Source organism: Tinamus guttatus, unplaced genomic scaffold (genome assembly GCF_059628265.1).
Source record: "Tinamus guttatus ecotype Peru unplaced genomic scaffold, ASM5962826v1 Tinamus_guttatus_pri_ptg000155l, whole genome shotgun sequence".
Lineage (NCBI taxonomy): Eukaryota > Metazoa > Chordata > Aves > Tinamiformes > Tinamidae > Tinamus > Tinamus guttatus.
In genome coordinates this window covers 204696-336770 of record NW_028288689.1, presented here as the reverse complement: position 1 = coordinate 336770, position 132075 = coordinate 204696, and the positions used below count along the sequence as shown (strand labels likewise).

The 132075-nt window shown below is 58.4% G+C and overlaps 10 protein-coding genes across 17 annotated transcripts in view; 7 read left to right on the top strand and 3 right to left on the bottom strand.

Moving 5' to 3' along the window:
- LOC104572040 (fibroblast growth factor receptor 4) overlaps window positions 1-14759 on the top strand; it is a 21623-nt gene extending 6864 nt beyond the window's left edge. The window contains exons 6-21 of one of the 2 annotated variants that reach the window (XM_088522553.1): window positions 10003-10272; window positions 10378-10467; window positions 10607-10773; window positions 10866-10989; window positions 11280-11470; window positions 11594-11732; window positions 11851-12044; window positions 12217-12362; window positions 12459-12580; window positions 12696-12806; window positions 12951-13141; window positions 13576-13698; window positions 13783-13853; window positions 14124-14261; window positions 14331-14436; window positions 14520-14759. In XM_088522553.1, coding sequence (XP_088378679.1) covers window positions 10003-10272; window positions 10378-10467; window positions 10607-10773; window positions 10866-10989; window positions 11280-11470; window positions 11594-11732; window positions 11851-12044; window positions 12217-12362; window positions 12459-12580; window positions 12696-12806; window positions 12951-13141; window positions 13576-13698; window positions 13783-13853; window positions 14124-14261; window positions 14331-14436; window positions 14520-14666 — 2330 coding nt within the window. In that variant the 3' untranslated portion in view covers window positions 14667-14759. Of the gene's footprint in view, window positions 1-185; window positions 643-10002; window positions 10273-10377; window positions 10468-10606; window positions 10774-10865; window positions 10990-11279; window positions 11471-11593; window positions 11733-11850; window positions 12045-12216; window positions 12363-12458; window positions 12581-12695; window positions 12807-12950; window positions 13142-13575; window positions 13699-13782; window positions 13854-14123; window positions 14262-14330; window positions 14437-14519 lie in introns of those variants that run through there. The other variant, XM_088522554.1, reaches the window with a different exon arrangement.
- An 8856-nt stretch (window positions 14760-23615) lies between these two features.
- On the top strand, window positions 23616-82020 carry NSD1 (nuclear receptor binding SET domain protein 1). 4 transcript variants are annotated; one of them, XM_088522550.1, is made up of 23 exons: window positions 23616-23712; window positions 23886-24652; window positions 40214-40349; window positions 43400-43572; window positions 45576-48156; window positions 51737-51858; window positions 51996-52287; window positions 53972-54081; window positions 55135-55204; window positions 56000-56118; window positions 60747-60890; window positions 61359-61482; window positions 62053-62253; window positions 63657-63836; window positions 64191-64347; window positions 64636-64841; window positions 65596-65708; window positions 68415-68684; window positions 70011-70127; window positions 71252-71393; window positions 71841-71947; window positions 73962-74166; window positions 77138-79737. In XM_088522550.1, exons 2-23 carry the CDS (start codon window positions 23906-23908, stop codon window positions 79462-79464), a joined length of 8643 nt encoding a protein of 2880 aa, XP_088378676.1. In that variant the 5' UTR covers window positions 23616-23712; window positions 23886-23905; the 3' UTR covers window positions 79465-79737. The 4 variants fall into 4 exon arrangements, with proteins under 4 accessions (XP_088378676.1, XP_088378677.1, XP_010217395.2 ...); XM_088522551.1 differs by lacking the exon at window positions 23616-23712 and adding an exon at window positions 80817-82020 and having other exon boundaries at window positions 23856-24652; window positions 77138-79465; XM_010219093.2 differs by lacking the exons at window positions 23616-23712; window positions 23886-24652 and having other exon boundaries at window positions 39695-40349; window positions 45576-47517.
- A 3964-nt stretch (window positions 82021-85984) lies between these two features.
- On the bottom strand, window positions 85985-89144 carry RAB24 (RAB24, member RAS oncogene family). The gene is made up of 8 exons (XM_088522549.1): window positions 88974-89144; window positions 88715-88783; window positions 88558-88636; window positions 88293-88360; window positions 87864-87963; window positions 87237-87287; window positions 86854-86916; window positions 85985-86186 (listed from the first exon to the last, which is right to left on the bottom strand). The coding sequence occupies exons 1-8, from the start codon at window positions 89088-89090 to the stop codon at window positions 86122-86124; spliced, it is 612 nt and encodes a 203-aa protein (XP_088378675.1). The 5' UTR covers window positions 89091-89144; the 3' UTR covers window positions 85985-86121.
- A 151-nt stretch (window positions 89145-89295) lies between these two features.
- On the top strand, window positions 89296-91314 carry PRELID1 (PRELI domain containing 1). Its single transcript, XM_088522548.1, has 5 exons — window positions 89296-89489; window positions 89799-90024; window positions 90098-90211; window positions 90459-90537; window positions 91026-91314. Exons 1-5 carry the CDS (start codon window positions 89398-89400, stop codon window positions 91160-91162), a joined length of 648 nt encoding a protein of 215 aa, XP_088378674.1. The 5' UTR covers window positions 89296-89397; the 3' UTR covers window positions 91163-91314.
- A 582-nt stretch (window positions 91315-91896) lies between these two features.
- Window positions 91897-92835, bottom strand: MXD3 (MAX dimerization protein 3). Its single transcript, XM_088522501.1, has 5 exons — window positions 92642-92835; window positions 92540-92569; window positions 92353-92467; window positions 92109-92280; window positions 91897-92026 (listed from the first exon to the last, which is right to left on the bottom strand). Exons 1-5 carry the CDS (start codon window positions 92824-92826, stop codon window positions 91917-91919), a joined length of 612 nt encoding a protein of 203 aa, XP_088378627.1. The 5' UTR covers window positions 92827-92835; the 3' UTR covers window positions 91897-91916.
- Window positions 92836-93960: 1125 nt separating this feature from the next.
- Window positions 93961-98296, bottom strand: LOC104572072 (lateral signaling target protein 2 homolog). The gene is made up of 13 exons (XM_088522708.1): window positions 98223-98296; window positions 96561-96701; window positions 96339-96476; window positions 95942-96144; window positions 95773-95862; window positions 95564-95653; window positions 95339-95440; window positions 95032-95255; window positions 94783-94944; window positions 94590-94700; window positions 94361-94459; window positions 94143-94255; window positions 93961-94062 (listed from the first exon to the last, which is right to left on the bottom strand). The coding sequence occupies exons 1-13, from the start codon at window positions 98262-98264 to the stop codon at window positions 93961-93963; spliced, it is 1617 nt and encodes a 538-aa protein (XP_088378834.1). The 5' UTR covers window positions 98265-98296.
- Window positions 98297-98931: 635 nt separating this feature from the next.
- On the top strand, window positions 98932-107092 carry FAM193B (family with sequence similarity 193 member B). The gene is made up of 10 exons (XM_088522555.1): window positions 98932-99155; window positions 100737-100976; window positions 101609-101831; window positions 102184-102399; window positions 102825-103239; window positions 104176-104371; window positions 104761-104997; window positions 105549-106560; window positions 106738-106813; window positions 106894-107092. The coding sequence occupies exons 1-10, from the start codon at window positions 98964-98966 to the stop codon at window positions 106988-106990; spliced, it is 2904 nt and encodes a 967-aa protein (XP_088378681.1). The 5' UTR covers window positions 98932-98963; the 3' UTR covers window positions 106991-107092.
- A 192-nt stretch (window positions 107093-107284) lies between these two features.
- On the top strand, window positions 107285-112762 carry DDX41 (DEAD-box helicase 41). The gene is made up of 17 exons (XM_088522557.1): window positions 107285-107343; window positions 107452-107550; window positions 107636-107795; window positions 107871-107945; window positions 108295-108355; window positions 108970-109106; window positions 109359-109431; window positions 109598-109751; window positions 109874-110010; window positions 110256-110418; window positions 110513-110644; window positions 110807-110878; window positions 111144-111240; window positions 111382-111531; window positions 111682-111753; window positions 112019-112129; window positions 112396-112762. The coding sequence occupies exons 1-17, from the start codon at window positions 107320-107322 to the stop codon at window positions 112530-112532; spliced, it is 1854 nt and encodes a 617-aa protein (XP_088378683.1). The 5' UTR covers window positions 107285-107319; the 3' UTR covers window positions 112533-112762.
- Window positions 112763-113042: 280 nt separating this feature from the next.
- On the top strand, window positions 113043-116619 carry DOK3 (docking protein 3). The gene is made up of 5 exons (XM_088522500.1): window positions 113043-113373; window positions 114779-115072; window positions 115422-115515; window positions 115601-115773; window positions 115855-116619. The coding sequence occupies exons 1-5, from the start codon at window positions 113317-113319 to the stop codon at window positions 116599-116601; spliced, it is 1365 nt and encodes a 454-aa protein (XP_088378626.1). The 5' UTR covers window positions 113043-113316; the 3' UTR covers window positions 116602-116619.
- Window positions 116620-116856: 237 nt separating this feature from the next.
- Window positions 116857-128723, top strand: PDLIM7 (PDZ and LIM domain 7). Of its 4 annotated transcripts, none has more exons than XM_088522541.1 (13): window positions 116857-116947; window positions 118391-118497; window positions 122041-122192; window positions 122528-122558; window positions 124264-124280; window positions 124876-125030; window positions 125386-125422; window positions 126728-126786; window positions 126923-127157; window positions 127242-127422; window positions 127586-127706; window positions 128106-128221; window positions 128480-128723. In XM_088522541.1, exons 2-13 carry the CDS (start codon window positions 118393-118395, stop codon window positions 128564-128566), a joined length of 1296 nt encoding a protein of 431 aa, XP_088378667.1. In that variant the 5' UTR covers window positions 116857-116947; window positions 118391-118392; the 3' UTR covers window positions 128567-128723. The 4 variants fall into 4 exon arrangements, with proteins under 4 accessions (XP_088378667.1, XP_088378665.1, XP_088378668.1 ...); XM_088522539.1 differs by lacking the exon at window positions 124264-124280 and adding an exon at window positions 123324-123496; XM_088522540.1 differs by lacking the exons at window positions 116857-116947; window positions 124264-124280 and adding exons at window positions 117621-117629; window positions 123324-123496 and having other exon boundaries at window positions 118387-118497.
- The last annotated feature ends 3352 nt before the right edge of the window (window positions 128724-132075 follow it).

Sequence of the window (132075 nt, the reverse complement as noted above, 5' to 3'; positions counted from 1 at the left end):
TTTTCCACACATGAGCACACCCACACAGAGGGAAGAACGCACCTGGGTGCTTTCCTGGCAAGTCTGTTGCCTTGGCTGTGGCAGGCCCTTGCTCTGCTGATAGCAGTGTTTGCAGGTGACATTGCAGAGCAGTTCTGACATTCTTCTTTCTCCATTCTCTTCTTGCTGCTCCCTTGGATGTCCAGGATACCAGGAGCAGTGCCGCTTGTAGGAGCGTTCCCACCGCAGCAGTACGTTCGGGAAGAGTCAACTGCCCCAGGAGGCTACAGTTATTTCAGCCAAGACTTCTAGAGCAAGTTGCAGCACTGTTCTTGGAGTTGTTGGTGGCTCAAGAACACACGTCCTTTGCCAGCCCACAATGGTTTCATTATCCCCCTGGATAAGCAAAGCCCTGCCCTCCTGTATGCGCCCATTGAGCAGAACAGAACGGGGGCTGAATCTTGCAGAAAAAGGATCCAGCTGGAAAAGACTTGCTAGACAGCAAATACTTCACTCCCTTAGAGTAGCTTTCATTGTGCAATTGCTTCCTGTAAAGGTGGGTGTGGTGTGAGAGGAAGTGTGTATCTGGAATACGGAGGCTTTGGCAACAGGCTGGCAAGGCCACCTCCTCCCTCCGCAGAGCAAATAGCGGATCCTCGCACCTGGAAGGGGCAGCATCCCGGGCTCCACGGTGTCTGCTGCCGGGGGAGAGCTCCCAGACCCCAGGGAGCAGCTCGGCCGTGCGCACGGGGCGCTGTGCGGCCGGCCTGGCTTTGTGCAGACCCAAAAGAGGGATTTGCAGCTCCCTGTGCCTCCTCCAGTCAGGTTTGTGTGCAGGATTGTTTTGAGCCACTGCTTGCTGTTCCAGCCTCTCCTAGTGACTGCAGCGCCCGTTCTGGAGCTCTGCTGTCTAGCTCTGGGTAACGAGTAGTTACAATTTGTGTTGCACAAGCTGCTAGTGGTAGGAGTGGGGCTGGAAAATGAGTTGGAGCTCCTGGCTCTCCAGGCAGCTCAGCCCTCTGCTCTGAGGATTTCCATGTGGAAGGAAGTAACTGTTTTAGCTGGTTTCTATGGAAGGTATGTGTCCTTCCTCCTGTGTGTTTTTTTTCCCTGTAAAAACATTATTTCCCTGGAGTATTTGGTAGCTAAATGCAGGAAATTTTGCACTCTGATGCAGATCCTGATAGAATTAAAAGTCTGAGATAAGCTCAATCTCAGACTTTTAATTCTATCAGGATCTGCATCAGAGTGCAAAATTTTGCATTTTGCTACAAAATACTCCAGGGAAATAATGTTTTTAAGGGAAAAAAAAAAAGGAGGAAGGAAATACACATAAAATAAAAAACTGTTACAACTCAGTTAAATCATGAGCTGACCAGAAAAACTCCTACAAGGTCTTTGAAAAGCTGCCTTCACTAGTCGTTTGCTAGATGCTGCTTGGCCAGCCCTTCTCCACAAAGTTCTTGCAGATTGTATCACCTGGAGGAAAGAAAAAAAAAACAAGCCGTTCTACGTTTCAAACGTGGAAATTAAAGCTTAGTGATCTCTTCACAGTGCTAGTGCGCTGTACTTGGTAGAAGCCCTGTGCTGAAGGGCTGGCTTCTGAGAGTTGTGTTTTGGGCGAGTTCCTCGGCTGTTTCACCCTCAGGCAGGGGCGCTGCCGTAGCCGTTGCGCTGGCGTCGCGTGGTGCCCGTGCTGCAGCTCGGTGCCTGGCGGAGCTGGGGCTGTGCTAGCCCGTGGCTACCGCGCTGTTCTCACCCCCAGCACCTGCCTCGGCCCCGCGGGGTGCTGGGTGCAGGGAGGGCTGCACCGCGCGGCGCTGCAGGGCTGCCCGCAGAGCTGCCCTCCCGCACCGGGGTTGCGGCAGCTCTTGGTAGGGCAGGACAGGGCCCTTCGCTCCGGGTGCTCCCCGGAGCCGCTGTCGCCCTCCTGAGGGCGCTTCCAAAAACCAGCGTCTGCCCTCATTGGGTTAATCCGGGAGAAAGAGCCAGATGTTCATCTCTCTGCCTGGAGCGAGTGCCTTCCCCTCCCTGCTCCGCAGGGTGCATGTTCTGTGGTTTCTTTCTTCACCCTGCACAGAGCTGCCGTCTTCACCTGGGACAGGCTCCTGCCGGTCTGGGTTTGCCTTCCTGATGTTTTCCAGGCTTGCACCGCTGCTGAGGCCTGATCTTAGTCCCCCGCTAAAGAGGGAGTGCTTTTAAAGCTGGCAAGTTGATCAACGAGCAGAAAACGGCAGTGAACTGAAGGAGCGTTGTGTGCTCGGGAGCGCCGGACGGCCTCCAGCCCCAGACTCTGCTGCATGGCCCTCGTCCCGCTGTACGAGGGCAGGTGACACCGAGAGGGATCCCCTGCCAGCACTGCCCCGTCTGCGTGACGCTGCAGCGGCTGTGCTGGCAGTGTGCCTCCTCCTGTACCCAGTGTTTATGTATCTGCAGTTCCCTAAGGTGTTCTATTGGGTGCTTTGAAGAATGGCAAGAAACCAGCACAGGCAGTACCAGGTACTGCCTGTGCTGGTTTCTTGCCATTCTTCAAAGCAAAGAACGGGATGCAGACACCTTAGAAACGCCTGGCTGGGCAGGAGGTTGGTGTCCGAACCCACCTTCCCCGAGCCGCCGTGTCGTCCCGCGGCACCGGAGCTCCAGACCCAGCTGGGCAGGTGCCGTCCTCCCCGCTGCCCTAGCGTGGCCGTGTGGCCTGGGCCCTGCCACAGGCACGCGGGGAAGGCGGGACAGCCTGGGCTTGGGCTGCTGGCCCTGGGCAAGCTGTCGTGGGGCTCCTGCCACCCTGCCTGCTGCCATGTGCTGGGGCTGAGGCTGTGTCCCCATAGCCGGCCCTGCGCCCCGGGCAGAGCAGGGCTCCCAGCACCAAGGGGGGCTTGTCCCCGTGGCCCGAGCCCTTCCTGTGTGGGAGGCGCCGTGCCCGGGGCAGCTCTCGCGGGTGCCGGGGCTGCTCCCGGCTGCGCTGGGCTGTTGCTGCAGCTCCTGGCCCTGCGGCTCGCGGTGGCAGAGCTCCCTGGGCAGCCCCTGCGTTACCTGTGCCCGTCGCAGGGCAGCGGGGGCCCGCAGGGCTCCCGGGGTGGCAGTCGCCGCCAGGTGGCAGCTCTGGTGCTGCGGGGGGTGTCGCAGGGTGCTCGGAGACCTGCCAGCCCCTCCTGCGCTCCAGACGGGGCCAGCCTGGGAGCCCAAGTCCCCATGTCCTGGCTCTGCCCTCCCGGGGCTCTGCAGCTGGGGGACTGCTCTGACGGGGGCCCATGCAGCGGCCAGCTGTGCCCCCTGCGCCAGCCAGGCCTGGGCATCACCTCTGCCAGGGCTCCTGGTCTGCAGCTGCAGCACCCGTGGGCGCCCTGGAGCGTGTTGGCGCAGACTGCAGGGCAGGCTGCAGCGTGGAGCCATGGAGGATCCTGCAGCGAGGAGCCATGGAGGATCCTGCAGCGAGGAGCCATGGAGGATCCTGCAGCGAGGAGCCAGGCTGGACCCTGCAGTGTGGAGCCGTGGAGGACTCTGCAGTGCAGAGCTGTGGAGGATCCTGTAGCACAGAGCCAGGCCAGGTCCTGCAGCGCGGAGCCACAGAGGATCCTGCAGCGCGGAGCCGGGCCGGATGCTGCTGCATGGAGCCGTGGCGGGTGCTGCCCCGTGCTGCAGTGCAGCCGCCCGGCCCCGCTCGGCCTCCCTGCCCGGGGCCTCCGCAGGCGGCTCCGTGCCGGGCCGGGGCCCTGGCTGCCCGCGCCAGGCCGAGCCCCAGCGCCTTCCGGGCTGGCAGGCCCCACGCAGGGCACGGAGCCACCGCGCGGCCACATCCCCCGCGGAAGCGCCGCCGTCCCCTGCCGCAGCCGGCTCCTTGGAGCCCGCGAGTCTGCGGAGCCGGCGCGTCCTCCAGCGCGGCGCTGCGGAGCCGGCGCCAAGTTCCCCCCGCGCCGCGCAGAGCCCGGCCCTGCCTGCAGCCCTGCGCCTCTCCAGCCCCGTCGTCTCCAGCCAGAGAATCAGCTGCGGATGCAGGGCCAGGCTGAGGCTGGGGACGCAGGGTGGCCCAACTCCTGCCAGGGGGCCGCCCTCGCTGCTCGCTCCGCGCTGCAGTGCCAGCCCTGGCCCCGCGAGGCTGCAGGGCCCTTCCTGCCCCTGCCTGCAGGGAGGTGCCCGTCTCCACGGTGCCCCCGCACCGGGGCTCGGCCGAAGCGCAGGACTGCAGTGTGACACTGTGCTCTGAGTCCCCAAAGACCGCGGCAGCTTCGTGTTTGCCGAGTTCTGCCTGGTTAAAGCTTAACCGGGCCGAGTTGCTCCATCCGTCCCTGTGCGTGGGAGATAAGGAAACCCGGGCGCCCGGCTCCGCATGGGGAGCGCTGCCCCGAGCCCGGGGCTTGTGCGGGGCAGGCAAAGGGTCGGCGCCAGCTTCACACGCTGCTGAGCTGCTCCCTTGCCACAGGGCCCCGCTCTGCCAAGCAGCGTGCGGAGCGGGGACTCGCACCCCTGCGCATGCCCTGGACACGGACACCAGGTGCCCCCCGGCATCACGGCACCGCTCAGCCTGCTGCTGCAGCAAGCACCCGCTCACAGGGGATATCAGCAAGGCCAGAGCTGGGAGACCGGGGCAGGGACCGGCTCCGGAGCTGTCCTGCCCAGCCGGGAGCCAACCGGCTTCCCCCGGTGCCGCCCCGGCCTGCGGGTCCCTGCTGATAAGAGGGCTGCAGGCTGTGATCGGGGCTGTAGAGCTGCCGTGTCAAGTCCAGCAGGGCTGCAGGGACGGGAGCCTTTGCCCCCGGAGCCTGCAGGGCCCCTGCGCGCGCGGAGGGAGCTTGCTCGGCCTCAGCGTCCTGCCCCCGCGCACGTCCGGGCCTGGGTGCTGGGAGCCAGGGGAGCCTGTGCCCCAACAAGAGCCGTTCAGGAGCCGCCAAGAGAAACTTCCAGGAGGAAAGAGCCCCCCGGGCTGCGGCCCCCCCAGGAGCGGCGGGGCCGCGCGCGCTCGTGCTGGCCGCAGGTGCGACCGCAGCAGGGCCGGCGGCGAGGCCGGGGCCCGGCACAAGGGGCGGCTCTGTTCCCGCGGCCCCGGCTGCCTTCCAAGAGCAATATTGTTGGCACCAGGCAGGCTCGCTGTGCCGGCAGCGCATACACGGGCCTTTCATGAGGGCAGCGGGGCTGATTTACTGCCTGGGGGAAGGGGCAGGGCTGGCAGGATGGAGGCCTGGGCTGCCCCGCGCGCTCGCTGCCGCCGGCTCCGGTCCGCGCAGGCCTCGCCGCACGTTGCCTCCGCGCCGGCAGGGGCGGCAGGGGCCTCCAGGGACGGTGCTGGGGACACCGGGTCCTGCGTTAGGGCACCCTCGCGGAGCCCTGGCCGGAGGGAGCGGGGAGAGGCGCCGCGTTTTCGCCAGCGCCGCCGCCCTGCCCAGCACCGCGTCCCTGTGCGCAGCCCCGGGCAGCGAGGGCGGCTGCCGGGTGCCCCCGGCGCGGGGGAGCCGGCGCTGCCACAATCCCCCCTTGTTGCTGCTGGAGGCGGCAGCGCTGCCGGGGGCGGCCGGCCACCGGGGGCCGTGCTGCCGTGAAGGGCTTTTTGTTTGTCTTCAGTTGCTGCTATAAATCACCAGCCGGAGCCCCCTAGCCCGGCTCAGCCCCACGGCAGGGAGGGGATGGAACCCGGCCTCCTGCCCCATGGCTCAGCCCCACAGCACAGCCCCAAGCTGCACCTCCCGCCCTGGGGATGCTCAAGCTTGTGCAGGAGGGAGTCCTGGGGCAGGGGACCCGCGGGTGACGTGGGGAGCATCTTGGTGCTGGCGCGAGCATCTCCTGTGCTGCTCCCATCTGCCCGCGCTGTCCTGGATGGGGTGCAAGGGGTCTCAGCCCCACAGCAGGCCGGGCCCGCGTGCAGCCAGCCCAGGTCAGAGCAGGGCTGAACCCAGCGTCTCCCTGTGCCCCGGCAGGCTGCGAGCCCTGCAGCGGCTGCTGCTGCTCCGTGAAATCAATGTTCCCGTCCGCTTCACGCGCCGGCAGGAATGTCGGCCACGCCAAACAGCTGCCGGCAGCCCCGAGGGCTCCCGACCCCAAGGACTGTTCGGTGGCCCAACACCTCAGTCCCCGGCCCAGCGCCCAGGACAGGGACACGCGTGCTGGGTGATGGCTGCCACCGGCACTCGTAGCACAAACAGGCTGGGCCTTCATTGCAATGCGAGTGTTTTATGCTGGAAGTTGCCATTTTTGCGTGACAAAGCAGCATGGGAAAAGCTGTGCTGGGCCCTATGGGCACAGCCCTGCAGGGGCCTCAACCGGCGACAGCCCCGTCCCCCCCGACGGAGCTGACGCGTCGCACCCCGCTCGTCCTGCAGCGAAGCAGAGAGCAGCGCGAGGAGGCGCTGCGGCCGCTCGGCGCCAGCCTGGGCACGAGGAGGAGCCGCAGCCGCTTCCCGGGAAGCTGCGGAGGGGCTGCGGCTGCCTCGCTTGCTCAGGGCTCCTGTGCCGGCAGCACAAGAGGCGCTGGAAGGCAGGCTGGGGCTGCAGGAGCGTGAGGCAACGTGTTTATCGGTCGGATTAGGGCCCCCCAGCCCTGGCGCGCAGGCTCCGTGTGTTTTACAACAGTCTGTTACGGGCTCCTAATGAGGGTCACGGCCACTTTATGGCACCGGGCAGTGATAACACTGCAACTAATTGTGGCAGAATTAGCGAGGCGGCTGCTTCCCAGCGAGGCTGGGGATGGGCACCAGGCAACACGCCGTGCGGGGCTGTCCTGGTGGGAAGCTGCTTCCATGGCACCCTCGGCATCTCCAGAACCGCTGGCTCCCCTGGCAGTCGGAGTCACCTGCAGCAGGGCCAAGCAGAGGCCATGCAGGTGCAGGGGTGGCATCCTGCCCACGGGCACCATGTCCTGCCCACGGGCACCATGTCCTGCCCAGGGAGGGCGGCTGCCGCTCTCCATCCCTCTATCAGGGTGTCCTCAAGTCTGGTCCCCGCCGCGGGGCCGGTACCGGCCCTGGGTGCTGCCCTGCCCCAGCACGTGGGGTGGCAGATGAGAAGGTGCTGGGCAGAGCAGGAGCCCAGCACAGCAGCCCCAGGGCCTGGGCAGGGCGGGAGGGTCCCTGGCAGGGCCCCCAGCCCCAGGGCAAGGCAGGGGCCTGGCTAAGGTGTCCGTGAAAGGAGGCTGGGAACACTGGAGCCAAGGGACAAAGCCGGCTGATGGCCCTGGCATTGGTATGCGGCAGGGCAGGGAGAGATAAGGCAGGTCCCCCGCCACGGCCTCTGCCCACAGGCCTGACCCTGTTCTCTGGCTGGAGCTTCTCAGCCGGGGTGACGGCAACAGCGGGGCCCCTGCGTCCTGCTCCCCCAGCACCGGCCTCCCCTGCCCGCCTGGCAGGGAATGATGTTTTTGCGTCCAGCACCCGCTCCCGTTCCTGGGACACTGCGCAGGGGTGACCGCGGGAAGCCCCGGGGCCGCCCATCCCCGCTGCTGCGGGCGATAAGGGCCGAGCTGCCGCCTTCCCCCGCCCCACGGCAGCGACCCTCAGCCCCCGGCGCTGCCCCAGCCCCACGGCACCTGCTCCGGCCCCACGGCGTGTCCCCGTCCCCCCGCCCCCGCTCCGGGGCTATCCAGGACCCCCGGGCCGGGGCGCTCCCGGGTGCCGGGCGGGCGCGCGCGGGGGAGGGCGGGCGGGCGGGCGGGCCGCCCCCGGCGAGGGCCGCACGCGGCGCCGCTGTAACCCGAGCGCTTCCCTACAAAGTGGCCGCGGCGGCGGCGGCGGCGGCAGAGCCGGGACGGCGGGCACCGAGCGCGGGAGGAGGGAGGGAGGGAGGGAGGCGGCGCGTTGCCGCCCTCGGCAGCCGCTCGCCCGCCCGCCCGCCCGCTCGCCATGGGGCCACGCCGCTGAGCCGGCCCCGCGCCCCGACGTGAGCGGCGGCCGCGGAGAGCGCGGACTTTGCCCGGGCCCTCCCCGCCGCGAGCGGGCGGCCCCGCCGAGGGAGCCCCTCAGCGCCGGTAACGACCCGCGACCCCCGCCGCGCTCGGGATCCCCGGCCCCTCTCCCCTCGGGACTCTCCCCGCCGCCAGCCCTGTCCCCTCTACCCTCAGGGCTGTCCCCAACCTGGAACTTGTAATCCCTCCATCTCGGTGGGGCCCCAGCACCCTCTCCCCCGCATGACCCTCGTCTTGGGACCCTCCACCCTTGGGGCTGCCCCTGGGACCCACCTCACCTCGGGGCACCCTGATTGTGCAGCTGCAGGTCACCCTTGTCTGAGCGGACCTGTGCCCAGCACAGTGGCCAGACGGGGCTCAGAGTCTTGTTTCCTGCTGCTGCCTTGCAGGGTGCAGGTCCCTGAGCCCCAGCAGGGACCCCCCACTCATGTCTGCCCATGCAGCCATCAGGGCTTGAGGGCTGGAGGGGACTTTGTCTCACCCGGGGCTCCCCTCACTGCCACGATGACATGCTGTGGGGACTTTTGCCATCCACATGCCCTTCAGAATGTCCCGTGTGGCACCTCGGGCGGGCTAGAACGCAGAGGTGACACCCCCATCCCTCCCCACTCGCCCCAGCTGGCCGGAGCTGCGCGGGGCAGGAGCCAGCTGCCCGCTCAGGGACACGGTGGTGGCTCCCGCAGTGGCTCCGCTCACGGCGCTCCCGCCTGTGTTGCAGGGTGCGGAGCCACGCGCTGACCGGGCCTGCAAGATGTGGCTCCCGCTGCACATCCTGCCCGGGCTCCTGCTGGTGGCCACGGGGGCTCTGCGGGCTGCTCCCCAGGGCAGGACGCTGGAGCCAGGTACTACTGCTGGGGACACACGCGGGGCTTGGGGAGAGGGGACGGTGGCACGGAGGGACTGCAGCTCCCAATGCATCCCCAGACCTGCCAGGTGCGCAGGGTGTTGGGGCGAGCGGGGGCACCTGCATGGCTGGATGCATGGCCCAGAGATGGGGACTGTCTGAGAGGAACAGGACCTGCTTGAGGCAGCCTCTTTGCTTGAGGTGGCTGTCCCTGCATTACTGGGGTTTGGATTTGCTCATGGAAGAGCGCGGAGGCGCAGGGTGGTGTGAAAGCCCGCGCTGCGGCAGTTGTGTGTTATCCATTAGCACCTGGGAATGCCCCGGAGGTGCTGGCCGGCCAAGCCTCTTGTGGGGGCTCCAGTGTGGACCAGGGAATAACCCATGTGCCCGGCGGCCCCTCGGCTTGTCTGGTGGCAGAGCAGGGGCCGGGGAGCACACGGGCGCGTGGGCAGGGGGCAGTGCACGAGCAGGGCTCCCAGCACGTGGGGCCCAGTCTCTGCAGGGGTGGGAGTTGCAGCTGGTGTTTGCTGAGCTGGTGCTTGGGTTATTTCTGTGCGAGATGGCCATGAGGTGGGCAGAGCCGGGGCTGCGTTCCCGGCTGCGCCCCGGGCATGCGCACGTGTTGCGTGGGACACGCGGTTGTGCGGAGGGCGATCTGCAGACCCGGCTTCTGCACGCGGTGCCGGGAGGCCCTGGATCTGGCTTCGGAGGTGCTTGGCTCCTAACATCTCCCCTAAGCAGGGCCGTGGTGGCCCCTGATGTGGCCCAGGTCCAGGCCATGAGTGCAGACCACATTGGCTGCGGGACAGGCGCCAGCCATGGGGAGCAGCAGCCCCACTGCGTAGGAGGAGAGAACACAGGGCATGGAGAGCCTGGCCCTGGAAAGGGATGTGGGGCAGCGTGATGGGAGATGCCGCTGCCTGGGACAAGTCTGGCGTGTGGAGGAGCTGGGGAGCCCCTACCCCAGTCAGTGCAGAGGGGGTGTCCGTCCTCCATGGGGCAGAAGGGGCTCAGGCAGCCTGCGGCACAGGGAGCGGCTGCTCCACAGGGATGTGGCCTTGGACGGGGACATGGCAGTGCCAGGCAAACGGCCGGGGAAGCCTCATCCCACGCCCGAGGACAGAGTCCAGCCCTCGCCCATGGCCACAGGCTGGATGGGGCGCTGGAGCCGGGCACCAGGCCATGCCGTGTGCTCTGCGCGCCGGGGGGTGCCGGGGGTCCCGCTGGCGGGGAGTGTGAGCGGGGCTGAGCTCTGGGGCTGGTGCTCAGCGTGTTTCTCCCGGGCTGGCAGGGATGTTCGAGAGCCCTTTGCTGGAGTCAGAAGAGGAACATCTCCTGCTGGACCCAGGCAATGTGTTGAAGCTGTACTGCGATGCCAACCAGAGCAGTGCCAGTGTGGTCTGGTACAAGGAGTCCAGGCCTCTTGTCCCAGGGGGTCGCATCCGTCTCCAGAAGAGCCTGTTGGAGATCTCGGAGGTCGCCTACGAGGACTCAGGGCTCTACGTTTGCCGGGCACGGGCGACCGGGAAGATCCTGCGCAACTTCACCCTCTCCGTCGTGGGTAAGAACCCAGGCAGTGCGTGGCGCACTGTGGGGAGGAGGGTACCCCATGTCCCCTGCCGTGCTGCGGATAGACGTGTCCCTCTCAACCTATCTTCCCTTGCAGACTCGCTGGCATCGGGTGATGACGATGAAGACAGTGATGGGGACAGTCCTCATGGAGACCGGAACGACGAGCCCGTCTACTTGCACAGAGGTCAGTGCTGGTCGAGCCACATCCAGGCTCCGGCTTGTCCCCGTGCCAAGAGCAGCTCGGCCGAGCCCGGGGCTGCTCCCGGCCCTGCAGCTGGGACACGCAGCGCATCCCGCTGGGCATTAACCACGTGTCTCCCCAGCGCCCTACTGGACACATCCGCACCGGATGGACAAGAAGCTGTATGCGGTGCCCGCGGGGAACACGGTCAAGTTTCGCTGCCCGGCCTCGGGCAGCCCCAGCCCCAGCATCCGCTGGTTCAAGAACGGGCGCGAGTTTCGAGGGGAGCACCGCATCGGAGGCATCCGGGTAAGAACACGGGTTCCCCTGCGCGGGGTCTGCCTAGTACGGGGTCCAGCTCAGCGGCGCTGCCCTTCACCACATGGCTGCCCTCTCTGCAGCTTCGGCACCAGCACTGGAGCCTGGTCATGGAGAGCGTGGTGCCCTCCGACCGCGGCAACTACACCTGCCTGGTGGAGAACAGGTTCGGCAGCATCCGCTACAGCTACCTCCTGGATGTACTGGGTGAGCGCTCCCTGGGCTCTGCTCGTGAGAGAGGGGCACAGGCCCATGGGGAAGGAGGCAGTGGACCCTGCTCAGGTCCTCATTGCTCGAGCAGCCCACACATCCCTGCAGAGTCCCGAGCACCCAAGGGACATGGGGATGCGAGAGCAGGCTTGGAGCTGGGCTGGGACAGTCTAGGGAGGGACTTGCTACAGCTGCTGGGGCTCCCAGAGGGCAGGGAGGGAGGCAGAGGCCCTGCCCCAAGCGTCACGTGCTGTGTTGGTGACACTGCCCTGCTTTCCTCTGTGCAGAGAGGTCACCGCACAGGCCCATCCTGCAGGCTGGGCTGCCCGCCAACACCACAGCCCTGGTGGGCAGCGACGTGGAGTTCTTCTGCAAGGTCTACAGCGATGCCCAGCCTCACATCCAGTGGCTGAAGCACATCGAGGTGAACGGCAGCAGCTACGGTCCTGATGGCGTCCCCTACGTGCAAGTGCTCAAGGTAACACACAGCCCTGGAGAGGCAGGGACTGTGATGGGGATGGCCACCTCGAAGCGGAGACGAGAGGTCTGCACAGAGCCCGCCGTCAAGGAGGGTGCTCACGCTCTGCCCCTTCCCTTGCAGACCGCAGACATCAACAGCTCGGAGGTGGAGGTGTTGTACCTGCGCAATGTCTCCATGGAGGACGCGGGCGAGTACACCTGCCTGGCGGGGAACTCCATCGGCCTCTCCTACCAGTCCGCCTGGCTCACCGTGCTCCCAGGTGAGCGCTGGGGCTCTGGGGCAGCGGCGCGAGGCTGCTGCGGGAGCCGGGGCCATGCAGGAGACAGGCCTGGGCGTGCGGGGACTGTGGCCCTGGCCAACTCGTTTGCTCCCTCCAGAAGAGGACCTGGAGCGGGAAGCTGAGGCCCCTGAGACCAAGTACACAGACATCATCATCTACACGTCGGGCTCGCTGGCCGTGGCCATGGCTGTCATCATCGTGGTGCTGTGCCGGATGCAGACCCAGTCGAGCAAGCAGCCTCTGGAGCCCATGGCTGTCCACAAGCTCTCCAAATTCCCACTCATCCGACAGGTACACGCCAAGCAGGAGCCCTGGGAACATGGAGGGGCAGCTTCTACTAGTGCCACGTGCAGCTGTGGCACCGCTGGATCCCTGCATGTGCCTGCTGTCCTTGGGCTGGGAGCCCTGTCCGGCCCCAGAGCACAGGGCTGGAGGGCTGAGGTCTCCTACCTTCTCTCCGCAGTTCTCCCTGGACTCCAGCTCGTCTGGGAAGTCCAGCACATCCCTGATGCGCGTCACTCGTCTCTCCTCCAGCTGTGCCCCGATGCTGGCTGGGGTCATGGAGCTCGACCTGCCTCTTGACTCCAAGTGGGAATTCCCCCGGGACAAGTACGGTGCCGCAGCATGGGGGAGAGGGGCTCTGTGCCCGGGGCGGGCAGCAGGGCGCTCCTGCGGGGCGCTCACGGGTCCATCTCACTCTACCAGGCTGGTGCTGGGCAAGCCCTTGGGAGAAGGCTGCTTTGGCCAGGTGGTGCGGGCAGAGGCCTACGGCATCGACAGGGACCGGCCGGACCGAGCCGTCACCGTGGCTGTCAAGATGCTCAAAGGTAACCGGTTCCGCGCGGTGTCCCTGGCACACAGGCTGAGGTGGTGCCAGGCAGTGAGGGGGACTGACTGTGGTGTCACCCCAGCTGGCACAATGACACGACCCTCCTTCCCCAGACAATGCCACCGACAAGGACCTGGCTGACCTCATCTCCGAGATGGAGATGATGAAACTCATGGACAAGCACAAGAACATCATCAACCTCCTGGGAGTCTGCACGCAGGATGGTGAGGGGGGCTCAGGGGAGTGTGGAGGGCAGGCTGAAAGGGCAGAGGAGGGGGCACTTCTTGGTGGGCTGCTGAGTGGGCAGGAAAGAGCTGGAGGGCACCCGGAGGGGCGCTGGGGCTGAGCAGCATGGACACCCTTTCCAGGGCCGCTCTACGTGATCGTGGAGTTCGCTGCAAAGGGCAACCTGCGCGAGTACCTCCGGGCCCGGCGGCCCCCGACGCCTGACTATACTTTCGACATCACTGCGATGCCTGAGGAGCAGCTCTCCTTCAAGGACCTGGTCTCCTGTGTCTACCAGGTGGCCCGTGGCATGGAGTACCTGGAGTCCAAACGGGTACGGCTGGCACAGCCCATTGGGATGCCTGTGCCTGCGAAAACCTTGGGGCGGGTGCGGTGCTGGTGGAGGCCCTGTGTGTTTCACATCCCTGCTGATGCCACTGTCCTCTCTCTGAATGGAGACAGGAGGCCCAGCCACCTCCTCCAGGCTGTGCAGAGCTCACGGCCGTATCCAGCGAAGCTCAGGGCAGCATCTCCAAGATCTCCCCAGAAACATCTGTGCAGGACAGACCTGTCCTGCCTTCTGATTTTCTTCCCCAGATGCTACTGTCACTGCAGCCAGCCCCATGGGAGTGACCCTGATATAGAAGCGTGAAGGGGCCTGGGGGCCATGGGGCGCACGGGAGGTGTGTGGCAGTCAGGTGTGCAGAGGGGACACGCAGAACCAGAGCCACTGTCTCACACCTCTGGGTGATGGCTCCTTCCTGGCAGTGCATTCACCGTGACTTGGCTGCCCGCAACGTGCTCGTCACGGCAGAGAGCGTGATGAAAATCGCTGACTTCGGCTTGGCCAGAGATGTCCACGACATCGACTACTACAAGAAAACCAGCAATGTGAGTGTGGTGGGGACTGGGAGAGCGGAGGGGACGGGGACGGGGGCCCCTAGCCATGGCTAAGCAGAGGGCTTGTTCTTGCAGGGCCGCCTGCCTGTGAAGTGGATGGCACCAGAGGCCCTGTTCGACCGCGTCTACACGCACCAGAGCGACGTGTGAGTCCCAGGGAGCGGGGAGTTATGGGGTGGGCCGAGGCGGCTCCGTGGGGCGATGCCCACCCTGGGGAACTCCCATAACTAGGCAGGCACCCCGCAGGGCACCGTCTCTCCCAGGGGTGATGCCGGGCTCTGCGGGTGTCTGGGTGTCTTGTCCCTCCCTCCCATGGCACATCGGGTGCTGTGGGGGCAGCGAGGGCGCTGCCTGTGCAGGAAGGGCTTGGGTATGAGGCTCACCTGCCCCCCACTCTTTGCTGCCTGTGATCCCAGGTGGTCCTTTGGGATCCTCATGTGGGAGATCTTCACGCTGGGGGGCTCGCCCTACCCTGGCATCCCCGTGGAGGAGCTCTTCAAGCTGCTGAAGGAGGGGCACCGCATGGACCGGCCCTCCAACTGCACCCACGAGCTGTGAGTAGCGGCGGGGGCGCGGGGCTCCCGGCCCGCGGCGCGGCCCCGCTGACGTGCCCTCCTCGCCAGGTACATGCTGATGCGGGAGTGCTGGCACGCCGTGCCCTCGCAGCGCCCCACCTTCAAGCAGCTGGTGGAGGGGCTGGACAAGGTCCTGGCCGCCGTCTCCGAGGAGGTGAGTGGTGCTGGCTCCTGCCCCGCGCGGTGCCCACGGGTGGCAGCGCGGCGGGCGCTCACGGCCCCGGCTCTCCCCTGCAGTACCTGGACCTCTCCATGCCCTTCGAGCAGTACTCGCCCTCCTGCGAGGACACCACGAGCACGTGCTCCTCGGACGACTCCGTCTTCACCCACGACCCACTGCCGCTCGCTCCCTGCCTCTTCTCCTACCCCAGCGTGAGGACATAAGGGTGGGCAGGAGCGGGAGATGCCGAGGGTGCCGCCGCTCCCGGGGGCAGCAGATGCACGAAGCGGGTGCAGGGCTGTTCCCTGCGGTGCATGGGCAGGGCCCCGAGCCACGTGCCGGGGCGGGGGGTCCCTCTCTGGGGTGCCTGGGCTCTTCCATGCCCAGCCTCTGTTTCTGCGTGATGCAGTCCAGGCTGAGCACTGCAAACCCAGGTCTGGGATTGCATGAGCCTGCGCCTCCCTGGCACGGGTGCTGCCCCGCAGCGTCACCCACCCTCAGAGCCGGGCTTCGGCTGCGCGTTCCGATGGAAGTGTCTCTTGGCGGGAGCCCTGCTGCCTGCCTGGCTCCTGCCTGCCTCTGTACATAGCCATAGAGATGAATATTTATGTACATGAAATATCGACCTGATAAATTATTTTTTTGGAATAGACGCTGGTGCAGTTTCTGGGCTGCTCCTGGCAGGCGAGGGCGAGCAGGGGGTGGCAGCGCACGGCAGCCCGGCCCGTGCCGGGGGAGCCTGCGCTCCCAGGGCACCGAGGCAGCCCCACAGGTGCAGGAAGCGCCGTCCCCGCTCGGGTGCCTCCAGGCACTGCGTGCAGCGCTGCTGCACAAAGCGCTCGTGCATCTGTTCCCCATTAGCCGCCGTTGCACTAAGCCACCGTGAACTCCGCTACCAGCATCGCCCTGAAACTGATCCACCAACTGCTGCCGGCTCCCAGGCTGGGAAAACGCTGCCGGGCCCGGCCCCGCACTCGGGGGGACCCCCTGCCCCCTCCCCACCTGGGCCAGGCCCTGGACACCAGATAAAAGTGAGTTATGGGCTCGGCACCACCTTCGTGCAGCCCCAGCCCTGCAGGCAGACGGGCTGTGGAGCTGCAGTCCCCGGCCCTGTTCTCGGTCCCCGCCGCAGCCCCCCGGCCCCAGCGCCGCGGCGCAGGCGGCTCCGCGGGACCGCGCGCAGGCCGGGGTGCAGCTGTCTGCCCCCCTCCCGCCGGGCTGCGCGCTGGGTCTAGGGTTTCACCTCGGCTCCTCCGCTCCAGCGAGGGCCGGGCTTTGCCGGGCCGCGAGCCTCGGGATCCTGTTTCCTTCTCCAGCTTCCAGCTGCAGCGGGAGCTCCCAGGAAGGGAGAGGGGCAGCCCCTCACCCAGTCCGGGCTCTGACTCTCGCTGGAGCAGTTTGTACTGTGCTGTAAACCTGCCCCGAGCAGCAGCAAGGGCAGGTGCCCCGGGCAGGACCAGCCCGGTGCTGGATGGTGCTGGACACTCTGAGGTGCTTGCAGCCTCTGTCCCCCCGGCCCTGCTTGCAGAGCGGCCCTCCGGGCCTCAGCAGAGCCTCCCCCAGCTCCCACAGGGCTGGCGGGGCAGACGGACCACCAGCAGGTGTGAAACCTGCCATGTCCCGGCAGCCTCCGTGCCCCGGAGAAGGATCCCAGCTGTCCGCTAATGTGCCAGAACCAATGCATTTATCACAGCCCTGAATGGGGCATTCACACGCCGGAGGGCAAACTGCCCAGGCAGCCCACAGGGGCCACCGGCCCCGGCTCCCCGACAGCCAGCGCTGGGGAAAGAGCGCGAACCGGAGCCCAGGTGCAGGGCCGGGCCGGAGCGCTGGCGTCGGCGCCCTGTCCGCGCTGCCACCCACGGGATGCTCCATGCTGGAGGCTGGCAGTACCCACTGTCCAGCGGGTGCGGTTTGCAGCGCACAGCCCCGCTCACACTCTTGGCATTGCCGTTTTCACGGTTTTCCTGGAAAACAGAACCGCAGCCAATGACGAAGGCTGAGGATGAGGTGGGTTCGTTACTCATTAGCAACAGGGGCAGGGGCACAAAGGAGCCGTGAGCGGGGAGCTGCTGCCCCCCTCAACATGGCACTGCAGTCTCCATGGGGCCTGCTGGCTTTGCCAGGGTCCTGCCGGCTCCGTGGGAATGAGGGGGCAGCCAGCACACAGTGGGCACCTCATTGAAGGAAGGCGGGATGTGATCCCTACTTTGGAGCACGGGTGCACAGAGTCGGCTGGGCACGGGGCAGCTTGGGCCACGCCAGGCAGGGGAGGCCGCCCGCAGCCCCAGAACAACTGGAGGCGTTTTTTATTGTTTAACATTCCTGGTATTTTCTGTCAGGGCTGAACCAATTGTCCTTAATCCGCCAGGCTCTGCTGGCCAAACAAGTGTGGCTGAGCCACCGGCATCCTGTCCCCACGAACAGGCCCCTTTTGTGAGGGGGATTTAGCGGGGAGCCCAGTAAATCCCGCTGGTTTCCTGAGGCCGCGTTCCCACCGCCCTCCCCCAGCCGCCTGCCCCGCAGCCGCCCGGCCCTGGTACCCTCGCCCGGCTCCGCGTCCCCTCCTCGCACGCTGGGTCCCTCCAGCAGCACCCGCTTAGCCAGGGCCTGGGACAGCAGGGACAGCCCCCGGGAGCTGCCGGACAGGGGCCAGCTCCTCATTCCAGCTCCTGGGACACGGCTCCAGGCCCCTAGCCCGGAGATGCCTTTGCTTAATGACTCTGTTGTAGGGCCAGGAGTTTCTGTTGTCCTTTTTTTTTCCCTCCAAAAACAAAGCGATGGGATTTTATCTCTGAGGAGAATCTGGCTTTTGTGCGATGAGCCGCTGCCCCAGGCTGGCGCTGCCCCACAGGGAGGGATGAGACAGGGAGGCATCGGGCTCCTGCCTCCCCCACCTGCTGCTGCCCCTCTGCCCGTGCCTGCTGTGTCCGTGTCCTGTGTCCCATGTCCCGCCTCTCAAGTCCCTTGCCCCCTATGCTATATCCCTTGCCTCATGTCCCTTGCCACGTGTGCGATGCCCCACGCACACTGCCCGTGCCCAGAGGACAGTGAAACAGGGCCCACAAGGACCCGTGCACAGAGCACCTGGCACTGGCACCCTGGCTGCAGTACGGAGGGGCCTGTCCTCTCCCATGGAGCCATCTGGACACAAATGATCCCTGGACACGCGCACATACACACCCTGCACCCAGCCCCCGTACACCCCCCAAGCACCCAGCACCCCTCCCCGTGCACACAGCTCCCCAGCGCACACACACACACACGCACACCCCGTTTGTGCAATCCCGCTTGCGCACACACACCTCATGGACACACACACACACACAAACGCACACACAAACATATCAACATACATCCTCCTTGCACACCCATAACGCATGCTTCCACACACCCCATGAGCATGTGTGCATACACCCGTGCCCATGCTCACACCCCAACAGTGAATGCATTTACAGCCCCCACACAAACACCCATGCATGCACACACCCCTGTGTGCACTTACACCCCGTGCACACCCCGCCAACCCCTGCGCATGGGTGCACACACCCATGCACCCCCCACATACACACTTACACATCACGCAGCCAAGCACTCATCCCCGTGCCCCCCGCGCACACATACACCTCCATGTCCCCATGCACACACACCTCCATGCACACACATCCACCTCCATGTCCCCATGCACACACATACACCTCCATGTCCCCATGCACACACACCTCCATGCACACACATACACCTCCATGTCCCCATGCACACACACCTCCATGCACACACACACACACTCATCCCCTTGCACGCCGACTCCATGCACCCCCCACGCACACGCACAACCCTCCCACACTCTGCACAGGGCAGAGCTGCCCCCACCCGTGCGGCTCATGGCTCTCATGGGCAAGGGGGTCCTGCTGAGGAGGGGCTGGGAAGCTGAAGCCCCCTCAGCCCTGCTGCGGCGCCAGGGCCCTCTGCACCATCCCGCCGTTGCCAGCAGCGTGAGGGGAAGTCGGGCTGCGAGCCCCATCTCCTGGCGAGCAGGAGCAGCTCCGCGCAGCGCCGTGCAGAAATGGGACCGTGCGGGCAGCTCTGCCGCTCGGCGCGCCATGGGCCCCTGGGATGGAGGGCTGTCCGGCGGGGACAGATTGCAGTGCCACATCGTGCCATCGCCCTGGCCCTGCTGGCATGGGAAGGTTCCCGATGAGGGCACAGGAGCCAGGCAAAGCTGGCCGTGTCTCGAACGGCTGCAGCAAAGCCCAGTTGGGCACAGAGAGGGCTGGGACACGCTGCTCCAGTGCGGAGATGCCATAGGCACCCCCAGGCAGGGAAGAGGGGAGATTCCTGCAGGACCCCCCGGCAGCCGGCTGCGGCGCAGTGCAGTGTGGCAGGGTGCCGAGGCAGGGGCCCGGCTCTTGGCGAGGGAACACCCAGTGTTAAGGCCCTGGAGGCAGAGGAGAGCCTGGCCTCAGCCACAAAGCAGGGCCCTGCGCCAGCCCCCTTGCCCCAGAGAGGGCAGCTCTGAGGCTCCTGTCCCCCTACCCTGGTGTCCAGCATGCGAGCAATGCGGTCCCATCTGCCCGTGCCCCACTGGTGCCCAGTGAGCCGGCTCCAGAGGTCCTGTCCCTGTATGTCCTGTGGGTGCCCAGCGCATCTGCTCGGGGGTCTCGGCCCCCCATGCACTGGTGTGTGTGGGGGCCGCTCGTGGCCTGCCTGCCTCTGGGGCTGCTGTGCCAGGGATCACAGCATGTCCCAAGAGAGGAAGACGGCTGGGCAGGCAGCCTGTGGGGCTGTGGCTGCTGTGGCATGGGGAGCCGGTGGCCCCATCTGCCTGCAAAACAGGGGCAACCCCAGCCTGGGTGCAACGGAGAGGGGCTGTGCCCAGCTTGCTCCCCACAGCTCCATCCAGAGTGGATTCCAGCCTCAGTCTCAGGCCTCGTGAGTCGCTTCCCAGGGGAAAGGGGCCTCCAGCAAGCCCTCTGGGCAGGATGCTCCTCTCCTCCTCTGCTTCCTTCCTCTCCCCATGCCTGGCCAGCCCTCCCCCATGCCCGAGCGCCTTAACCCTTTCGCCCGCGCTCTCCAGCCATGCGCCAGCCCTATGGTTTTGTGCGCAAGGGCCTGGGCTCAGGACCGTGCCGCTGCGGCTGCCCGAGGCCATGACACCCCCCGTGTCCCTGCAGCCCGGCCGCCTTCGTCCCCGCCGCCGCAGCCCCCGCGAACCCGGGGCTCTGCGCACTTGCCGCAGCCCGGCCACAGCTGCTCTCCAAGTGTCTGCCGGGGATTGGACAGTCGCGGCCGGGCCGCCTTCTCCCGGGAGGCTGCTCCGCAATTAGTCCAGCCCGACCTGCGCGCATCGCTGGTCCCGCACGATAGCTCTCGGCACGCAGAGCTCCCCGTGGGCCGGCTCCTCTGCGGATGCCGTGAGCGCCTGTGTCGTGTTCCCTCCCCGCCCCCAGCCGCATTTTTTCCTGGAGAAGAGCGAGCAAGAGCCGCTGCTCCAGGCTGCGGCATCCCCCACAGCTGGAGGTGCCTCCCTCTGCATTGCTCTTCCCCATGGCAGCAGAGATTGGCCGTGGCCGGTGCCGCATTGTGCCGTGCCGCGCTGTGCCGTGCCACGCTGTGCCGTGCTGTGCCATGCCACGGGAGCGGGGCCTCCAGAGGGAGCCCACGGCGCAGCGCCAGCCCCGCCGTGGCCAGAGGCCTAAGCGTGTGCAGGCGCGCGCAGCCCGCCCGGCTCCCGCCGCGCGTCGCCTGCAAGGCCGGAGCCGGGACGCGCGGCTCGGGAAGGGCGCGAGGCGAGCGCCGGCGCGGGGAGCTCGCCACTACGTCTGCTCCCGAGGGAGGGAGGGAGGCCCCGCGCGGGGCTGCCGCGCTCTCTGTTCCACGGCCGCGGACAAAGCGCTGCCGCCTGTCCTGGCGCCCCCCCTCCCCGCGCCGCACATCCGGGCCAGGAGCGTGCAGGCGAGCGGTGCCATTTGCCTGCTCCCGTGCCGGAAGAGAGGAGCTGGGGAAGTTCCCCTTCCTGCCGGGCTTTGGATGCAGCGCAGGAAAAGGTGACACAGCAGAAGCAAAGGGCATCTGAGGGCAGTCCGAGCCACGGGGCCGGCTCTGCCATGTCCGTGCTGGGCAGCCGTGTGGGCAGAGCACCGCAGGATCCTGCCCGCCAAGCCTGTGGCCACCCACGTCCTGCGCTCCGCTACCCTCGTAACAAAATGGCTGGGAGAGCAGCACCATAAAGGGACCACTCGAAACGGCTCCTCCGCTGCCCTGGGACCATCAGGAGGGCCTCCGGGCTGTTGGGGGGGCCACTACCTCCCCCATCCCTCCAGCGTCCCTGCACCTGAGTGGCAAGAGGCCGTGTGAGCCTGCGCGGCCACTGCTGGCGGGGCAGGGCCGGAGCGGGGGGGATCAGACACATAGGTGACAAGGGACAGTGCCGCGTGGCTGGCGGTGCCTGGCGCTTGGGCCGAGGCCGCCGGGTACTTGACAGCCTTGACTCTCGCCGCTCAGCAAGACAAACAGGAGAAGTCAGCAGAGCAAGAGGGAAAATGGGTGATGATCTGAGGCATGGAGGTGGTTCCTGCAGCTTGGGAATGCTGTCTTCAAACTCTGTGCAGCACCACGTCAGTTCTCATTTGCTGTGGGTTTTTTTGTCCAATTAAAGCATCATGGAATGAAGTTGGGGGAACAGCTCTTCCAAGTGCCCTCATCCTGTGCAGAGCCATGCATGCCCCTGGGGTGTTTATAAATAAAATCATTAGCTTCATTTTGGGCATGTGACGGAAATGCATGTGGCAGGTTACTCCAAAGAGGAAGAGAAAGTTGGCTCCTGAGCCACAGCCTCAGCCGAGTCGGGACACACAGCACCACCATGAGAGGAGCCCGGCTGGGGCCTCTCTGCTGGGGGTGCACTCCTGAGAGGTGTGGGGAAGCAGGGCAAACCTGGCCCCTTGGCAGCACTTGTGCCAAGCTGGGGTGCTGCTGCATCACTGCCAGGGCACGAGAGCACCCGGTGGACTACGAGGCGTCGCGAGCAAGGGCTGCAGGCGCTCTTTGCACAGCACTGCACTTCCAGCTCCCACGTGCTGCTGCAGCACATGGTCACCAGCGGCATGGGGCAAGACTGCCCATGGGCAGGCTGGGTCACCAGCCTGGCCCGAACCCCAGGCCGGGGACCTCGTAGTTATAAACAAGTCATGAGGAAAACCTCCGACTGTGGTGCTTCCTGCCAAGTCACTCCACCCTCTGTGGGTGTGCTGGGGAGGCCGGCGACACAAACGAAACCAAACAAGGCAGTTTGACTGGAGGGTGACAGACACCACTGGGGTGGGGGGACAACAGGTCAGGGGGACTGTCATGGTGATGGCCTTGACACTTTTGGGATGGACACTGGCGTTAAACGAGCGCCCCAGCAGGAGGGGGCCGGGCTGCAGTGCCTCGCAGCGCGGGCAGGGGAGCGTAGGGGAGCCGGAGCAGAGGAGATGAGGAGGGTGTGGGGAAACCCGCAAGCCCGCAGCACCTGCGGGAGCGGTGGATGTGCGGGGAAAGCCGCGAGCCGGCCAAGCCGCTCGGCAGGGGGAGAGCCGGGGCGCGCACCGGCCTGCAGGCCGGATCCTGCCCGCTGCGCCTTCGTGCCAACCCGCAGCCGCTCGGGGACGCGAGTTTCGCTGCGCGCCGGCTGCGCGCGAGGCCCGGCCGCCCGCGCCCGGGCGTGCGCGGCGGCTGCAGCGGCGGCGCCCCGGGGCCGCGCGGCCCGGCCCGGCCCGGCTCGGTGCGGCGGCTGCGGCCGCGCCGCTGCCCTGCAGGGGAAGGAAGCGCGGCGCAAACACGCGAGCGGCTCCTGCACAGCTGGGCCGGGGGGGAAACAAAGGGCAGCGCCGTGCGGGGGGGAGCGGGCGAGCCCCGCGGCTGCACCCAGCGCGGCACCCCGGGGGGCGCGGGCCGTGCCCTCCCCCCGCCGGGCAGCACCGCCCCGGTGCCACAGCCATTTACTGCCCCGGCCGCTGCCCCCGGCGCGGCCGCCCCCGCCCCGCGCGCCTGCCGAGCCGAGCCGAGCCGGTGCGGCGGCGCGGCAGCCCGGACCCCGCGCCGCGCTCCTCGCCGCCGAGACCCCGGCCCCCACCTGGAGGTAGCGGCGGGGCCGCCGAGCCTCGCGCAGCGCCGGCCGGGGAGGGGGGGCAGGGGTCTCCCGAATGGCCGCCCCGCCGTGACGGGAGGCGGCGGGGAAGAGCGGGGGGCGGAGGGGCGCTCGGCGGCCGCCCGCACTGCCCGCAGCGGCGGAGCCGAGCGAGGACGCGCAGGCCGCGGGCGGCCCTCGCTGCCGGCGGCCCCGCGGAGGCGGCCGAGCCGGGCCGGGCCAGCGGTGCGTGATGGGGGGTGCGCGGCCCGGCGCGCTGCGGAGCGGTGCGGGGGGCGCCGGGCCGGGCTTGGCCCCCGCGGCGCGGCGGACAATGGGAGCGGGTGACCGGGTAACCCGAGGGCGGCGGGGGCGGCGGCGCGCGCCCCCCCGGGCCGCGCTGCGGCGGGGCGGGCTCCCCGCGGGCGGCGGGCAGGAGCCGCTGCCCAGCGGGCGCCCCGGCGGGGCGCAAGGCCCGGCCGCCTCCATTTTGTTCGCGCCCGCTGCGCCGCAGCCGCTCGTAGGCCCCGGGCACCGGCGCGGGGAGGGAGGGAACGGGGCGGCCGCACGGGGCCCCGCGGCCCGCAGGTGAGGCGCGGCCGGGCCGGCCCGTGGCGTCGCGGTGGCGGCGCTGCCCGCCCCACGCCCGGTGCCCGGCTAAGATGGAGGCGGGGGCGGCGCGCCCGACGGCGCGGGGCAGCAGCGGGGCCGCCGTGCGGGGCCGGGCCGCAGGTGGGGGCGCCGGGCCGGGTCGGGCCGCACCGGGCCCGGCCGCGCGGCGGTCGCTGGCAGTGGGCGCGCCGTGGGGGGGCAGCACTGAGCGGGGCCCCCCGCCCCTCCCCCAGCCCCGGGCACGAGGCGCTCGAGGGAGGGAGGAAGGAGGGGGCGCCCCGAAGGGAGGGGGGCGCGCGTGCCCGCGCGGGGGCGCGCTGATTGGCCGCCGCCGCCGGACCCCAGGAGCGGGCAGCGGGGGCGCGCGCGCAGGCGCGAGGCGCGCGGCGGGGGCGCGCGCCGGCGGGATGGCGGCGGGCGCGCGCATGCGGGGGAGGGAGGGAGGCGGTGGAGGAGCAGCGCTGGCGGGGCCGGGCCGGGCCGGGTCGGCGCGTCTTCTTGTGGGCCCGCAGCGGGGGCAGGCGGCGAGCCGGCCGCGGCGGCCGCAGGTGAGCGCGCCCCGCGGGCGGCGAGGCCGGGCCGGACCGGGCCCTGCGGCCTGGGCCTAACACGGCGGCGGCAGCGGGCGGCCCGCGCGGGGCCGGCGGAGCGGAGCGGGCCCCGCGGCTGCCATTTTGGAGCGGCGGCCGCTGACCCCATTGTGCTGTGCACCCCCCCGCAGGTTGATGCCCGCGGCCCGGCATGGAGCAGGCCTGCGAAGTGAGCCGCCGCAGCTGCCTCGTCCCCTTCGGCACTTCGCTGGCAGCTGCCGAGGCCAAGGGCAGCCCCTTCGGCGAGGCCCGCGGCGCCGAGCCGCCTGCCATGCAGCTGGCCGCCGCGGCCGCCAAGCCCGTGTACGGCCAGGACCCCTCGTCGTGCTACATCCCGCTGCGCCGGCTGCAGGACCTGGCCTCCATGATCAACGCCGAGTACCTCGGCGGTGCCGCCGACGGCGCTGAGGCCCTGCCCGAGCCCGGCTCGCCGCCGCTGCGCGCCCCCGCCGCGCAGGAGCCGGCGGGCGGCGCCGACTGCCCCGGCCTGGCGGGCGACGTGCCCTGCGGGGGCCTGGCCTTCCCTCTGCTCCTGCGGGACGACGACGACGACGAGGAGGAGGAGGAGGAGGAAGGCGCCGAGACGCCGGAGGAGGAGGAGGAAGAGGAGGAGGACTACGAGGAGGAGGAGGAGGACTACGAGGAGGAGGACGCGCAGGAGGCCGAGCTGGCCGCGGCCGGCTCGCGGGAGCGCGGTGGCGTGGCGGAGCCGAGCCTCGGCGGCGCGGGCCGCCCCGCGGGGCCGCCCGGCAGCCGGGATGCGGCGGCGCGGGAGCTGCCCCCGCCGCCCTGCCCGCAGCGAGCGCTGACGGCGGCGCCCGAGCCCGCGGGCAGCCCCGGCGCGCTGGGCAGCGCGGCCGAGAAGCCGGAGCCTTCGGCCACCGCCGCCCTGCAGCTTGTAAGCAGCGTCGGGGAGCGGGGGGGACCGCGGGCATGACCCGGGACAGCGGGCGGGGCCGGGCGCGGCGCCGGTGCCCCGCGCCTCACAAAGCGGCCGCCGCTGCCATTTTGCGCGGAGGCGGCGCGGGGGGGCCGCGGCGGCGGCCGGGCCGGCGGCGGCCGCTCGGCTGCTGACATCTTTGCGCTGCCGGCGCCTGGCAGCCATCTTGCTCAGGGGACAGTTTTGACACTCGGGTGACTTGAGGCCGGCCGTGGCCGTCGCGACGTTGCTGCCGCTCGCGGCCGCCGGGGCCGGGGTCGGGAGATGGGGCAGCGCTCGCGTGCCGGCCTGCGGGACCCCAAAACCAAGCTGTCATTGAGGGGTGAGACCTGTAGCTTGTTTAAAGTGCTTTAATTCTCTCCCCCCCCCCCATTTTTTTCCCTGTTTTTTAAAGGAAGAGGCATCCAGTTATTCCATCCTAGAAGCAGGAGGGCTGCAAAGTTCTGCTGCAGTTTCTTCCCCGTACTGATTTTTTTTTAATATATATATATTTTTATAGCAAGGGCAGATGCAGAGCTTTCTTGTCCCTTGGCATGTCCTGTTTTAGGGCCATATCAGCCCGCGCTCTTTGTTTGGTCTAGCTGCAAGCTGCCCAAGCCTTAGGATTTTCAGGATTGCCCAGGAGGGGATGTGTCATGGCCTAGCAGGTCTCGCTGATAGGATACCTTGTCCCTTGCCCAGGCTGATTATTTTTTCTATTTTTTTTTTCATTCCATGCTCACATATATATTCACCAAGTTCTTTTTCCGATGTGCTTTTTTAAGAAACAAAGCTGGCTAAACTTGTAGAGTTCTGCAAGCAGTTAAGACGCGTGTAACATTTGGGCTTTAGTTATGTCCTGAGGATGTGGGCCTAGTTCTTGGATTGGTTTCAGCTTTCCCTAGTGGAGATTTTGTCTGTGATTTATACAGATAAAAGTCGCTGCAGTGCTTAAATATTTTCCTTGAATACTTTAATACATTTTTTTTTTCAAACTTAAAGTAGCTTGTTTAGGGATATTTTGTGCCTGGGTTTTCAGTAATATTTGATGTGATGTGTGGAAATTAATTAATGTGATGACATTAACCTCTGAAACCTTTTTAATTTCAGTACAGATATTGAAGCCAGACAGATGCTACTTGTGCGTATAGTATTTGAGGAAAAATTACTGGTTTTCAGCTGTGTTCCTTGGGCAAAATAAATGGAGCCCTGTGGGAGCCAGCAAGGTTTCTGCTGTGTGCTGTGAGGGATGGGGGAGCAGTTGTCACAAGTGCCCACAGAAGGGGTGACTTGGTGACTTCGGGAAGATGTTCAAAGCAGCTTAGTTTGCTTGTGGCGCTGTGTTAGGCCCTACTCTTGGCCTGGGTCATGGATCCTTTTGAGTGCTTCCCGGGAAGGAGCAGTGTCCTTGTGGAGAGCCCTGCTTTTATCCTGTTTTCGGGACCATTGGTCTGAGGGTCGTGTGTGCTTAGCTTTGTTTTGCAGAGTGAAGCAGGGACCTCTCAGCAGACATGTGCTCGGTGATGCGGTGGTGGGAGGGTCTCGCTTTGTAAACAGAAGCCAGCAGAGGTACTTCCACAACTCCTGCCTCTGCTATCAGGGGCTTCGCAGGCAGCGCGGAACACCAGCCCGGACAGCGGGAAAACCTTTTTTAGTGGTTAAGCGTGTTGTTTGGATATGCAACCGAGGGCTGACTTCTCACTAAAAAAAGGCAATCCCGCATGCTGTGGTATGAGATTAATCTCATTGCACTGTTGTGGTGACTTAAAACTATAGCTGTGTTTAGGATAAAATTAAAAAAAAAAAAAAACCCACAACAACAACAAAAAAACCCCAAAGGCAGGGAGTTCTGCATTGATTCTTTAATAGGAGTTTTGAGTTGAGGAAGGTTGACTTTTTTCATTTTAACCCTGCCTCTTGTAGGATAGGAAGATATTCTGGTCTGTGCCAGAAACCAATGGGATACTTAGAATCTTTTAATTGCTAAACATGACATAGTAACTAGAAATAACCAGACTTGTGCTTCAGACCCTGCTTTTGTGCAAGTGGTTACTCGTCCCATTTTGTGTTTGGAGAACGAATAACTTTTTTTTTTTTTTTTTTTTTTTTTTTGGGAGAGCCTGCTAAAATTAAACAAATGAACCCCCCAGGAACTCTGCACTGCTGTTTTAAGGTGGCTTGTCCTAGTAGGGCCATTCCTTCCCATAATTGCTTTTCCCCCTGCCTAGATGGAGCTGCTGCTTGCAGAGGGCCTTTCTCTGAGCTTTTATTCATGAGGCTCACAGCTTTGAGTGCACCCACTGCTGCTTAAACTTCCTGTTTTGCCAAGAGAAAAGCATGCATGTATCTTGGACCTCATCTTTATGCCTGGTTTGCCTGCCGGTCCAACCCTTGCAGGGTTTAGGTTTTTCACGGGATCATTGAGAGCTCCCTTTGAAAAGGCTGCTTTCTAAAACGCCAAGGGTGCTTGCAGCAGAATGAACAGGATTTGATTTAGAGCCTTCATTGGGATGCAAAGTCCAGCATTTAAGTGATGCCTTGGGTGAGGTGAGGTAGCAGGCAGGTATTGTTTTGTATGGGGATTTGCTAATAGCTCTGGCATTTGCTAGTGCTCTGATTGCACCGAACTGGGGAGGGGTTGCTCAGTTAGTATTCAGGTGTAAACAAGGGATGTGCATGTGCTGAACCTATAGAGCCTGCCTTTTTTTTTTTTTTTTTTTTTTTTCCCTTTAATACTGCGTTTATGTTAGTTCAGGATGAACTGAAACTTTTCTTACAGCAGCTACAGCCAGGTTTTGTGCTGGATAGAAACAAAGTATAACAGAAGTTCTTGGATGCTCATTACTGCCCCAGAAGTGGCCATATGGCAACTGCTGCCCTCTGAGGGGTTGTTTCATTCTGAACATGTGGTTGGTGCTGGATTATAGCAGGTTTAAACTGAAATACCCAGTCATTTCTGAACTCCTGTATTTATTGCTTATCCTCTCAGAGTAAGCTTGTTTTCAGCACTCTTCTTGCCCGTGTAAGCTGTAAAGGTCCTTTGACAGAGTTTTGGGAAGTTTTATAGAGAGCTAGGCCCAGATTCTGCAGTTCTGGAGCAGGTGTTGCCACATAAGTTTTGATCAGAGATGTTGCTTGGACTCATTTGCTAAAGTATTGAAATAGGTGAATTGGTTTCTGACAGAATTCCCATGTTTAACGTTTCCTTTGCTGTGTATTTTTGGTGTCACTTTACCTTCCTTTTGCTTAGCCAGGTCTGCTGGTTTTTAATTGCTGTCCACAAAGCACCTTAGGATCATCGAGTTTGCTGAGCAGAGCACTTGTAAGTGAAGAGTTCATGGGTTTAAGTAGATCTGTGCCACCTTTAAGTGCCTGCGTGTTATGCAATGTGCAGTGCTGGGTTCTGTGCTCCCAAGCTGTTTTTCTCCAGCGGGCCCTGATGGCTTCGGGCTGCAGCCTGTGCAGAGCTCGGCGCGCGGCGCGCGCTCAATGTTGCTTTTCATTCTTCTCATACTATTTCTTTGTTGCCCAAGTCGGCTCTGGAGGAGTGTGATGCTCTTGTGACAGAAGCGAGGAAATGAGATACAGGGAGATCCAAAGTCCTATTTTTCCTTTTTGTTGTAGCTGAAGATGGCTGCTTCCAGTGGCTGGATGTATGAAACGAGGTGGACACGTGGTCAGAGCTATCAGAAGGTTTTTGTTTCACCAGCACTCTGCTGTGTTCGATGTACACAGCATGTTTGAGTACTAAAGGCCAGCAAAAATGACCCCTTTAAGCCTATAATTAATCCATGATAAACTCCGGAGTTCTGGTGCACCCCATCGATGTGGGAAATTCTTTTATTACAAAGCAAGTGCTAGGCTGCCTGCAGACAGGACTTATGGTGGTTCTCCATATATTGGCTGGCTTGTCATGTCATTCCTATCTTTACTAAAAATAAAATACAGCAAATACTACCTTTTGATACCAGCTAGTCCTGTAAATGTTTCTGAAAGGGTCTTTGCTGCAGTGTTCACGACTGAGTGTTACTTTGAGGTATGAGCATTTGCTGGCACTGTTGCACCCTGAGGTAGAGTAGGCTTGTAGTTTGAGGAGGGAACATAAATTCCCTTGGTCAATTGACACCTTCTCAGTGGAGAGATGGACTCAGCTTGGCTGGCTGTACTTGGTGCAGGCAAATGCTGGATTGATGTTTACACCCTAACGAGAGGGGAGGCTCTTGGGACACTTTGGTCCTTGTCTGTCCTGGAGCCCCTTCTGCAGTGCCTACTTCTGGCATCTAGCAGTGCCCTCATGCCTTGAGCAGAGCTCAGCTTGCACACAGAAGACTTTGAATGTGGTGGGCATCCAGAAGGAGCATTTCAGAGCACTGTCCTGGCTTCTTTTACTATCTCACAGCAAATTTTTGAGGTCCTTGCAGAGACTTTGGTGCTTTCATGATGTAAATGCTAGCACTGCCTTTACCTATTAATGGTGATGTGGATAGATGTTATAATTCCTGCTATGGTAGGACTGTGTCGGGAATGGTTGGCTTGTGAGTGACTGCAGTTTTATGAGGAATTGGTAGGAATTAGAGCTCTCCTGCTCAGCAGGAAAAAAAAAAAACGCATTTGCTTTTACTCGTTTCATTCAAATTTGTTCTCGAATCTAGTATTTCTGATAATGTGTGAAATACCTGTTCACATATGTGATGTTACAGCAAATAATGGGTGTTCTCTAGTGGATATGAGACTTTGTTCAAACTATGTCCTGATTAACAGTCTACTTTTCACTATATTGCTCTTAGTTAAGTATTTATGACTTTAAAATGTGTTAAGATTGTTCCCAGAAACACAGACTTCACTCAGGTGTTTAGTCATTAAGTTCTATCTTATACTAAAGAATATTTTGTAAATCACCTGCTACTGCACGAAAAAAAAGCCAACAATCACAAGAAACAAGGAATTTGTGCTGCTTTGGTTTAGCATCTCAAGGTTTCCTAATGATTTTTGTCTATATTATTGGTGATTTCTGAAATCATGATTCTTTCAGAATTTTGTTTTTCTAACAAATTTAAAGCTTGAGGGTATGATGGCTCCAGCTCTGTTGTTGTAGCTTCTTCTAAGCCTTTGCTTAAATTTAATGGTAGCAGTTCAGGTTGATTCTATAACAGTAGTTTTTGATGTTAGGGTAGAACATTTGTTCTGCGTGAATTCATGGACCTGTTGGTTTCCTCTTGTAGAACTCATTACAGGCTATTTCCAGAAGTGGGATTAAAATGTGTGGTTTTCTTTTATGGCCATGGATTGCATAAGCAGAAGCTCCGGGATTTTTTTTTTTTTTTTTTAATTTCCCCATCTTTGCTGCACAGCTCAGTAGCTCACTGAAGAGGTGTGAACTTTGAAAAATTAACTGCTTGTGGCCCAGGCTGAAAAGCAGTATATTTGCTAAAAAGACACTCTTAACTCAAAAATTAAGTGTTAAAGGTGACAACTGACTCTGATTGTAGATGCTTTAGAACATGCTTCTGTCTTTATTTGCTGTGATTGAACCTGTTGTACACAGTCTTTTGCTTCCCCCCACCCGCCATGGTTATTTACTGTGGTGTTTAGAAGGGTGCATGAGATAGAATTGCCTGAAGAAAGAAGTGCAGGATCCAAGAAAGACGAGACTTGTCTCAAAAGCTTTCTTTAAGGAAATTTAAAGTTAATGTCACTTTTAATACCAGGAAAATATGACATATGTTTTGTTCGGTCTGCATGGAGCCATCTGTGCTGTGCAGCGCAGTCTTAGCTCAGTAAAATGGGAGTCAAATTCTTTATGAATGTTAAAGCATTGCCAGGATTTCCAAGTTAAGGCATGGAAAAAAAGGTCTATAAGAGGGTCTGCTTTGAATTAGAGCAGCAGTTTTCAACCTCTATTCATTTGCGGACCCCTAAACACTTCCCAGGTGCAGACTCTTGTATAGTGAATTTAGACCTATCAGCAATAGCCTTGCTTTGTTTTATATATTTTATATATATTCATGGCATCCAAGTTTTTTTTTTTCCTGTGGCTACCTGTTCGCAGACTGCAGAGTTAAAGGATCTTGCCCAAATGTTAGTTGCAGTGTCTGAACCTATGTGATACTTGCCTTGAGTAAAATGTCGAAGGTGCCATATGGCTATAATGTTTCAGTTGTCCTTCGGGTCATTTTTAAAAGCAAACTGCAGCAGGCAGGTGTGCCATAAAGCATATCGGACCCGCCGCTCTCAATATGTTGCAAGGATGTTTGATAACAGTTGCAATGTGCTTTGAGGAAATATTTACTGGAAGTTTCAATGTTACTTTTGTGTATGTTGATGTTGGTGCTGTGTTATCAGTGAAGTTCAATCTGGTGCTTGGAACGATGAGCCCTAATGGCATCAGAGATCAGTCCTGGCTTGGGCACGGAGGATTTGGGGTTCCTTGGTGTGCTGGGTCACGGGGCACTGCTGCAGGTTTTGCTTTGCTGCTGCTCTGTGCTAAGGGCAGTTAAAAGCAGCGAGTGGGTTTAGCCTGCAGGAAGAGCAGCAAGTTGCAGCAGGGCTCGTGCTTTTACACTGGGAGATGCTTAAGCTTGCAGTGGTGCCTGGGGATTTTAGAGGCTTCCTAGGGAAGTTTGCAAGGTTCGTTGGCGCTGCATGAGTGGGGCAGCGGCAGGAGTGCTATTAATGTATTATTAATGTGTTATTAATGACGTGTGTGGCCGGGTTTGGGCTCCTATGGGAATGTTTTGCACTCCTGTCACCAGGCAGTTGCAGCAAGCAAGAAGGATGGTGGCACGGGAGGGCTGGGCATGGGCGCTGCAGGAGGGAGTTGTGCTTCCTGCCTCCTCAGAGCCTGCGGGAGCTCACGACGCATTGGGCCGGTCCAAGCCAGGGCTCCGGACCTGTTTCCAAAGAGCAGAAGGTGCTGCTGTGTGTTAGAGGGTGACTGTGGCTGACGCAGGGGCAGTGGTGGAGCCAGGGTAATTTCTGCAGTGCACTTTGTGTTCCTCTTGAAGCATGGAAAACATTCATTAAAACTTACCTGTAGACTTGGTTTAATTGCTGTTACGATTACATCAAGATTTGTCTCACCTCTGTGGTGGGTGAAATGGCAAAACAGAAGAGGGGAGAAAGGCAGGAATGTCCTTAGTGTCATTTTTCCCTGCCTGCTCCTGGCCGTGGAGGCTCCGTGTCTTCTTGCTCCGTGCGTGTGGAAGGGAAGCGTTGCCGGGGGTGCTGTCCTTGCTGAGGGCACGGGGAAGGCAGCGATCCCCCCGCGTGGGAGACCTCTTCCGTGTCCCTTTCCATCCTCTCCAGGGCCGGGATGGGAGGAGTGCCGATGGAATTAGGCAGCTGGCCGTTGCTAAGCAGAGCTTTGTTTGTATTAATCTGTGATAGGGAACTTGTTCTCTAGGTTGCATATGGCACCCGGCACTAATGAGCGCTGCTGAGAGTGGGCATTGACGCTGGTGTGGTCTTCAGAAAATGAATTAGTTTTATTTTAGTTGATAACAAAACAGGGTATAACTTCTATTAACTTTCAGTTCCTTTAGGAACTTTTCTTTTTTTTTTCTCCACTTTGCGGAATTGTTTTTGCAAATCAAACCAGAAGTGTTGGGTTGGACAGAGCAACCCTATAAAATGTTCTTCATTACGCAGACTGCTGTGTTTTGTTGTGTTGTTTTGTTTTGAGTCTTTGTGTGCTTTTGTGGTTTTTATTTTTATTTTTGTTTTTTTTTTTTTTTTGAAGGGGAATGTGTTTGGAAAAATAGGGTAGAGGATTCCTCCTTGCCCAGTGACATTTCTGGACAGCACCTACAGAAAATGTGGTAATGCTCTTTTCCCCGTAGGTCTTACTGAAAAGACAGAAACCTGCCTGTTGCCTCATGCAAGAAGGGCCAGGAACACAGTGATTACCTCCCTTTTAATAGTTTCCATGCTAGCTCTGATGTTAGCTTGTTGTTGGCTTTCCCAAGCACCTGCTCAGACATCTTATTGCTCTGGATAATGTTGCAACTGCCCTCAGATTTCTAAATAGTAGCAGTGAAACAAGTCACTTTCTGCTTAATTCCAGTGCCTCTCCTCTGCTGGTTGTGCTCACAAGTGCACTTAAGCTCATTTCGCAACAGAAAGCTTAGGAAGCTTCTCCTAAGCATAACTTTGAAGAAGGTTTGGGACATCAGTTTCTACAGGACATAACTACTAGTACCAAGAAAATCTTTTTTTCTTCTTCCTTTTTTTTTTCTCTTAAGTGTATTTTTTTTGTATTGCTATGTTTCAGGAATTCAAATTTCCTTTTAGTTGGAATTAAGCAAAAGACGCTGAAGTTTTTAACTTAATTTAAACCTTAATTCTGTGTGAGCTTAACATTCATTGTCTTGGTTTGGAAAAATGATTTAACTGAAAACTTGCTGAGTGCTTCATGGTTTTGAGGAGGTTATGGTCTTGCTCACAGTGGCATCCATGCAGTTTGAATGACTAAGTGCCTGCAGCCTCCTCCTATGGGCACATCAATTTTTTTTTGCGGAATGGGAAGCCTTTAAGCCCCATTTAGACATCTGCTCTTCCTAAAGAAGCCTATGAAATTAAGAAACAAAAAGTGTTAGTGTAGTGGCATTCTTAATGTCACTCAAAATCCCAGTTTTGTGCAGGTTCTAACCAGTGTTGGCTCTTTGCATTGCACATAGATGCTGGTCTCTAGTACCGCTTCATTCTGGTTACTGCTTTCCTTGGAAGGTGACAGAGTTCCCTGCCCAAGTGGAATAGCCCAGCTTAGATTTGCTCGATCTTGATTTAGGTTTCCATTTACAAATCTATTGAAATGTAATTTCCAAAACTAACGTTGCATTTATCACATCCTTACTTGTGAACGAATGCAAAAGGAAGGCTAAAGCAGAGGGATTCAGGGTTGTTTTCTCCCCCCACTAGTTCTTGGGCATTAGGAAATATTTGATGATACGTCTCCTTTGTAAGACAGCAAAGTTCTGTCAATGTCTGCATTTCCTCCCTTTCTTGAGACAATCGGATGTTGATTAAAGGAGCCAGGCTCAAAAGAGCGTTTGCTTTAGCATTAAAATGTATGCAGATAACTCGTGAGGTGTCCCAGGAATAGTTTCCCTCTATCCCAGCCTGCTGGTGTGAAATCAGTCTGGGGGACTGGGGACTTTCATCCATTGGGAACCTGTGCCCTGGGTCTCCTACATTTTTTTTTTTTTTTCTCCTTCTCTCAAATCTTGCATTTCTGTTCAACAGGACACTAAAGTGCCAAAGCTTTTTATTGCTCTGCTGTTCTGTCAAGGTCACAAGGTAAATGGCTGCAAACTGAGAGTGATAGGATAGAGATGCTTTGTTGTCTTTGGGTCTAAAACTTTGGGTCTGATATTCTCATGTTCTTTATAAACTTAACTGTTTGGGAGGTTGAATTACCCAATATAATGCAGGCAGCGCTTATTTTAACCTTTCATGGTAGCTTATGTGGATGTAGAGCCCTTGAATATTTGTAGGCTGCCTCTGCCTGGAAAAGGATATCAAAAGCTAATCAAAGACAACAAATATCTGTAAGTGCACAGCTAGAAGTTTGGCTTGCATTGTAATCTCTGCTCTATTTTTGGCTAGTGAACATTTAATTAGTGAGCATTTATCACTTTATTGTGATCAGCATCCCAGATAAGAAGAATTAAACTTTTTCAAACACTGATATAGCTCAGATGTCTGTTTACATTTAACAGCTATACTGAAGCTGAAAGCAGGTTAATGCAGAATGAACAGGAGCGAAAATATATAACCATTTTGATGGTAAAAGCCACTTAGAGGGTCCCCTGTTCTGGCGGGCACCCTGCAAGTGCCTGGTTGGAGCCCCTTGTTCTCAGATGTGGCCTCCAAGGCTCCCTTCAGCCCGGGATGTCCCTGAGCAGTGAAGATAAAGGATGTGTCCTGTTGTCCTCAGTCATCCAGCGTCTGTTGCTGGGTGTTCAGCAGGCTTTTGTAGGTGCTGACTGTCAATTGGAGCTTAAGGAAGTTAAGTGCCAGCCCGATTATTTTGGTGAGGGTGGTGATGATTTCGGTAGTTAAGCCATACAATGCGGTGTGCGGGTGGGGTTTTTCTTTTCTTCCCCCCCCCCCCCCCCCTTTTTAATTATTGGACTATTGGACTTGGATTTACCCCATTTCCAATGCAGGGATTTATTCCAGTAGGAATTCTCCTACTGGGGAGCAGAGCTGCTGAACTCGCAGCTCTGCCTGCACTAGTGCAGCTCCAGCATCGCAGCTTCTCTACGTGAGAGCTTGCAAGCTCACGTGCCTCATACTCTGTGCTGAGGAAACTTTAAATGATACCCTCTTTTTGCTTGGTTTCAGATACTTAAGCCATGAAGTGGATATAAATTAATTTCTTTCCACTTTCCCTTTCTTGACAGATTCTATTTTGATTTTAGAAAAGCTTATTTGAAACAAGAACCTTTGCTAATGAGAGTTTATTTTTGAGCTTTCATCACAGGCAGTTATTAATTTCCATTCTTGACTTTGCTTCAGTGTTGTTCTTAATCTCATCTCCTTTTTATCTCTTCATATGTATTGCACAAGCAAAGACTATTTCCCAAGTCTTGTCTCCTCTCCGTATTCATTCAATTCTCGATGCATGAGTGGTGGAACCGACTGAAATAATGAAGAGAGGGATCATGAGCAGGCACTTCGGGGTGGAGGGTGTGGAAGGAAGACTTAAGAGCAGGAATGTGGTAGAAGTCTTGCTGTGAACACCCGTTGCCTGTCGGCAGCAGTCGCTGTGCGTGTGTTGCAGCAGAGCCGCTTAGTTTCCGTGGCCCAAACTGAAGGATCTGGGGCCGCAGTGTGGGAGCTGTAGAGGCTCAGGACAGAAGGACAAGCCTGTGCAAAAAGGTCCGGATTGTTGCTCTGTTTTTGCCTAAAACATAGGTTCATTCAGTGACGCAAGAGTAAAGAATGAGGGACACTGGCCTGAATTTACAGGGAGGGGAGCAGCATCCCATGAAAACCTACGGGGTGATTGTAGTAATGCCCTTGGAGGCTAATTTCAGGGGAACTGTAGATAGTTTGCTCCAATTGCTTCTCCGCAGTGGGGGCAGAAGATGGAAACCTGCTGCCGATGGTGAGATGAGAGGCACGCGGGAGCATCCCGTTCCAGGCCCAGCATTCCTGCCATGCCAGCTGCCTCCTTAAGTGTGTTGATAGGTATTAATTTAAGCAGACCAGTCCAGTCTACACTAAGTGCCATCAGATATCATCCATGTCTGAAGTTTGTACTTGGTTAGATTTTTTTTTTTTCTGTTAAAAAGAGGTACGGACCTTAAGCAGGTCTAGCAATGTTAGGGTGGCTGGAGTGGGTTGCGGCTGGTGGCACCTGGAGGACCTCATCCTCTCATCCCACCCAGGCAAAGACTGATAATCCCTGAGTTTTTACAACACTAAATAAGCCCAGGGGCAGCAGGCTGCTCCTCCCCAGGGCTTCCCGCTCTAGCCGGTGTGAAGGTGGTGCTGGGCAGAGCCCTCCGCAGACGCCGCTGGGGCGGACGGGCCGCACGGAGCGGCAGCAGAGGCGATGCCCGGCAGCAATCCGCAGGGAAGGTTTCCCGGAGAGCCCTGGAAGCTGGCGGGGCAGAGCTCCCCGCTCGGCATCGCGGCGGGAGCTCGTGAGCCCGGCGGGAGCGTTGCCTGGCAGCTCCCGGTGTGGGGAGATCCATCCCGCACCGCCGGCCCGCAGCAAGGGCTGCGCTCCGGGAAATGCTCCGAGCTTCCCGCTTCCCCACCTGCTCCAAGGCAAAGGTGACCGCTGGCTTCTGGGACTGCAGATTGGAGGCACCTCTTCTGGTCTTGACTTTGATTCTGTCCACTTCTCCTTTAACTGGCTTGGCATTATCATTCCCAATTATTATTAAGGGTCAGTTCTTTTATGTCCTTGTCCCACTTTTTCCTTCTAGTGCCTTTTTTTTTTTTTTTTTTTTTTTTTTTTGATTCTGCGTTCTTTCTTTTGCTGTCTCAGGTTCTTTCTCCAAAAGCATGTTCTACCCCCATTCTTCATTTATTTGTAAAAATAACATTATTCAGCCAGGATTAAACCCTGAGGGTTACTTCAGCCGAGCTTTTCCAGGATGGCTTCCCGAAATGGGCCTGAATTTAAATAGTGTGCAGGGCTGTCTGTGATGGATGCGGATTGTTGCTCGCAGTAGAGGGAACTGGGCTTCTTGGCTGCGTGCTGCTTAGTATCTTGGTTTACAGCACTATATTCTGCCTCTTTGCACAGAGTTTGGTATTGCAGTGGCTTTTCCAGGATGGTCAGGCCACTTAGGACAGCAGAGATGTCTGTAACCTTGCCCTGGGTGCTGGAGATGATGGAGATGGAGGCTGTGGTTGTTAAACCAAGGCTGCTCAGATCAGTGGTGCACAAAGGAGCACCCTTTGGAGAGCAGCATATGGATGTGTGGGCTTGTGCTTCCTGCCACTTCTTCCAGAAAGGTTAATGGATTGATCAGCAGCTTAAAAGGACCCAAGGAAGAGTAATTACTGCATAATTGTTGTCTTCGTTGCCACTTAATAATGTGGCTGTTTTAAAGGGAAGACTGCTGGGGAGAGATGGAGTCCAAGGCTATAGTACATGCACAAAACTAAAATCATTTAGAAATGTAATCTTTTTTTGCTCAATGTTTGTTTTATGGCTGCCTTTTGATGTGAATTGCAGGAGTGCAGAGTAATTACTTGTATAATTGTCATGTCTACTAGAAAAATTGTTTTCCCATGAGATACTGTAAGCTGATGCGTAGCTTCACTTAGTGAATCACAGAGATTGGTGTGTTTTGCATAGCACACATTCAGGAGGAGGTTTTCCAAGGTAGAAGCACTTGTATCACCCTGTTGCTGAACTTTGTGACCCCTCCTGACTGACTGGTGATCATTTGGGGGGTGTTTGGAGACAGTCTAATTAAAAACGTCCCAAAGATGGGTTCTTGCTCTTTCCAAAAATAGAGCAAAGTGCTCTAAAACGTTGCTTGTAATCTGGAGTTTAGTCTGTAGCTCGTCCCATCCAAACAGCAAATTAATGGCAAGCAGTCGATAAGAGCAGGAGGTGCTGACTCCCTGCAGGAGTATGTCGAGTAACACCAGAACTGTCATGTCACTTGCAAGCCGTGCAGGGCACCGTCCCCGCAGCCTCATACCTGCTTTGAGTTACCGAGGGCTTCTCCGCAGGGTCACAGCGTGGCACCTACCTCATCTGCAGTGACTGGTTAGTGGTGAGTTAGTTTTGTGGTGGTTTAAACACATAGAACTTCGTTATCATGTTCATATATAAGGGCTGCCTCTGAAGTTCAGTATCGTGGTGTTGTGCTTAAATGTGGGGCTTTCCCTAGCTCATGGAGAGGAGATCATCATCAACATTACTTGCAGGAATTTGAGGTCATCAGGATGTATTGATAATTTGATCTTGCCTTAATAAATCCTAATTGTGCTAAGCATGAAATGTGTTCTGGCCCAAGAAATTCATGCTTTGGGGCTGTAACATGGCATCACACCACAGAATTTAAAAGGAAGAGAGGAACCGTACCTGGAAGTGATGATAACCACTTCATACGCCCCTCTGCTCGTGTGTGAGTTTTATGTTACACATTTTAAAACTCCCTAGAAGCAATTTGTTTCCTGAAAACAGCAAGGCCTTTCCGGCAGCGTGGTGGGAAGCCGTGGGGAGTGAACAGTGCAGGAGAGCAGCCTGTGTCAGCGCGTGCTGTCGCCGTGCTCTGCGCTTGGGCACCGCGACGTGCGCTGACGTTTGGGTGATGTCCCCGGGGCAGCGCCTTGAGGGGCGTTTATTGTGCCTAACCGCAAGGTCGGCATCCACTTGTAGTGCTAAGGGAACGAGGCAGCGAAACTGGCAAAGAGTTATTGAAATAACTGCGGCCTGGGCTGTTGAAAAGCGTGCTGAATGCTTGGAAATGGAGCTGGCTATTTAAGCCTTGCCCGGATAATTTCTTGAAAGCCATGTTTTCCTTAGATGTCTGTGTGTGGTATCAGAGGGAGGCAGCAAAGAATTGGTTTAAATGCAGACTTGCCTTGGGGCAGGGGTTGCGGCTGTCACTCAGGTGAATGCTGAGGAACTCGGGCAAGTCTCCAGCGGGGTTTTACGGTTCGGTCCAGCGGGTCGCGCTCAGGTTGCAGCTCCCAAGGCGGTGCACGCGCGGGGGTGATGTGCGAGCAGCGCCAGGGAGGCCCTGTGATGCTCTGCCCGCTGCTCTGGGCGCTCAGCCCTGTTGCCTCTTTCCAGACTCTTGCTTGGGAACAGGTTATCACGTGGCTTTTTGTGCCTGAGCAAAAAGAATGTCAGCAATGTTAGTCTGTAACGTAATTACCTGCTTTTCTTTGTGTAACAGCGGAGTTTATCCTTTTCTATTATCTATAACCACGTGAAGAAAACTCATAAAACTCAACCTGAAGTGGAATGTATATTTTTATTAGGGAGATCTGTTGCATTTTAGCCATGAGGATGTTGAACCCTGGACTGTAAGAGGCTTTCCTCAGGGGGACTAGTAAGCAGAATAAAAACGTGATGGGAGCTGGTGTATATTTGGGCCATGACAGCTTTAATGGAGATGATAGTGCTGATGCTTCTGGGTAAGCAGAATACCTGCTACACTTCTTAGAGCTCTTAAACTGCTGCAGCCACCTGGAACAGGTCATGGGCACTGCTGGTAGAGGGGCAGGATGCTCCACATAACCCCCCGCCAGGCACAGGGACTCCTGCACCGTGTGGAAACCCCTTGTACTGAGTCTTGATTCAATTTGTCTCTACACGTTTAAGCTCATGAATCCTCATTTTGGCCAGGATCCCACTGTGTCCAGCCAAAGAAGTCCTCTTACTTGGCAGGCAAACTGGACAAAAAGGACTGCAGGGCCTTCTCCCCTATTTCCTCTGTGTAGTCCTGGGAGGAAAGCAGGGCAGTTCTGCTCATGAAGTCCACACTTTTTCTGACTGTGTCTGCCTTTAATTTTGAATATTTTATTATGATATTTTTTCCCTGAGCATTGCTGAGAAGCAGGGCACCTATTGGTTTGTAAACATAAACCTCTCTCCTTATTATATTGGTAGACGCTTTCTGTGCTGTTCTTATCACCTTCTTCCAGGGAGGATTCTTTTATTTTCTCTTACTGCTTTTTCTGCTTACTGCTTTTACTGCTTTGAAATGAATGAATTGGTGTTGGTGGAGTATTCAGTGCTAGCTGTGACCTGAAATATTTACCCGGTCAACTGTGTGAAGTTTGAGTGCAGTCATTTACCAGAGATCATATTCTTTGCTAAAGAATGAGAATAAAAAAAATATCAAGCCTTAGTTTATTGTTTTGCTCTTTCAGAAAGATGGGGAAAATTATCATGTTCTTTGAAGGTGTAAGGAGCAACTAAGTGAAAATCAGGGCTTGCCTTTTAATGTAACTGTCTCTGGTGGCCAGATGTAATCTGTACACAGGGGGGAGGCAAATCTCTTTAAAAGCATCTGGAGCTTTAGTGATTTCTTGTGTTCTGGTTTTTCCCCAAAGATCCGAGCCAAGAAGAAACCTACTCCAGTGAAGTATGAAGTTGGGGATCTTGTTTGGGCCAAGTTCAACAGACGCCCATGGTGGCCATGCACAGTTTGTCATGACCCAGTGCTGGACTGTCACTCAAAAATGAAAGGTACTGTATCTACTCAGACCACAGCACGGAGGAGCTGTGTGTGGCAAGGTGCTACTTTATATTTTTATTGATTAAAGAAACACTCCTGGCCCTTGATAGTCTAAAGAAATTAACTGTACTGTAGAAAGCTGGGAGATCTATGAAGCAGACCTGGATCTGGGATGTATCAGGAGGAGAAAGGGGCTGAAGCCAATGGTAGTGAGAACAACGTGGCGCAGAGAGCGGGACATGTTGGCTCTGCTTCCCAGGTATAAGAAGGATGAGCAGCTAGGCCGAGTGCAGGGCAATGCAGAGGGAAGAGCAGCCTGCTGAGAAGGCGTTTCAGGGAGGAGGCAGAGCCAAGGGGATGAAGCAGAGGTGGAGGCTGAGGAGAGCGGTGCGTAAAAAGGGCAGGCAGCAGAGCTGGGCAGCCTGCAGCGCCCGGGGATGTGGAGAGGCAGCCGGGCTGGGAGAACGGGCGGGAGGGAGGCTGTGGGGTGCGTGTGGGGCTGGGTGCCTGCAGGCATGACGTGAATGGGTGGGAAGAAGTGATTTTTTTTTTTTTTTTTGCCTTGTTTGGCACAGGGAATGCAGGGGGCTGTTTATGGGGAAATATCAGAAAAGCCAGGGGAGCCACATATGTGAAGGTGTAGGGCATAGTTTGTTAGAGAGACCAGGAGCAGCTGAGTGTAAGGGGAAGAGATGGAAGGAAATAGGGCAGAGCTGTGTGTGCCTGAACACAGGGAAAAGAAGGGAGAGGTGGGAGAGAAGAGGGTGCTGTAAGGCTGAGGCAGGGAAATGTTGATGAGTGATCAGGAGAGCAGAGGGGAGGTGACTGTTTGGAAGCTGTCTCTTATTTGAAGGCCCTCAGGTTGCTTTTAGGATCATACTAGTGGCCATACTAACTCCCCCTGTGCCGGGGGAAACTGGCACAAATGGAAAGTCTCGTTCTTATTTTTTGTCCTGGTTTCTCCTTTTGGTTCTTTGTTCTGTGGGTAACTGGAAACTCCTCACAATAGTAGCAGCAGTCGCTGACAGCTCTGTGAACCAGTGAGGTTGCTGCTCACTGGTGGATTTGTCTGCACTTCGTGACTCTTGCTGGACTATGAATCAAGCGCTGAGAGTGATCAGGTTTCAGTGACCACCAGCTCAGATCTTTGCTAGTCCTCTGGACACATGGATAGCTTGTCCTGCATCCCAAGTCTGGTTGCTGCAGTCTTACATGCTGTTCTTCACCTCCCTCTTCTTTGCCTTTGGGAGGCATTTGTCCTGATTCTAGATGATACTGAATGTGCAGTTTAAAATAGTCTCTCCTGAACTCACGAAGAGCATGTAACAAAGATGTTGCCTGAAGATATGCCAGGCATGTTTCCATCCCCTCTGTCCCCCTGCCAATGAAATTTTGTGTTGGATTTAGTGTTTGTAGCTGTCCAGTAATCCTGTCTCAACCTTTATACGATGATTTCTAGTGTGGGAATTCTGCAGGGAGGAAACATGCTCTTAGCAAATTCCAGCAGGGTCTGGACTTAAGCCATGTGATAGACTCTCCCATCATGCTCTATCTCTGTTCAACCCAATAGATATCTGGGGAAAACTCTGTTTTCCAGTTGTGGTTTTATTTAGTCTGGTTATCTTGCTTCCCTGAGCCAGAACTGAGCCAGACTGGTTGAATCTGGAGTCTGGTGATTTTGGGCAAAGGGCCCTGAGCTCTGTATGTACCGTAGGAAGCCGAGGCCTCCTCCCGTACTTGCCGCTCCTGTTGTCATGGGAACAGGCCATTCAAAACAAGGCAGGTTGCTTCAAACTCATCACTTGTGTAAAAAGCTCTTCGCTTCTTGCTCTGTGGCTTGGTGTTTTATTTAAAGCTCTTGATTAACATAACTTAAAAAGAGTTTTGGAACTGAGAAATTGAGACTCAATAGCTCGGCCCCTATATTGTGAATGGGATGGATGAAGTCTGTCATCTTTGTCCTTGACTTGACGTTGCTTCATCAGTGGTCTTGGCCAGAATCTAAATGTCTGCACTGCTCAACATCAGGGCAACTGGCACTGTGTTGGCTTTCTTAAGAGACATTGGAAGCCAAATGGGCTGTGAAACTTAAGCTACATGTTCAGAAGGAGAAGACGTTTCCAACAGAACGTTAAGCAGGCATTGCAGGGAAATACAGGGATAAGTTTATACCCGTATTCCAGCTTAGCTAGCTCTATTCTAATGCCTTTAACTTGTCCTCTTTCACCAACATAGCTAGTTACTGATTCAGTTCTTATTGTACCACATCATCCAGTGTTCTTCCACAGAAAAAAAAAATTAAATCTCCAATGGGGTTGTGCTAGTGATGTTGTGCTGGATTTTCTTCTCTTTCCTTGCACCTTGGTGACCATAGTACAGCTGTATTCATTATAACTGGCCCTTGCTATATTGCACATACTCCTTGTAGTGCGTGTATGTGTGCAGTACTTGGGCCCCAGAGAGGTGCTTGCTTAAATGCTGCTCTTAATGTTTTATGTCCAGAATGAGAATTTGTTTGACAGCAAAATGTGGAACAAGATGGGGTATGTTGTTGTGGGGGAGGTAAAACCTGTGTGAGTAAATCATATCCAGAAGGATGTTATTTCTGGGTGTTGCCAGTACACTCCTGCCTTTTCTCAATGGACAAGTGGACTGGACTGTTTAATCATTAATCAGGGAGGAGTAAAAGAGAAATATGCTGCCTAGTATGTTATCTCTCTTAAGGAAAAAGATATTTGGACAGTTTTGCCATTTTCTTGCAGACAAACTCGATCTTTGCTCTAGGAATACAGGTCATCTTAGATCTGTTGATCAGCAGTTTGTAAAGGGGAAAAAAAAAAAAAAAGAGATGCAGAGTTGCAACAAAAAAACATAAGTGGAGATTGAAGGGATCTCCTAAGTTCTAACTAGAAATCCCCAGAACTGGAGTTCATAGGGGGATGTTATTAAGCAAAGTTGTTAAGAATTGACTAACAAATTGGTACTGTTTTCTCTGTTTCTTTTCCTGTATCTTCATTCTGTTTTATGCAAGAGGTTAATCCTGCTAAATTTCTTGAAATAGTTTCCAATCGGAGACCATACCGAGAGTACTATGTGGATGCCTTAGGAGAGCCTTCAGAGAAAGCCTGGGTTGCAGGAAAAGCTATTGTCCTCTTTGAAGGCAGACATCAGTTTGAAGAGCTGCCTATCCTTCGGAGAAGAGGAAAGCAAAAAGAAAAAGGCTACAAACATAAGGTAAAAGATCTGTTTTCTCTAGTATGTTTTTGATTCTTTGAATCCGCACAGTAAAAATATTCCTTTGTGTCTGGAACTGCACTTTGACAGCTCTCTTTTGTGGCAGTGATTTTTAGCAACACAGCCAGCAAAGCGATTCTTTGCATCCTTCTAATAGGCCTAGTTTATAAAGCTGCCAGGAGTTTCCAGGCTCTCTTCTGTAGAGGTGTGGCCTGGTGCTTTTGTTGCCCTACAGAGCTCTGAGAGGTGGAGGAGTTCAGGTCTCTCTGTCAGCATGAGGTTTGTTCAGCTGCATAGCCCTCTCCTGATGCCAATTACAGGGTGCTTTTAAATAACTTCCTCTGCTCTCTGGCAGCCTCTTTTGGCTGGTCTGAAGTAGAGGTGGACTTGCACACTTACTAGATGCCTGAGTGAGATAAAACAGTGGGGATTTTAACCCCACTTCAGCAATTCTCTTTATAGAAACCCCTGAGTATTTTGATTTGACTTGGAAAATACATTGTCAGTGAGCCTGCAAGAATAAGTTCTGTGGCTCATTGCATCATTTGTATTTGCCTCTTTTCTAAACATAACAGCCCAAAGCAGTTGTGGCCAGTGTCATGTAATGTGACACAGAGGTCTGTTCTACATCTTTAGGAAGGAGGCTGGAGAAATTCTCTTTTTAGAATTGTTGAAGAAAAGTGCAGGACCTTCTGCATTACTGTAAGGGCTGCAATGCTCTGTCTTTTTTTTTTTTCTTTCTTTCTTTTCCTTTTTTAATAACACTGACTTATTAGGGGTTAATTAACCCCTGCTAATGAAAAACACTGGATTAAATAAAATGCTCTTGCAGATTTGAGCTCCCTGCATGCAGTGTTTTCTCCACATTTCCCTTTTCCAAGAGAATGCACAGCATCTTCTCTCAAGGCCCTTCCCCTTGTGTTCCCAGCTTCCTCACCACTACTTACATGCTCCCAAGTAACTTTTTTGGTTCTAGAACATAAAATGCTTCATGGGATAGAATCCCATTCTGTATGTAAAATGTTGTGCCATTGTGGTGCAGCAGAGGCAATTGAATGTTTGTTGCTTGCATAAATGTCCAGGTTTGCATCCCCAGAATTCAAGATCTGATGCAAGCTGGGAACGTTTAGCTGCTTTGCTACCAGGCTCCATACCTTTTTTGTTATTTGCTGAGATGAGATTTTTTTGTTGTTTTCTTTTGTTTTAAAATAAAAATTGTCAGAAGTTGGAGGAGTTCTTCCTGCCTTGGAATTGGTTTTGATTTTAGGAGCAATTGTGAAGCCTTTGATTTGCTACTGTGCAGCCAAGAATAACGTGCACAAATAAGAAACCTTTTTGTTTTGTTTTTGTTTTAGATGTCAACAGAAATTTCTCTGCAATATGCAGAGTGCCTTTTGTTTTATGCTAAAGGTACAGGGATAAAGCTGGGAGACTTCTAAGTGATAGAAATGTTGAATTTGGTTGGGTGTATTTTAGATGTGTGTGACTGGGTGCTCTGATGGAGAGGGCAGACTGAATTCAAGTGATGTGGGAAGAAGGAGAGAGCAAAGCAAACGTGTCTGTTCAGATATTTTGAGAAAATGATGCTGCAGTTGCCTTGAGAGGCCCTTTGGCTGCTGCCTTGCACGTCCGTGCCAGGGATCCACATGCATTCCCCTTACAGACTGTTGCTCTCAGGATGTGCTGGGGTGCCAGGACATTTGGTCCCTGTGAGGCCTGTGCTAGGGACCTTTTTACTGTTTGGGGAATGTACATGGATTTTTATTAGCTTTATTTGGAGTGCCAGGTATTTGGCCGGGAGAAGTATTTTCTATGTCCTCTGCACACTCTGCCTTGCCTCTGGGATTCCATGCAATTGTCCCATAGATAATAAATGCAGAACCATTGCTCTGTTCTGTGCTGTGTCCATTTCTCTCTCCCTTTTACCCTGTTGGTTACCCCCTCAATTTTTTTCTTTTTCTTTTTTTTTTTTTTTTCTTCTTTTTGTCTCCTCTAACTTTAAGGTTCCTCAAAGATTTATGGCTAAATGGGAAGTCAGTGTTGGACAGGCAGAAGACATTCTTCTCGGGGGGCCAGAGGATCAAAAGTGCAGCCAGAACTCCAGCGAGCTGGACAGCGAGAAGGAAGAGCCCTCGGAATACTATGCCAATGGCCCTGGAGCAGAGAGGGACAGGCAGCTGAATGGTTGTTTTAAATCCTTGGCGTTTGACTCCAGGCACCCAGTCAGTGAAAAAGGAAAGTTGCACATTAAACCACACATGAAAAAAAGCTCTGACAGTAGAAAAAGGACTAGAGTAAAAAAGAGTGGCACGAGAAGGGACACATCTAGGGGAGAAAACGTAGAAAAGACATCGGAGAGCTTGGTTAGAAACATGATTGCTGGGGACCTACCAGATAAGCATGCATCTCATGAACTTCGACGCATTGCAAACAGCCTCACAGCATCCAGTGGTCCCATGGAAAACCATTTGCTTTCGTCCTTTGGAGAAAGACGCTTTGAAAAGGCAACTTTGAAACCAGAGTATGAGACTCACAAAAGCGATACTCTGAAAAACACGCTCCAGGGGGATTTGTTTTCCAATGCATCTTTGGAAAGAGAGAAGAGCTCCCTGGGCATTTTGTGCAGTTCCAAATTACAAATACACTATTCTGCGTCTGATACTGGTATTGAGAAAAAGCAAACCGAATCGGATACATCCTCTTCCTTCTCTGATGATGGAAACAGCGATGTAGATACCATGGACCAAAGTTCAGAGAGAGCCTCTAGCACTCTTGAAGTTAGTGATTCTTCAGATAAAATGGAGAAGGATTTTCCTATGACGTCAAGTGGAAACATTAAGCTTTCCATGTATCTGTCTCAGAAGAGCAATAGAAGGGCCAAGAAGAAGTTGCACAGAGATCGCAAATCGCTGGGAGGTTCAGGAGCCAGCAGACTCGATGCTGAATTTGCAGATGGGGAGCTTGAAGGAGGCTCCTCTGATGCGGAGATGTCACTGATGGCTCTCGAGTGCTCTTCAGATGTGAGAAATGACAATCTTTCCCTAGCAAGCAAGCACACTACTCCCCAAAGTATTTCCAAGGACAGCTCCTGGGCTGCTGTTCCAAACCAAGCGATCTTAAAAACAAAAAGCATGAAACTGTCCCGGATCAGGAGTATAAAATGTAAACATAAAGAAAAAGCTGCTGGCTTGGAACCTTCTCCTGCAGAAGAGGAGCGGAGCATGAATTGCCGCTCTCCTGATACCAAAGGTTTCTCTGGCCTTCACAGAGATTCTCTTCCTAAAGGTGGAAAAGTTGATGGTCAGAAACTGTTAAACAACATGCATGAGAAAGCCAGGGATTCTGCTGAAATAGAGACAGCTGTGGTGAAACATGTCTTGTCAGAGCTGAAGGAACTGTCTTTTCGGTCCATAAATGACGATGCTGGTGACTCTGGCACTCCAAAGACCACAGTACCTTTACTTTTCTCCTCCACCTCTGGTCACAGTCGTTTGCCTATTGAGCCAGATTACAAATTCAGCACCTTGTTAATGATGTTGAAGGATATGCATGATAGTAAGACAAAAGAGCAGCAACTGATGGCTACTCAGAATATGGTCCCATATCGAAATACCAGTACTGCTGATGGCTCTGGAAGCAATTCTGCGAGTGGGCTGAAGTCCTTGGCTGTTGTAGGCCCCCCATATAAAATAGAAAAAAATGGGGATTGCATCCAGGAGACAGTAAATCCAAACTCCAGTATAAGCAACTCCTCATTTTCACGCAATCCTACAACCAAGTTAACAGGGATTGGTACTAGCAAAAGGGATCCCAAGAATACTGCTGTTTCTGGGACAAATGGCACAAATTGCGTATCCAAACGCAACTGTTCAAAATCTAAGCAGCCATCAAAACTTGGAGATAAAACAGTTTCAAACAGAAAGGACTTAAAACCAGGAGGGCCAAGTAAGTTGCTAAGTCGGTTATCCAGAGATTCAGGAGAACATGCATTCCGTGTTCATGGTTTGGTTACCAGTCCTCTAGGTAAAGAAGCAGAAGATACTGAGAGGAAAGAGTCTGTTGATTTAACACAACATTCAACTGATGAAGACTCTGCCTGTTTATCTGATGACAATTTAGATCATATTGGAAGGAGACCTGAACCTGGTAGAAATATTGAGAGCTGCATTTCTGCTGAAAATGGGCAGAGTCCAGACTTGGATTCAGAGGCAAATAGTGAGAGCTCTCTTGGTGATGAGTCTAATGATATGAATCATGTAGCACCCAAAAAGCGATGGCAGCGTTTTAACCAAAGCAGTGCTAGATCCAATAAGCACATCAGTAGATCTAGGGAACAAGGAAACTTGGAGAGTGCCTTTGGCCTGAATTCTCGTGGCTTTTTGCTGAAGGGAAATGAGTGCTTGGGACGTAGGCATTCCTCTCATTCGAAGGTGCTTGAGGGAGACCTAACAGATCAGGACTATGAGAATCATTTAGACTTAGTTGAGAAACGTTTGAATGTATGTGGTAAGCCAAACAACAGTGTGATGGACTCAGAAACAGAGCTTGGCAGCTTTGCTCCCCAGTCTGAATTCTCTGCACAAGGTAAGGGAGCTGGACTTGCACCAGAGTGTGTATATTTGTATACATTTTTAAGTCTTTTATTAAAAAAAATGGAATTTGGGGCTATGTAACAAAATGGAAGATGCACATATCTCATCTGAAGAAAGTGTGTATGTTGTTTTTGGGGTTCTCCATACGGGCAGAGAACAAAGGAGGTGGATTGATTATGGGGATTTATTTATCTCCACAATGCAAGGTGTAAATTATTCATCGTAATGAATTTGGGCTTTTTTTTTTTTTCTTAATTGTACCCTCTTGCCATGGTTCCTAGCCATCTGCTTGCTCTTAGCTAGATAGATCAACTCTAGAAAGTTGTGGGAAAGTGACCCTCAAAGGTTCAGTGGCTCTATTTTCCCCCACTCTCCACCAATACTGTTTGACTTAGAATCCATGTTTGGTTTGTTCTGTAGGATTTCATCAAGACTTCTGTTGGCTTCTTGTTTGTTTTAGAGTGGAAGTTTATTAGCTGCTGATAACCCCACAGATTTCCGAATTTACAGCTCCTATGGGGCTGCCTGAGGGATAAGGAGAGAAGAGAGGAGAGGGAAAGTGGCCGAGGAGCGTGGGGCTGAGATGGGCCTGGAGGAAGGTAGGCAGAAGAAAGGCAGCCTCCTCCAGAAGAAGGTTACCTGGAAAGAAGGAAGGTCTGAGGGCTGCGAGGTCAGATAGCCCTGCCTCTACCCTGAAGGCCATGGAAAAATCAAAATGAAACCTTGGCGATGATTTCACCAAACTAAACAGCTTTAATCTGTTCACAAGGGCTGCTGTACATTCGTATAAGCAGCAGGATTTGTGAACCTCTGTTGCTTCTGCTCCGTGCTGCTGCGTGCACACTGACGTGTGTGTGCTTGGTCCATGGTGAGGGCTGCTGGAGGTTGCCTGTGCACCTCTGTTTCAGTGCAGAGAAGACAGAGCACCTGGCTCCGTGGTCATAGGAACTGGGAAAGGCAAGTCACGACAAGCATAAAAATGAGCCCATAGGGTGCAATGCACTGGGTGGAAGTTCTGTTTGGAAACCATGAAGAGCTTAATCATTCATTAGCTCCTCTGGCTGTGGCTCTGTGTGGTTTTTTGAGGATTTAAGTACACGCATCTTCACAAAGCAAGTAGAAAATGTATTCTTTGTCCTGGGTTTGTGCGTGTAGATGGGCTCTACCGCAGAGGGGTGTCGCAGCCTGACCAAGGAGTTGAATTCCAGCCTTAATCTGGATGCAGCTGGATTCTCATGGCTGCATGATGTGTTTTTTTGTTTGTTTGTTTTTTTTTCTTTGTGATTGAGGAATCCCTCTCTGTTGCTGTGTGGGATAGAGTTGCAAGTCTAGAGAGAGAACTAGAGGCCGATAGTTAATAAGGACTAACACTGCTGAGAGAAAAGGAGAAGAAAAACAGCAGAGCGAAGCAGATGGCTCCCAGGGTGAGGTGGCATGTGGAGAGCAGAGCTGTCCAGGTGCTGCGACGCAGGGACCCTTCAAGGGCCTGGGTTTGCTTAGACACAGGACAGACCAGCAGCCGTGGTGTAACCCAACTCCCCTGCCCTAAGAAGCAGCTGGGCTTTGAAGCACATCTGATGCCTGTATTTACACAAGTGCAGTAACAAGGCATGAGAGTCTCTGAGCAAGGAGCTGTTTGGAGCCCGCCAAGGCCAGGGGCACAGTGCTGGTACCAAGTAAACTGCTAATGCTGGGACAAGTCCCCTCAAAGAAACTAGTTTTCCTTCTCTTATATCTGACAAGGCCAATTCTATAGAGAGCAGAGAGTATGATGTTGGAAACTTGACTAACTGCAGCTGAAGAGAATGCATTTACTAGTGCTTTGAGAAGACATGATTAATCATTGTCTGCAACAGGCAGAATATCAGCAAAAGGGAGCATTAAAGATTGCATTTAGAGCTGTCGTTTCCACTAAGCACAAACTGTAATTCCTCATCTTAATTGAATGGCAACATTTGGCTTTTTTTTTTTTTTTTTTTTTTTTTTTTTTTACTACAAACATTTGTATGTTTTAGATCAAATAAGGCAGAAATGAGGATTGGAATTTGCTGACTTAGAGCATTTTTAGAATAATAGTTTCATAAGGTATGTGATTTTTACCATTACCACTCAGACTGCATTTGAGATTCTTGTACAGGATTCGCTTTGGAAACAAATGCAGTTAAGCCATCCTTTCTGGCACAGCGCTGCGTGCTCTGCTGCGTGGTTTTGAGGCTCTGAGAAGTTGCCTAGTGAACATACTCATCCTATAAACTGGTTATATACTGCAATATATATTTCACCCAGACACCTGCACAGAGCTTTCATAGTGGCTGAGAATAGCTGTGTTTGAAGAAGTTGTTCCATTCTTCTCTTTTGGCCGAGTTAGATATTTTAATGCTTGTTTAACCACAAAGCCACAATAAAGTGTAGCAATGTTGTCCAACATCCCTGTTCTTAAGTATTGCCCTGGAATCCTTTGTTATAAAATGTTTCCGCTTAAAGAAGAAAATAAAATAAAAGCCACCTCCTACACATGAAAAGAAGTAAAAAAGAGAATGTATTTGCTGCTTGTTCCAACATTGCAGGGCCTGCAAAAGTTCAGTGACCAGGAGTGATCTTTTCAGAATATTGCTTAATAATTCTGAAAACGAAATAGGTGAAAAGGAGTCATTTGATCAGAGACACCCCAGGAAATTACAAAAATGAATAAACTTGCATCGTGTTGCTTCTGAAACTTGCTCAGGAGAGCTGGCATAGTGTCAGGACTTTTTTTTTATATTTTTAAAGAAGGTCAACATATGTTGAGGTGTTTTGAGGTAGTATAGCGTGGGTGGTTGTGTTGGGGAAATACCCGTTACTGGATTTTTCCCTCATGAAGGTGCAGTGCCGTTCAAGCTCACGGAAGGCAGATGACCTTGAAGAGCTTCCAGTCTGCTGCAGGCTGGTCTGTTCACTCCCTGGTCATCTTGATTTCATGGTAGGGTTTGCTAGGAAGCCAAGGGAAGAATAAACGGGCTTGCAGCAGCAAGTGGGAGTTGCAGGCACCTCTAGGATTGTAGTGCAGAAGAGGATGTGATGCTAGAGAGCAAACAGGAGGAGCTAGGCTTATGTGTTATGAGAAACTGAACTGTCCCCGGGAAAGCAATGACTTTTCTTTGTCCACACGCTAAAACCACAGGAGTTTGGGTTAACAGGGAAAGCAGTGGGAAGAGTCTGAGTTGGTAAACAGACTTAGGTTTGGATAAGCATACTGCAAGTAGGCTCAATATAATTTTTCTGCAGATACGGGTGAAATTCCTTAGAGCATCTCAGTGAGTCGGATAGCTCCTACTTTTTGAAATCTCACCTGCTGAATTCCTGCTTGAAGCCTCTTAGGTCCTTAAAAATCCCACCTACTATGTCAGGATTATGGAGAATATGATGCTGAAAGATTATAATGCTGTATCAAAGGGAATGAAGTCACAGGGCTCTTTCCACATGGAGCCTCTGGAAGAGAAGGCAAAGCAGCTATTATCAACAGATCATAAGGAGCATTTTGTTTTGTGATCTTCTTAGAAACATAGTCTTGAAGCTGCTTTCCTTTTTCTTAGTACATTCAGAGAGGAAACGCCTTAGAAAGCCAAGTAAACGGCTTCTGGAATATGCAGAAGAATATGATCACATATTTGCACCCAAGAAAAAATCAAAGAAGAGCCAGGAGCAATTGCAGAAGGTAGGTTAAGGCAATTAAGGTCTTTATGGCTGTTAATCTAGGGCTCTGGTTTGTGTCCTCCTTGCTTGCCGAGTTTTCTTGGGATGTGCAGTGCTGTGCAGGATAAATGCTTTCATCTCCGTGTTTTATTACGCTAGGTGAACTCTGTGGTGAAGTCTGAATTTGAAGCAGGGCTTCCTGCACAACTGAGTCCTGCAAGAGATGCCCAACGAGGGCAGAGTCCTTTGGTTTCAACTCCATCTTCAACCAAAGAGTCCCCTCCAGTCCTTGAAGCAGAGTGCTCCCTGTCAGAACTAGGATCCCATTCCACTGATCCTGCTGACCAACTTTTAGAAGGACATTCAGACTTTCCAGAGCTGGTGCTGTCTTCCTCAGATGTTTCTGAAGTTTCTGCTTCTCCAGAAGCAGAGGAGAGATTCCTGAAAACAGGTGAGTTGGGTGTTGTGTGATTCTGCTCCCGTAAGTCACGACGTCACAAGTTTGGTAGAAAATGTTGCTTCAGTTAGAGTAGGAAAAGGTTGGTAACTATTGAGCTGTTAACTTGCTTTGTTGCTTTCAGTGCTTTTACTGGTCACTGGTGCTTGAAAGGGAGAGGACAGGTGAAAAGGGAAGTGGGTAGCCCAGTGAGCTGATTCTTCACATCTCTGGCTTTAGCATTCTCCAGTGTATGATGCCTTCCACTTGAAAATATCGTACGCTACAAGTCACAGAGTGCCCATTTATCCAAATTAAAATAGCCATGAGTCCTTTTCTGAATCCTTGTCATCTTTGCTTGTTTTATGCTTGCAAGCAGTGGCATTGTTTTTAGCTTGAAAGAGTCTTGTTAAAACACTTTCAATGAGCATTGACATGTTGCAGTTAATGCACAGTGCGACTTGTCACATAGGAATGGGCTGACATTTTGGTCTCATGGTGAGCTCAAGAAGCTGTAGTACAGAATTCCCCTTGGACCATATTGTATTATTTTATCTATTTTTTTCAGCAAGGCACTGCATATGGAGAGAGATGCAAAAGGCTTTTCCCTTTTCAAGAGGGTCCCTATCAGAGTGCAGCTAACAGGATGTTCTCTGGTAGTGTCTGTGTCCAAAAATGTGTGCAGGGTTAAGGCCTTGGTGTTCTGGCTACATTAAGTTGGAGGCAACGCTCTATCTGTTTTACAGGCCTGCTGTAAAATTAAAGCAAGTGGGAAATTGAGCTGGCAGAAAGGTACAGACATGGAAAATCAGCCTGTTCTTTTTGTGGGGATTTGTGAGCATCAGAAGAAAATGTAAAGTGGAGAGCATTGAAGGAGGAAAAAAATGGGGACGTGAAGCCAAGGTTTGGGATACAGTGGAGCAGTTCCGAGTGCGGTAGCAGGAGCAGGGAGCCCACAAGCAGAGGGCACAGAGCCCTTCTCGCTTCTAAGAAAACTCTCCTGCTAAGGGAAGCAGAGAGCCCAGGCTGGGGAAGGAGGCTTCCCGTGGGAGTGATGCCGGGAGGTCCCTTCACGGGTAGGACCTAGCCAAGGTGAAAAAGGAAGCAGGGAATGGTCTAGGAGTAGGCACTTTCTTTGGTTTGACTTGCACTTCCTGCGCATTACGCTCTTAGACAGGATCCGGAAGCTGATGCAGGTTGAAACTTCTTTTTTTTTTTTTTTTTTCTTCCCTCTCCCCAGTTAGTTTTTAGCCAGGATCAGGGCCGTTAACTTGTTCACCATCCGTAGCATGAACACTGGTGTGAGTGGTAGGGGAGTGAGAGCAGGGCCACACCTGTGGTAGGACTTTTTTACACCAGATCAAAGCGATTCTGAAAATTTTAATCTAAATTGCACTGCCCAAATGTGTTATCTCATGGCATTAACTTCATAGTCTGCCTTCTATTGATAGATTTTTTTTTTTTTCTTTTTGTATAAATATTTAATGCTGAATATGCCTGAAGGTCACAGCAGGTAGAGGTCCTTTTTCGTGAGAGTTGCACAGATGTAGATAATTGGCATCTCTACCTGAAGAGCTCATAGTCTATAGCTTATAGGTGAAGCAGATTGAGAGTTTTGAACTGTTCATTGGTATTTGTTCAGTGGTGTTAGTCTGATGGAAGAAATTTCTCGTTAGTCTAACAAAGAGTTTTATTGCAGGAAACTTCGAAAGAAAACGTCAGAGGAAGCCCACGAAGAAGCTTTTGGAATCAAATGATCTGGCCACTGCCTTTATGCCAAAGAAGGAGGAGTGGACTCCCCCGAAGAAGGTACTTCCCTTCCAGTGTTGTGAGCACTAGATAGAAACGGAGCCCCGATATCACCCTCTCACATGCTCTCCACTGAGGCAAGGCCCGTGGCTTTCTGTGGCTGTGCTCCAGGAGGGAAGGTCCACCCTTCCCCAAGGTGCTGGCTGTTGTGCTATGATGAAGAAATCTCTTGGATACAGAGGTGTTCCCCACCCCTCCCCACTTACGTGAATTGGGAAGTTCTGGCTGTCAAACCTCCTCTCTTTATTGATTTGTGTGGGAAAAGGATCTGCCTGAGTGCTGGCTGGGGAGGTGTGAGCAGAAATGTTCTGGGCAGGAGGTTTCTGTCACAGGGAATCTCTATTATGCTGCACTGTAGCTTGACCTTGAACCGAAGGCTTTGTCCTTTTTTGTCAGATTTCCTCTGAATAATGTTTCTTTCATTACCCTCCCCAGGGGGCTGGTGAATGGTATGCAAGTGTAGAGCTTGTAGCAGGGTGGAGGCTCGAGTTATATCACACATGCAATATGCAATGTTTGAGTCAGATTTTTTTAAATAAAAAAACTGCTTTGAAAAAACAATTAAAATGACTTAAAGTGTGGCATCCAGACAAGGCTCATCAGTGTCCCTCAGATATATTAAGAGTGGTCTTGCTCTCCTTTTCTCTCCCTGTTTGGCACAATTAGGGTTGCAGTAGTGCAGAGGCCAGTGTGTTTCCATCATGGGCTCCGCACAGATGTAAAAGCAAGAGGTAGTCTTTAGTCCCCAGTAACTTTCAGGGTATTCATAGCCTTTCCAGAAGAGCCCAGGAAGTAGTAGGTGATGCTGGCCACCATGAGACACAGCTGTCTCAGCGTTCCTCCCTTCTCAGAAACTGTTGGCTTTTCCGTGTGGAATGTATCAAACACAGAAACCAAATGTTTTTTTGTGCGGTCTCTAGTCATTGATGAATTTATGATTGAAATGTTACTTGTTGTAGTTGTTTGTGAAGGTGCTGAATGGTTGAGGGAAGTGCATCTCTGATCTGCCTCTGGTTGCAGCTGGTGAGTTGTGGCTATGTTGTGTTTCTGCAGGGCAATCGCCCCTCCGAGAGTGACAGCTCTGAGCTCTACTCTCCAACCCACTTCTCGGACCTGGGAGAAGGTAAGTGGAGACGGGACCATGTGGGCAAACTGTTGACACGAGGTTACAGCCTGTGGATGTAGCATGTATATAAAGTGTGTACTGGACCCTCGGAGGGCACTTGCTTCTGCAGTGGCAGAAGATACAGCTACTGAGGTCATTTAGCAGAAGTTGTATATGCCTCCCCTATGGAAAGTAAAAACGTGGGATTCAAAATAGCCCACAAAGATGTTCACTGTTTATTCTTAATCTGGTGCTGGAAGGAAACCCATCACCATGGGTCCTGTACCAATGCAGTGTCTTTGCCTGATGTTGAGACCAGGCTCAACAGTGGCTGCTCTACCCCATGAAGAATTGTGCAGTTATATCTTCTTATCTTTGGTGTGTGATGGTTTGGGAGTTATTTATTTATATTTTTTTCCTGCATTAGCATCACACTGGTGTCTATATCAATACAAAGAGAGCTTTTGTGCAGTGTTTTGGGAGAGGGCATCAAGTTAGCATTTGATTAGTAATTTAAATTTCGCGTTGGTACCTTCTTTTTAGCTCTGGAACAATCTCAGAAAATTCAGAGTGATGTTTTTTGGCAGCTCAGCAGAAGAAGCTCAGACCAGTACGAATCAGTGTTGTCCAGGTCTTCTGATGGCTGCAGGGCAGAGGGCAGAGTGCCTGGAGGCTGCTGTTGCCCCAGGGTTTCCAACTCCAAGGCAGAGAGCTTGTTTGAAGCTATCGGCAGGAGTGTGGAATTTGCTCGTGCTGCTGTAGCAGGAGAGTTATTCTGCGTTTTTCTTGAGTGGTATTTCTGTCCCATCCCAGCTCCTGAAAAGCTCTTGGAGAAGCAGCGGAAGCGGAAGAGACAGCGCCATTCCTCCGTTGCGATGCACTCCAAGAAGGAGAGGAATGAGGAAGGGCTAGGGGAGGCCCCACACTCTGAGGTACTGTTGGGTTTTGCTACACGCTGTGATCTCTGTAACCTGTCTACTACTTCTCAGGGCACTGTGCAGAACAAGGCCAGGGAGTTTTTGGCTGGCTGAACATGAGGAGGGTGTTTCAGCTGGGACTTTGTCCTGCTGAGGTAGTGGCATGAGCCTGGGGTTGAAGCTGAAGGTACCACCCTGATTTAGTAGCTATTTGATGGTGACTGCTTAACTCAGGCTCAGATTTTAAGCTGCTACTCAGCTAATTCTCCAGGAGAAAGGCTGTTCTGATCTGACAAACCCAGGTTTTGCCTGGCATTTTGCTTTGCACCTCAGAAGGTCTTGTTGTAAAAGGTCTTGTCTGCTGGTGGGGGGAGTCTTGCCATGTTGCATACCAACATGAGGTGCATGCCCCTGGCGTGCTAGGGTGAGCTGGAGATCCACGTCAGAGGGTGGGGGGCAGATGTGATTGCTTGCAGAAGACCCTCGTTACACTCTGCCATCCACCAGAAAGGGATAATTGGGGCAACTGCCTTCTACTGCATCCCAGCAGAGCATACAAATATCTCTGACAAGCGCATTTTGCCTTTTAGGAATGAGCCAGGTATCACCAAGTGTAGGGGAAGCAAGACTTTTCCTGGGAGAGGCAGGACACCCCTGGGCCTCCCACCATCGCCTCTTCCAGTGGCCCAGGTTGAGCAGCAGGCTGTTCTGTCAGGATAGTCAGTATGTATTTCAGGAGCCGATTATAGATATATACTGTTGTATTTGTTACTGTTATACAGCTTCCAGCAGAGCACAAGCAGCACAGCACTTGTCTGAGCAGTGCCAGCCACCTTGGGTTTTGCTGCTTCTGCTTTTTGAGAAGGGCATTTCTGATGGGGGTGATAATTCTGAGTTCGGGGCAACGATCCTGGGTTGGGCAGTCCTCCCTGTGCTGCTGTTAGCACACAGGTCATTCTGTTGTTCCTGAACTGTGCTTCCATGACCTGGAATCTTGTTTCAAGAAACCTGTACCGATATCTTTGCCGATGCTGGGGGGTAGTTAACACAGTCTGCTGTCAGACACCCACCAAGATGCTGGCTTAGTTCACAGTGAGCAAATTATCCACATACCTTCTATAGGGAAGAAATGAGGGAGCAGTTCAGAGCTCCAGGGTAGCAAGGCCAAAGATCCGAGCTTCTCATTGCTCACTGCAGAGGAAGCCCAGAGAATCTGCCTGCCTCCAGCCTTAGGCATCTGTGTCGAGTACCTGAAGCTGGGTGATGTCGGTGCTTGGCACTTTTTACCAGCATCCATTTTCCTGTTGATTGTGGGTCTCATGAGCCGTTTGGCTCGGATGGGTACTGGTGAGTATTGGGGCACTGTGGAGATGCAATTACATTTTCCCTTGGAATTCAGACCATGCTGGTCCCTAAGTGACTGTCCACACAGCAGTCCAGGAGGCCTCCTTTCTGCTGAATGGTGCTGGAAGAAATAGATGGTCTGATGATACAGCATCCTTATATACAGAAGCCTTGGATCCAGCTGCTTTCAGAGGAAAAGAGGGCAGAGGAAAGCTTGTCCACCTGGGCTGAAATAGGCTGCTTTCTCTGTCCTTGCCTGTCGATGGAGCCAGGAGTACAAGTTCACAACATCAGGGAAGCAAGAGACTGAGAGAAGGGGATGGAAAATGCTGTTGAAATGGTTGTCAAGGTTGTGAGCCGAGGTCAGGCTGTGCCAATGAACAGGCCAGGCTCTGGAGGATGTTGCCAGATGCAGCAGCAGAAATAGCTCTGGAAGAAGACCCAAGATGAGACCTGCCCTCTGTAGGAGGTATGTAGCTTTGCAGTACTCACGCACTGGGTAGGGGAGAAGAGGGGGAATAGTGTGACAGGTTCTTTTGAGTCATGGCAATCCCCTTCTCCTTGTTCCCAAAGCACAACTGCCTGGCCTTGCCTATCTTTCTTGGCTCTGGCATTCCCTACCCTATGTGGATGTAGGAAGCCTTAATTCAAATAAGGCTTAGGTTTCTGTTTGCAAATTGGCCAGATATTATAGACCTAAAAAGGATGGATTTAGGTCGAAAAGATCTGGGCTAAAGCATGCTGTGCCACACGGCGCAATTTTGCTACCAGCTACTTGCTGAAGATGGGCTTGCTGGTTAAGGTTATGTAACTCCAGGTGTGTTTTATTCTGCCAGTCCATCAGCATGACAGGCATCAGGGTTCGAAACAAGTAGTCCCAGAAGCTGTGAGCCAGAAGCTTAGAAAGATGAACCTCTTCAAAATCCCTCATATAGCAAGCCTGAATCTCTCCTGAATCTCCAGTGTCCTTAATCCATTAAGGAGGTGTCCACTAAGGCACCCTGTGTCCTTGAGGTGGGTCCTCAGTGACCGTGAGGGGAGCGAAGCCCGGGGCCCCGGAGGGAGCAGAGCAGGAGCTGACGCTGTTTGCCGGGGCCGGTAGCTGATTAACTCTGCTCTTGTTCTTTGTTACAGTGACCCCTGCAACCTTGAGGTCACTGCTGAGCTGAGCAGAAGAGGGAGCACGAATGTAGGAGTAGGAGGACCTGAGCTGTTCCCAGTCCCTGGAGCACTGGTCTCCAGTGATTCTCCCGGAGCTGCAGGCTGATGTGGAAGAGAGGGCTGTCAATGCAGACTCGGGGCAGAAGTAACCGCTTGAATTTTAGGGCACCTCATCCAGCGTTCAGCCAAAGGGCTGTCTTGTGGCAGACTGTGGCCTTGCTAGCTGAAGGAAGGCCGCAGGAGCAGAGGTGTCGTAGGCAGCACTCGAAGATGCTGCTGGGTATAGAGGCAAAGACATCAGTAGTGTTGTTAGCTGTTCTTTATTGCAGTGCAGTAGAGACCCTTCGTGTCCCTGCAGCAGGGCTGTGTGTTAGGGTGGCACAGCTTCAGTGCCCTTTTTCAGCATTCCCCCATTGCTGAAACTGCTGCTGGCCTTCCAGTGTGTCTGTAATAGTCTGCGAGGTTGTAACTGTATGGTATAATGGATTGGCAGTAGTTTGTAGCTGGGAATTTGCTTTTTTAATGCTCAATAAAGGAAGTTTATACCATTCATCTTTGCATTGTGTGTTTTAATATACCATCAGTGCATCTGTGCTTCAGTGCTCCACGGAACTCGCACGGCTTTAAAATATCCCCAAATGAAAGCATGCTATTGCATCCAAAGAATGAAAAACCAGCAAAAGAAGCAGCTTTATCTGACTAGGATACCAACTCCCAAGTTCTTTCCGCTTAAGGGCCTAAAACTTCCCCCAAATTTGTTTTGCCAGGCTAATCGTGTGTCCAGAGTGTATCTAGTTCAGCTGGCAAGCTGTATTCACATTCATCCTAGTGTTAGTGGTACAACATTTCTGATGGGTATTCTCCCACACAGAAACTGGTGTCAAGCTCTCTCTCGTGATTGCTATTTGGATACCCAGTGCTGGGCATCTTCAAGCGTGTTGAGAGAGATTGCTACTCTAGACAGGAGTTTGAATTCCTGATAAGGTCTTTAAGGAGAACAGTGTGTGTCTGCATATACACTGGGAAAGGCTTTGTGAGCCCAGGGGGACATGGTGGATAGTCACTGAGACCTCCTGGATACAGCGCAGGGCTGTGGTCTGGGTTATCAAAAACAAAAATGTTCTTGCTCAAAGCACTTAGCCAGTTCCTAAGCACTATGTTGGTGCAGTGATGAAAGTCCTGCAAGGCTTCCCCTCCATGGAGTTTTGGCTGGGGTTCATAAAAGACTGCAGAAGTATTGCCTAGATTGTATCTAAAAGCATGGAAGTTTCCTATCTGAAATCGTCTGTTTTGGTGAAAGTGAAGGATGTTCTGCCATGTGCCAGTGTCTCTAGTACAGCTGCTGCTTTTCTTCCCTTAAACAGTCTCTGGGCAGGTTCACATGCATGTGAGAGGGTGTCCTTCCACCTTGGGAAATGCTGTAGCCTTTGCAGGATCTGTCAACTTGGCCCACGTGGGTGCAATTGAGTCTCCATTTTGCAAAGTCCCTCTCTTTTCCTGCAGGATGCTGGAGCTGTTAGGTGTTGCAGTCAGTGCTCTCACTGTCACCCGGGTGTCAAGTAGTTACTACAGACTTGCCACCTCAGGCAGGAGGGCTGGTGTTAATGCCTTGTTCACATTAGGGCAGGCCTGCTAATTCATAGCACCTGTGGAGGCGTACAAGGATAGCACAAGCTGAGAAGTGTCTGAAGAAAATTAATTCATTTGCTGGGTAAAACCTGCAGTAAAGATTGTTTGAAGGTTCTCGTTTGCATTTGCAGCACAAGCAGGCATCATGATGTAGGGTGTTGGGTGGAGGACGTGATTTTTCAGCCTCTTCCAGCCTGCCTAGTTTGTTTCTATGCAGGGTAACCTTTGTTCCACAACCATGACTCTTCCATTTTCAGAGAGGGGATAAACATGGCAGAATAGTTGTATTGAATGTATGTGTATTTTGAATGATTTAACAAGCTAAGAGCTCTTTTCTTCCCTTCCTTAAAAATTTTGGTGGAACTGTATAGGGGTGTCTCTCCAGGGTGGGTAGCCACCTGCAGTGCAGTTTGCAGGCTGACTGCCAAACCTGTATGTATTTGATAGCTCAATTTGCAAGTGAGGACAGGAAATACTTACAGCCTAAATTCTGGATTTTTTTCTTAAAGGGGGAGACATCAGTTCATGGGACTGCTGCAAGCCCCAAAGAGGGCAATGAAGAAGGGTCTGAGAATGACCATGGAGTGCCTTCATCCAAAAGGATGCAGGGGGAGCGCGGAGGAGGAGCAGCTCTCAAGGAAAACGTGTGTCAGGTAGTGTCCTTGAAGGGATGTCCCAAACTTTACCACCCTCAAATTTTCTCATGTAAACTCTGGCATGTACCATTCCCCCTGCTAACCAGATAGCCATAAGGCACTTCTTAAAGAATTAACCCCATTTTGGTGTTCTGTATGAGGACTGTGCACTTCTGGAAGCTTTGACTGTCCTTGAGCTGGTAGCACCCCTCATTCTGAACTGAGCCTTCCCTGTGTGAGCGTGTCTCATTCTGCTAAAAGTTAAGCATATGAGAGAGGAAAACATGACCAATGTATAACCTACTTCAGCTGATGTACAGTAGCAGGTGGCAGCAGAAACCGCCCCAAATTCCTGGAGCAAGGAGAGCTCAGACACTTCCTGCAGCATCTCTGCTCCAGCCCTGACTGGTGCCGGGCTGCGCTGCTGCCCATGCTGCGCTGGGGAAGGGGCTGCTCGGAGCTCATGTTCTGCTTCCTTCCCTGCAGATCTGCGAGAAGCCGGGGGAGTTGCTGCTGTGTGAGGCGCAGTGCTGTGGTGCTTTCCACCTGCAGTGCCTTGGGCTCTCCGAGATGCCAAAGGGCAAATTCATCTGCAATGAGTGTTCCACAGGTACGGCAGCCTTCGCGGGGGCAGGACAGGGTGCTTCGTGCGTGCTTGCCTGGCGCTCTCTTCACTGCAGGATTTATGCCTGCAGTAAGGCCATTAGCTGCCTCTCAGTTCTCTGCTTATTGACTTAATGTTTGATGATCGTATTTCAATTAACTGGTCTCATTCCTGAGCAAATATTCTTCAGGCAGGTGGGTTAGGAAGAAGGAAATGTTCAGAGTCTTGTGGGAAAAAGAAGGGGAAATTTTGTATCTGATATTAGAGAAAAAAGAGCAGTAGGGAAGGATGAGTCCAGGGCAAGCTGGAAAGTGGGAAGTATATAAGTGGAGCAGTTGATTTTATTTTCCTCTTCCCTCAGCTCCAGCCAGCGCTCACAATTTTAATGATCTTTGTTTCCATTTGGAGCTGTATTGCAGCTGCAGGCGAAACCAGCCTGCTGCAGCGTGCTGTGCTTTGGGATCCATGCAGCGCGCTGGGAAGCTGCGCGGTGCTAACACGCAGCTCCGCGGCGATGGCCGGCGTCCCTTTAGCCCTGCTGTGCGGCTGGTGTGACGTCTGCTGCTCTTTCTGCAGGGGTCCACACCTGCTTTGTGTGCAAGAGCAGCGGGGAGGACGTGAAGCGGTGCCTGCTGCCCCTCTGCGGGAAGTACTACCACGAGCAGTGCATACAGAAGTACCCGCCCACGGTCCTGCAGAACAAGGGCTTCCGATGCTCCCTGCACATATGTATGACTTGCCATGCTGCTAACCCTGCAAACATCTCTGCATCTAAAGGTACTTTGGTTCTCCAGAGCGGGCCTGGGAGGCGAGCAGAACGCCTGCCCTTTATGTTTCCTGGCCACTGTGCTCTTACCTGGTCCACTAGTTGTTTGTATTGATTTTCTGTCCTAGCCACATTGCAAATGCTCAAATCGCTTGCTGGGCAGCAGCTGCTCTCCAGTGAGCAGGGAGGAGGTGTCTGTGTGAGGTTCCTGCTCATCAGCACCCCTGATGGTCAGAGGCAGCAACTAAAATGTTCTTGTCTGTCCAGAAACTTGGCTGCCTGCACGTCCAGGGATGGCACGTTCCTTTCTGGGCTTTGATTAAGTCTCTGGATCTGTGCAGACTCTCACGTTTCTCCTACTTACTTTTCACTGTTACTAGTGCTGCAGTCCGTGCCTGCTTGGCTGTCAATGCAATGGTACAGAAAACAGCATAGTCCTGATTTTGGTATTCTTTTATTCTTTTTTAAAAATTTTTTTAAATGCAAATTCATCTTGTAGTGACACATTGGGGTTAAGCTTCTCAAGCAAATGTTTGTTTGAATTGTTCACAGCAATGCTTTGACCTTTTTTTCCCCCATGATTAAACCTAAAACATTTATATGTGTCTTTTATATTTGCTTCCAAAAGTGTCTGTCTTTAAATTCCTGGTATCTTAAGACTGGTGGTAGTAGTAATAATAATAATAATAATAACTGCTATTATTACTATTATTATTATTATTATTATTATTATTATTATTATTATTATTATCCTTGAACTTTACTATCCTATCCTTTATTTCTGTATGCTGATACTTTGTATAATAGAAGTCACCAGGGCCTCAAACCCACAACTGACCCCTTCTCCAGTGAATGTTTGCCTTGTGTTTTTCTGGATTCTTCTTAATGGGCAAATTTACCCCTTTCCCCTGATCTTTTCTCCCTATTAATAATCTCCTCTTGAGGAATTGAACACAAGCCCTAAACATTTTGAATAAAATAGATTTTAATAGTCTCTAAATTCTCTTTTCTGGAATTTGGTAGTAAAATAGTGAGGTGAATGATGATGTTTTCAAAAGTAGCACAGATTATTTTCCTGATGTTCAGCTAAGCACTTGGATCACCTTCTCTCTAGTTACTGTCTGAACTAATTTGCTAATTTTTGTGTATGACAGCAGTGTTAGTCCGTGGACTCTTGAACTATATCTACTGCATTCAGAAGGTTTTTCGCTTCTAAATAATAGGTTTTGTTACATTAAATAGTTTGGTGGAATCCGATGAGTATGACATGGGTTGTTTATAAAGATTAAAAGTAAATTTCTGTTTCCGAAGATCACCTGCAGTTGCTTGTTTGGCCCTCGTATGCTAACAGACTAGCTCTGAGGAGAAACGGAAACCTGGCTTCCCCCGAGGCTCACTGTGTTTTCGGTGCTAGGTCGCCTGATGCGCTGCGTGCGGTGCCCGGTCGCGTACCACTCCAACGACTTCTGCCTGGCTGCTGGCTCCGTGGTCCTGGCCTCCAACAGCATCATCTGCCCCAACCACTTCACTGCGCGGAGGGGCTGTCGCAACCATGAGCACGTCAACGTCAGCTGGTGCTTTGTCTGCTCGGAAGGTGAGACAGGCTGCGCTGGGTCTCTGCCACTGAGCAAGGCCCCGGTGTAAATGATAAGTAATAACAGAAACACAGTCAGAAGAGCTCATTTTAACAGGTAGATGCTTTGCCTGTGCAGAATGTGCCCGTGAAAATGGAAGAGAACAGGTTGTCTTCCTATCCATCTCTATAGAAATCTAACTTCAGGAATTCTTCCAGATCTTTAAAGAAGTTCTTTGTACAATAAAAGTATGGCATGAGCTGTTGAAAAGGGTTTGCAGAAGGGCATCATACCTTTTTGCTGGCTGTTTTATTCTGTCTGTAGAGGCCAATGCTTCTGCCCAATGACTCTGATAAATATCTCCTTTTTTGCAGGGGGCAGCCTTTTATGCTGTGAGTCGTGCCCAGCTGCCTTTCACCGTGAGTGTCTAAACATTGAGATGCCAGAGGGAAGCTGGTATTGTAATGACTGCAAGGCAGGCAAAAAGCCACGCTACAAGGAAGTAGTCTGGGTGAAAGTTGGGCGCTACAGGTAGGTGAAGGCAGAACAGACTTGTCCCCGTTCCTTCTCCATGTGGTGGTCATGGTGTCCAGGATGAGAAACTGCTCCTTTTTGTAGGGTGCAGTGCAGCAGCCTCTGACTTCCATGCATGCAGCTGCTGGTAAAGTGCATGTTTTCCTCTCCTGTAGCTGCCTCTTTCTCCACCAGCTTTGGTGATTGCCCTCACACCAGTCTTTCCCTGTGCCTCTCAACCCAGCAGCTGCATCTGAGCCCGCTGCGAGTGGGCAAGTCAAGGTTTCACTGCCCTTCCCTCTGCAGGTGGTGGCCAGCTGAGATTTGCCACCCCAGGACAATTCCCGTCAACATCCAGAAGATGAAACATGACATTGGCGAGTTCCCTGTGCTCTTCTTTGGCTCCAATGATTACCTGTGGACACATCAGGCCCGTGTGTTCCCTTACATGGAAGGTGATGTCAGCAGCAAAGACAAGATGGGGAAAGGTGTGGATGGCATATACAAGAAAGGTAACTCCTCTCAATCCATGGTGACTTCATGTTCTGTTTCTCTTCTTTCCCATGTAGAGAAGTGGGGTTCTTTTGGGAGAGGCTGAGATCTTTTGGAGCTAAAGTTAACTAAATTTGTTGAGTAAACTGCTTTTTACGTATCATCCAGTCCACTCAAAATTTTCAAAGGTCTGAGTTCATGCAGAATGTGCAGGTCTTGAACTCTTCTCTAGCTCTGCCAAAGCTGCCCTATGTCTGGTCAAGCTGCTGCTTTGTCAACTTTGCTGTGTCTTAATATTATTTTTGTGTATAAAAATACAGTTCTGAATGTAGCTGCCTGACACATCTGCATAATAAAAGCAGGCAAAGCTAGCTGATGGTTTGGGTGCTTCCTCACCTGCAGGCAAGTCCCTTTCTGTGAGTCCTGTGGGTGCCTTTCCTTCCTGCCCCTCTGGTGAAGCTGCAGAGCCCTGTGCAGCTCCCTGCGGGGCGCTTTGGCTGTGGAGGGTGAGAGCTGCCCTTCCAAACGCCGTGCAGCTCCGTGCGGTCACTGGAGCCGTTGGTCGTGGTTGCTACTGAACCTTCCTGTGAGAATCCAGCTCAGACACTGTTGGGCCAATTGCAGAAATAGTGCTCAAGCTTACAGGGACACAGGCTTTGCCCACGCAGGAGAGTGCAAGGGACTGAGCTTTGCACATGGGGTGGACATTCACAGCCTGTCTTGAGGTGAGCAGAGAGACTTCCTAATAACACACACTGTTGTTTTTTCACTTAGCTCTTCAGGAAGCTGCAGTGAGATTTGAAGAGTTGAAGGCACAGAAAGAACTGAGGCAGCTTCAGGAAGATAAAAAGAATGACAAGAAACCTCCTCCCTACAAACACATCAAGGTGAGAGCAAGTGTGGGGGGACATGTGCAGAAGAAAAGTGTTGAGCTATCGGTGCAGGTGATTTACAGGTATACAGAAACATTTCTACTGTTTGCACATGTGGCTGCAATTGAAGGTTACTTTGGTCCCACTGGCAACTTCAGACATGCTCCACAGAAAGGATTCATGTATCAGCAGCGCTGTATGGAAGCTGGACACCAGTAATAGAGGTACTCTGATTTACTGGAGCAGATCTGGATATCTCTGTTCCATGTCAGTTGTGTGGTGTGAAAGAAGTGTCTCTCTTCCTTGGGGACTTAAGGGAGAGCACTAGTAAAAGGAGCAGTGTGCTCAAGTACTATGTGCTACCGGTGCAAGGTGGCCTTCTCACGTGCTGTGGGGAAGCAGACAGGTTGAGGTACAGTGGAGCAGAGCCGTGGGGAATATGGTAACCCAAACTGGAGCTTGGTAGTATCTTGTTTCACCTCTTGTGGTGTTTCAGGGTTTCGTGTATCCACTGCTGATCAAACAGAACCACTAAAGCAGATGTATGGGTTGGACTATCAACCGTTCTGCAGAGTTTTGGGGAACTGTTCAGAGTTAGGGTTGTGTTTTGTGATGGATTTGAAGCAGGAAAAGAAGAGAGTACTACAGGATGGAGATGACTGAGAGGGAGAGGTAGGGCTGAGGAGGTTCAGGCACTCGCAGTGTGGACCCAGTTGGGGTGCAGCAACGTAGTGATGTGTGGAGTGTGTTCTCTTCTTTCTTAAATTGCTGCCTTCTGTTCTTTTGTGTGTGTGTTTGTGTGTGTGGCAAATTATGAAAGCTCAACAAATTGCTGGCCTTTCTGTTTCTAGCTAGGATTTCTAGGCAGACAGGTGGGTCCTGCATGACTTACTGTACAGTGTAAAGAATACAACTGAATGCCATGGCACCGTGCCAGCAGCATGGGCCAGGCAGCTCCAGTGGTGGAAATCCTGTTTCTCATTAAAGGTATTTTTAAGTCTGTCTCTGGCTGCAACACAAAGAAATTGTGGAGGCAGTTCGGAGCCTTTTGGATAGTCTTTTAATATAAATAATAATAGTCATGGCCATTAGCCATGACAGTTGTTCTTCTGAGGTCTGAGTACAAGCTGTTTGTCTCTGTGGAAGAAAGGAGACTGTTTGTAGGAGCACACGATGAGGAAGGCAAGGCTTCAGGGTGGAATGGAGAAGGTAGCTGTGTCCACTCCGTTACGTGGCCTTCCAAGAAGCTCAGCACTTCAGGACTAACCTGAGGAGAAGCAGCACAGGAGACTGCTGCTTCCTTGGGAGCCTTTGTGCCACGGGGATTAGAGTCATGACTTGTCCAAGCATCTCCCTGCTTGGGAACTGGTTTTGTATCAGTAATGTCTGAATTAGGGCCTTTCGTGTTGGGAGGGTGACCTTGCTTAGAAAGTGGTACAGTTTGGAGTGGTAGTGCCAGAGCCAGCAATGGCACCTCTGCCAAGTGCTGAGCAGCCCTAATTTTGGGAGTGTCTCATCACTGTTGAAGTGACAAGCTAACTGTTTAAGTAAGGGATGAGAAGCAGCAGAGGAGAGGAACGCAGAGTGACCAGGAAGGTCACAGATGGGAGGCAGAAATAGGAGGAAGAGGCTGCAATAATAGGAAGAGGAGACTGCATGTGTTAAAGAGATTAACCTGGGGTGGATGATTGATTTGCTTTTAAGCAAAGAAAGAGGATAAGACTGGCAGGCTGCCAGCGCAGGAGTTATGCTGTGTGGGTGGGACTTGAGAAATTGTGTCCGGGCTGAAGTAGCTTTGCTAAACCATTCCCTCCTTCATGTTCTTGGTAGAGAAAAGGGACCTGAGAGTATTTCTTGCCCATGCAAAGTACAGCAAGGAGCTTTTCTTCAGTGTCTCTCTCCAAAGTCCTGACTCTCTGTTGCCTGCCTTTCAGTGTTCGCTGCCTTTAACCAAAACCAAAGGACCCTGCTCGTGCCACAGACAAGCCAGTCGCTTCTCCACCTGGTGCTGCACTCTGCTTCCTTCAGGAGCGGTGTTTAGAGAGCTCTTTGGCTTAACTCTGAGCTCCTGTTTGGGCCTTCCCATTCCAGCCTTGTCTGTTTTTTCTTTCGTTTGCATCTGCAGGAAAGTTGGGTAGGGAGATAACTGCTTGTGCCCTGGTGTGTAGGTAGCCCTCTTCACGCTGTCACAGGCACGCAAGCCTGGTTCTCACAGTGACAGCTGAGAGCACAAAACAGCCAGAAGGTAACAGATTCCAAAAAGAGGGCTGTGAGGAAAAGCTCGGGAGAAGGATCCGTCTCCCAGGGGCTGGAGAGGGTGCTGTTTCATCCAGTGAATGCTTGGTGTCACTCGCATGCGCCGTGTGTGCCCAGCCTGAGCACTGGGCCACGAGGGATGAGACGGGGCCGATGTAGTCACAGTGGTGCTGGGAGGGGGACACTTGGCAGCATCTCCCCGCTCGGAGGATACAGCAATTCAGACTGCACCAGATGGTGCTAATGGGGGACCTACATCCTCCTTAGCTCTTTCCTCCACATGTGCTCATCCTGAAGTGATGTACACAGAGGTACCCATGGGCCTATGTATCTGTGTCTTTCTGCACCTTGCTGTAACTAACTTGCCCTGCAGCCTGTAAGCTCTAGGCAAGGGTTAAGCGTAGCAGTGACTATGGCCATGAGCTCTTGTTCCTAAGCAGCTAACATCCTTCGTGTGCATTCAAGGTAAACCGGCCGGTGGGTAAGGTGCAGATCTTCACTGCAGACCTCTCGGAGATCCCACGTTGCAACTGCAAACCAACGGATGAAAACCCGTGCGGCCTGGACTCCGAGTGCATCAATCGCATGCTGCTCTACGAATGCCACCCCATGGTGTGCCCTGCTGGGGAACGCTGTCAGAACCAGTGCTTTTCCAAACGGCAGTATCCCGAGGTACAAATTTTCCGCACGCTGGCACGAGGCTGGGGCTTACAAGCCAAAACAGACATTAGAAAAGTAAGTACTCCGTTTCTACGTTTAACTCTCTTTTCCACAGTGTCAGTTCTAACAGATATGTTCAAATGTTTTTTTGTGATTTGAAAAACACTTTCTTAACGTTGAATATTGGTTTTAAAAGAAGTGGATGAATTTTATTTTTCCAGCTCTGACAAGAATGGTCTGGCTTAGCTAAGTGTATGGTTTGTGTGTTACTCTAACAGGGTAACTCAGATGATTGCTTGATTTTATCTGCCTGAATGGAGGGACAGTGAAGTGATAAACATTATGAATGCACTAGAACACTGGCCTGCAGACCATTCTTGGGCTTTCCAGACAAGGAACAGTGGTTTTCTTTTCCCCTTGTTCTTGAATAGCCAGGCTCTTCTAACATGAGAATCTCGTTACCGAGATCAGGGCTTGGCTCTTACAAAGGGGGAATGTTTTGAAGATGGCTGTAATTATTTCTGAAACGAGTTCTCTAGGCAGCTGAAATATTTGTCTTTTTTTTTTTTTAATCCAGAGGGTAGTTATTCCGAGGCCACACATCTGTGCTGGATGAAAAAGGGTAATAGAACAACCTCAAAGCGAAGAAATGATGAATTGAAGCAGAAGACAATTAGATAGCATATAAGGAAAAGAATGTCTGAAGAAGGAGGTGTATGGAAAACATACAGTGGGGGAGGGCTTGATATCAGTAGGAAAAGTGCGAGAGTCTGGCCAGTTTAGGCTTCACCACCTGCTGTGACATAGGTTGAAGGATTTCTGACACTCCTGTTTTGTTTCTCTTTTAACTGGCAGTGTGGAAACTGCAAAACTCTGTTACTTAATGGAGGTGCCTCTCGGCTCTGGTGGAGCAGAGCTGCCTGTGCTTCCCTTTGACGGCTGAAGCAGCCTTTGTAGTACTTGGCTACAGGTGACGCTCCTGGATTTACTGGAGAGGACACCTTAAGTGCATTATGCTTCTTATTGTTGCAGGTCCCAAAATGGACATTGCTTCCAACTGGAATGCAGTTAGGTAGTGTTTTGAGCTTTGCAGCAAAAACCAGCTATCTGTGGTTTCCTTTATGCTGTCCCTGAATGCTCGTTCTTTCCATAGCACAAAGAATAATATGAGGCTCTTGTTGCTTTGTTTTACTTCATGTTATTTGTTGAGTTTGTGAAATAGCTGTATAATTCAGAGCTCTTAGTGAAGCTTGGAGGTCAAACTGACTGCAAAGCCCAGAGGAAAGCTGTTAGGAGAAAGTTTCTGCAAAGGAAACAGGAACCAAGTTTAAGCACAGAGGTGGATGTCCCCCTCTCTTGGAGGAAATTTGTTTTATCATCAGCTTGTTTTCTGTCTTGCAGGGTGAATTTGTTAATGAGTATGTTGGGGAGCTAATTGATGAAGAAGAGTGCCGAGCCCGAATCCGCTATGCTCAGGAGCACGACATCACCAATTTCTACATGTTGACACTGGATAAGGTATGTGGTATGTGCTCTTGCCAAGGTCCTAGGCAGAAGGGAAGTATCTCAAGGGCTGTGTGACAGTGGTTGCCCAGTAATTATAAAGGTGCTAAGAGTGCTGATGAGCCGGTGTGCATTTCCACTAAGATGAATGGACTTCTACCAAAAGAATGGACTTGATGTGCAGTGGAGAAGGCTCAGGTTGGTTATTAGGATGAAGAGCAGAGTCTAACCAACTTCATTGGAATTTATACAGAAGAGGCGAGAGACTTGTCTAGGGACAATTGTCTGCAGATTGTGGTTTGTGCTTTAGCACATAACAGGATGAATTTCATAACCTCAGGGTCCTTGCCAGCAGCTGAAACTTGCATAGTCCAGTACTGGACTGGTGAGTGCTGAGGAAGACAGCAGTCCTCAGATATATGTCACCAGGCACAAGGGGACCCTCGTTTATGTTCAAGACCCGGGACTTGCATATCAGAAGAGAGAGGGAGTTTTCTCCAGCCACAAAGAGTGTTCTCAGTGTGTCCCGGAGCCTAAGTTCAGTCATTAGCCTAAGTTCCTGGCTTTTGGAGATAAATAATTTTGTCAGCTGCTTTCCATACTTTGTCACTCAGGCTTGGAAAGATCTAAAGAAAACCATTAAAGCAGGTATAGAAAATAAAATGCAGAGTGTGGAACAGGATAACGGTGTGACTGCTTTCTAGCTCTCTCTTTTCCTCTTTCTTGTTGAAGTTGACATTGGCTGTATATTGTCCTCATCTGGAAGCCTTTGGGACAATTGCTTCTCTTGTAAGCTAAAGCATCGTGAGGCCTTGATTCTCCCATATCTTTTTGAAGAGGAAGATGTTGTCCCATGGGATGCTCTACTGCCATATGATCTGCCAGCCCTGTCCAGAGACATCAGGGTACAGAAATTGGTTGGGTATCTTGATTGCCCAAGGACCACAGGGCGATAACCCATTACTTAGGTGTGGTTATAGTGCACATGTGTTTTCAGGAGAAAGTGTCACCAGATGTCTGCGTGTATGTGTGTCACTGTTATAAAATGCTCTCTTGGCACACTGATATCTGCGCTGGAAAGGCCTGAGCTGGAAGTGGCACTCCTTAAACATGTTTTTTCCTTTCCTTTGCAATTTTAGGATCGAATCATTGATGCTGGGCCAAAGGGCAATTACGCTCGGTTCATGAACCATTGCTGCCAGCCCAACTGTGAGACACAGAAATGGTGTGTGAATGGTGACACTCGAGTTGGCCTCTTTGCGCTTGTAAATATCAAAGCTGGTAAGGAACTGCCCTGTCCTACCTGGAATATGGAGTGCGAGGGGGGTAAGGGAAAGGCTTGTGGCTCACTGGGAACATCCTTAATTTTTCTGTTTTCACATAGGCCTTCATGAGACAAAACACCAGCACTGACATAGTGAAACACATACGTCCATGGTATAAATGGAGGTTCCTGGGTATAATTTACAGAACCAAGAAATGGAACTAAGTGTGTCACAGCATGGGGTTGAATGCCCTTTTCTGCTCTAGTATGTGGGGGGAGAGGGGAGTTGCACTGAGCTCTCAATCTACGCAGGTGTACAGGAAGAATAATGGTTAATATCCTTGCATAGTTTTGTCAGTCACTTGTATCATCATATTTAAATGCACTTTAGTGGTAATAATAAGACATTCTGCTACATAGTTTGTTACAACTTGTCTTCTGTTTTTGATTTGCTTTTGTGTTAGGAACTGAGCTGACTTTTAACTACAACCTGGAGTGTCTGGGAAATGGAAAGACAGTTTGCAAATGTGGTGCCCCAAATTGCAGTGGCTTCCTGGGAGTACGGCCAAAGGTTTGATAACTCTTTTAAACTCTTCCAAATGATCTCTTTGCATAGAAATGGTGTGTTAGCTATAGAGATTACTGGAAGGGTAATCAGTTTTCGAATAGCTATGAGAACATTGCTTGAATTGAGATGAATACTCAGCCTTTCAGTCTAAGAGGTGCAGATCTTAGACCTCAATTACTAGAGTTGGTGTTGTTACAAAGAGTCACAGGAAACTGTTTTGTGGGGGGAAAAAAAAAAAAAAACTCAGATAATGAAGCAACCTTAGCTCAGGCCATTTTCCTAGGTAGAGGCCTGAGTAAATTATGAGCATGCTTGGAAGACCAGCAAACCCATATTCCTTTAGATTGAAGTTGGAAATACCTTAGGGTCAGACTTCTGCATCATCATCTTTCCTGCAATAATAAAGGTCCTATTTTTTCTGTATTTTTCTTAAACACTAAAAGTATGCGCATCAGACAGAAAAGGAAATTTGCCCTATCTGCAGTAGAAAAATCACTAGTTTTTAGCACTTACGGACTTTTGAGAGCTTGGTTTTGTAACAGTAATGTTGCAGTACCAGAAATTGATTTCAATTACCTTGCTTGTATGAGCTCGTTCTTACTGGGAAAAAGAAATTACAGAAGCAATTGACTGAGTTCTCAGCTGTCCTTGAATAAATCTATGTCTTAGCTGTTGGTTTGTTTCAGGAGATACCAAAGCACTCTGTAAACCTCCTGCTCTGACATATAGATACTGGCCGCTTACGCACAGTTAGGTGTTAAATGTTCTAGCAGCACAGCCATTATGCCCCATGAAAACAGAAGGTTTTGCATATTTCCCAGAGAGACAGGCCTTAGTTCTGCCAAAAGAATAAAAATTATGATAAAAAAAGTCTTCAAAGGATAATGGATCAGGCGAATTACACATCTTGCATAGTTATTTCTCTTCTGTTGTTGTTGTGAATTAGAGTTGAATATTTGCACTGCCTCTGGGTTATATGTGGCTTGACTGTCATTTTGGTCCTGAAATTGCAGCCTGCATGATGGGAATCGGAGAAAAATGTCCTTACATTGGCATTAATGTTCCATTGTGATGATGGAGGTAATTCATTGCAGCTCGATGAGGTGGCCTAGGGAGAAGAAAAAAAAAAAAAAAACAGTATTCCCCCTCCCCAGTTCATCCCACAACAGATACATTTTTAAACTTTTTGAAGATACAGCAAGAGCACACTTCATTGATTATACTCACAGATCACTTCTAAAAGTGATCCATTCTAACTTTGGGTTTGAAAGAATGCTTTGGGAGTCTATTGCACTGCAGTGAAAAAGTGAGAATCACGGAAATTTAATTTAGGACCCTGTTCAACAGGTTCAAACTGGTCGTGAAAGTTTTTTCTTTTTTTTTTCTTTTTTTTTCCTTTGTGGCTGAAAAATAGGAGAGCATAGGTAAAAGGGATAAAAGGTAGGAGTAGTTTAGGTCATCAGTGAAGGTCATCAATAAGAAATAATGGTAGAGAAGGAGCTCTTGGCCTGATAGGTCGTGGCCTGACTGTGAGCTGCTGTTGTGATGCAGCTGTGAAAAGGGAAATGCAGTCAGGGTGCTTGGAGAGAGGTATTTGCAGTTCTGTTAGAGAAGTACTAATGTTGCTTTACACAGCTCTTTGAGGCATCGTGTGAGGTAGCATGTGTAATTCAGTAACCTGTGTGTGGGAGAGGTGTTTGGGAGAGAAAAGTCATTAGGAGGATCAAGGAGATCAAGACTGCAAAAGGGTTTGGTTTGTGAGAGTGACCGTCACCGCTGCCTGTAAGTGTATTCTGGTGGTTACTTCAGGGAGAGAGAAAACTGCTTCAGAAGTTTCCACGAACTTCTGAAGCTTCCACCAAAATAGAAACAGTAGGAACTCTAGGAACATGGTGGCCACCTCCTAAGAAGCATCAGGTATGGCTGGCAACAGCTTTTAATTGCGGGGTTTGTGGTTATAAGGCACGGCGGCAGGAAGGGACAGAGACCTGTTGTTAACTGACTGTCTTCCCTGCAGAGCCAGCCCAGCCTCACTGAGGAAAAGTCCAAGAAGCTGAAGCGACGGCCGCAGATGAAGCGCAGGTCGCAGGCGGAGGTCATGAAGGAGCGGGAGGATGAGTGTTTCAGCTGCGGGGATGGAGGGCAGCTGGTTTCTTGTAAGAAATCGGGCTGCCCCAAAGTGTACCACGCCGACTGCCTCAACCTGACCAAGAGGCCTGCAGGTCAGTGCGCGGGGCGCCCCGGCCCTGGGAGTCGTGCTTCCTCTGCCGTTTCCAAAAAGTAGGGATCTTTGCCACTTTTGCACCACACAGCACACCCTGCTGTGACTGCAGAGGGTGCATTTATTGCCAAATGGGGAACTTGTTGTCACCCGTGAAGCGGTGCTTGTGAGCTGACCCCCAGAGTTGTCCTCCGGGCCTGGCAGAGGACAATCCCATGGCGACAGGAGAGGTGTTGGTTGCTCAGACTCGCTGCTTTTCCAAGGATGAATGGAAGTTATTGAAATGAATTGTGAGGAAAAAAACACTCCTGAAAAATGGCAGCTAAAGAAGAATGTGTTGGACGTCTCAAAAGCCGTGGTTTCGTAGTTAAGGAAGAGTATCAAAGCATCACTTCGTTTGTGGGGAAATTCAGGCAGAAATTTAACACAGGAGGCAAAAGTATCCAGAATGTTCTAGTTTGTATACAGAGAAAGGAAAAGATGGATACAGTTTTTAGTTCATTAGTAGCTCAGGAGCTTCTGTTAAACAACCTAATATTTTGAGTAGACTTTGAAAATGATGGATTGCTGTCTCTGGAAGACTTGTCTTGTCCCCTTAGTCCTTTTCCAGATTAAACAAAAGTCTGTCCCTGCAGCTCTTATTTTCTAAAATTAGAATTCTTGCTCTGCTCTGAATGGTGTCCCATTTGCCAACATATTTCCTAAAGTGTAATAATACGATGTTGCCAACAAGCGCTTGCTATTGCCAACAGAACAGAGTAATTGTGTTTTGTGTTTTACATAAAATTCTTCAGGAAATGAGATTTGACTTATTTTGCAAAAACAGCTTTTTATATATATGTATTTATTAGTTTGTGATTTGCCCCATTAACTTGGAGTCCTGTTGTCTTGATCTCATTCATATATTTGTTTTATTTCTTCTTCCTGAAATAATGATTTGCACATTTTTTGTTTTGTTTTATGGCTTCTTGCTGGTGTAAGAGTATCTGTCCTATTTATCGATTTAATTTTGTATTCTGAGCCTGCCCATCAAAAAGCTGCTCAAAGCCTACTTGTCGTCTACAGATGTTTCTGTGAAGATATTTACTATTCTGCTTCCAAAATTTAATATAGACTAGAACAGGCCTCCTGTAGGACCTTATTTGAAAAGCTCTCTCATTTTGACAGTAGACCATTAATAGCTGCTTTTTGAGTTTTAAGAATAGTTTTACCTTTTTTTTTTAATCTATGCTGTTATTTTCCTAACCAGCATCTTAGAATACCATACAGAATGTTAAAGGTTCATCATTTTTTTACTTCAAAGGCTTCTCCTGTCACAGGATTGCTGTCAAACAGTGGGAATTTTCTGCTTGTTTGCATGCTACTAATTGTATGATCGTACTTCTGAGCACTCCTCTTCCCTGGGAGCTTTCTGGAGAGGCTCCTTATTCATTAGGCCTTTTATCCTGCCAGGGGCCATTTGTGTGGTTTGATCCAGCCGTCCTTGATGAAACCCACTGGCAGTTTTTGTCTTATTTTATTTTCAGCTGTTACAAATGACCTCTATAATAACAAGTCCGGAATGTCTCCAGTGGCCGCTGCCCGTGTTCGAAGTGGCTGTTCTCTAACAGCAGCGTCAGGAGAGCTCCCCAGTCCTGGCAGTGGGAAAAGCTGGTGCAAAGTTGGTGTGGGAGCAGCAGGGGGAGCAGCACTGCAAGGCCGAGAGGGGAAACCATATCTTGTCTGAAGCTTCCATGTTCGGAAAAAAAAATGGGAAAGGCATAGAGGCTCTGTGTACTTTTTTTTTTTTTTTTTTTTTTTTTTTTTTTGAGACCAGAACAGAAGTCTTGGATGAGCTTCAAAGGAACAGCAAAACATGCTCTGCAGCCCGGGGGGCAGAGCGGCGTGCGAGGCAGGGGGAATGGAAAGCTGATGTTGCACAAGTGCGTCGAGAAACGGCCGCAGCTGCTCAGCGCGGGAGCAGGAGTCTCTATCTCTTCCTGCCTTTCTTGGAAAGAGCTGGTAGCCAAAACTACAGCTGTGTGGGCTTGGTTCGGGCAGGGTGGGGAGTGCTCCAGCACTGGCACTGCTGCTGCCCTGCTGGTGGCTGTCCCCTGCCCTTGCCATCTGTGAACTCGTTAGAAGCTGGGTTGAGATGGCAGCAGCCTTGGCTGGGTTGAAGCAGAGGGCTGAATCAGTAAGATCAATTTTCATGCAACAGGGACAACATAGACTCTATGAACTTTTTGTTTTCTCTTTCTCCATGCTGACTTTGATCCTGCAGTGAACAGATTCAGTGTGGACAGTGACCTTCTCATGGCACAGCTCCGTTTCGTGTTAAGAAGCACTTTTATTGTGGGCATACACAGGGGTTAAGGAAGATGTCTTGGGGACAGAGACGAGAGAAATTCATTTCCTTATATCCGCTGTCCTCTGACAACTGCTTGCTGATAAACAGGAAGGCAGGAAGTTGGCCCCAGAACTAATAAAGACTTAGATGAACCTGAAACATCCACAAATCATTCAGCATAGAGGGCACCCTGTAATCTATATGGCCAGAATTTAAACATAATTTGGATGAAATTACTTCAGAAAGTCCAGCAGGTGTCTTGTACATAGCTACTGTTGGGTTTTTGTTTGTTTGTTCTCTGGAAATTAGAGCCACAATGAGGTGCAAGCTGGAGATGTCTGCCCTTATGTCGGTGCCCATACTGGTTAGTGTCATCCTGAACTCAGGTGGGCCTCTCTTCTCACCTGGCATGGTTTTTATTTTTCATGGTGATGATTTCCCTCGTCGCTTCTAAGGACTGCAAATTCCTGTTAACTGCCAAGTCTAAGAGTTATGGCAGAGATTAAGAACCAGCAGCTGCAGAAGCATATGCAAGTGTTCTCAGCATGTTCTGACTCATCCTTGCATCTTGTATCCATTCACCTTTTATCTTACCTTTGTACCACTCCTAAATCATGTCTTTTCTCTTGTGTCCATACTGCAGGAAAATGGGAATGCCCGTGGCACCAGTGCGATTTGTGTGGCAAGGAAGCAGCTTCCTTCTGCGAGATGTGCCCCAGATCCTTCTGCAAGCAGCACCGAGAAGGCATGCTCTTCATCTCCAAGCTGGATGGACGTTTGTGCTGCACAGAGCATGATCCCTGTGGGCCCAACCCGCTCGAGCCAGGAGAAATTCGTGAGTATGTGCCTCCCATAGGAGCACTGGCCAACGGCGAGGACACCCAGCCGCCAGAGCAGCCGTCTGCAGACACAGACCTGAGCGCTCAGTCTCTGGACAGGCTCCCTCAGTCCGTGGCCTTCAGACTGCAGACATCGGACAAACCCCCCGCCACCCTAGCGCTGAGGCTGCCGCCTTCAGACAAACCCCCCACCACCCTGGCCCTGAGGCTGCAGCCGTCAAACAAGCCCCCCACCACCCTGGCCCTGAAGCTGCCTCCACCAGACAAACCGCCTGCCACCCTGGCCCTGAGGCTGCCGCCGTCAAATAAACCCCCCACCACCTTGTCACTGAGGCTGAAGCCCTCCAACAAACCCCCCACCACCCTTTCACTCCGGCTGCAGCCTTCGGACAAACCTCCCACCACCCTGTCGCTCCGTTTGCAGCCCTCGGACAGGCCGCAGGCTGCCCTGTCCCTCAGGCTGCAGTCGGAGAAGCAGCCCATCGTGGTAGCGCTGAGGTCTGAGCAGCCCGACAAACCTCCCGCCAACGCGGTGCTGTGGCCGCTGGACGAGTCTCCTAGCGACTCCTCACAGCCTCAGCTGCCGAGCAAATCTCCCCCGGGAACGCCGCCGTCGTCGGACGAGTCGCTCGTTGCTGCCGGTGACCTGCAGCTATCGGACAAGCCTCCTGCCGCCGCCGGGGTGCTGGGGTTCTCGGGCAAGTCCCTCACTGGCACCAGGACCCAGCAGTCCCCGCTGCTGGAGGAGTTTCCAACGAAATGCCTGCACCCTCCACTGTCGGACAGACTTCTCGGCACCGCGGGGACCCCACAGCCCCAGGCAGTGCATGAGCCTGCTGTGGCCAGTCAGCCTGTGCTGTTGAATAAAGCTGCTGCCCAGAGCCCGCAGCCACAGCCCGTGGAGAAGGCTCCCAGCTCTGTGGTGTCGCGTGTCCCCGCATCAGAGAAGGCTCCGGGCCCTGGGGTGCTGTGGCCTCTGCCCGTTGAAAACGTTCCCAGCTCCCCGATCTCACGGATCCTGCCCACAGAGAAGGCTCCTGGATCTGGGCTGCCACGGCCCTTGCTCCCAGAAAAGGCGTCCTTCTCTGGGGCCGTGCGGCTCCCGGCGCCGGAGAAGGCACCCAGCTCTGGGGCGCCGCGTCCCCTGCCCTTGGAGAAGGCTCCCACCTCGGGAATGTCACGGATCCTCCCCACGGAGAAGGCACCCAGCCTAGGCATGCCGCGGCCGCTGCCTCTGGAGAAGGCCCCGGGCTCCAGGTCGCCGCACATCCTGCCGGTGGAGAAGGCTCTGGGCTCGGGGGCGCTGCGGCTTCCCCTGGGGCAGAAGCCTCTACCCGCCGGGGTGCTGCGGGCCCTGCCTCCGGAGAAGGCTCCCGACTCCGCGGCGCTGCGGGTCCTGCCTCCGGAGAAGGCTCTTGGCTCCGGAGTGGCCCGGCCTCAGCTGCTGGAGAGGCCTCTCACTCTGACAGCCCCGTGGCCGCAGGCGTCAGACAAGCTGACGGCGGCCGTAGCTCCTCGGCCTCAAGGTCTGGAGAAGCCTCCGGCTGCGGCGGCTCCGAGGCTGCTGCTGTCCGAGAAGGCGCTGCGGCCCGTCGACCAGAACGCTCAGCCGAAAGAGAGGGGAGCCGCTGCTGGGGAGGCCAATTCCCAGCAGAAAGAGAGGACCATGTTACCCGCTGAGCAAATCTCTTGGTCTGCTGGGAAGGCAGCAGCGCATGTCGGACAGGTACCTTGGCCTACGGAGAAACTACAGGCGCATGAGCAAACCCACTGGCCTGCCGCAAAAGCCCTGATGCCTGCGGAGCAGTCTCCTCGGACAGCAGAGAAACTCCCCGAGCCGACTCTTCAGCCCGGCTGGGACGTGGCTCCGGCCCCCGCCGAGCAAACCCCGTGGACATCGGAGAGGTTGTGTGCGTTCGAGCAGGCCCCTCGGCCCGCCCGCGAGGCACCCGCGTCCCCAGCGCAGGTGCAGTGGGTTGTCAGGAACATTCAGACAATTGACCAGATTTCTTGGCTGGCTGGAAAAGTACTGATTCCTCAGGAGCAGGACCCTTTGCCTGAACAAAACACGGCGCTAGCCCATAACCAGGATTCTGTCTGTCGTGAATTGGCTGACTCAGAGCCAAAGTGAGGTTGGTGAATATGGGAGGCAGGTTTCAGTCTTTTAATGTTTAGGGAGGGGGTTATTCCTTTATTTTATTTTTTTTATTTTTTATTTTTAATTCACTTCCTTGAGCCCAGCCCCTAACCCATGCACATCCTATCCATATTCTCTCATGACATGAGCAAGGACATTCACTTAAGTCTGAGTGTGGCCCAGCCAAGGGGAGAGAGCATCCGTGACCTTTTCCTCTTCCTTTTACAAACGGTAAAGCTGAAATAAAAGAGTCCACTCTGGATAAAATCTCAGATTCCATTGGAATGGTCACATTACTGATCCAGCATGTTCAAGCTCCAGGTCTAATTCACAGGTGGGTTCCCAAGTGCAGCTAGGGGGGGTCTTTCGTATTACTGTGTATTAGCAGAAGCAGATCAGTGAGGCCCCCTGGGACTGGAGATGTTCCAGGGATCAGATGAGCAATCAGGTGTGTTCCCTTGCTAGAGAATAGCAGCAGGGAAGGGGTTTGACAGCTGTGTGCCCAGTTCTGCCCCTGCAGGGTTGTGCTTTGCAAGGTCTGTCCATTCATTCCCTGGTTGTGCTGCGTGCGTGGTTCACTGAAGGGCAGGTGTCGTCTCCAGCTGAGCTCGCAGAGGAGCCCGCTGCACCCGGGCTGTGCAGTCCACTCCAGCAATAGGCAATATTCATCAAGGCTCCTTTATACAGAGCTGCGACTGTCCAGGCCCAAGAAACGGGAAATCTGAAGGAGGTCAGAGGAGAGAGGGATCTTGGAAGAAGCCTTCTGGCAGTATTTTTTCATTCTTGTGTCTTAAACGTTTAGCCCAGGACACGCAGGGTGTTTCCTGCACTTGAAAACCTTGTGACCTATAAAGCAGCAATAGCAGAGCAGAGTGAATTTCCCCAAGGTGCTGCGCACCAGCCCTGCGGGGTGTCGGTGCTCCCTTTGAAATTTCCATCTAGTCTCTTGTTGACTTCTGTCAATACCGTGAGCCAGCAAACACAGCGGGCTTTTCTCGCTCGTCTCAGACGTGCATCACGCCTGGTCTTCCCAGCAGTGATGCGCTGCAGAGCTGCACGCGGAGCCTGTGCCGTTCGCTCTGTGGCACAGGGGCAAGAAAGCTGTGTCTGTTTCGGGACCCATCGAAACACCTTTCCCTTGGGTAGCTTCTGGCTTATCTACAACCAAAGGAGACTTGAATTAACTGGACTATTTTAGTGTGTGTGTGTGTGCGCGTGTGTGTGTCCTTCCAACTGAATAGTAGTTCTCACACTGGAACGCAGTGGGCTCTAGCAGCTGGCTGGCACTCTTTTTCCTTCTCTCCCTTTTCCAGTTAAAGAGGTGTTTTGTTCCTGGTGGTTGTCAGGCTGGTGTCCAGACTAGACCTGCTGAAAGCAGTGGATGACTTGAGCGTCGAGGCAGGAGTTTGCTTTGCCGTGATGCTCATGGGGCAAGCGCTCGTACCCCAGGGACCGAAGGATTGGCACCCTGTGACACCAGCCCCGCCGCCCTCAGAGCCAGGAGGAGGGCAGGTGTCCCCGGGTGGCACTGCCCGGCTTTGATGGGGTTCGGTGTCCCGCCAACAGGCAGCGTTGCCTGGCCAGCACCCCCTCCCACTCTCACAACACGTTACCTCCATGACTTGCCTGAGCTCCGCTGACGCAGCTCCCGCAGCCTCGGGGCGCTCCGTGCCAGCCGCCCGCCTCTTGTACAGCTCCAGTGTGTCCTTCCAGGGCCGGGCAGATCCGTAGGTCTCCCCCCAAGGACAGAGTTTACCTCCAGGCCGACCCTTTCCTCCTGACTTGGGAGCAGGTCGTTGTTAGCATTTGGCTTGCAAGTGCTTGCTGCTCCCGGAGCCGGGTGGTCTTTAGCTTTGCAGTGTTTTATGAAGGGAGACAGACACTTGTAGCAAGACAAATCCTGATCCGCTCTCCTTTCCTGCTGTGTGCACCCAAGACAATGTCCTGCTGTAAAGGCTGGGTGTGCTGGGCACAAGGGGACATTACCAGTGCTATGGTGTATCCCTTCTCTAGTCCGAATCATTTCAGATCCTTTGTAGAATAGCTAGCGACTTCAAAAAAGCTTTATGGCTTATGGAAACTTACTGTTTAATGTCATTTTTCCGGGAAGACTGGCAGGTCGATTCCTGCTTGCTGCTGAAACTGGGGAAATACGAGCAGCTTGTGTTTCTGCGTGACTCCTGCACAAAGGGAATCAGGACAACTCCTCAGAACCATTGAGAGAGAAGATATACTAAGGGCATTTATTAACTTTTTTTAAACAAAATTTTAAAAATGGTATTGAGGTCAAGTATATTAAGTATTTATCATGTGTGAGAAGGAAAAATAAATCTTGAATTTGCATTTATAGGCCTTCCCATGAGCTGGACTTAGTCATGTAGATTGTGTAAGTAGGGTTACCTCCGTGCCAGCCACCCAGCCAGCTACAGCTGTAACCAGAAAGGTATCTGCACTGCTCTGTCCAACTCTGCTTTGCATTGTCATGTGTTAACTAGTTATTTGTTTCATGAAAAATAAACTGTGAATATTTTTGGTGCAGGCTATTTTAAATCTGTATGATGGAGAAGTTCTCAATGAATTCTCGTAAGTGCAGGTTTGAAAAATCCCTTCTATAAGTGGTGTGCTCAAACGCTAGGGTGAGGTTCGCAGCAGCGGAAGCCTTTCGCACAGCAAGCCGTTACCGAGAACCGTGTTTGAACAGTGCACGTAGACTGAGCTGTTGCATGGCGTGTCAAACCCGCAGCCTTATTCCTTGCATCCGACTTTACCCCGCCTCCCTTCTTGTTTCCCTTCATGCCTTTTCCGTGAGGAACCCGTTTTCCAGCTTGCTAACCTTCCAGCTATGTGTTGGAAAGTTGACTTTGATGGTAGCTGGTAGCAGTAAACAGTGACCTGGCGTTTGGTAATGTTGAAAGAGGAAGCCAGCAAGTGTTGTTCTCCTCAACCCTTGTGCTCCCCTGGGTAACGTGGCAAAGAAGGAGGGTTTTATAGATGTGCCCAGGGTTCGCAGGGGAAGATTAAATGCTCCTAGGAATGAGTGGGCTGGGTCACCTCAGCAAAATGGGCAGGGCCTGGGAAGGTTGGAGATGGGTCCCTCCAGGCCTGACTGAGATGTGCCCCTCTTAGCAGCCTGTCTGTCACCTGCAGGCGAGCAAGGTGGGCGCAGGGGGCAGAGAGCTTTGGGCAGCACCGTCCTGACGCGGGAAACGGGAGCTGCTCCGGCCCTTGCGGGGCCGTGGCGGTGGCCGGGGGCGCTCCATGCGGGGCAGAGGGCTGCGCGGGCGCCGCCTCAGGGCGGCTCCTGAGCTTCCCCGCGGCCTTGCTGAGTTTCACCGGGTCGAATCACTGGCGTTTTCAACACTCGAGTAGCGCGGTGCCCTGGCAGGGCGTTGACGCCGGAGGGAAGCTGCCCGTGCTGGTCTGTGCCGCAGGAAGGGGCTGTGCGGCGCTGCCTTTGCTGTTGGGCCGTAGCTCCGCTTGTAGAAACCCGTGATGTCCCACGGCTCTGATCGGGATGGACCCATTCGCCCACAGGGAACGGTGCGGAGCATCCATGGGGCGCGTGTGCCGGAGCGGAGCAGGGCTCGGGCTGCCGTCTCGCTCCCGGTGCCACCGGCTTCCTGGGCTCCCTCGGGCTGGGCCTGCCAGCTAGGGCTGCGGGCCCTCTGGCTTCCAGCCATCCCCTCGGAAGGGAGAATCCCAGGCTGAGGAATCTCAGATTCGAGCTGGCAGTCTTCAGGACTGTTCTCGAATTAAAACTTCTCCTATTTAAAGACTAACAGGTTCATTTCCACACACAAGCTATCCTGGTAGTGCTTTGGGAGCATGCGTTATAATTTAGGGTTTAACCCCCTTCCCTCCCTCCCCACTATCTTCAGGCTTTCCTTTAAAGGTGGGGGCAGTATTAAAATTTCAAGCGATCAGATATATGGTTAAAGCTAAAGAGGAGGAAAGGAATATGTTAAGGTGAGAAGATGCAGAACTAGGGTACTAAAAAAGCTATGAGGCTGTTTTTTGGGGGAGAAAAAAAAAAGAAAAAGGAGGCCTAACCCTAGTGCCTCTTGGTTTAATGTGGGCACACAGTTGGTATCTACGGTGCTTGTACGTGGACGAGGCAGCCAGCATCACTACAGGGTAGAGGAGAGTTTGTTTGAGAGACCTCAAACCTTCCACACCTTCAGTTTGTTTTTAATTTCAGCCTTAACTTCTGAGTTTGCTTGATGTTTGGAATAACCGTAATTGTAACCTGCTTGTAATGTGCTTTGCCCTAAATTACTGATGAGTCTTTCAGCCTTTGCCAGCGATGTTAAAGCAAAGTGTCAAACTACTCTGCAAGGAAGCTACAGAGGTGGCCGCGGGGTGCAGCGAGCTCTCGTGTCGCCGTTTGGTGGCCCCAGGGGAGGTGTTGGCAAGCAAGGCCCTCCCTTTGGCCTCGCCGAGGGGCGCGCTGCGTTCCCGGGCCCTGGGAGATGGGACGCTGCAGGTTGGGGACCGCTCCGCCGCTCGCCCGTGCGCGGGACGGGGTGGCAGTGCCCTCGTGTGTGCTCTAAGATGGAGTGAGGCACCGCAGCGGGACAGCGTGGGGGACCGCGGTGTGGGCTGGAGAAGCGGCAGTGACGGACAGGCCCTACAGCACTGAATCTACCTCCGAGGGAAATCTCGAGAAACGGATGATGCTATGTCCTATTCCAAGGTAAAGTTTTAATCAGTTTGCCCTTGGCTAAGCACTTGGGCTATTGTGGTGCTATTGTAAAACGTTTGGCAGCTCAGCACAGTAGGGCTGAAGTCACAGCTCCCGGCCGTTGGGCTGGAGCTTTTCTCAGCTGAATCCTGTCCCCTGATACCTGGGGCTTGGGCTTTGGTGTGTGTGACAGCAACAGGGCAAGGCATGTCTCCTAAGCTTGGAGAGACTCAATTCCTCGGATTTGTGGTGGTTTTGAGAGTCAAGCCAGCGTGCCGGGGGGCCCCGTTAGTGCAGAGAGCGACCGGAGCCATGCCAACCAAGCCAGGCATCTGCTAACTGCATGTTCTTCGTGTCTGTTTGGTACTGAGCTGGTTTCAGTTTTGTTTTGTTTTGTTTTTCTGATGTTTCCTAGTTGTTGACTTCAAGGAACTGGGTTTTGTGGTTTTCTGGTTTTTTTTGTTTTGTTTTTTTGACACTGGGAACGTACTAAAAGGCAAAGCAGCAGCACCGGGAGGCTCAAGGTGACGCAAGGCCGGAGCTGAGCGCTGCCCTGGCCGGCGCGAGCGGCACCGAGTTCCTGCCGGCGGCGGCGGTGCCGGCGCGGGGAGCTCCCTCCGGCACCCCGGGGAAGGCGGCCCTGTCCCACAGCCTTCCCAGGGGAGACGGCGCCCGAGGCTGCTCAGGAGCGTTAGGTGGGTGACGGGTAGGAGCCGAGGGCACCGTGTGCGCCGGGGAAGGCGCCGTTCGGAGCGGCAGGACTTGGTGCTAGCTGAGCCCGCGCGCGAGGGCCGAGGGCCCCGGCACGGAGCAGCGCAGGGGGAGCAGCCTCGGCGGGTTCCTCTGCTGGCATCACCAGGGCCTGGAGGGGAAGCTCCTGCAGGGCCCCCTTTTGCAGAAGGAAAACACGACTGAAGTGCGGGGACGCGGGTGCTCCCGGGACACACGTAGCTCCTCGGAGCTGTCCAGGTCTTGTCACTTCCACGCTGAGAATGCCAGAGTGGGTGAGAGAAACCTACATCTTTCCAGCATGTATATTATTTTTAGAAGAGGGAGAGGGGAGAGTCTTGGACCATTGATTACTTTCATTTTGCTCCCCTTAGACTGTTGGCTGTGTATGTGAAACTTACAATGAAAAGAGGGTTGCCCTGCCCAGGTGCTCCCAGAACATGTACTGTAATTCTTTGTATATAGAAGAAAAATTACTGTAAAGTAAAGTTTAACTTTACTCTCGATGTCCTCTCGTGTTTTGTGTTACTGCGGGGGCTGCAGGCAGCGAGGGGCTGCGCGGAGCAGGGAGGGAGCCCGGCCCTATCCTGCTCTGCAGGGCGGCCGCAGAGCGGGTGCAGCGAGTTCAACAGGCCTCAGCACGGCACGGTGAGGCCATGGCCCCGCTCCGCTGGGCGAGGGGGGCTGTCCCCAGAGCCCAGGCATTGCTGCGGGCAGGGGATCTTCTCTCCCCCCCAGGCACAGGCCTTGCGCCCTTTGGGAAGCAGTTTTTCTTCCCCTTCACACCTCCGCAGGCTGAACCTGCTGCTGTTTCACCCGGAAACCCATTCTCAGACCACAATGCATTTTATTTACATTGTATACCTCAAAAAAAAAGAAAAAAAAAAAGACGATGCTTAAATAATCTGTAAAGGATCAGGCAGCATCTCCATGAGAATAAATTAACAGCTGCACTGGGCCGGAGCTGTGGCTCGCGGAAGCAGCTCTCAAGCACCGGGTAGCAGACAGAGGCCTCGTCGAGCGTCCCGCGGCGGCCCCGTGCGCAGCTCCTGCCGCAGCCGCGTCCCGGCCCGCGCCGCCCGCCGCTGCCCCGCGCGCCGAGGCCGGGCCACAGGGCCCTGTTCCCTTTCTGTGTGCCAGGCAGCCCATGCAGCTAAAACACAGCAGGTAAAAAACAGGAAAAGTCTAGAGAGCACAGGCTGCCCGAGCCCACGGCAGGGATTCCCTTTGGGCAGCCGGTCTCAGTGGTGGCAGCAGCTGTACAAGTAGGTACCGCTCCTCTGGCCCAGGTCAACGCCTTTCTCCTCTGAAAGAGAGCGGTAGGATGAGGGGTGTTGTTGACACGTACGGCACCACGATGCCAAGCGGAGGCCAAAAGGTTCCAGTCACTGGCCAGGCCCTGACCGCTGGAAAGCCAGAAGATCCCACTGGGAGAAATCTCTGACACAATCAGCTTTAATGCAACCCACAGTGAAACTGCAGGTCTCATCGCCGTGGGACGTTCCAGGGCTGCAGGCAGGTGAGGACAGGCCCACTGAAGCGCTGGAAACAGGTAATGCAGCCAGGGAGGGTCTTTCTGGCTGCCTCCCCAAGGCCTCTCTCCACACGCACATGCCAAGCACAGAGCCTGTCTTGTGCAACAGGCTCTCAGGGACACCGTGGATGGGGAACTTCCTCTGAAGCTCTGCTGGAAAAACCCCAGTGCGGGGCCGCAGCAACCTCAGGGAAGGCGTGTGTGAGACTAGCAGGAACCTGGAACCACGTTCCCCTTCTGAGCACCCCACAGAGCAGGGCGAGGGGCTGGCACTTCCCGTGCCTTCAGCATCAGCAGGGCCAAGGCAAGGGAGGACCCTGCGAGACCCCAGGGGCCTCTTCATGCACAACCTCCCCCAGGGGCTCGGAGGAGCCTGTGGGCCGGACCCAGCACCTGCAGAAGGTGCTCCAAGGGGAGCGCCCCAGCGTGATGCGCTCACCTGTCATCACCTGGAAGGCGGTGAAGTGTACAAAGTCCTCGGCCACCTTCTGAAACAGCTCATCTGTGACAGGACAGAGCGCGTCAGTGTCTTCCCGCTTTAGGCTATAGCTGGGCAGCGGCCACAGGCAGGAGCCGGCTGAGGGCAGGGAGCGGGCGACACAGCCGGGCACGGGTCGGGGTGCTGGAGCCGAGCGCCCGGCTTTGCTCTCCCACCTCGGGGGAGCTGCTTCCTCCCCAGGCAAGGGCAGGAGGCCCCTCATCCCGAGCTGCTGCCGCCTTCCCCGCTCGCCTGCGGCTCTGTGCCCGTGGCAGCTCGGGACCGGGTGCCTGCGCCCAGCGCAGCCGCCCCAGCGCAGGCCCTGCTCGGAGAGGGACACTCACCCACGCTCTGCCCCGTCTTACTGGAGGTTTCAAACAGCTCGGCCTTGATCTCTGAAACAACGAGCACAAGTAAGTGCCCATGGGTGCAAGATGCGGCCCCACGAGCTGAGCTCTCCTGCACGTGTGGCTGCTGTCTCGGACAGGGCAAGTTGGCTGGAGCCCCGGACAGGGTTCAACAAGCTGCTCCCGCCACCCTGCTCTCCCCAGCCAGCTTGGCACCACTTCCCAGCGCCTTCTCCCACCCATCTGTGTCCGCACTGTCAGGACATGCTGTGCTCAGGGGATTTCTTGGAAAGCCCATAGACTCCTTGCGCAGGGAGCCTAGGCCAGCCTGAGCCACAAGCTGCTCCTGCCATTCACCCAGAGCCACTGGAGGTGCTGCTGGGCTGTGCGCCGGGCAGGGGTGGCAACTCCTTGCGCCACACAACCCTTCCCAGGAACCATGGCTATGTTTTCCAGCTCCCCCCAGCCCTGCTTGGCCCTGGGGGAAGACAGGAAGGCTGGACGCTCGCGGGACACCCAGCGAGCTCCCGGCTCTGCTGGAGCGGTGCCGCATGCGGTGACTCAAGAGCCCGGGGAGCAGGGAGGGAGCAGCAGCCGCCCGCGCGCGCCACGCAGCAGACGCACCGTCCGCATAGTCCTGCACGTCGTGGAAGTCAACTCCGCGCTTCCTCCTGTCCTCTTCCAGCAGGTCGCTCTTGGTGCCGCACAGGTAGATGCGGCAGTTCTGCGGCAGGCAGAGGAGCGCCTGGTCGGACGTGCCCGCGCGCCCCGGCGCTGCCACCGGCCCTTCCTTCCCTCCCTTCCCCAGAGCAGCCGCACGCCGGCAGCGGGACAAGCGAGGACACACTGCAGCCCCTGCTCCTCCCACGACGCCCTGCCATCCAGCACAGCAAGACTCACAGCAAGCTGCCCGGTGCCCAAGCAGGCACGATGTCCTGCTTGCGCACAGAAACAGTTTTGTGCAGGAAGGTGAAACCCCAATTCCTGCTTGTCCTTGGCACATCCAGAGGGTCTTTCCCAGCCCAGCAGCACGAGCCCTTTGCTGCCATTTACCTCCTCGAAGTTCTGCAGCTCGTTCACCCAGAATTTGGCCCGCTGGAAACTGCTGCTGTCAGTGAGATCTGCGAGGGAAGAGTGAGGCTCTGCCCTCAGGACCCTCCGTGCCATCCCACCCTCCCTCCCCAGCGGAGCCTGCACCCCTGCACCAGCCCCCGCAACGAGCGGCACCCGCAGCCCCCCGCGCTGCGCTGCCTTGGCGGGGCTGCCGCCACCTTCCTCTTCCTCCGAGCGGGACTCCCCGCGCGCGCGGCGCCCTTACCGTAGCACACGACGGCGGCTCGCGCGCCGCGGTAGTAGATGCGGCTCATGGCCTCGTACCTCTCGGAGCCGGCCGTGTCCTGGGGCGCACGGGGAAGCGGTGAGCGGCGCGGGGAACCGGCTCGGGCCCGAGCACGGCCCGCGCCCCCCGCACTTACCCAGATGCCCAAGGTCACGCTCTGGTCGCCCACGGGCATCACCTTGGCCACGAAGGCGGCCCCGATGGTCTGCAAGGGAAGCGGCAGCGCCGTGGGGCCCGGCCTGGGCAGGGGGGCGGCCGGGCCCGGCCCCGGCGGCAGCGGGAGCCCGCGCGGGGCGGCGCTGCGTTGGCGGCGGCGGGGGCACGGGGCAGGGACCGGCGCCGGCAGCGGGGGCCCGCAGCGGGGAGCGGGCGGCGGCGGGGGCGCGGGCACTCACGTTCTGGTAGGGCCCGGGCCGGAAGCGGCCGTGCACGTAGCGCTCCACGAGGCTGCTCTTGCCCACGCTCTCCTGGCCCAGCAGCACCACCTTGGCGTCCACGCGCCGCCCGCTCATCCTCGCGCCGCCACGGGGCCGCCGCGGGGCGCGCGGAGCGGCGGCGGCGGCGGCGGCCGCGGCGGAAGCGCGCGGCGGGGGCGGGGCCTGGCGGCGGGGCGGGGCCTGGCGGCGGGGGCGGGGCCTGGCGGCGGGGCCGATCTCGGGGAGGCGGGGCCTGTCCCGGGGAGGCGGGGCCTGCGGGGGGCGGGGCCGGGGACGTGGCGCCGCGCGGTCTCGCGCGCGCTCTCGCCGCATGGCGGCCGCGCAGCGGGCGCGGGCCGGAGCGGGCGCGGTGGCGGCGCGGGCCTGAGCGGCGGCGGCCCCCATGGGGAAGTACTGCGCCAGCCTGGGCGTCCTCAAGGGGCCCTGGGACCAGGTGTTCGCCGCCTTCTGGCAGCGCTACCCCAACCCCTACAGGTGCGTGGCGCCGGCGGGCCTAGCGCGGCCTAGCGCGCCCGGCCGCGACCCCCCGCGCGCGGCCCCGCCGTGCCCCGGCCGCACCCCCGCGGGCGCGCGCTGCGCTCCGGAGCCGTCCCTGGGTCCCCCGCTGCTTTCCGCCCTTTCGGGGTCCCCGGGTCTCCCCGCTGCCCCTTCCCCGGGCTCCCCGTCCCGCCCAAGGGCCCGATGGGCACCCCCCGCCGGTCCCTCCTTCCCCTCCCTCCCACCTGGTGGTGCTGGAGCAGGGTCTGATGCTTGTACCGCCCCCCTTCTCCATCTTTATTTCAGCAAACATGTCCTGACCGAAGACATCTTGCACCGGGAGGTGACGCCGGACCAGAAGCTGCTCTCCCGGCGGCTCCTGACCAAGACCAACAGGATGCCGCGCTGGGCAGAGCGCTTCTTCCCCGCCAACGTGGCCCACTCCGTCTACATCTTGGAGGACTCGATCGTGGACCCCAAGAACCGCACCATGACCACATTCACCTGGAACATCAACCACGCGCGGCTCATGGTGGGTGCTCGTGGGGCAGCGGGCGGGCGGCCGGCCCCGGGCTGCGCTCACGCCAGCGCTCTGCTTCGTGCAGGCGGTGCAGGAGCGGTGCGTGTACCGGGTGAACCCTGAGAACAGCAACTGGACCGAAGTCAAGCGAGAAGCCTGGGTTTCCTCCAGCCTGTTTGGTGTCTCACGGGCTGTCCAGGTGGGTGCCCACACTGAGCAGCGGGATGGTCCTCTGCTCTCCCCCGCCCCATGCTATTTGCCTCCTCTTCCTCATTGCTCACCCAGCCCTCGTGAGCTTGTGGAGCCTTGACCTGTCACTGCAGTGACTCTCTGCTGCAACATAGCACCTGAGAGCCACCAGCTGTTTGGGACAAATTGAGCCACAGCTCGAGACAGCACATTCATAGGAATCAGGGTTTGCATCATCACAGATTCTTTTGTTGCAGGAATTTGGTCTGGCCAGGTTCAAAAGCAATGTGACCAAGAGCACTAAGGGATTTGAATACGTGCTAGCAAGAATGCAAGGTGAGTAAGTAGGGCTGAGCCCTGGCTCTCTAGGTCAGGTTGGGGTAACAGGCCACACCAGCTCACCCCAGTTGTGGGCAGGTTGTGGCTTAAGCTAAACTGGCCGGATGAGAAATCCCTATCCTCTGCCCCCTGTCTTGGCACAACGTGTTCTTCCTGAGCAGAGCAGCCAGGCAGCAGAAGAGTCCCAGCCTCTTCAGGGGGCTGTTGTGAAGCTTGGTGGCGGCAGTGTCGGGTGTGGGAAGGAGGGAGGAAGTAGTAAGGCAGTCACGTGCCTGCAGTTCTGCTTGGTGACGTGCCCCAGCGCACGGAGCTGGGTGTCACGAATAGAGTTCACCTTCCCCCACAGCACAGGGAAACATCCTCTGTCCCAAGAGGCAATAAAGCTTGGGCTTGTCTAGCTTGCGTCAGCCACGCGCTGCGGCAGCCCTGCCAGGCCAGGGCAGGGCGGGGACTGCTGGGTTAAGTTAACAACTTACATATTACAGGAGAAGCTCCATCCAAAACACTGGTGGAGACAGCCAAGGAAGCGACTGAGAAAGCCAAGGAGACAGCTCTAGCTGCTACAGAAAAAGCCAAGGACTTGGCCAGCAAGGCAGCGACCAAGAAGAAGCAGTATGTGTGAGCAGCTTGGCACAGGCAAGAATCAAGCCTGCACCCCAACAGATAGGAGCCTCTTAGATTTTATATTTTTAAACTGTACAAGTCTGACAATCAGCTGCTGTTAGATCATTTCTAAGATGTAATTATCATTAAAGAATCTACTTCCACCTCTGACTTTGCCTAGGGCTGGCTTATCTGGAACAGAGCCGTGCGGAAACCTCTGCTTCAGGGGCTGCCGGCACTGAGTCCAGCAGAGCTGCTGTGCTAACAGCGCGCCAGGCACGCAGGCAAGATGCAGACACAGGTTTAGCCAAGTGCATTTACTAGAATAGTGTCAGGTATATACAAGGTTGCGGGGGCGAGCTGCTTAACGCGCCGGGCTCTCGAGGGGCGGCAGGGCCGGCCGGCACCCCCGGCGGGCGGGCTGGGCCCCGGCCTGCCTGGCAGCCCGTGCGGGGAGGTGAGGGGTCCCTGCCACAGCCAGGCGGCCTTCCCAGGCCTCTTCCCTGCCCCCTTTGAAGTGCATTGCTGTGTGCAGGGGGATCCCGGCCCTGCACGTCCGGCCCCGCGGACGGCTCGGCTCACAGGTCCGGCTGCAGAAGGCAGAGCCCGTTGCCCATCCCCATCCTCGAGCCCTTCTCCGGGCGGCCGCGGCGGGGCCACGTTTCCGGCAGAGCTGCGCGGTGCGCGGGGAGGCGGAGCAGGCGGAGGCAGCTCCAGAGCTGCTGCTGTGACACCCCCGCAGGGCTGCGGGGCTGGGCTAGCACCAGGCGCTGTCAGGACCACGGCCCGCAGGGGCTGGAGTAGCTGTGGTCCTTCCCCGTGCTGAAGCTGGCCAGCAGGTCCCCGCCAAACACTGCTCCGTCCACATCGATTTCAACCTCCTCTGAGCACAGCGAGGGGCTGGGTCAGGGTCTGGAGGCCGCTCCTCACTCCCTGCCAGCCCGACACCCTCTCCTGTCACTGACCTCCATCGGAGCCAGAGTGCTCTGAGAGCTGGGACGAGTCCAGGCTGTCTGCCCTCGTCCGCTCGCTGCCGGCGGGTGACAGCAGTTGCTCCAGCCTGTGCTGCAGGCTCTGCTGCTGGCAGCGCAGCTGGTCCTTCACCCGCCGCGCTCTCAGCTCCTGCTCCTGCAGCCTCTGTGGGAAAGCAGGGTGCTGTGAGCAGGGCTGTCCCAGCCAGGCCCACCCCGTCCAGCAGATCAGGCTCACCTGGATGTGGAGGCGTGCGCGGTGCAGGAGGCTCAGCGTGGTGGAGCGGGTGCACTCAGCGCCTGCCGGCACCTGCTGCTTCAGCTGCTCCAGGCAGTGCCGGAGCTGGGCTCTCCTACAGCGGGAGAGAGCTGCAGTCACGTCGGGGGGCACAGCCCGCCCTGCCGCCCGCCCTGCCACCCGGTACCTGTGCTTCTCCAGCGCGTTGTGCACCGACCTGCAAGAGAGCACCCGCGGTAAGTGCAGGCTCGGCCCACACGCTCCCCGCTGCCGCGGCCCCGCCGCTCACCTGCAGCTGCCCACGGCCTTGCGGGGCCGCGGCGGGCGCCGCGCGGGGCACAGCGACGCGTAGCCGTGCTCGGCCTCGGCCAGGCACGACGGGACGCGGGAGACAGCGGCCGCGCCGCGCTCGCGTCGCTCCAGGAACTCGGCGGCCTGCAGGAGCACCTGGATGCTGCTGAGCGCCGGCTCCATGGCAGGCGGCGGCGGCGCGGACGCCCCGTCGGGGATGTCGCTCGGCCCGGCGCGGCGGCGACAGCGACCGCGGGGCGGGGCGACCGCGAGCCGCGCGCCCATTGGCTGCGCCGCCGCCCGCGCCCGTGACGTCGGCGCGCTTTGGAAACAACTTCGGGCGGGAAAGCGCGTGCTTCAAATTTGAATCGGCGGCAGGGGGCGGGGCGAGGCGGAGGCCACGCCCCAGGTCCGCGGCCACGCCCCCCTGCTGTCCCGTGGGCGCACACCCGCGTGCGCGTCCCCGCAGCGCTGTGCACGCCTGCGCGTGTGCGAATGCACACGTATGTCTGCATGTGTCCAACTGCACACCCGTGTGCACACGCGTGTCTGTGCAAGCGGGGCCAGCAGCCCGTGGGAGGCAGGAACACGGGTGGGTGTGGGCACACAAGCACTCAGGGGTGTGCAAGGAGTGTGTGCCTGTGCTGGAGAGGGCCAGGCAGGGGGCTTGTGTGCACACATGTGTGTCCACGCCTGCTCTGCCCACACATGCAGGGAACATGTTTGCATGTGCATATCTGCACGTGTGCATGTGCCTGGGGGGGCTAACACGCACCCGGGTGCTCACACGCATGGGGAGCCCATCACGCTCTTCCCCACACAGAACCACCCAGCTCCAACTGCCCCGCAGGGCTCAGGGGTGCCCCCTCTATCCGGACACGGCCAAGGATGCTGCGGTGAGGAGAGGTTTCACGTGTTTATTGAGAGGCGGCCCCACGAGCGCCGGCAAGGCCCCAGCGGCCCCGTGCGCTCCCGCCGTCATGTGAGGGCCGTGTTTGCACCTTCTCCGGCTGAGCCCCTGTGGAGACTCTGCCCTGGTCCGAACAGCAGCCAAAGTTCACCTGAAAAACGCAACCCAGCACATTTCCACGCCAGGGGCAGCCCGTGCACCCGTGGTGCCGGCTGTGGAGCCGGGTGCTGCCGCTGACCCTGTCAGCGTTGCAGCATGAGCAGCCCTTTCCGCCCTGTCCTGCGGCGTCATGCGGGCGCAGCCTCCGGCCAGCCGGGGTTGCGGCTCCTCCTGCTCGCCGGGCTGCGGCGGCGGTGCCGAGCGCTTGGCACGCGCGGGTCCAGCCCGTGGCGGGCGCCCCGGCGCACTCAGCGGTGCACGGCGTAGCAGTGGGTGCAGACGCGCACGGGCCGCGGCTGCCCGTAGTGCGGGAGGGCGGCCGTGTGCGGCGAGCAGCGGGCGCAGAAGATCTGCCGGGAGGGCAGCGGTGAGCGGTGACCCCTGCGCGGAGCCGCTGCAGCGTCTCCCCCCGGTCCCCTCATGCCTGTACCTTGCCACAGCTGCGGCAGTGGTGCCGGCGGCGCAGCAGCGTGAAGGGTGAGCGGCACGCGGAGCACTGGCTGCAGCTGCTGTCCGGCACCCACTCGGGCAGCCTGCGGGCGCCTGGAGGCGAGAGAACCGCTGCAGCCATTGGGCTGACTGGTGCCCAATGGAGGCAAGAGGGGCTCGGGGACATGCCGGACCCGGCGCGGTTGGAACCGCTCTCACCTGCCCGGCAGAGCCCGGGCATCTCGGTGGCCCTGGAGCAGAGGGGGCAGTCGGCCAGGCGGGACGCAGCCGTGGCGCATGCGTCACCCTCCTCTTCCTCTGTAAGGGCAATGGGGGCCTTCAGCAGCATGGCCACAGCTGGCCGCAGCCCCACGGCGCTCACCGTCCCCCACGTCAGCCCTGTGCCCGGCCTCGCTGCCCCGCGCTGGCCCTGGGGGTGACTCACGGCTGGTACGCGGCTCCTCCGCCGGCTCCGGCTGCGAGGCGATGATTTTGAAGACCGTTTTCAAGATGCTCCGCAGGTCACTGGCAAAGTTGGTCTGGAGCTGATCAGCCACCCCTGTGCAGGCAGAGCGCCCGGGTTAGCACCCCGGCGTGACCACCGCGTCCCCCCGCAGCAGGGCAGCGGGGCGAGCGCTCACCCGAGATGCAGACGAAGAGGGTGTGCAACATGTCCTTGGTGCTGCCGTAGCGGGAGCGCAGCTCTGACCAGCGGGAGCCCTGCAGGGCGCTGGCTCGCAGCCGCAGGGTGCTGCTCGGAGGGGAGGTGACAGTTGGATGCGGTGCCAGGGCATTGGGCTCGGCCACACGCGCTGGTGCTGCAGATGTCCCTCTGCGCAGCGCCCGCTCCCGGCCGGCCCTGCTCCCGCAGCCCTGCGCGTGCCCCACATGCCTGTCCGTGCCTGGGTCTCCCGGCCCTGTCAGGCAGACGGGGGCTGGCGGAGCAGCGGGAGGAGCTTCCGGGAGGCCCCAGGGCGCAGGGGGCTCCACTTTGGTGGCTGGCGCCCCCCATGTGGGGGCTGTGGACGGAGCGCAGGGGTCCTGCAGTTCAGCCGTGCACAGGCTCCTCTCCAGCAGGGCCAGCTCCTCTGCGGAGAGCACCCGCAGCAGGTCCCTGCAGTGAGGGCAGCGTGTCAGGGGCAAGACCCCAGGCCACAACCCGACCCTGGAGCCCTGGCACCACCCCAGTCCTCTTACCTGATTTTCTTCAGGAGGTTGTAGAAGGGGCTGAAGACCCGGGACATCTGCTCTGGGCTCTGCTCCAGGCTGAGGGGCCCCTCTGGGTAGATGAGGAGCCCGCTGCAAAGATCCATGATCAGCACATGCCCAGAGGGGCTGCCCCATGGTGAGGGCAGCACCCGGGACAACCCAGCGCCCAGACCTGCCCCCAGGCACCCCTCGCGCCCCGGGGTCTGTACACACCTGATGATGGCCAGGCGAGGGATGGTGAACATCAGCAGCGGCTCGTAGCCATCGATCATCTCCTGCGTGAGGTAACCCAGGCGCAGGGCTCTGCCGGGAGGGACAGCCTCAGCGCAGGGCCCAGGGCTGCCCAGGGCACCAGGCTGGAGCATCCCCAGCTGCGCCCCATGCCCAGCAGGAGCTGCCCTGTGCCTTGGCACAGCCCTCACCTCTCCACCGTCTCGCAGAAGAGCACGATGATCTCCTGCTGCCGGTATATCTCCTCGGGTGACTTCACCGCCACCAGCGAGGACACGTAGCTGGGAGAGACGCGGTGGTCGTGAGGACCCCTCTGCCCCAGCGTGCTCCCTGCACCTGCCTCCCCGCCACGGCACCCACCTCAGCTCAAACTCCGCAAAAAGCCGGTCAAACTGCACCAGCACGGCCCGCACGGCCTCCGAGTAGGTGCTGGGCTGGCTGAGGCTCTGCTCCCGCAGCACCGTGCGCACCAGCTCCAGGCTGCACAGCAGGTTCCTGGCCTGGGGCCGCAGCTGGACGCTGTCCGACTCCTCCAGATCGATGAAAGTGCCCGCCAGGAGACACTGCAAGAGCAAGGGGGTGCCAGGAACCGGGGCAGTGCAGGCAGGGCCCCGCAGGGCTCCAGGATGGCTGCAGGGTGTCCCGTGCTGGCCCTTGCTCCACCAGGCTGGGGAACACGGTCCCGTTGAGGATAGGCCTGGCCCCTGTCATGGCCCCTTGCCCACCTGGGGGACCCCAGGGCTCACCCAGGGCTCACCTCGGCCGCGAAGAGCATGTGGTTGCCCAGGTTGTCCACCAGGAGCTCCTCAGGGAACTTGACGAGGTAGTCGCGGCTGTGCCTCTGCGTGGGGATGCACTCTTCCATGATGCGCTCGATGACGGCCAGCAGGTGAGACTGGGCAAGAGCAGGGGACCGTCACCCACGGCCACCTCAGGTGCTGGGCCCTGTGGGGCAGCCCGGGTGCTGGGCCAGCCCTACCTGGCTGAGGTGCAGCTGGTTCAGGAGCACCAGGTACTGCTGTGGGTCCATCTCAGCATCCAGCCCGTTGATCTCCGCCACCACCCGTGACACCCTCTCGTCAGCGTAGAAGAACTGGGAGAGCAGCCGCGGGTCTGACCGCTGCGGGGAGAGCAGTGGGACGTTACCCAGCCAGCAGTCGAGAGCATGCAGAGCCCAGCGACATCCCCCACCAGCAACCAGCGCTGGGGACGGCCGGGAAGAAGCTCTGCTCCCGCTCCCCTTCCATCCCTGCCCTGGGCAGCTCCTGGGAGCAGTGGAGCCCTTGCAGCACACCAGCCCTCCTGGGAAGCTCCCCGTCCTCCCAGGCACCATGAGCAGCTCCAGGACCTGACAGCTCTGCATCCCAGGGCAGGGTGTCCGGAGCCGCTGCCAGTCGCCAGCCCCCAGGCTGTGCAGAGGCAGGGCGAGCAGAAACGCCTGGAGGGTGAGACGTCGCCTGGTCCCCAGTGAGTGTCCCCAGGGCCGCGCCGCTGGCCGGACCCCCACGGGGACACCCCGGCAGGCAGGCGGGCGGCTGCGCGCACACACACCCAGGGCAGGCATGCGGGCCCGGCGGGCGGGCGGCCAGGCAGCTCCCGCCCCGCGCGGCGCCTCCCGGGCTGCCGCTCGGCCGAGCCGTGCGCGCCACCGCCGCGGCCGGCTGGGCACGTGGGCTCGGGCCTGAGAGCTCGCGCAGGCTCCCGCCACGGCCCCGCCAGCGCCTGCTTCCCCACCCATCCCTGCTTCAGTTTCCCCAAGGGCAGAGCAGGATGAGCAAGCTCGCCTGCATCCTGGGAGCTTGGGCAAGGATCTGTACGTGGCTGTAAACATTGGATCAGGTGAAAGGGCTGCAGGAAGCCTTTTCCCAGGCTGCAAGGAGCAGGACACCAGGAAGTGAGCTCATTGCCCAATTGCTTCCCTGTCCCTTCCCCAGGCCAAGTGGGCCGGGGAAAGGGCAGGGTCACCAGGGCTTGAGGCACAGACAGTGCCCGGGGCACTGTCGGAGCCCACGGAGGGAAAGCTCTGCAGCGCTGCACCCCAGCGGGTCCCCACTCAACCCCGGCGAGCAGAGCCGAGCCGGGCGGTGCCAGGCCGGGCGCTGAGCTGCCCAGTCCTGTAGGGCGCCCCACGGCCCAGCCTCTGCCGCACCTTGAGTCATGGGCCAGGCTTGCGGCTCGGCTGGCACCACTTCCTCCTCGCAACACACCCGGCACGGCCGGGCCCCGCCAGCCCTGCCAAGTGCCCAGCACCCGTCCGGCCCGGCCCGCCAGGCTCCGCTGGACCCAGGGCAGTCCTGGCATCGCTGTGAGGGGCCTGGTGGGCATTGCTGCCACAGGCAGGTCCAGCCAGCCCTGGCCCTGGGCAGGGTGCTCTTGGCTGCTCCCAGTGTCCCCAGCCTGATGCCTCCGATGGAAGGGACGCCCCTCCCGGAGGGCCCTGCTGCCCTGTGGGCACAGCCCCGGGGCCATGTCCCACGCTGGCGCTGCCAGCCCCGCTGTCCCGGCAGCCTTCCCGGGAGGTGCCCGGTGAGTCCCTGGTGCCTGGCGGGGCTCCGGAGGAGCAGGTGGCAGCCACAACCCCCTCCCCGGGCAGCCCTGACGGGGCGGGCGCCGCTCCCGGTGCAGCCTCCGCTGCTCTCACCTTGGGCCGGTGCAGCCACCTCCGGAGGGCGGCGGGTAGCATGGCGCGACCGGGAGCTCTCGCTGCCGCCCGGCTCCCCGCGCCCGCCGCTCGCCGACGGGGCGGGCCGGCACCGGGCACCGCCCGGGGGCGGACCGGGCTGCTGTCTGCCCGCCCCTGGGCACGGCTCCCTTCCCAAAACGGGACCCTCCTCCCCCAGGGCAGAGGTGCGGTCACCACTCGACGGACCCGTTTGCCGGCGGGCTCGTGGGCGAGGGCGGGTCCCCGTCGGGACGGGCAGGGTCGCCCCGCCGGCAGCCCCGGCTCCCCCTCGCGGTGCCCCACAGCCCTCGCAGCCCCCGCCGTGCGGCGACGGCGACACCCCAGGGCGCGGAGACGGGAGGCGGCTGCTCCCGGTCCGCAGCTGCGGTGCGGACCGGTAACTTAGACGGACGAAGCCGACGCTGGGTCAGTGCAAGGGCGAGCAGCAACTCCGCTCAGGGCCACCGAGCCCGGCCGCCAGCCGGGCCCCGAGGGGAGCCCCGAGGCCGGGCAGGAGGGACGCGGCGGCGTCTCGGGGCGGCGGTGGCTGCGGCGGCGCCGCCTCCGGCCGCCAGGCGGCGCCGTGGCGGCGGGCGGCGCTGCCCGCTCGGGCGATGGCGGCGGCGGCTTCGCTGCGCCGGGCCGCCCCCCCGGGCAGGGGCCGGACGGGCCGCGCCGCCATATTGGCTGTTGTCCTGTCTGCGGCGGGCCGCGCTCGCCATGACTCGCAGGCGGAACAAGGCGGCGGCGGCGGGCGGGCCGGGGCCGCGCCGGGAGCGGGCGGGAGGCGCCGCCGCCTCCTCCCCACCCGCCGCCGCCGCCATCACCGGCGCGGCCGCCCCGCCGGAGCCGCCCGCGCCGCCCGAGGTGGCGGGGAGCAGCAGCGCGGAGCCGGGCAGAGCCGCCGCTCAGGTAGGCGCTGGGCCCCGCCGCGGCACCGGGACGGCGGCGGCTGCAGCGGGGGGCCCGACCCGCAGCATCCCCGCGGCGGCGGCGCGCTCCCGGGCCGCGCCCTGCGCCGCCCCCCCGACGGGACCCCCGGGGCGGAGCGCGCCGGGGCGGAGCGGGGCTCGGCGGGACGCGGCCGCAGGTGCCGCCGCCGCCCGCAGGTGCGGGGCGCCCGGCCGGGAGCGGGGCCCTGCGGTGGCCCCCAGGCAGCGCCTCGTGGCCTGGTGTTGACGGGGGCAGTGGGGACACATGGCCCGGCCCGGTGGGACCCAGGTCTGCACTCGGACTCCCTAGCCTTGCGGTGCAGGTGCCCAACGCTGCGGGACCCCGGGCCGCCCCCTGGAGATGCCGGCTGTGCCCCACCGTCCCCCTGCTCGGCTCTCGCACGGGGGTTGAGGCAGGCTGGAGTCAGACTGGCCCCACGGCTGCTGTCTGTGCGCAGGGGCAGCCGTGTGACAGCGGCGCCGGGGCCGCGGTGCCCCGACACCGCGCGTGTGTCAGGAAGGTCTCGCCCGCGTGCCCATGTGCTCCCTGGTGGCGGAGCCCGGGCCCGGGGACACGCTGCCCTGCCTGGGCGGCGCGTGGCTTCACGGCTCTTCCCGCAGCTCCTGCTCGCGGGAGGGTCCCGCTCTATCCGGCCAGGGTGACATGAGGCCACTGCAGCAGCAGCTGGCAGGGATGCGGGTGGCTCTGGCCTCACTGCCCGGTGGCCCTCGAAGACCCGGCTGCTACCTGCGCCAGGGTGCAGGGAGGGAGCCCGGGGCTGGCTCTGGGCTCGTGGGGATGCGCCCGGCGCGTCGGGCGGCACCGTCACCCTGCGCGTGCAGCCGCGGCTGCCCCCGGCGCGGCGCAGGGCGGCCCGGGCGCCGCTGCCACCTCCCCGCAGCGCCCGGCCGGGCAGGGAAGCGGCCTCCCGCCCACCGCCCTCCTTGGCCTCTGACCTTTGCTTCACCTTGAGCCCCGGCGACGCCATCTGCCTCACGGCAGCAGTTGGGCTCATTGTGTCGGGGCCGCCGCACACAATGGGGGCCCGCGCCGGCGCCGCTCGTCACGGCTGTCAGGCCGCGGGCGAGCCCGGCTCGGCCGCCCCGCGCCGGCAGAGCCAGCACCGAGCGCGCGGGGCCGCGGTGCGCCGCCCGCTGCGCGGAACAAAGAGGCCAAGCGCGAGCGCGCCGGGCCCGCGGGCGCAGCGGAGCGGGGCCCGGCTGCCGGGACCACCCGCTCCATCCCCGCGCGGCGGCTTCCGCACGTCCCGCTGCCCTGTTGGCCGCCTGGCTCTTGTTGCGCTGAGGATACAAGTGGGAGCTCTGGTACCTGCCATAGGCTTTCCCAGTTTGGGAATGCTGGCAGCTGGTGCGTTTCGGGCTGGCATGAGCCGGGGAGCCCTGAGGCTGCTCTTTTCCAGCAGCAGAAAGCGCAGGCCCGCGTGTAGCTTCCAAGAAAGCCCTTGGTTTGGCGTCAGCGTCCTCGCTGCCCCGCGCCCGCGTGCAGCTGGTGCCCCTGTGTTGCCGTGGGGTGACTTGCGGCCTGTACATCCCGCTGCAGGTGCTGCCCACCGCCAACCAGTCGGTGCAGACGTGCTGCCTGCTGTGCCACCGTGAGCGCAAGGACTGGGGCGGCCCGTCCCACAATGGGCTCGTGTCCCCCGGCGAGAGGCTGCCGCCGGACTTTGTGCCAACGCTCGTGCAAAACCTCCTGGGAGAGATGCCGCTGTGGATCTGCCAGAGCTGCCGCAAGAGTGTGGAGGAAGAGGAGCGGCGGGCAGTGCAGGAGCAGGCCCTGGCGGTAAGCGCGCACGGAGCAGCAGTTCCAGGGCCGGGTCAGCGCTCCTTGGAGCAGGGCGCTGCGGCATTGCTCATAGGCTGGACGGCTGCGTTTCCTCCTGCCTCCTGGGCATCTCCACCCGGCTGTTCCTGCACCCGCGCAGGGCTGGTGCCAGCTCCCGTGGGACGGACGTGGCTGCGCGGAGCAGAGTGGTGGGGGGTTGGCTGGTGGCCTCCCTTGCGTTGGAGCCACCTGTGTGGCGGGGCCTGCAGCGCCCCGGCTCCTCTGCCTGCCCTGCTCCGCAGCGCTTCCCGCTCCGTGCACGGCCCCGGGCTGTCGCGCTGGGTGTCCCGGGGGGCAGCGCCTGTCTGGATGTGGAGCGTGAGGGAGGAGCAGCCCTGTCCTGCTTGGCTTGCTTAAACCTGGGCCCGTTGGGTCCAAGCACGTGGCCTTTGCCGTAGAGTTGGCTGTTCTGCCCCGGCCCCCGAGAGCTGGGGGCATTGCTGGGGCCTTCCAGGGATGCTCCCTGGGCACTGTGCTCCGGCACAGGAGACCGGGCATGCAAGCAGTGTCGGGACCTGCTGCCAGGGCGCTGAGGCTTCACACCTGCCCTCCCTGCCTGCTGCAGCTTCACACTGTGTTTTTCTTGCCAGGTCTCGTTATCCCACACATCCTGCAAGTCGCAGTCTTGTGGGGGTGGCTCCCACTCCTCTTCCTCTTCCTCCTCCTCCTCTTCCTCCTCGTGCCACGGGAACTCAGGGGACTGGGACCCCAGCTCTTTCTTGTCTGCTCACAAGCTCTCGGGCCTCTGGAACTCGCAGCACAGCAACGGGGCCGTGCAGGGCGGTCCCCTCGGGGCCCCCCCGGCTGCACTAGGTGAGTTGAAGCCAGCGGTGGGGCTGAGCGGGGCTCTCCTTGGCTTGGCCTTGCAGCCATCTGACTGGCGGGCAGGGGCGGACGGCCAGGCTGTGCCTTCGGGTGCTGGTGCCAGCAGGAAGCCTGGGTGCCATCCCCTGCCACAGCAGAGCTTTCACAGGGTGCTGGGGGCCTGCAGCGTTTGCCCCCTTGCCCGGGAGAGTCAGTGCAGCAGCGTGTTGGCGTGCTGAGCTGCGGGCAGGGTGGAGGGGGATGGCTGTGCGCAGGGGTGTCTGCACAAGGCCGTGGAGCTTCCTGCCCTTCCCTGTGGCTAGGGGACGTCGAGCAGGCCCTAGCTGCGCTTTCCTTGCAGGTGACAAGCACCCTGGCCTCGCTCTGCCTCCGGAGTGCGCGGGCCAGGCCCCTGCGGCGGCGCCAGCACTCAAGGCCTGTCCCTACAGCCACGCGGCCCCCGCGGCGCCCGGCGGCGCGGCCCTGGCCCCGGCCTCGCCTCTGCCTACCTCACTGGACTTCTGCAAGACGCTGCCGAAGCAGTTCAAAAGCGTGTGCCGGAGGGCCCCGCCGCCAGGTGCGCGCAGGGCCCAGCCGAGCCCGCGGCTCCGGGTCCCCTCTCCGCCTCGGCACCTTTTCCCCTTGCTTGGCTGCGTGTGCAGCACAGCCCAAAGCAGCATGGGGGGACAGTAGGACACCCGGGCAAGCAGGGGTGGCTTCTAGTACAGATGCTCTGCTGCCTGCAGGGAAGTAGGGAGAGGCACACAGAGAAGCAGCCTGTGCAAAAGGCCGTGTCCCACTGCCCTAGGAGCAGCCCTGTGCGTGGCTCCTGGCTGAGGAATAGCCTTGTGGGCACCTGTCAGCACCCGGGAAGCTCTAGGGCCTTCTTCGGGCCAGCCTGCATGTTGTGCCAAGGGACCTGTGTGCTTTGGGGCTGGAGCGTGGCCGTGGCCCGCTCAGGGCAGGGGGTGCCTGACCATGTCTGCTCCCGCCCGTCTGCAGGTGAGGCCTTCCACTCCTCAGAGCACCATCAGCACTCGGACCTCACTGCTCCTCCCAACAGTCCCACCGGCCTCCCCTCCCAGCCGCCAGCGCTGATCCCCTCCAAACAGACGCCTGCCCACGCGGGGCCCTTCGGCTCCCCGCCGCGCGTCCCGCTGGGCCCCTCGCCCCCAGCCGCGCTCTTCCCCGCGCCCAGCGCGCAGGGAGCCGCCCTCAAGCCGGCGTCCGAGTCCCCTCCTGCTGGTGCCGTCTCACACAGTCCGGGCTCGTGTAAGAGCCCTCACCCGCCCCCTGCCAACGTGCCGCTGCTGAAGATGCCACCTCCGCTTTCGGGCTGCGCTCATCCCTGCAATGGGCACTGCAGCACTTCGCTCATCCCTCCTCCTGCCTCCCACCAGCTGCCCGGCACAAACAGGTGAGTGGACCGGCCCCGCGTGCTTCCAGCCTCTCCCTGCTGGGCAACGTGCCCTTTCTCTCTGCCCTGTCCCAAAATGTGCCTTTCCCTGCCAAGGGGTCCACTGCTGTGGAGCGGGGGTGCAAAGAGCCTGTGTGTTTGCAGGCCCAATCCACTGTTGTAGTCCCCCGATCTCTGAGGCTTAAGCTCTTTCTCCCCACGTGTCTTCTCCCTGCGGTTGTCCTTTAGTACTGTGGTGCAGAAGAGACTGTGCTTGCTCCTCCTCCAGCTAAGAGACCCAAAGGAACCGCCTGGTCAACCTGCTGTTGGCCAACAGGACCTTTGTCAGTGAGACCCGCCGGGCGGCTGAGGCACTGAGCCAAGGTCCTCGAGAAGATGGAGCCCGTGGACTTGTGGTTCTGCTCGCCTGCTCCCCTGGCCCTCTTTGGGCTGCCTGTGCCTTGGAAGAGAGCACGCTGAGCCGAGGGCACGGGTCCCTCCGCGCTGGGTAGCGCTCCCGCGGGGGCAGCGCGGTCCTGGCCGCCGGCCTCCCTGTGCGCGCGGGGCGGTCTGTGCCGCGGGAGCCGGGCCCGCCGGCGCGCGGGGATGCGTGGCAGCTGCATGCGGTCCCAGCGGTTCTCACCTGTGCTACCTGCTGCCCCCAGTGAGTACCTGCCTGCCCCGGGATCAGCTCGCGGCCTTGCAGGGGGACGCTGCTTTCTGGAGCTCTGGCGTCAGCCTTTCCCGGGGGCGGAGATCCTGGGGGGCCATGAGCTGCTGACGTCTTCTGCCTGGACTCCTCCCTGGAGGAGGATGCAGGGGATGGGGTTTGTCTGCCCTGCAAACCCTTCTGCTCTGGCACAGGCCCTGGGAGGGGTGTTCCTGTGCACGCAGTGTGGGGCAATAGCAAGGCCTCCAGCTCCTGCTCACTTCTTGGCTGTTTTCCCTTTCCCCCAGGGACCCCTCTTGCAAAGGGCACAAATTCCCAAACGGTACCAGCTGCCACCCGCCACAGCCGTGCGAGGCGGACGAGGGGCTCGGGGAGGATGAGGACAGCAGCTCGGAGCGCAGTTCCTGCACCTCCTCCTCCACCAACCAGAAAGATGGGAAGTTCTGTGACTGCTGCTACTGTGAGTTCTTCGGCCACAACGCGGTGAGTGAGGGCCTGGCCTGTGGCCACCCCTGGGCTTTGCACTCTGCTTTGTGGTGGGAAGTGTTAGCTTCTGCGTACAGAGGGTTGAAGATGAGAATGGCCCCGTTGCAGGTCTGGCCATGGTTCTTCTCTGGCAGCGCCTCATCAGTCCAGCGGTCCCCTTGCTCCTGACCTGTTGCTTCCTGCATGTCCTTGGCCTGACCAGCCAAACCCTGTGGCTTCGGTGGGGAAGAGCAGCTCAGTTGGGCTGTGCTGACTTTGTCTTGTTGAGACCTTGGGGAAGGGAACGGTAGGGTAGTTTGGTGGGGGAGAAGTGTGAGAGCCGGGGCTGCCCGTACGTCACCCCGGCTTCGTGTGGCAGCTGATCCTGACATTGTGACATCCCGCAGCCCCCGGCTGCTCCGACGAGCCGCAACTACGCTGAGATCCGAGAGAAGCTCCGCTCGCGCCTCACCAAGAGGAAAGAGGAGTTGCCGCAGAAACTAGGGCACAGCAGCGGCTCGGGAGAGCCTGCCGTGGACCACCGCAATGTGGACGAGCTGCTAGACTACATCAACAGCACCGAGCCCAAGCCCCTGAACAGTGCCAAGGCAGCCAAGCGGGCACGGCACAAGCAGAAGAAGAAGGTGAGGCTGGCAGGAGGGACATGCTGCCTGCCTGTACGGGAGGCAGGCTGCAAGGGAGAGGCCTGTGTACCCGTTTGGGGAGTCCGGGACAAGATTGGGGGCTCTTTGCAGGACTTCACTTTCCCTTGCTTCCATTTGATTTCTATAACTCTGTCCTTTGCTGCCCCTGTCCCCTGAAGTGACAGATGGTGCCCCCCCACCCCGGGCGCCTGCCGGTGTCTGCTCCCACAGAGGGCTGTGCACACTGTCCAGGCTCTACCTGCTCTGTGCCGTGGCCCTGACAAAATCCGTATGGGTGATAGAGAGGGATGGTGCTGAGACAGCCCATGGGTGCTGTTTGCTGGTGCCTTGTGTCCAGGCTGGTGCTCAGTGTGCGAGGTGGTGGCTTTTGTGCTGCCTCTGGAATGCATGATAGTTCTGGGGGCTGTGGAGGACGTGGCTCAGCCAGGCTGAGAGTAGGGGCTGGGGCTTGCTGCCTGGTCAGAGCAGCGCTGTTGCCTGTGTCACTGGGTGGCCCAGGCAGACTCGTTCTCATGGCACCTGTGTTGCAGGAGAAGGAGAAAGCCCAGCTGGAGGCAGAGGCCCAGAAGCGGGCAGAGCGCAGCCCTGCAGCCAGCCAGGCCAGGGAGCCTGCCGAGGAGAAGCTGCTGGAGTGGCCGGAGCTGGAGCTGGAGCGGGTGAACAGCTTCCTCAGCAGCCGGCTGCAGGAGATCAAGAACAGCATCAAGGACTCCCTCCGGGCTAGCTTCAGCGTCTACGACCTCAACCTCGATGTCAATGACTTCCCCAAGAAGGCAGCTGTCCTGGAGCAGAAGAATCTGCTCTCCCACCTCAATGGCTCCTCTGACCTGCAGGACATAGACCTGGCCCTTGCCCCGCTCAGCTTGGGCCCTGCCAAGAGCCACGCACTGCTGCGGGGTGAGCTGGGCCCGCGATGGGGCGAGGGCCCCGGGGAGCCGGCGCCAGCGGCCGAGAACGGTGTGGTGAAGCGCCTCAGCGCCGTGCCCAGCCTCTCGCGCATGATCTGGGTGCAGTCCAAGGGCACAGACTCTGCCGCGGATGGCGACGGGCCGAGCCCGGAGCCCAGGGAGGGCCCGCAGCCCAAAGGGCCGGAGCCGCAGGAGCCGGTGCCCGCAGCGGGCCGGCAGCGGAAGAGCAAGCGGCAGAGCGGGCAGGTGAAGAAGGGGGACGGCGCCGCGGGGCCCGGCGGCCAGGCCGGGCTGGAGAGCCCTGGTGCGAAGGGGCAGGTGCTGGGCGCCAAGGCCCCTTCCAAGGGCAGCGCGCCGGAGCCGCAGCGGGCGGGCGGCTGCGCCGAGCCGGGCGAGAGCGCCAAGGGGCAGCCCTGGGGCTGCGGCGGCACCCGGACGGACAAGGAGAGAAGCGGCGAGTGGAAGGGCCGGAGGAGCGAGGGCAAATCGGAGCTGCCGGAGCCGGCACAGCCGCCTCCCTCGGCTGCTGGGGACCGCCAGCCGCCTCAGCCCAGCGCCTTGGCAGGCTCCCCCCAGCCCAAGGGCAAGAGCAGGAAGAGCCGGAACAAGGCGGAGAAATCCAATACCTCTATCGGTGAGTGCGGGAGCGCGGCCCGGTGCCGCCCGGCGCACCCCTTCCGCGCTGGCTGCCCTCCACCGACCCCGTCCTGGGGCAGGGTCCCCCATGGCAGTGCCCTGCCCTGCTCCGAGGGAGCGGAGCTGCCGGGGGGGCCGCAGCATCGCGCTGACTCCCTGCCCCTGTTTTTCCCAGATGACGTGTTCCTGCCCAAGGACGTGGACGGGGTAGAGATGGACGAGACTGACAGAGAAGTGGAGTATTTCAAGAGGTGAGGGCGGGCGCGGGGCAGGTGCGGGGGCCGCGGCGGCGCCCGGGCGCTCCCGCCTCACCCGCTCCCGTCCCCGCTAGGTTCTGCCTGGACTCTGCCAAGCAGACGCGGCAGAAGGTGGCCGTGAACTGGACCAACTTCACCCTCAAGAGAACCACACCGAGCGCAGCGCAGTGAGGCCCGCGGCGCCCCCGCCGTCCCGGCCCGTGCCCCCACCTCCGCGGGGAAGGACCGTGCTGGACCCAATAAAGAACTTTTTAATTTTTTATTTTATTTAAACCCAGCTCGTGGCTGGTTTGTTTCCGCGCGCCTGCGCGGGGGCGGCGATCGAGGGAGGAGGGCGGGGGCTAATGGCCCGCTCGCGCTTCCTGGCTAAGTTTGGCCTAAGCGGCGGCCCGTCGAGCGCTCTCCGCCCCTGTCGCGTCACGCGCGCGACCGTTGCCAGGCGACAGCGCCCGCCCCGCGGCCGGCACTTCCGCCGCGCGGGGTTGCGCGGAGACGGCGCCATGGAGGCCGCGGCCGACAGGAAGGTGGGAGCGGGCCGGGCCCCAGCAAACCGGGCCGGGCCCAACCGAACCGAACCGGAGCGGAGAGGGCCGGCCTCCCCTCCCCTCCCCTCACCTCGCGTGTCCCCGCAGAGGCAGCGCGAGGAGGCGTCCGAGGGCTCGGGCCTGTCCGGCGAGGACGATGACGACTACGTGCCCTACGTGCCCGTGAAGCAGCGCAAGGCGCAGATGGTAGCGGCGCGCGGGGGGCTCCGCGGCGCGGGCCGAGCGGGGCTGCCACGGCGCCGGCCCCTTCACGGCCCCCGCGCTCTCGCAGCTGCAGAAGCTGCTGCAGATGCGACGCAAGGTGGTGTCGGAGGAGGAGCAGCGGGACAGTGGGGGCGAGCAGCGCGGCGATGAGGACGACATCCCCTTGGGACCCCAGTCCAACGTCAGCCTCCTGGACCAGCACCAGCACCTCAAGGAGAAGGCAGAAGGTAGGGGCGGCCGCAGCAGGGCTGAGTGGCCCTGGCGCACTCAGGCCTTCTCACTGTTTCCCTGACTTTCCGCAGCCCGGAAGGAGTCGGCCAAGGAAAAGCAGCTGAAGGAGGAGGAGAAGATCCTGGAGAGTGTGGCAGAGGGCCGAGGTGAGTGGCGGGAGCTCCACGTCCCTTAGGCTGCTTTCTGGAGCTGTCTTCGCTGTGTTAGTTGCTTTGTAACAGCCTGTGATATACACACCCAGGGATGGGAAAGGAAAACATAGCCGCGTCCCTCAATTGGTGCCTGACTGTGTGACTGAACTTTGCCATTGCTGGTCCCTACATACCTGCAGCACCCAGTATTTCTGTGCTCAGTAGCGCCTCTGGGTACCACTGCTTTTCAGCCATCTCTGAGCATGGTCCCCCAAACCTTTATCCCAAGTACTTCTTTGCTGGAATGGAGCGTATCTGGAGACAGATGGATTTTGCTGATTTTCCTGTGCGTCTGTTCTTGCAGCTTTGATGTCAGTGAAGGAGATGGCAAAGGGCATCACATACGATGATCCAATTAAAACCAGGTATGTTTTTTGATACAGACAGTTTCTTTCTGAAATCATCACTTTGTTGCAGCAGAGAGCTACAAGCCACACAGCCTGCTGGGCAGAACGCTGCCTGTGACTGCCGGCTCTTCTTGTGCTGTGTGACCTGGCATCTTAGCACTGTGTGTAAGATCCAGGACTCTCAGGTTATTTTGGGTGTTGTTTTACATTTGGTAAGGTAGTGAACGTTACTAGGGTACTTCTGTGTTAAACTTGGAGACTTGAGCTGTTTTTCTCCATTCTTGGAGAAGGCTAAGCTGGAGACTGCGACTGTGAGAGCCCAAGGAGCCAGCGCTGCTCGAGGCCTGGTAGTGGCAGGGACTGGTGAAGTGAGATGTGTCCAAAAGATCCTGGCACGTTACCTCCATCATCCGTTGACTGTTCACAGTTGTGGGCTGGAGTTTCTTACTTGCTCTCTGGAGAAATGTTCAGTGCACGGGACAAGCTTGGATTTTCCCATGTGCTCTCCCCACAGCGCCCTGCGAGATTCCCCGCTTTCCGTAGCGGGGCATCAGAGCCAGCCTGGGCCTTGGTGGGGGCCGCGCAGCGCCGGGCTCGCCCCACACCGTGACCTTTTCTCATTGCCTCCGCAGCTGGAGAGCGCCCCGCTACATCCTGGGCATGTCAGAGGCCCGGCACGACCGCGTGCGCAAGAAGTACCACATCCTCGTGGAGGGCGAGGGCATCCCCCCTCCCATCAAGAGCTTCAAGGAGATGAAATTCCCGGCAGGTGGGCTGGGAGCGGGAACAGGAGCGGGGCTGGCAGGGAAGCGGTGCTCTTGGGTGGCACTCGCCTTGGGGAGCAGAGTTGGCAGATCTGTAGCACTGTGTGAGATCACAGCTGGAATTCAAGACAGTAGCCATGTCTAGCTGGGGAGCGTGTTTATCACTGGTGAAAGAGCTGCTGCTGAGCAATGAGCTAGGAGAAAAGTAGGGGGAAAACTCCCATTTCCAATTGTGGATGCGTCTTGTTTTCTCACAGCTATCCTGAGGGGCCTGAAGAAAAAAGGAATCCAGCAGCCAACGCCCATCCAGATCCAAGGCATCCCCACTATGTGAGTGCTCTGTCCCGATGTGGGGGCTGTTCTGCTCCCTGCTGAAATCCACTGGGTGCTTTTCCTGCTGACGGGTGAAAGCCCCTTCACCCCACGCACCACCTGCCCCGCGGGTCTGAGCCGCTCTGCGACGGTTCTGCTCACGCTCAGCGCTCATCTCTGACAGCCTCTCAGGAAGGGATATGATCGGCATTGCCTTCACTGGCTCTGGGAAGACCTTGGTTTTCACCCTTCCCGTTATCATGTTCTGCCTGGAGCAGGAGAAGAGGCTGCCGTTTTCCAAGCGAGAGGGCCCCTACGGACTCATCATCTGTCCCTCTGTGAGTGTGTCGCGGCGCCTGCCTGCGGGGCTGCAGGGAAGCCTTTCCCGAAGCCCCTGGGGAACGGGCACAGCCGTGAGGGGCTAAGTGGAGCCGCGGGACTAACGACTTTGTGTCTGCAGCGGGAGCTGGCCCGGCAGACCCACGGCATCATCGAATACTACTGCCGCCTGCTGCAGGAGGACGGGCTGCCCCCGCTGCGCTGCGCCCTCTGCATCGGGGGCATGTCTGTCAAGGAGCAGATGGAGACCATCAAGCAGTAAGGCCTAGTAGGGCGGCTGGAGCTGGGCTTATTTCAGGGCAGGGATCTAAGAACCGGCATCCAGGCTGGTCTGGTGGGACAGGCAAGGGCTTGCGTGTGTGTTACTGCCCTGCCAGCCCACGGCCTGAGCTCTGGGGCAGGGCATGTGGGTGGTGAAATAGTTGCACCTTGAGCCCTTCGTTACATGTTGGTGCATGGGGCAGAACCTGAATGTTTGGCTGTGGCCTTCTCTCGTCCCACAGTGGTGTGCACATGATGGTGGCAACCCCTGGCCGCCTCATGGACTTGCTGCAGAAGAAGATGGTGAGCTTGGATATCTGCCGGTACTTGGCCTTGGATGAGGCTGACAGGATGATTGACATGGGCTTCGAGGGGGACATCCGCACCATCTTCTCCTATTTCAAGGTGCTGAGCTGGCACGGTCCATCCTGCACGGGGCTGTGTCGCTGTGCCTGCCCACTCGGGTGCTGAACGCTGGCTTGCACTGTTCCCTGCACAGGGCCAGCGGCAGACCCTTCTCTTCAGTGCCACAATGCCCAAGAAGATCCAGAACTTTGCCAAGAGTGCCCTGGTGAAGCCCATCACTATCAATGTTGGGCGAGCGGGCGCTGCCAGCCTGGACGTTGTGCAGGTGAGGTAGCTGGGGGCTTCCCCGTGCCAGTGTGGGAGGCCGGCGCAGCCCACAGGACACTTGGTGCTTCTTGTCAGATACCCGTGCTTCCTACAAATAGTTGTCCCTCCAAAGTCCCTCTGTTGTGTTGTCCACCTGACCCATCTCCGCGCTTGTTCCTAGGAAGTGGAGTATGTGAAGGAGGAGGCCAAGATGGTGTACCTGCTCGAGTGCCTGCAGAAGACCCCGCCACCTGTGAGTAGGGTGCAGCATGTCAGGAGTGCCCCTCAGCGCAGCCGTCCGTCTGCCACGCGGCCCTCAGCGGGGCTGGTGCTGCTGGACAAAATTGAAGGCAGTGCCATGTATGGGGATTGAGGTGACTCTGTGTGTGGTCCCGGACCCAGAGCTATTATGTGACCACTCTATTCTGCAAGAGGGAGGAGGTTTCTCTGGAGGTTGTGCTGGTTCCTAGCAGGGGCAGAAAGGCTCTTCTCTTTCCTTGATGCCTGTGCTGTGGCAGGTGCTGATCTTTGCGGAGAAGAAGGCAGATGTTGATGCAATCCATGAATACCTGCTGCTCAAGGGTGTGGAAGCTGTGGCCATCCATGGAGGGAAAGGTCTGTGTGGGCTGGGCCTGCCCAGGCAGGATGTGCAGGGCCTCTCCAAGGGAGGGAGCTTGGGCTGTGAGCGGTGCTCAGCTCTGAGGCCATGGGACTGGGAGCTCTGCCCTTGCTGATTTCTGTGCTCATCTCTTGCAGATCAGGAGGAGCGGACGAAAGCCATCGAGGCCTTCCGGGATGGGAAGAAGGATGTCCTGGTTGCCACTGACGTAGCTTCCAAGGGCCTGGACTTCCCAGCTATCCAGCATGTCATCAACTATGACATGCCAGAAGAGATTGAGAACTATGGTAGGGAGCGGGCCCTGCAGGGAGTGGGAGTGCGGGATCCCAGCTGGCGGTGCAGGGCTGCGTGCTCGTCCTGGCCGCGGTTGCGGCGGGGCCCTGCTGCAGTGCTGGGGCTGCAGTGAGCCCGGCCTGAAGCTCCCTGTTTCTCTGCAGTTCACCGCATCGGGCGCACGGGCCGGTCAGGCAACACGGGCATCGCTACCACCTTCATCAACAAGGCCTGCGGTGAGAGGCGGCGCGGGGCTGGGCTGGGGCTGCCTGCAGGGTGGGCTGCAGCTCTGTGAGGCCATGCGACAGCGTCACTTGCTTCCTCGTCACCGCTGCCTTGACAGTGGCGGTTCCCAAGCAAGCAGGGCCAAGTCCCTAGGGCTTGTGGAAGGGAGATGGTCGCGGGAGATGGAGCTCCTCTGCCTCTGGCTGGCTGTCCCATCCCTCGGGGACACACTGGGCTCCTGCTCGGGCTGTCTCTGACCTGTGTCTCTGCCCCCAGATGAGTCAGTGCTCATGGATCTGAAGGCTCTGCTCTTGGAGGCGAAGCAGAAGGTGCCTCCTGTACTCCAGGTGCTGCACTGTGGGGACGAGACCATGCTGGACATTGGAGGTAAGAATCCCCGGGGAACAGGGAACTCCAGCAGGGCTGGTGGAGTACTGTGAGTGTGAATAGGCTCCTATTTCTCTGGATTCCCAGGGCATTTCCAGCATCACTTTCACCTGGGTTGCCTTGGGACTCTTGCTGCCTGGCTGCATGAGTGTCCCAGTGCTGCTGGCAGTGGGAGTTGCAGACGTAGCCCCTCTGCCCCTGGGGTGGGGACCACCCTCCTGCCATGGTACCGTGTGTGTCGCTCTGAGCCGCTCCTCCCGTTGCAGGCGAGCGGGGCTGCGCCTTCTGCGGCGGCCTGGGCCATCGCATCACCGACTGCCCCAAGCTGGAGGCGATGCAGACGAAGCAAGTCAGCAACATCGGCCGCAAGGACTACCTAGCCCACAGCTCCATGGACTTCTAGCCAGGGCACGATGCTGCCTAGCACCGCCTCCACGCGGGCTGCGGGAGAGAGCTGCTCTTTGGCTCCCTTTGTGCAAACTGTTCTCGCTTCCCAAAGCCCTGGACTGCAGCCAGGGCAGTGTCCTCTACTGCTGTGACCCCTTTTCCAAGCATTTGACCCTGTAGGATTGTTGCCAGCGCAGCCTGAGGAAGCTCCTGCTCTTGCAGGAGGAAGTGTGGGGAGCTGTGCTGCAACAGCCCCTGGCGTCAGCGGCACGAAGCGTTGGGCAAGCAGGTAGTGGTGCCTGCGGGCGGCTGTTCTGTGCCCGGCTGCCTGCTGTCTCTACGCAGCTTCTCCATGGTGGCGTGGCTGGGCTCTTACATCGCTCTCCTGCGAAGCCTCTGGCTTCCCCTGGAAGGGTTCTGCCCAGCTCGTGTCATGCACCCTCAGCTGGTGACTGCTCCTTCCTACTGCTCTTTGGCAAGGACAGTTGGTTGCCCCAGACTGTGCCCTAGTGCAGCCGGAGCTGGCCAGAGCACATGGGGCTCGAGTCAGGTGGTCCCCTCGGAGCTTCCTGTGCTCTTGTCACACATGTTCTGCTCCAGTGCCCTCGTGTTCAGGGGAGGGAGGATGGACACCTCCGGTGACCCAGCCTGCCCCTCATCCCACACACCAAAAAGGGGAAGTTGCTGAGAAAAGGAAGTCTGCCCCATGCAGTTGCTTCAGCTGCAGCAGTCACATTTCTCTGCGGATGGTAGCCTGAGTCCCAGATCTCAGCACCAGCTGCCAGGGCAGTGCTGTGCTCATGGAGAGACCGGTGAAGGATGGGATCCTCTATGTGCAGCACAGCAAATTTGGAAAGGTAAAAGGTGGAGGAGGGTTTGGGGTGGGATGAATAGTGCTGTCCTGCCCATTAATGCCCCCATAGTAGGCTCTGGCGGGGGAGGCCCTCCCCGCAGGGGCGACCCAGGCTCTCTGCAGCCGGGAAAGGGGGGAGATGGAGCCGGAGCCCTTGCCCAGGGCCGGGCTCTGCAGCGGGAGTAGCGGGGCAAGGCGGCACTGCCGTGGCTGAGGGAGCCCACCCAAGCGGGCCCCTGCTCCCACGGCCCCCCGTGTACAGGCTCTGTCTTCTCACTTGATCTCACCGCGATTCGCAGTGCAACAATAAACACGTTAACGAGGCAGAGCTGCGGGGCGTGCGTGTGAGCGGGAGCAGCACGTGGCGGTGGCGGGAGCGCAGGACGGCGCCGAGTGCTGGGCCTGCCGCGAGCCGGAGCGGGACACGCTGTGCGAGAGGGCGCCGAGGGGCTGCGCGTGCCTGGCCGCTCTGCAGGGGCCTCGGGGATGGGCACCGAGCGCTGAAGCCCTCTGGGCACATTCTGGCACTTTGTGGTACCGTTGTGGTGGGGTCGAGCCGGCCCCGTGGAGCCATGAGATGGCGCGTGGGGGGCAGTCCCCACCTCGCGGCCCAGGGGGTGCAGACCCCCGACCTGTTCCCTGTGTTCAGGGGCTGGGCTGGGCCCTGATGGTGCCTTCAGCACTCGGGGGGGACGACGGCTTTGCTGCCTGCGGGAGCTGAGCAGACCCCGCTGTGAGCGGGTGCCGCTTCCCGCCACACCGGACACAGGTATTTTGGGTGCCCGGCTCAGCTGCGTTCGGTTTCACAGGGGTGGAGGCCCTGTTGCGCTCTTGAAGCGCGTGGGCGGAAGTGCCCCCTCTATCCCATGACATGCCGGGAAGGTGCCGGGGACCGCAGAGCGTCCCCCGGGAGGAAGCGGGCTGCGAGCGGCAGGGCCTGCCTGCACGGGGCCGAGGGGAGGCTGCCTGCAGGAGCACGAGCAGCTCAAAATGGCCTTGATTTGCATGAGGGTCCGTCCCGACGCGAGGCTCAGCTGTGGCGGCGGCAGCCAGCGCGTGCAGCGGGGAGCGGCGGCAGGAGCCGGGCTCCCTTCCCAGCCGGGGGCGAGCGAGACGCAGCGGCGAGCGAAGCAGGGCCACGCGGGCCACCTTGCCAGCCCTGGCTTGGTACTGGCTTGGCCTGCAGCTGCTGAGGGACCCGCAATGGCCCCTGCTTGCTGCATCCTCCCCTCTGGCCCTGCCGAGGGGGCAGGAAGGGCAGTGCCTGTGCCCAGGGTGCCATGTCCTGCCAAGCACAGCTGGAGCCCTTGCTCTGCTGCAGAAAGGAAGGCAGTGCCGGCGAAGATGCAGCAGGCAGCGGTGTGCTGACCTTTTTTTTTCCCATCATCTTTGCCCTTCCCAAACCCCAGAGGTCCTGGAGGAAGATGCGAGCGCAGCTCTTTGCTGCCAGCCCGTCTGGTGTGGCCCGCATGGAGAAGTTTGATGTGCGGGACGATGGCACAATGCTGGAGAAGTCCTCCCTGCGGCGGTGCGCCCGCCGCGTGATCCGCCTCTCCGACTGTGTCTCTGTGGGGCCTGTTGGCACCGAGAGCTGCCCCAAAGACACTGCTGCCTTTTACCTCAACACCACGGAGAAGAGCTACGTGCTGGCAGCCGAGCAGCGGGACGAGTGGATCTCGCAGCTCTGCCAACTGGCTTTCCAGGTACCATGGAACCTTCCCCGGCTGCACACCCGGACCCTCCTTGTTCTGCTCATGGGTCAAGCGCAGTAAGGGGACTCCCTTCCCCAGTCCCTGGCCATCACCTTGGGATGGAGGGTGTTACCAGGTCCAGGGAATGCAGGAGAGGAAGGGATGAGTCCTGTTAGGTGGACAAAATTGGGGTCCTTTTGAAGGCAAGCCCCTGTTGGGAAAGTCTCCACTGTACATGCGCAGCAGGCAGAGATGCTACAGCCCTGCTCGCATGGCCCCATCTCTGCATGCCCTGTGCCACGCTCGGAGCAGCCCTGGGATGAGGGTGCCCGGGGGCCACGCTCGCATCCCACTGTTTCAGGGCACAAAGGAGGCTCCACAGAGCAGCAGCAGAACACAGCCCAGCCCCAACGTCCACATGGAGGAGAACTCCCTCTACTCCTCGTGGCAGAACCGTACGTGCTGTGGGGATGGATGGGGCTGGAGTGGGCAGCAGCTCAGTGCAGCCAGGCTCACTCTGAGGCTCTTCTGCTCCTGCAGTGACCGAGTTCCTGGTGCTGGTGCTCAGGACGGACGCAGCCGCCCGCTGTGGTCTGCATGGGCACTACCTGCTCGCCGCCCTGCCCCAGAGCCTGACGCTGAAGGACCCGCAGTCCCGCCAGCCCCTGCTCACCTGGCCCTACCCCTTCCTCCGCAAGTTTGGCCAGGACCAGGTAGGTGCTGCCCTGCTCCCCGTCTCGCCCAGGGCAGACGAGGCGGGCACCAGCCCCTCACCCTGCCCTCTGATTCTGCAGACAGTCTTCTCCTTCGAGGCTGGCCGCCGCAGCGACTCGGGCGAGGGCACCTTCACCTTCAGCACCCCGCGGGCCCCAGAGCTCTGCCGGGCCGTGGCCGCTGCCATCGCCTGCCAGCAGCAGCAGGGCAAGGATGCCCTGGAGAGCCGGCTCCCTCCTCCATGCACCGAGTCCCAGCCCCGGGACCCTGGCCCCGAGGAACTGCCACCGGGGGGGAGGGTGCACCCTGGCTCTCAAACACCCCCAGGCCTCCTCCACTTTCCCCCGCCGGAGCCCAGCAGCACTGGCCCCATCATCTACGCCTCCATCGCCCGGGGCCAGCAGCCCCTCTTCGGGCCGGGGCAACCAGGCCCTGGGCAGCCCTGGCCCACGGGGAAACCGGCAGCTGAGCACCTGTATGAGAACATCTTTGCGGCAGAGCCGGGCCGCCCAGCGGAGGAGGAAGAGGATGAGGAAGAGGAGCAGGAGCAAGGGCAATGGGAGCTGGGGTGCCGGCAAGCCCCCGAGGGCCACAGCACCGAGCCAGGCCCCCTCTATGACAACCAGGCAGCGGCGGCCGCAGCCCCGGCGTGGGGTGACCCGCAGCCCCCGGCTCCCGCGGAGCAGCGCTGGGGCCCGGCGGGGCACTGCGCCCCCGAGGAGCCTCCCCCACGGCCTGGGCCCAAGCCCCAGAGCAACCTCAAGGCCAAGCTCGTGCGGCTGCTGAGCAGGGAGGCGGCTGCCCCCGGGCCGCGGGACTGGCCATGAGCCGGGGTGGAATAAAAAGCGTGCGCAGCACCCGGCTCCCGTCCCGGTCCCGGCTGCGGCTCCGGTCCTGTCCTGTCCCGTTCCTCGCGGCGGCGGGAGGCGGGAGGGGGCGGCCGAGCCTGCGGCACCCGCGCTTGGCCGCCGGGGGGCGCCGCCGTGCCCGCCCCAGCGCGGCGGGCGCGCGCGCTGATTGGCCCCGCCGGCCTCTGGCACCGCCCACCCCCGCCCCCCCCGGCCGTACTTAAGGGCGGGCCGGGCCGGGCGGGGGCGGCGCCCCGAGTTCGAGCCCCGCGTCCTCCCGCTCCGCTCGGCCCCGCTCCGCTGGGGCGGCCCGGCCCGGCCGCAGGTGAGCGCGGGCCGGGGTCGGCGCTGCGAGCGGGGGCGGGCGGCGGGGCCCGGGAGAGGGGCGGTGTGGGGCAGGATGGGAGCCCCCTATGGAGTCGGGTAGAGAGGCCTGTGTGGGGCAGGGTTGGGGACTCGGGACCAACCCGGATGGGGGCTGCCCATGGATCAGGATGATGGGGCCCAGCTAAGGGAAAGGGGCTGGTCCCACCTGAACGGGGGGATGGGGTCGGGGGGTTTTGCGTGAAGGAGGCCCCCAGTCTGGGCACGGGGCCCGCGTGGGGCAGCACTAGGAAATGGGGGAGAGGGGGCTGGGGAGCTGGGCCAGGGTGTGTGGGGCAGGACCCTGTGCCCTGCTGCCCATCGGGAGCAGGTGCCCCGAGACCCCCAGTGCCCCACGGCAGCCCCACGACCGTGGCCCTCCCCGCATAGGGAGGCGCCGTGTGGAGTCCCCCTCCCCATCCCTCCGAAACGCTCCTCTGCCCGCGCCGTGCCCGACCCGCGGCTGCCGGGCCCCGCGGCCGGGGCGCTCCTGGGCGCCATGGGGTGGGCGGCCGCGGCCCGGCTCGCGCGGCTGCTCGGTGCTGGGGAATGTCTGACACGCAGCCCTCCCGCAGCCTCCCGAACAGGGCGCACGCCGGTGTCATCTTACACGCCTTATATAGCCCGCCCGGCCCGGCCCGGCCCGGCGAGCGCGGGGCTCACCGGCCCCCACCCCGGTCCTGTCACATCCGTCTGGGAGCCCCCGGGCCTCGGGGTGCTGCATCCATCACATCCCAGCAGGGTCCCAGAGGCACCTCCCGAGGTGCTGGAGCGCTGCTCGGGGGTGCTGGCTGGTCCCCGTGCTCCCCATGCCTTGGCTGCTTCCAGCGCCGCTGGCTCGCAGGGCAGCGCGGGGATTCCCTGGTCGCCGGAGCCCCGGCCCCACGCACAGACATGGGCTCGTGCCCAGGTAGCATCTGCTCCGCCAGCTGCTGCAGCACGAGCCTGGCTGCGCTGCCAGGCCGCTCGGCTGGCATCGCCCGGCTACTGCGCTGCTGCTGCTGGTTCACCCAGGGAAAACAGCCCTGGCTTCCACGCCTGCTGTCACTTTTCTGTGGTCTGCAGCCATTTCAGCTTTCAGCAGCGAGATCCTCCAGGGGGCTGCCGCACAGGAGAGCAGGCCCAGGGTTGGGGCAGGGAGCGCAGCCCGTGAGGGCACCGAGCACGGCGCTCGGGCTGCAGCCGGCTCCTCCGTTAGCACCAGCCGGGGCACCTCGGCTGTGGATGCTGATGGATTTGGGGCGTGTCTCTAGCCGCAGTGCAGGATAGTCAGGGTGGAACATGTCCGGGAAGGGTGACCTGCCACCTCCTGCCCCATCCCGCCAGGCGCTGGGCCCCTGCTCAGCTGCTCTCCCGCCTTGTTCCCACGCACCGTAACCCGGGATCGCACCCTATTCCCTTGCAGAGATGGGTGAAGTGGAGTCCTACAAGGTGATTCTGGATGGGCCTGCGCCCTGGGGCTTCCGGCTGCAGGGAGGGAAGGATTTCAGCATGCCGCTCTCCATCTCCAGGGTAAGAGAAGCCAAACCTCGGGAACGCCTGTCCTTTCCCTACCACCGTGGTGGGAGGCTGTGGCTGCTGGGCCCAGGCAGCTGCAGGGGAATGTGGATAAGCCGGGACCTTTGGAGGGCTGAGTTCTGCCATGATCTCATCCGCTCGGCCTCTCTCGTGGCTCCCCGCTGCCTTATCAGCGTGGCATGGGGACACGCCGGGGGGGTTCCGGGCGCAGCAGAAATTTGAAGTCCTGCACGGCCTCTGCAGCGTCGCTCTGGCTGCTGGGGGAGGCAGGGGGGCCTCTTCCGGAGCCCGTGCGGAAGGGGGCAGGGAGCTCTTCCAGCGGCCGAGCCGCCCTCCCGATCCCGCTCCAAACCGCGGCACGGGTCTCAGCGCCCCGGGCTTGTGCGCTGGGGTCAGGCCAACCGTCCTCCTGCTGCTCGGCTTCCAGGCCGAGCTCCCGCTGGCCGGGAGCGGGTAGCGCAGGAGGCAGCCCGTGCTGCGCCGCGCTGGGATGGCGGCCCTGGCCCGTTCCTGCGGTGCTGAGCGCTCCGGCTGCTCGTGGCCGAGGCGCTTTGTGGGAGCCGCTCCTGGTGCGGCGCTGGCTGAGGCCAGGCCTGTTCCCTGGACACACTTGCGTGTCCCTCTTGCTGGGCAGCCGGGTTCCTTCATGGTGCGAGCTCCGGCTACGCAATTGCCTTATAAGCCTTGGAATGTGCCTGTGTCGCCCGCGCCGCTGGCGCTCCGGCAGCTGGCACGGGAGGCCGCTCCCCGAGCAAAGGCTTCGCCCGCGGGTGCCACGCGAGGGCCTGGCCCCTACGCATGTCCCGCAGTGTCCCCACAGTGCAGGTCCCTGCAGCGCCCCGGCACCGGGCGCAGAGCCTGGGGGTGCCTGCGCGGCCGCAGCGACCAGTGCTGACCCCGAGCCCTGCCGACCCCCCCGAGCCAAGGGCTCTGCGCTCAGACGGCTCTGGCGAGTTTATTCTCTTAAAAAATGTTTCTCTTGGCTGTGAGCCAGCACCTAACAAAGGGTCTGATCAGACGGAGGAGCCTCGGAGGGCCTGGGGCAGGGGCCTTGCGCGGCAGTGCCCCGACGTGCGCGGGCCGTGCGGGCTTGGGCAGCGGTCCCTTCCCGGGCAGCGCCAAGGCAGAGGAGCGCTGCTCGCTGCGGGGCTACACGCGGCTCCCGAGAAAGCCCAGCCCGGGGCCAGGCAGCTGCACCCTGGGGATCAACGAGGATGTTCCCGGGGATGCAGCTGGCTGGGCTTCCTGCGGGGCTCTCTGAGTTGGGTTGCAGGGTGGTGGGTTCTGATCTGAGTGGAAGCCGTGACCCCATGTGCTGCTCTCCCCCTAAAAAAGCTAGAATTTGGAGCGTGCTGCTGGCTTGGCTGTCCCAGGCAGATGTCTCCCGTGTCCCCAGTGCCACAGCAGCGAGGTGCTCCCCGCAGAGCAGACCCGTGCGGGCTGTGAGCCGCGGTGCTGAGCTGCTGGTACCAGCCTGGGGGAAGAGTCGGTGGGATGTCCTGGCCACTGCCTGGGGGTGCTGGCACAGGGCCCCAGGGAGAGGTTCGTTGGGCGGCGGGTGCTCCGCTGGGCACGGTGGCCCCGGCTCCGGGAACAAAAGCCAGGCTGGGCGGAGAGGGGAGGAAGGAAGCCTTGGCTAGCGGGGCCGGGCAGGGGACTTGGCCCCGATGCAGGAAGCAGGAGGCCGGCAGGCATCTCCCAGTGCCGGCACCTGCGCAAGGGCCTTCCTGGCACGCGGTGCCGGCGGGGGCAGGGGAGCGCGGCGGTGCCGGCGCCTGCCCTCGGCGTGGGCCGGGTGCGGCGGCGTGACGCGGCCTGCCCAGCTCCCCCTTCCCGAGCAGCCGTGTGAAAACCTCTCCCAGGCTCCGAGCCCACGCAGCTCGGCTCCTTCCCCGGCCTCCAGGGCAGCAAGCCGGAGCTTGCCGGGCCCCGGAGCGGCCGGGAGCCGGCTGTGCCGCTGAGCGCCGGAGGGCACCGTCCTGCCCAGCGCTGCGCAGGGTGCCGGGCAGCTCCGGGGCACCGGCAGGGATGCTCTGCTGGAACCAAGCTGCGTTTTGCCTTGGAGCAGGATTTGGCCTTGGGCAGAGGGCCACGCTTGATACCTGGGCAAGGGACATGCTGCAGCCAGGGCGGGCAAGGGACATGCTGCAGCCAGGGCAGGCCAGGTTCTGCGCATGGGCGAGGAGGGCCTGATACTCGGTGGCAGGGATGTTCCAGCCCTCTGACAGCGCTGGGAATCTGGCTCGCTCCTTTTATGTGCATGTTGAACAGGACTTGAGGAAATACTTGGTCCTGCTCCAAGAGCCTCAAGTTCTTCCTTGCTGGAGGAGCAGGAATGGCTGCAGCCTGCCCACGTCTGTCTGTCTGTCCGTGCCTGGGAGCGCCGTGCGCGCGCCCCAGGCCCCGCTCACCTTCGGCGCTGGACACCTGGGCCCAGCATCCCGGCAGGAGAGGAGGCCAGGCCAGCCTGCCCGCAAGGCAGCGCCAGGGCACCGTGTCCGGTGCAACCGGGGCCAGGAGGATGCTCCGTGTAGCTGAGGAAGGCTGCGGCCCTGCTCCCTGCTCCCCTGCCCTAGGCAGGACCTGACTGGCGGTTCGACACGGCCCAACGTGGCCGCGGGGCTGGCGCTGCCGCCGCCGGCGCAGGGAGAGGGCTGGAGGAAGCGGCGCGGACGGGGACGGGTGTCTCCCTGCCCTGAGGGGGCTGGTGCTGCTCCGTGCGGGATGAGGTAACGTCTGCGCCTGCCGATGCCGAGGACGGGCGGCCGGGAGAGCCGTGCGGACGGCCGGGGGTAGCGGGGGACCTGGCGGGGGCGGCCCCTGCCCCCTCTCCCTCCGCCCAGGCCTGGGAAATGCCTGTGGTCACGGCTCCGGCAGGCGAGACGCGGGCTGCGCCGCGAGCCCTGACTCACCCGGCTCGCTTCCTGCCCCGGGATCCGGGGACGGCTCCGTGGGGCCGGCTGAGCCAGCGCAGCCTCCCCTTGGGCATGGCCAGGAAGGTGCAGGCCATCCTGGGGGCCAGGGCCCTCCTGGGGTGGCACCAGCCGTCCCTGCGCCAGGGCAGTGCCCTGGGAAGCGCTCAGGCTCCTGCTGCTGCACAGAGGAAGGGACTGCTCTAAGTCATGGAATGGGATATGGGGGGTGATGGAGGTGGTCCGTGGTGCCGCCTCGGACCCTGCCTGTGTGCTTGGCAGGGAGAGGCCCTGCTGGGCACCGGGAAGAGGTGCCTGCCCTGCGTCTGGGTGCTCCATGCCAGGCCAGGAGCTGCAGGCTGTCCCAGATCTGTGCTGCCCGTGTGGCTCTTGATGACAGAAAAGGGCAGGACAGAGGGTCTCTGTGGGCTGGGGAGCTTGTCGGTCCCAGCTTTGCTGTGGCGCTGCAGGCAGCTCCAGTTCCCAGCAGCACTGTGGGGTGCATTGCCTGGCTGAGCCTCGCTGAGCCGCTGCAGACCCCTGCTCTCATGGGGGTGACAACGTCCCCTGCTCCCGCGTCCCGTGTCTGGCTACCCTGGCTCTCCCTGACTCCTGTGTCTTGCAGCTGACTCCAGGCGGGAAGGCGGCCCAGGCTGGCGTGGGAGTGGGCGACTGGGTGCTGAGCATCGACGGGGAGCTCACCAGCCCCATGACGCACATCGAGGCCCAGAACAGGATCCGTGCCTGTGGGGACAGGCTCTGCCTCACCCTGAGCAGGTAGGGCTTGTGGGTGGCGTTGGGGCATCCAAGCGGAGCCGGGTCCAGGGCCCGGCGCTGCCTTCTTGCACTGCTGCTCCTCACCCGGCAGCCCTGCAGCCCCGAGGTGGCGTGGAGCAGGCTCGGCCCCGAGCTTGGGCTTCCCCCCTTGGCTGGATGCAGGCCTAGCCCAGCCGCAGGTAGCCTGGCTCGAGCCCGTCACTTCCGAGCCATGGGGCAGTGCCAGCCGGCTGTCCTTTCCCAAGGGCTGGTGCCCACGGTATCCTCGGCCTGGCCTGGCTCTGGTGGTTGCTGGGCTGGTTCCAGCACCTGCCTTGCTGTCTCCTCTCTTGCAGAATCCCGAATGCCGTGGGGAAGCAGCAGAAGGTACGTCCTGCTCCCGGTGCTGCTGGCAGCAGCTCGATCCTGCGCTGGGGGAAGGGAAATGGCTGAGATCAGATAGAGGGAATAGACTTTGCTCCTGGAGCCCGCGGGCTACTAGGGGACTAGGGCACATTCAGAGGGCTAGAAAATTCCCTTCTGGAAGAGCAGCTGTGACCCCCGGGACTGCAGGGCAAGCGAGGGGGCAGGACCAGCCAGGCAGCGCATCCAGATCCCACTGCTGCATCCCCATGCGTGCCCGGGCCCGGGAGCCGGCAGGAGCACAGAGCGCCCTGCGGCAGGGCAGGAGGCCGGGAGCCGGCACTGCCTTGGGGCCCCGCGGCTCCCAGTGCCAGGGAGCGCCCTGGCACGGAGCGGCCGCACAGGGAGGCAGGAACAGGGCTGGTGGCTCCCGGCAGAGGCCACCTGCACGTCTCCCCTGCCTGCTTCCCGCGGGGGGACGCGTGAGCAGCGCGTGTGCATGCGTGACCACCCTCCACGGGCACTTACTAATCTCTCAGTGGCCCTCGGGCCAGTTGGCTGCTGAGCCTGGTGGCCACGGCCTGGACGCCCAGCGGAGCAGGGACGTGGTGCCTGCGGCACGTGTGCTGTCCATGTCTGTGTGCCTGGATGTGTGTCCGCAGGGCCCTGCAGGCGCGGGCAGGGCTGGCTTTGTCCCCTGGCTGCCCACCGCACCGCCTGGCCCGGGGCTGCCCCTTGCATGCCGCTTGACGTGCGAGCCCGTGTCCGTGTGTTTTGTGTCTCGCTCAGGACTCACTCCCCTGCTCTGAGCCCCCGAAATATAACTTCGCTCCCAGCACCGCCCTCAACAAAACTGCTCGGCCCTTTGGGGCCGGCTCGCCTCCGAACCCACCGCCCGGGCTGGTGACGAAACCCGTGACGTACGTGCCCCTGGCGCCCGCCTGCACCCCCCAGCACAACGGGTACGTTGCTGTCCGTCCCGCTCCCCGAGGACGGGCCGGGGGCAGCCCTGCCTTGCGTGCTGCCTGCCCGCTGTGCCCTGCATGCCAGGCAGCCACGGGTGGGAGCGGGCAGCGGTGCCCGTGCCGCCTGCCCCGATGGCTGGTGCTGCGAGTGCACGGCAGGACCGCCACGCGCGGGGACTCGTGCACACACACGTGTCTGTGCCCCGCGGGTGGACGCGTCCTCTTGCCTGGGCACTGGGCAGCCCTGCGTGGCACAGGCAGCGTGTGCGTTCGTGCAGGGCACTTGCTGGCGTCTGCAACAAGCCCTGCAGCAAGGGGCAGGGGGAGCTAAGGCTACCTTATGGGGTTGCTCTTGCAGCCCTACCAGCCCTGAGGCTGCGGGGATGGGCTGGGGAAGGGGAGCCCTGCAGCTGGCCACGGGCTGTGCCAGAGCCCTGGGAAGCAGATCCTGTGTCTGCCCGCTCCGCCGCGTGCCAGCAGGCTGGGGAGCTCGAGGGAATGAGGGATGTGGCCGTGCCAGAGCAGGGCACAGGCCGCCCCTTGCACCCAGGCTGTCGTGGGGAAGGGAGGGCCCGTCTGGTCTGTTGGTGACTGCCCCGCTGTGGCCCGTGCCCTGGGCGAGCTGGGCATGGGGCTCGGGGGCAGGGGGCCTGGTGCAGGCTGTAGGTGAGCGCCGGAAACCTCTTGGAGGCTGTGGGTCTAATTTCACCTTCCTTTTCTTTCTTTCTCTCCTCCCTTTCTCTTTCCCTCTCTCTCTCCTGCAGGTGCAGAGCCTTGACAAGTCAGTAAGCCTTTTGCCTCTCCTCTCTAGCCTTCCCGCATGCCTCTTGTGCTGTTAGTGCCCTGTCCGTGCCCTGTTCTGCAGGGGCAGGGTTCAGCCCGGGGGCTCTGTGTCTCCGGGGCCCCGACCGGCCGCCTCTCTCGGCGCTGTGCTCAGTGTGCAGCGCTGCCCGTGCCTGCGGCAGCCAGGCCTGCAGCGCCCTCCCTGCAACGCGGCCTCACGAGCGGCATCCTGGCTGTGCCGGGCACCCTGCCCAGGGCCGGGCAGCTCCGGCCTTGGCACTGGAGGTGTTTCCTGGGCTCTTGTGCTGCTCCCCTGGGTGTGATTTTTACCTTGGCTTTTGCTCGCCCTGTCCTCCCTGCGCCTGGCCCTGGAGGCCAGAGCCAAACAGCCCAAGATGGGCACAGCCCGAGATGGGCACAGCCGTGTTTGGACTTCCTTAGCGGCCCCAGCCCTTCCCGTGCAGAGGATGGGTAAGGTGCCGGGGGGACACGCGCTGTGCCGCCCGCCAGACCCGCACTCGTGCCGCTGTCGTTCCCACCGAGGTGCCCGGGAGCGTTTCCCGGCTCAGCGCGCTGCCCTCTGTCGCTCGCAGGCACCCCCCCCGGCCGCTGAGCCCCCCGGGCCTCCTGCCCTGTGACCCCAGCAAATTGAGGCTGATAGAGGACACGGAGGACTGGCGGCCCCGCACCGGGACCTCGCAGTCCCGCACCTTCCGCATCCTGGCCCGCCTCACGGGCACGGACGGCAGTAAGTTCCTGCAGGGGCCCTGGCTCCCGGGGGATGCCCAGGCTTTGCCCAGGCAGCTGGAGCCCGGCACAGGCTGTGGGTGCGCAGTGGCACCCAGGCCTTAGTTTTGGCGGTCTTGCCCTTTCCGGGAGCAGAGGGCTGGCGCGGAGCTGCCCTGGGCCGTGCTGCAGCGCGGGCGCGCGGTGGTGCTGCTCGGATGGAGCCCGTCCTTGGCGCCATGGCCCGGACGGGGCGCGCGGCCGCGATCGGGGCCGGAGGGGCGAGGGAGGAGACGGCAGCTTTTCCTTCCCTTCCTGCTCTGCCTTGGGCGCAGCAGACTGACTCTCTCTCCTCCTTTCTCTCCTGCTGCTCTCAGTTGACGATGATGATGATGAGCTTGTTAACAAGTCCAGGTAAGGGGGGTGCGCACCAGGCCGTGAGCTCCTGGGCTGCGTGGATGCTGGGACCCCGCTGCGCGTGCGGGCGCCGGGTGTGCAGCCTGCGCCGCTCGCTCGCTCTCGCGTGATAGCTGCTTGTTGGGCCTCCAGCAAACCTCTTCCTTGCCATTGCTGTAACTTTTCTTCTTTCCCTGCCTCCTCCTTCCTCCCTTTCCCTCTCTGTCCTTCCTTCTCTCCAGAGCAAAGTTCTTCACTGAGCTGCGGAGCCCGCGCTACGCTCGCCTTCGCGACTGGCACCACCAGCGCTCAGCCACTGCTCTGAACATCAAGTCGTGAGGGGCTGGGCCGGGCCTCGCTGCCCCCCGTGGCATCCCCACCGTGGGGTGTCTCCGTCCCGGCCGGGGCCCTTTGGGCACTGCTGGCACTGAGCTGGGGAGGCTGAGCTGCACTGTGGCGTCCTGGGCCGAGCGGGGCGGGGGGGCCTGGTGGCACTGGCAAAATCCCTGCTGGAAAACGATTGGCAGCAGTTGGACCCTGGCCATGAGACCCCGTGGTCCGGGGAGCCTGCGGAGAGACTGGGAAGCCGGGCAGAGCTGGAGCGAGCGCTGCCGGTGTCTGTGGGGACTCGGGCAGGGGGATTGTGCCCTGCCTCACGCGGGGCAGCGATGGGCAGAGCCCCCGCGTGCGGCGCCTCCTTGGCCCGCGACCTCCCCGTGCCGGGGCTCCGCGCGTGCCTGGTTTGCTCTGCGGCAAATAAAGGCTCCTGGTCTCGCAGCCGCCTCCTTCTGGTCTGTGCCCTGGCGGGGCACGGAGCCCCCGGGCTCTCCCCCGACTCTCCCTTCTCTCGGTTGGGGTATCGCTGCCTGCAGCTCGGCCGGAGCCGGCGCTGCTCACCAGCCATCAGTGCTCACTGCTGCTCCCGGTTGCTCACGAGCCCGGTGCTGGCAGTGCCATGGGGAGCACCAGCCAGTCCTGCCTCGCTGGCTGGGATGGCAGAGCCCTGAGTATCCCCGGCTGCTGGCACTGGGTCCCAGGGCTCCCTGTCTTGGGGCTCCGAGCAAAGCCCCTCTGAGTCGCGGTGTCTGGCGCCTGTCATGTCTGCGCGGGCAGCGGCATCGTCGTGCCCGGCTCAGCCCGGAGCACCCCGGAGCGCTGAGCAGGGTGCCGGAGACCCCGCGGGGCCCCGTCTCTGCGGTGCTCGCGGTACCTGGCTCTGTCACCCGAGCTGCTGCGGGGCTCCCACGGGCTCTGCTGGGGTGGGTGCCCTGCTGATGTGCGCAGGGGCAGCACGGCAGGCTGGAGTAACTGGTTATTCTGTAGCCAGGTCTCCGTGCCGGACTCGTCCTCGGGAGCAGTGATGAAGACGGAGCCGGTGCTGGGTAAGTGGAAAATTTCCTATGGGTTTTTCAGGTCCGGGGAGAGACAGGGTAAGGGCTGGTGCTGGGGAAGGCTTCTTGCCCCGTTTTGGGATGAGGTTCCTTGGAGGGGGCTACAGAGATGTCCATGTGTGCGCAGCCCCCAGGACGCCCACGACCACCCCTGGCCCTGCCAGCCGCCCACCCTGGGCTGTGGACCCCACGTTCGCCGAGCGCTACGCGCCGGACAAGACGAGCACGGTGCTGAGCAAGCACAGCCAGCCGGCCACCCCGACGCCCATGCAGAACCGCAGCTCCATCGTGCAGGCGGCCCAGCAGGCGCCCGAGGGCCCCGGCCGCACGCCGCTCTGCTACAAGTGCAACAAGGTCATCAGGTGAGACGCTGGCGGCCCTGGCCGCGCCGTGCCAAGGGAGGCAGCAGCCTGCGGCGCCGCTCACGTGGCTCTGTCCTGCCGCAGGGGACGCTACCTGGTGGCCCTGGGACACTATTACCACCCGGAGGAGTTCACCTGCTGCCAGTGCAGGAAGGTGCTGGATGAGGGCGGCTTCTTTGAGGAAAAGGGCACCATCTTCTGCCCCAAGTGCTACGACTCGCGCTACGCGCCCAGCTGTGCCAAGTGCAAGAAGAAGATCACTGGGGTGAGTGTCGCTTAGCCCTTGCACCTCGCTGCCTTGGCACCCTTGGCTCTGCCCCTTCGCACCCTGTCGGAGCTCTGCCCCCAGGCTCCCTTGCCCCTTTCTCCATGGCATGAGGGGTCCCACGGGGCACAGGGGCAGTGCGTTGATGGCTCTTCCCCTCCAGGAGGTCATGCACGCACTGAAGATGACCTGGCACGTGCAGTGCTTCACCTGCGCCGCCTGCAAAACGCCCATCCGCAACCGCGCCTTCTACATGGAGGAGGGACAGCCCTACTGCGAGAGAGGTAGGGGACGGGGCCCCGCGCCGGCGTCACCAGGGTGCGGGTGAGCGGCGCCGTCCCCTGGCCATGGCCAGGGCGCCCCCTCCTCCCTGCAGCCGCTGTCCCCGTCCTCGGCGCTGCCGGCTGGTGCCGCTGCTCCCGCATCGCCATGGTGACGGCGGAGGATGCGCGTCGAGGGCGAGCGCTGCACCCTGGGAGAGGAGTTTCACCTCCCTCCCCTGGCCTGGAGGCGGCCGGGGCAGCCGGGGACACCCTGCGCGGCACAGGGGCCCGGCACGTCGGGCCTTGTCCCCCCGCAGGCTGGGAGGGAGTTGTCCCCGGGCCGCGCTGCAGCTCTGCTCCCCTGGGACCAGCGGTTGCGGTGCTGGCGAGCGCTGACCTGGGCTCTGCCTCCCCTCGCAGACTATGAGAAGATGTTTGGCACCAAGTGCCGCGGCTGCGACTTCAAGATCGATGCTGGCGACCGGTTCCTGGAGGCGCTGGGCTTCAGCTGGCACGACACCTGCTTCGTCTGCGCGGTGAGCTGCGTCCCCCGCCGCCTGGGAACTGGCGGGAGGCGGGCGAGGGGCCTGGCTCCTCCTGCGCCCGCGCGCCCCGCGGGGCTGCCCGCAGCCGGGGCGCTGCAGCAGTGCGCTCTGGGGCCTGGGCTGCAGCCGCTGCACAGCAGCTCTGCCGTGTGCGCGGTGCTGGTGCTGAGCGCCGGGCCGCGGTCAGGGCAGCGGCCGGAGGCCGGGCGCTGGCTCGGCCCCGCTGATGGCGTGTGCTCTCCTCCCCAGATCTGCCAGACCAACCTGGAAGGGAAGACGTTCTACTCCAAGAAGGACAAGCCGCTGTGCAAGAGCCACGCGTTCTCCCACGTGTGAGGGGCGGCAGCCGCGCCGTGCCCGCGCACGCCCCTGGCCCTGCATGCTCCTCTCCCCCGCCCTGCCCCCAGGAGCCAGGCTGGGAACTCGCCCCTTCCCCTGGCTCCTGCCTCTTTCCTGGAAGCTCCCGGCCCCGCTCAGGCCCCGGGGCAGTGCAGGGCCCTGAGCCCCCTGCTTGTTGTGCACCCCTCTGGCTGACCCCAGGAGCCAGGGGATGGGAACAGCTTGAGTTTGCTGCCGGGGTTGGTGCGGCCACGCGGGCGCTGGAATGGGGGCTGCTCCCTGCACCTCCCCGCGCCCCCCCGCAGCAGTGCCAAGCCCTTCCCGCCTTCCCTGCTCCGCTCTGAAGGCGGTGCAGGGGCTGCAGACCCAGCGCTCGCGCTGCAGCGGCCCTGCCTGCAGCAGCCCCCCGCGGTGCCGGGCACAGGGCCGCGTGCCCGGTCGGCCTCGGCCGAGGGCTGACAGTGTCACTGCTGACGGCCAGCGCGGGTTCCCCCGGGCTCGCAAACAGCTTCCTACCAAAGAGCGTGTGCCACCGCTGTCCCCGAATGTAAATGCCTCTCCCAAACCCGCACTCTCCGGTTGGGCTGTGTCTGATGTAGCCACGGTGCTTTTAGTGCCTTTAATAAACACCTCCGTGCAAGCGCTGCCTGGTTCGGGGCGGGCGGTTTTGCCGAGCGAGGGGCAGCCCCAGGGGAAGGTCACGCGCAGCCCTCGCCCCTCCCAGCCGTAGCTGTGGCCCAGGGCCTGACTCAGCTCCCTGGAGCCTCCTTGGGAAAATCCGCCTTCTCCTTGGCCTCTGTCAGCCAGGATTGTGCTGGAGGGACCCCTGTGTCATCTAGGTCATCCATCCCCGTTTTTAGCACGCAGCGGCAGCCCGTGCAGCCGGCATCCCTCTGAGCATCCCTTGGATGCTGTTGGAGCGAGGCTGCAGCAGGCATGAGACGGGGGGGAGACAGGTTGCTCGGAGCTCAGCTCTGACCCCGCGGGGCTCACGCCTGCCTGGCGTCATCCCTGCTGCGCCCCGGTGCTGAGGCCTGCGCAGGGGACCCAATTCAGCAGGTCCAAGTGGGCCGGACGCGCCAGTTCTGGACGCACTTCGACGCAAAGCAGCCAAGTCCTTCCTCATTAAATACAGCTGCTGTCCTGAAGGACGGGGGAGAGGCAGGTCTGGCACCTCCGCCTGGAGCCGGCTCCGGGGCAGTGGGTGTGGGGACGAGCCGATCTCACCGCTCCGATCTGGCAGCTGTAACGGTCATTAATAATTGCAGCTCTTAATGCGATGAGCAATTGCAAGGAAAATTGCGTCTTGCTAATCTGCTGGAAGGTTCTGCCGGGGCCGGGTCAGGCTGCGGGAAGCCAGCGTGTGCCCGGCACCGCTGGGAGCCGGCTGGAGGCCGTGGCGGGATGCAGGGCTGCGTTTCCCTATTGCCCCTGGAGAAATGGGAAATGCTGCCAGGGACCGAAGGGGAAGAGCAGGAATGAGGGAGGCAGGTGTGGGCCGGCGCAGCGATGGCTGCATCTCCGTGTGAGCGGCGCGGGCCGAGCAGCCCCGTGGCGCTGCCAGGGTGAGGGCAGCTGCCGCTCCGGTAACCGTGCGGGGCCACGCGCAAAAGGAGCTGTGAAAAGCAGCAAAAGGTTCGAGAGCGCCTGGCTGGTGCTGCCCGTGGGGCCCTCTGTGTGTGACCTGCTTTAAAGCCACCCGTTTTGGGCCGCTCAGAGGCAACCTGGGACGGGGCCTGTGGGAATGGCCGGGGGGCGCAGCAGGATCCCCTGGGGAAGCAGAGGGGCGAGCAGCAACAGGCCGGGCTGCGGGAGGAGGCAGGAAGGCAGCGCGTGCTCGGCAGGGCCAGGACGCCGGGACGTGGCCCATGCCCGCAGGTGAGTGCAGAGCGGAGCCAAGGTCGGGAGCAGCAGGCAGGGCACGGCGGGGCGGCCGGGACCAGCCCGCGCAGGCGGCCGCAGAGCCCGCGCTGGGCAGCTCAGCCCAGGGGGACGGCGGGGATGGGAAGCCGGGGTTGAGGGCAGACACAGGGCAGCCGTGCGCAGCGGCACCCGGGCTGCCAGGGTAGCGTGTCCTGGGAACAGGTTGTGCCAGCTCAGCCGCAGGGCGCCTGGCCTTGGAGCGGGGCCAGGGCAGAGCCGGGCAAGCAATCGCGGCGCTGGAGCCAGCCTGCCTCCCCCCGAGGCAGGTGATGGCTACGCAGCTGCAGAGCAGCTCCCCAGCACAAGGTCGGACACACTGGGGTCTCTACTCCTGTGCTTTCTGGGACCCTGTTGCCCCTGGTCCCTACTGATGGCCTCTGGCAGCTGAGCTGCCCGGAGGGCACTGCTCTGCTCTGCTCTGTGCTGTGCGGAGAGCAGCTCTGGCCACCAGCACTGCGCGCCGAGCGGGGGCTCCTGCGCAGGCAGCAGAAGGAGGGTCTCGGGTGGGCTGCGGAGGTGGAGCCTGAGGAGGGGCCGCGGCGGTGCCGCTCGGAGAACAAAGCCATGCGGCGCCCGCGGCGGCCCCGCGCGGGCTCCCGCCACCTCCGCCCCCGGGCCAGCTGGGCCACTCGCGAGGCGCCTGCCGGGCCCGGCCGCCTGCCCCCTTGCCGGCCACTGGCAGCTGTTCGACAGCTGCTCCCAAACTCCCGCAGCCTCCGAGGGCGGCTCCGGCCGCTCGGAAACGCGGAGTGAGGAGGAGGGGAGCAGCCACCCGGGCAGGGAGATGGGGCAGCCGTGCCTGGGGGCTCTTGCACAGGCTGCTCACGATGGCCGCACTGTCCTGGCACCAGCCCTGACTTGCAGGGATGAGGCCCCACGTGGCTCCTGTTTAGAGAACCCCCCCTTTGGCCTGGCTGCTGCCCCTTGTCGTGTTTGGGAACTGGGCAGTGCTGGGGGCAGGGATGCAGGATGGAGCAGGGTACTCCAGCTTCCCTGGCAGACGTGTGCTGGTCCAGGGATGACTGAGCGCATGTTCCCAAGGAGCCCCAGGCTGGTCCCTGCAGGGGCTCAGCTGCAGGGGTGCCCCTGGAGCCCAGCGAGGGCCTGGTCCAAACCCCCATCCCAGAGAGCAGAGTTTTGCTCCAGAGGAAGCCTCGCGCCTGCCCCGGACCTGAGGGGCCCCTCTTGGGGGGTGCAGACTCTAACTGGGAGCACATGGAGCTGTGGCCAAGGGCCCTAGGGGGCCGGGAGCACCCAGACTGTCCCTCTTTGGGCCCGAGCAGGGCCCTGGGGGGGCCTCAGGAGTGGGGTCAGCTGTAGAGCAGCTAAGAGGGTTGCAGAGGTGAGACCATGCAGAGAAGGAGCAGTTGTGCCCAGCCCTGCTGACCAGGGGGATCAGAGCCACATGGGAACAGAGCAGGACCTGTCAGGGAGCAGCTGGGACCAGGAGGGATGGGGGGAGCAGCCTGGCAGCAAAGGGGGCCCCCGGCAGCTTGGGCCACTCATGACTTGTGTGACAGCGAGCTGGGTGCATGGGGGAGAGCCCAGGGCACAAGGTCCCTGGGGTGGAGAATAGACTAGGG

Bases quoted from the DNA above. Each gene is read 5' to 3' on its own strand.
- NSD1 (XM_088522551.1), top strand. From the start codon at position 23,906: ATGGAGCAGGCCTGCGAAGTGAGCCGCCGCAGCTGCCTCGTCCCCTTC. The intron at 51,859-51,995 runs GTAGGTTAAGGC...TTATTACGCTAG, and splicing joins GCCAGGAGCAATTGCAGAAG to GTGAACTCTGTGGTGAAGTC. The intron at 60,891-61,358 runs GTAGTGTCCTTG...CCTTCCCTGCAG, and splicing joins TCAAGGAAAACGTGTGTCAG to ATCTGCGAGAAGCCGGGGGA.
- RAB24 (XM_088522549.1), bottom strand. From the start codon at position 89,090: ATGAGCGGGCGGCGCGTGGACGCCAAGGTGGTGCTGCTGGGCCAGGAG. The intron at 88,361-88,557 runs GTAAGGGCGCCG...CTTCCCTCGCAG, and splicing joins AGCCGCCGTCGTGTGCTACG to ATCTCACTGACAGCAGCAGT. The intron at 87,288-87,863 runs GTGCGTCTGCTG...TCGTTGTTTCAG, and splicing joins CGTGCAGGACTATGCGGACG to AGATCAAGGCCGAGCTGTTT.
- PRELID1 (XM_088522548.1), top strand. From the start codon at position 89,398: ATGGGGAAGTACTGCGCCAGCCTGGGCGTCCTCAAGGGGCCCTGGGAC. The intron at 90,025-90,097 runs GTGGGTGCTCGT...TGCTTCGTGCAG, and splicing joins TCAACCACGCGCGGCTCATG to GCGGTGCAGGAGCGGTGCGT. The intron at 90,538-91,025 runs GTGAGTAAGTAG...TACATATTACAG, and splicing joins CGTGCTAGCAAGAATGCAAG to GAGAAGCTCCATCCAAAACA.
- MXD3 (XM_088522501.1), bottom strand. From the start codon at position 92,826: ATGGAGCCGGCGCTCAGCAGCATCCAGGTGCTCCTGCAGGCCGCCGAG. The intron at 92,570-92,641 runs GTGAGCGGCGGG...GCTCTCTTGCAG, and splicing joins AAGGCCGTGGGCAGCTGCAG to GTCGGTGCACAACGCGCTGG. The intron at 92,281-92,352 runs GTGAGCCTGATC...GCTTTCCCACAG, and splicing joins GCGCACGCCTCCACATCCAG to AGGCTGCAGGAGCAGGAGCT.
- LOC104572072 (XM_088522708.1), bottom strand. From the start codon at position 98,264: ATGCTACCCGCCGCCCTCCGGAGGTGGCTGCACCGGCCCAAG. The intron at 94,460-94,589 runs GCCGTGAGTCAC...TTGCCCTTACAG, and splicing joins GGCGGAGGAGCCGCGTACCA to AGGAAGAGGAGGGTGACGCA. The intron at 94,063-94,142 runs GTACAGGCATGA...CCCTCCCGGCAG, and splicing joins ACTGCCGCAGCTGTGGCAAG to ATCTTCTGCGCCCGCTGCTC.
- FAM193B (XM_088522555.1), top strand. From the start codon at position 98,964: ATGACTCGCAGGCGGAACAAGGCGGCGGCGGCGGGCGGGCCGGGGCCG. The intron at 103,240-104,175 runs GTGAGTGGACCG...CCTTTCCCCCAG, and splicing joins CAGCTGCCCGGCACAAACAG to GGACCCCTCTTGCAAAGGGC. The intron at 106,561-106,737 runs GTGAGTGCGGGA...TGTTTTTCCCAG, and splicing joins GAAATCCAATACCTCTATCG to ATGACGTGTTCCTGCCCAAG.
- DDX41 (XM_088522557.1), top strand. From the start codon at position 107,320: ATGGAGGCCGCGGCCGACAGGAAG. The intron at 108,356-108,969 runs GTATGTTTTTTG...TTGCCTCCGCAG, and splicing joins GATGATCCAATTAAAACCAG to CTGGAGAGCGCCCCGCTACA. The intron at 110,645-110,806 runs GTGAGGTAGCTG...GCTTGTTCCTAG, and splicing joins CCAGCCTGGACGTTGTGCAG to GAAGTGGAGTATGTGAAGGA.
- DOK3 (XM_088522500.1), top strand. From the start codon at position 113,317: ATGGAGAGACCGGTGAAGGATGGGATCCTCTATGTGCAGCACAGCAAA. The intron at 115,073-115,421 runs GTACCATGGAAC...CCACTGTTTCAG, and splicing joins TCTGCCAACTGGCTTTCCAG to GGCACAAAGGAGGCTCCACA. The intron at 115,516-115,600 runs GTACGTGCTGTG...CTGCTCCTGCAG, and splicing joins CTACTCCTCGTGGCAGAACC to TGACCGAGTTCCTGGTGCTG.
- PDLIM7 (XM_088522539.1), top strand. From the start codon at position 118,393: ATGGGTGAAGTGGAGTCCTACAAGGTGATTCTGGATGGGCCTGCGCCC. The intron at 125,423-126,727 runs GTAAGGGGGGTG...GTTATTCTGTAG, and splicing joins GAGCTTGTTAACAAGTCCAG to CCAGGTCTCCGTGCCGGACT. The intron at 127,423-127,585 runs GTGAGTGTCGCT...CTTCCCCTCCAG, and splicing joins GCAAGAAGAAGATCACTGGG to GAGGTCATGCACGCACTGAA.